The 102,728-nt window shown below is 39.1% G+C and overlaps 1 protein-coding gene across 4 annotated transcripts; it reads left to right on the top strand.

Moving 5' to 3' along the window:
- The first annotated feature begins 46,436 nt into the window (after positions 1-46,436).
- Positions 46,437-102,261, top strand: SACS (sacsin molecular chaperone). 4 transcript variants are annotated; one of them, XM_054272282.1, is made up of 11 exons: positions 46,437-46,639; positions 53,873-53,962; positions 62,224-62,764; positions 69,815-69,965; positions 72,643-72,730; positions 75,670-75,755; positions 78,058-78,169; positions 79,281-79,427; positions 80,704-82,186; positions 85,098-85,189; positions 89,116-102,261. In XM_054272282.1, exons 3-11 carry the CDS (start codon positions 62,742-62,744, stop codon positions 100,674-100,676), a joined length of 13,743 nt encoding a protein of 4,580 aa, XP_054128257.1. In that variant the 5' UTR covers positions 46,437-46,639; positions 53,873-53,962; positions 62,224-62,741; the 3' UTR covers positions 100,677-102,261. The 4 variants fall into 4 exon arrangements, with proteins under 4 accessions (XP_054128257.1, XP_054128258.1, XP_054128256.1 ...); XM_054272283.1 differs by having other exon boundaries at positions 53,873-53,993; XM_054272281.1 differs by lacking the exon at positions 53,873-53,962.
- Positions 102,262-102,728: the final 467 nt, after the last annotated feature.

The following is a 102,728-nucleotide window of genomic DNA, read 5'->3' as shown; positions in this document are numbered from 1 at the left end:
TGGTGCATTTTGCACGCTGGCATTGGATTTTTGCACTGGCAAAATCAAGCACAATAGAGCATGCTCTTAGTCCCTGGCTCACGTCCTCCCTGCTGCTTACTGTGTGGCCTTTTGCAAATCATTTTATTTAAGCCTGATTCATCCGTGGCTCATGATTCCTTTACGTAAATGAGCTGTGAAGCTGCCATAAGTAACTCACTGAAGTGTTTTTCAGTGTAAAGGCATTTTTTAGCTAGAGTAGATTTGAAGTGGTCACCACTGCGCTTCCGCAGAGGGAGGGGGAGGCTTGTGGGTCATGGCAGTGTATGGACAGACACTCTCTGTGCTGCTGCAGGTCACAGCTCTGAGGATTGCTGGAGGGTCCTGTGTAGCCCTGGCGAGCAGGGAAATCCTCAAGGCTGCTGTGGCTTTCTCCCTTGCAGTGCAGAGGAAAGGCAGAAGAAATGTACGACTGAATTTCATATTCAGTGATCTGAGGCTAAGTTAGCTTTTGGCACAGAGATTGAATCAGCCCTCTCACTTCAGCTGCTAATAAAACATACAAATATCAAGCAGGATGGATTTTAGGATAATCAGCCGTATTGAAGATGTCGCTGAAGCTCCCATCCACGCATACCCCATACTTTGGGCATACCACATGTGCGGATGAAAGTGATACGAGCCTGTCAGCTGGGAGACGCATGCAAATATCTGCACACCGAGTAACTGAGAATTCATTTATAAAAGGCAGAAGTAGAAGGAGGCAATATGCTGGTCCCGTTTGCCTCAAGCGTTAAAACAAAAGCAAACAATCAGCGGATAATGGCACGGCATAGCCGAGCGCGGGAGCGATGGAGGGTCCGGCGGGGATCCCTCGTTCCGCTGCCGTGGGTGGGCTGCAGCTCCTCCTTGTCCCGGCTCGTCCCCGCTCCCTGCCCTGCGCCGCTCGGGAATGATGCTCCCGCCGCACTCGCTGGGATAGGGAGCCTTCTGCTGGTGGTACGGCGCACTGTGCGCCGGCAAGGAGCGCTCTGCTCCTGGAGATGGCAAGAAATATTTCCAGAAATTCTCGAGAACCCTACAAAAGGTGGTGCAGAATGTAATTCTGTTGCTGGCTGGACGGAGTTTAATTATTGGTTTGTGTGACCTGTCCAGGCAGGCCTTTGATGTTCTGGTAACTGAGATGGAGAAGAACTGATGCATGTACAAAGAAGTATGGTGCAGGCAATGAAATGACTTTCAGGTATACACTGCTGGAAAAAAAACATGAAAAAACCGTATATTTCTCTCTTTCTCTAATTTCCACTTCCAACTATTATAAGTAAAAGAAAATTATCCAGGCTGCTTACTTCTCTTTCAACATTAATTTGCCTTCTTCTGACATACAACCCTCTATCACCAGAAAGTTTTTTTGATAAGACTCCATTTGTAGCTTTTGTGGTAAAACTGGAAATGCTTATATTGAAATAAAATGTATGGGTGGGCTGTGCTGAACTAAAATAACCCCTTCAATTTCAATGGTGCTTTAAGAACAAAGCTCTTCAGAGAAAGCTCCTCTTATTTCTCTGGATTTTAAGCAAAAGCAAGTCCTGATGGTTTATTAGAGGTCTTTGATCTTTCTTTCATACATATGAAAAAGAGAAGTAAGGTTAATTATTGCCAATCTAACCTTCTAAAGCTAAGGCATTGCATTTTGCATTTACGACACTACTTTTCACTGTGGAGTCTGTCAGCCTGAACTATCTGTTACTTCCTATTTTATGGCTCCTCAAAATTTGGCCAGATGTGTGTAATAATAATAACAGCTGTTGTTTCCATTGTTCAATATTTTTCCAAAAGCTGATAATGATTTTTACTCCTTACATAAAATGAGGATAATATTGTGATTTGTATAAAGCACAGAACAGACCAGAGTCAGAAACAGTACTTACCTAAGGTGACACTTCACTTTTACACTTTTTGATCATCAGCTCACTCTTTCTCTTATAGTCACTAACCTAGCAAGGCATTCAAGCACAAGTGGTCTGAAATCCATTAAGTTCCTCTCTAGAGGCTTTATTCTAATCACTGAAATTACTGAGGTAGGAACAGAAATTGCTGAAACTTGGGACCCAACTTTTATTCACTCTGTAGGTATCTAAAAAGCTTTTCTGGAAGAAGCACTTGTGATTTCTGTGAAAAACCAGAGAGGTGTCTCTGGAGAGGAAATCCAGCAGAGGGAGATGCTCTCTTCCCAATTAATTGCTTAAATTTTTCTAAATTTAGACAAAATCTTCCTTGAGAAACATTTAGTGAGTTTATTCTTCTCTTTTTACCACATGAGGATCTCAGGCTCTTGGATTCCTCTATAAGAATTTTTTGGGAAGCAGAACAAAGTCCGGGGCTGCTATTCATAGCCAGTGCTTAACTGGGTCAAAGCTATAAAAGATTGTCAGTTGATAGAAGTAATAAATTTCTGGAGATGTTTCTTAAATACAACAACATCTTGGGAAAAATTATTTGTGTAAGAAATAATCTAGCCAAATAAAGGGGTTTGTACCCCTACTCTATTCTTAATACATCTAATATTCATAATATTCAAGCTATGCCTTATATACTTGTATCATATACATCAAATGATTTACCATGTTGCTTTATACATAAGCTGTCTGCACCTCTTGCCTTTGCTTTCCCTCAGTGCACAGGAGCTCCAGCAGATGCTCAGAGAGGAGGTCAGGACCCATCACAGGACAAGCAGTGCCATGGTTACAGCCCACTCGCTGGCCATGCAGCCACTGCTTGTGCTGGCTGCAGCCTTTCTAAGGGTGGCAAAAATGCTGGGTATCCTATCATAAACACCACACAAGCAGCACTGGTGCTGTTACAAGTTTTCATCCTGCACAGCTACTGTGACTGCTATCTCCTGATGATAAGTGATGAGATAACAATTTACAGAGGTGGAAGACCATTTTCAGAACCTTTTATGGCAGATCAGCACTATCTCTGAAGCAATGCTTATCTTTCCTGGTCCCAGCTGATGTCAGAAGTGCTGATCATTGCTCTCCTAAAGCATTAGGGGGATATTGTTCCATGAGGCAAGGCAGCCCTGTGATGAGGAGAGATGCTTTGGAATACCCAAGTCCAAGCACCTGCATTATCTGCGTTGCAATCCCGACAGAAGCTGGCATCCTGTTCCTGCTGGATCACAGGGCTGTTGTTAGCCCAGGTGTTGCTGATACCTACTCCCACTTCCTGCTCCAGCACTTGCAAGCTCCTTGAGAGTCATAATGTGTAAGAACTTCAGATACAGCACCTTTAGGCAGAAAAATCAAGACCCTTTGGCATATCCTGAAAAACTTGCTCACTGTTATCACCTAGTGTGTCATCAGACTCACCCTGGTCTGCAACACTCCACACTGTCAGTTGCAGTGCAGCTTGCTCTAGTTAATAATAGCTTTGGATGTAGTTCCATTAAATTTTGATTTTTCAAGGAGAAAAATTCTGTCTGCCTTTAATGTGTTCTGCAATAGCAGGTCTCTGACCTCATGATTTGGGTGGAGAAAACAGCTTTTTTTGCCTGTCTTTGGTCTTGAATTTTTATTGCAGTTTGCCTGTGGGATTTTTTCCCCCATGGGTCTTCATAGGAGACAGCTTTGACTTGTTCCCTTATGAGTACCTTGAGATCTAAGCAAAATGGAGATTTTTAGTTCTTGGCACACCAGGTGGATCACTCTGAGGGAAGCCTCATGGGCATTGCCACATCTAGATAACACGGAGAGTTTTGAATTTGGCTTTGAGGTTGTCCTTAAGGATAATGTAGATGCATGCTGTAGGAAGTAATAGCTAATTTACCTGTGATTGGGAGTCAGAAATTGTGGTTTTATTCCTGATTCTATTACATGGCTATGACTGGAGGCAAGTTACTTTTTCTCACTGTGTTAGATCTTCAGTTGTGTAAGTTTCTGCTAAAATTAAATCAAAGGAATAGTGTTGGTTTATGCTATATGGCCATCCAGTTTGCCTCAGTTTCCCTCAGTATGTTTTCCTATCCTTTTAGAATAATGTAAAAATAGTTCTTTGTAATGCTATACCTGAAATAATGCAAAGCAATTCTGCATGAATTACAACCCAAAATAATCTGGTTCTGAAACTTCAAAAGTTTCTCTATTGAAAGTGTTCTTGAAGATTAATAAGAACAAGCATCCCTAGGGCAATAGTGTGCTTTTCACCTTACTGTGAAATGAAGTTTCACAGCCCTTACCTGTCCTCACACACATCCAAGAAGTGAAGAAAGAAGCTTCTGCCATGTCTTCATTCTTTATTGTTTCACTAAATGAAAACACAAAGTGTCTTCCCTCTTTTCACTTGTACTGAAATGGTCCACTGTGATTTTCTGCCTCTTAGGGTGGGTGAAGTTCTGCACCAGCCTGCAAACTTTAATAACCTAGGACTCTTTCCAGAGGTGCTGGTGGAGTTGTGTCAGTGAATTGACTTCCCTAAGGCTGCTGAAGCTTGATTAGAAGTATTGCTCATGTAGCTGCAATGAGAGATTCAATGATTTTGTAATTTGTATTTCAGAAGTCAGCAGAGATTTTTGAAGCACTGTATTCTCATCCTACTTTAGAGAAAAATTACATACCTTGTAGCACACCCTTTTCTTCAAAGCATTTAATTACCGAACCTTTACTCTTAAAACATTCTGAGGTTTCACCCATGAGATATTATGTTTTGCAGAAAACAATACAAATCCCCCAAAAATTCAAATCCAATTCTTACTTCTCTATAGAAGATGCAATGTGGAAAGAAAGAGAATGGAGAAACAAATCTGTTTTGTTTCTCCATGTGCAATTGTGCACATGGAGATGTGCAATTCAGTGATCCAGAGTAGAGATCCTAGTTGGCCACCTGCCTAGTTGTTATCAAAACACAGAGTTTCACAAGCATTCCCTTAAGGAAACTCCAGCAAAATTATTTCTAAAAGATCATGAAGTTAGTTGCAGCTAGAAAGAATATTCTTATTTTAGACAAGATGTTGTTTATAAATATTTATGTCTGATCATAGAGACACTGCAAACACATCAACATGCTTCTATCTTCAAGCATTTGTTCAGTTTTGCCCTTTATTCTCACTTCATACTTCAGAATTTTCCCCATTTAAATAAAACACTCACAGTCTACTTCACAGATCTCATACTACTTTTCCCTTCCTCTTCCCTTTTTTATGCCAATCTTAAGCATAATTGGCCTTCTGTCCCAGTCTTTATTTTCCCCACAAATACTCAAGAACAAATTAAGAACAAGTTTACTGACTTCTTTTTGGTCAGTGTTTTATTTGAAATTGTTTTTTGTGGGTGCTTTATTTGAAATTGTTTTCTAAAATGTTCTTTTATACCAGGGCTTTGATTCAGTACCCATTTAGTTGAAGCATGAACCTATAGGAATGCAGTAGTCAAGATGCTCAAATACTTATAGTTTCCTGTGAATTATATCAGTACAGACCTTAACAAGACAATTCTAGTTTCCCTTGTTTGTCAGTGCTCTGGCATCTGGGAGTTCACTTCAGTAGTTCAAATGAAAAATCCTGTACTGCCTAAATGTTATATTCCTAAGTACACATACTGCAAACAAAAATCCAAGTTTCTGTGCTGAGCAACTCAAGTTCCTTATGGAACGACTGCAAATTCTGGGCACTCACTCCCTCTGCAGTCAAGAGTCTAATCTTAGTCACTAAAAACTTATAATCATATTCAAAAGTCAAAAGGGGGAGAGACTTGAGATTTCTTTAATTCCATCTATATATCCATACAGCAAAGCACTTATATGTCCATATCTTTAAGAAGGAGGACAGTCAATAATACATAAATAAATGCATACTTCTGAACTGAGGCCTTGCCTGTGTGCTATTTTTGGATATTCAGACATAAAGAACCTGTCCTCAGATAATGATATATAGTAACTGACTCATAGAGCAACATTAGTGTAATTTTTGGCCCAGTTTCACCTCCCAGAGAAGAGTAGGTTTATTTGAAGAAATGAAAGACAAGAAGATATACAGATTGTCACCACTCTTAAATAGCCAGCTTTGATAAATAGCACTATCATTAAGAAGACATCTGAACAGAATCAATGTCTCAGAAGAAATAGTAACTTGATCTAATCCCTAAGCAATTGTCTGTAGTCCCAGTTGCAATACATCATTTGTTTCACATATTCTACTTTGAAGGAGTTGATAGATTTGCTAATTTTTTTTCCCCCTGTTTCCTGGTTATAGATGATAAACTATACTTTTCCTGTGTGAAGTATTCACAGCTTTATCCTACTGTCCTTAAGAAATCTTCCATATAAGCTACAGCCATAAAAATACCAAATGAATAAGGACAAATATAAACAAAAGAGCAGAGGTTATAAAAGACATCAGGCTCAGCTGATCTGCTGCCAACTTTTTTCAAAGCAGATGTTCTTCTTCTGACATTCATCTGTTTTCAGTCTGGAGTTCTGTATCTACTTTAACACATTTCCTAGCTCATGATTTGCAAAGTTTCAGTTTATTTTCCCTAGACATATTTTTACACTCTTCCTCACCTTAAATCTCTGTGTGCTCTTGTAAAAAACAATGAGTTATGAGAAGATAGTTGAAAATAATGGAAAAAACAAGAGACTATAAACTTGAAGTGAAGATGACTCAGGAAAAGTAATCATAAGTTCTAATAGTATCTTCAAAGTCATAGTATAAATGATGAGAGGGAAAGTTTTTAAAATTCCTTACTGAATTTTCACAGAAAAGTAACTTCTTAGAAGCCTGTTTATTCTGTGGACCATGCCCTTGCATGACAAAGTGTTTTATTTCTTGATTTATTTTTGAGTGATGTACTTGTTTGCTCTCAAAACATTAGAAACATGGATCCATTATTTATGTGATATATCCCAGCTTCTGACCTATTCTATGCACTTGTTTATTAAACATACATTTTCATCAAGGAATGAACTTAACTTCATAGCATAGCCAAAGCCATCAGTAAAATGAAAATACCTCCATTGTTCTGCAACTTCACATCATGCTGGATGAAGCAATTTCTTTGTTTGTTTATTCTGGACCTCGTGACTCATTTTATTTGATACCCAAAAATTCTCATACTGAAATAAACAGGGAAAATTTGTTCCATGCCAACACTTGGGATTTTGTTTTTAGTAGTTATAAATAGCAATTGAAGGGTGCCATGATCTATTGGATTCCTATATGTTCCACAAGATCAAAGCAAATGTCCAGACTAAGCCCTCTGTCTCATTGGATTCCTTTTGTAAGCAGGAACTGTGTGAAGATGCAGTCTACAAGAAGCTGCAGAATGGGAGTAGATCTACAGGGTAATTCTGGGGTATATACTCACCATCATCAGCAGCAAGTGTTTTCAGAAATTTTAGGTGCTGCAGCTATGTCAGTGTAACAGTTTACAGTGATTTTTTATTCTGTTCCTCCTGAACCTGCAGCGTCTGGCCCTACAATTCCCCTGCCTTTCTCCTGCAAGCCAGAACAGATGTTACTTGCAGAAGTTCCTTTTTTTTTTAGGAAAAGAAGAAGAGCCTTGAAACTCCCTGTGTTTTCACATCCTTTTGTCTGTCTTTTGAAACACCTGCCTCAGAGCAGACATATTCAGCAGAGAATCCTTATGGCCTCTGGCATATTCAGCAGAGAATCCTTATGTCCTAAAAGAGGAGGAGGATGACAAAGTGGGTCGTGTGAGACAGGAGAGGTGAACACGGAGGAGACCTCAGGACTCTGAGAACCAGTCTGCTTTGTGGCACCCACTGTCAGAAGTCATTCTCAATCATAGAGTCAATCATAAAATACCAGGTTAGAAGGGACCTGAAGGATTATCTGATCAAACCTTTCCTGGAAAAAACATGGTATAGAGAAGATGGCTCAGCACCTTGTTCAGCCAAATCATAAAATTGTCCAATATTGGGTAATCCACCATTTCCCTGAAGATATTCCAGGTATTCCAGTGATTAAGTTTTCTCATTGAGAAAAATGTTCCTCTTGTGTCCAACTGGAATCTCCCCAGGAGAAGCTTGTACCCATTACCTCCTATCTTTTCCATGTGACTCCTTGTAAAAGGACAGTCTCCATTTTCTTTGTAGCCACACTTTAAATACTGGAACATGACGATAATGTCTCCCCTAAGCCTTCTTTTCTCAAGGCTGAACAAGGCCTGTTCTCTCAGTCTTTCCTCAAATAGCAGGTTTCCTTCATCTGTGTGGCCTTTCTCCAACCTGTCTCCAACATCTTTTGTCATGTAGTGGGGATCAAAACTGAGAGCAGTATTTTAGATGAAGACATCCTGTATCCTCCATGGTACAAAAGTGAGTTCTGGAATGGCACCAACTGTTTCTGCAAAAGATTGTAGTAAGACTAAAACACTGATAATGTCATGATACTTATTGATACTTCATGATACTGGTCCTTATGTGAAAGGTTTACAAAGTATCACTCATCACTACTACAGAAAAATACATGTATGAAGGGATTTCTGAGAATGGTTTGCTCTTATTTCCTGAGCTTTGATGATCTTTGCTGTATTTGCTTAAAGTGAATAAAACTTGTTATTTCATCAGCTTCTGTATGTCTGTCCCCAGTATTTTATTCGTTCAGATAAGGAAAAATAAATAATTCAAAGCAGCTGTAAGTAGCTGTTCTGTACAGCTATGCTGTGGCCCCATTCTGGTAAATTGCAGCTGCACTGACTTCTCTAGCCTTGGTTAGGCACTGGGCTTCCTACAGAGATGTCTTTTGTGCCAAACAAAAGTGTGCCAGTATTCAAATTTCTTTACTGAGAGTCTAATGGAAGATCCTGTCTGGCCTTCCCTTTCACATGCTGAAAAGTGTTTGTAGCATGCCAACAACTTGAATTCAAAAAAACACAGAAGGCAATGCCCAGTCTTACTTCACTCTATGACCTGAGTTACAGCCACAGCCAAAGAGCAGTGCTTTGTTGCAGGATCTCCTTCTGTAGGTGGCAGAAAGGCCATCAATTTCAAGAGCTTTAGTAACTTTTAGTAACTAATTTCAAGAGCAGCAGTAACTTGTAAGAGCTTTGGCTTTCCCTCTGGAGGATTCAGTGAGGGGCTGGTGGGACAAAGTGCAGATTTGCCTATGAACTTGGCATTATATCGACACCAGGTGCTGATTTTAATTAGCAGTGTCATCTTCTGAGATAAACAGTGGTTGGCCGATACTACACGTCATCAGGCTACATGCAGGCTGCCATTGGTTCTGTCATGCTGAGCAGCAAGCACTTCTGTCAAGTGCTACCTGGAGATATTCTGGTTGGAGAAAAAAAAATTTTGTTGCTGGGCATTTGTGAGACAATTATTCCTGTGATTTATCCAACCTGAGTGAGCAGGGTTGATGAACAAGCACCTTACTGGGATAAGAGAACAGCTAGAACAATCCATTTTATATGCGTGCTCTTTAATTCACTTGGTATTCCACTGGGTAAATATACATAAATAATTAAAAAATAAAGAATAAGTATTATTTCATTTTGTACCTCTTCATCAGCCACAGAAAAAAGAATGAACAAACACTGATAATGAGGCAGTAATGGGACATCTGATATCTCTGAGACTCATATATCTAAGGGATGAGGGGGGATCTTACTACCTCCCAATAAATGTACAGGACAACTGTTCATTGTTCACTCAGAGAGCCCAACCTGTTTCCAGTGCCCTGCATCACAAAGCTGTACGTGTACCTGGTGGAAGATCTCATTACTCAAAGACTTGGTGGTGGTAGAATTCTGGCTGATTGAAAACAAGAGGCTTTTGTTCTGTAAACCTGTCTGAATAGTGACGTGCTCAGTACTGTTCATGCTATTTATGAATAGGAAAAAACTTCATCCAGCAGTGGGTTCAGGATACACTTGATGACAGGTGTGGCTTCAGGAACCCTCCAAACACCACTACTATCCGGATGTATCAAATACCAGCCATTTGAGGCATTGTGGTGTGATTTCAAATACACTTATTTCCCACACTCATTGTGCTGATAGGAGTGTGCAGGCACAGGCCAAATCCCATTACATAGAGAGTTTAACTTCATGAAAGCTGTCTTCTCCTGATGATGGCCCACACATCACTTAAGGAATGAAAGGCAGTGGAAGATGCTAAATCACTGGAAAACATCTCTAGCACAGAGTAAGTCAGTGGGCAGAGTGGCAGGTGAACACAGAGGAAGATGTGTTGAAATTTGCATTAAGACGATAATCTGCAATTAAGAGGTTTGCTGTGGTATTTATGAAAACACACAGAGATTTACAGATTAGTGCTACATTTTCAGGCAAGACTTAGGGCACAGCAACCTTGAAAGCATGGGACCTTGCATAATGTTACAGTAACTCAAAGACAGAATTACAAATTGCAAGTGCTATAGTAAAGACTCTAGCAGCATAAAATGAAAGGTTCTGATGTAAGAACCTTTCAGGATCCTCAGTGCTGTAAATATGTTTGTGTATGATATTGGCACTATGATGTTCTACAAATTTTCCTACTGTTAGAAGCTTATCTTTCAGCCAGCTATGGTAGAGAGACTGAATTGCCAGCAGTTTGGGGCAGTACCAACACCCTGCGAAGGTCAGCTCTGCACATCTGCTCTTCCTTCAGCCCTGCTGGTTCAGCCTGGCCAAAGCTCACTTGTTGTCACACAAAGGTTTTGTGGGGGTGTTGACTCCTTTGCTGAAAAGCAGCTTGCCTGCATATCCTGCTCAGCAAAAAGCCCTTCAACCTCCTGTCCCCAGCCACAACCTGTGCCGGCTCCCTGGGGCCCTGCCTGCAGGAACAGATGCTGCCCTGGGTGGATGGTCAGCGAGCATGGGCTGTCTGGTGGGGCAGGGATCCCCTCTGGGCCAGGGAGCAGATGCTGCCTGCCATCCTTTGGGAAAGGCAGTGTGCAGCACATCATGTGCTCCTTGATTCCTTCTGCCTGGCAGCATTTCACACCACTCTGAAATGGACAGAATCAGTATAAATAATTGTATTACTTACTGGATCTTTAATCCTTTGAAAATCATGTTAATATGTGTCTTGCCATTTTGATATCCACAGCGTTCATGTTCCTCTTCCTCAGCATACACACTTTGAAAAGAGACATGTGTGTTGGAAGGCTGTACAGAAGGAGGAGAGTATAAGCTTTACATTTTGGGAACTGGTAATCTCTCTGGTTTAAAAGGCTTTGATAGCTACCTTTTAATTAAGGATGTGCCAACAGTAATTTTCATCCCTATTTCACAAGAAACGTAGTTCTGTTCAAAGGTTTATTTTAGTGTCAAGGTATGGTTGCCCCAACTACTTTTTAGAGTTAGGCCCTTTCTCTTTGTGCTGAAAACATACAGAAACTAATGTTGAAATAGAAGGTACTGTGGATATGATTCAATTTGTCTGTCATTATGTCCATTTCACCTTCATCTTTTGTGAATAGTACTTTGTACTTCCAATAAGTGATTTAACTTAACCACTGCCTTCCACATAAGCTCACAGTTAAACTCTAAATGTTATTTACTTCCCTTTAATTATAAAAATACACCAGGTTGGTTTGTAATTAAAGATAATGATAATGTTGTTTGATACCTTGTGGGGAAAAGTTTAAATATTTCATGACCAAGGAGTTCTAGAAAGGAGGGCAGCAAAAATAGCCAAAGGTTCTTTTTTCCTCTCTTTCTCTTCTGGCACGGAGAACAAAGATAACAACCCCCAGGAAATTTGATATGTAAACAAAATGCAGCAAGATTGTAAAAGATGAAGACTCACTGGATGCAAGAGAAGAGAGGTAATACTGAAAACCACATAGATGAGCTCACACAGATCTTGAGACTCACCTCCAAGCGGTCACCACACCATTCCCAGCTGACTGCTTGTGCTCTCCCAGCAGAGACAGTAGGAACAGCCCATCAGGGGCTTCTGTCCAGACCTACCTCTTAGAAGCACAGAATCACAGAACTTCCTGGGTTGGACGGGACACACAGGGATCACTCAGTCCAACTCCTGGCCCTGCACAGGACAGCCCAAGAACTACACCATGTGCTTGAGCGCATTGTGCAAGCACTTCTTGAGCTCTGTCAGGCTGCTGCTGTGACCCCTTCCCTGGGGAGCCTGTGCCAGTGCCCAGCCACCCTCTGCGTGAAGAACCTTGTTTCAATATCCAGCCTAAATGTCTCTGTGAAAGACACAGTTCCTTTCACTTGATTTAAGCTGTGTGTAAAAAGAGGTTATCAAAATGCTAGACTTGTCACAAAAGTGGCAGAGACTTTTAGATCCCCCCTGAAGGAATCTTCTTCCAAAGAAGTAGAACAGACAGTTGGAGCCCCTAGTTTTGCTAAGCCACCACAACAATGTGCACTGGAAATGCTCTGTCAGCACTCTTGAGCAGAATGGAGCACTGGCCAATGACATCTTTGCATCCTCATAATTAGAAATATATCTACTATAGACAAACATGTATATGTGAAATTATTTTGTGCCTTGTCAAGTCTGAATAATTTTTGAAAATATTGTTTTATATCTGATATTCAGGCATAATGATATTTTCCTGCATCTGTGCTAATTGTGTCTTTTTAAAAGGGAAGAAATAGTGAGAGCCAATGCCACACTTTCACAGCTATCACTATTTGAAAATTCAATATATCTTCCTACCATATAAATGAAAAATTTGCCTTGGCCATTCCTATTGTTTCAAACTATGACTGCTCAGCAATATACTTATTTTATGTACCTCTGAAGGTTTTAAATTCCACCCCATAAAACAGTTTATGGGGGATGACTTTCCTTCCCTATCTAGTTAGAGGAGGATAAATCTGAACTGGTATTTAGTTTGCTGCTATTTCATCTCTTTCATATGAGTATATATTACTAATAATCTCATGTGGGAGTTAATCCATCTCAAAGGAGTTAATTTTACATGTGAAGTATGCTGATATATGTGGTAGACAACAGAAGAATGAAAGAAAAGAAGGTCCCTAACTCAGCTGTAAAGAATGGACCTAAATCAGTCTGTTCTGACTGGGTGGGTTAAATGTCACTTGCTGAACCTGTGGGACAGACTGAAGACTGGATAATTTTCACTGAGTTTGGAAGACTTGATCATTTATTTTGTAAAAAATTTGTAAAATATGCTTTGTGAGACATTGAGAATCTTTAAAAACTGTGTTACAGTAATGTTTTATCTACCGCTATTTTAGAAGGCAATAATGTTTACAGCTGAGACCACATTTAAACTAATATTTGTAATATTGTCTGGCTTGTTTTTTTAAGTACTTTTGACAGATGTGGCTGGTCCTTTGTGAATGCTCTCAGGCAGGGGAAGTGGGGCCGTTAGTCCCAATTCCCTACATTCTTAAGTTTTCTTGAATACAAAGAATGAGAAAAATACAGTTATATGCTGACTCTGGAGGGATTGGAGAGGACAAAGAAATCTAAATAACACTTTCTCTGAAAAGACCAGAGCCTCTCCCTTGATGTGGATTTGCCACAGCAGAATCAGCTAGAAAGGTTTTGGGTATTCCTGTGAGGCTACACCATTGCTCTGCCATCCTCAGTACAGGTAGACTACACCCTAAGTAGTAACAAGTTACTACTGTGAGCAGTAACAATCCCCTTTGGAAAAGTCCTTTTACAACATGAAATGGTCCTTGATAACATAACATGTAAGGTTATCCACACATTGCCATTGGCAGGTGTGGTAGCAGTGTGTGTGGGCATGGTGAGATGCTAACAGACTTCTTGGGGTCTGTGCTGGCCTTGGATGCTGCTGTTAGTCACTGCTACCTCACAGGGGTCTGAGGCAAAAGCCCATCTCTTCCCTTTCTGGCAGTTGCAAAGATCCTTTTGTGTATCCCAAAGAACTGCTGCAGTGGACAGAAGTGCCCTGAAACACCTGAGAATACAGCTCACAAGGGTTCCCCATGCCTGTCCAGCTGTGCGATCTCAGCCCACAGAGAGGAGACTGCTCTGAGCAGATGTGCTGAGGGTGGCACTGGCTGCAATTGTCACAATGTCTCCTGTGTAAAGGGCCAGCATTTCTATTTAATGCTTGTGGCATTTCCTCCAAATGATTACAAATATACTGGTAACTGGTGCTGGTAACTGCTACAAATGCTTGGCAATGGTTAATCACATTTAATGGTGTTGCTGCTACACTTCACATAACAGTGGCAGCTGTAGTATCTGTAATGGGTTAAATCCATTTGAAACCAGTAGTTGAACTTTTCATCTTGTTATGTTAACAGTTGAAACAGAATAATTTCCCCTGTGTATGCTGCTAGCATTACTACATACTTGGACTTAGATTATTTTGTTCTGTTGAAGTTTGCATTTAGAACAGGCATAAGCAGCTACCACAGCTTAGTTGAGACACAGCAACTTCTCTCCTTTCTCAGCTCCTAGTGCAATGGCATCCTTCTTTTAAGGTAAATAGAAGAGAAAAACAAACTTATTTGAGTTGGCTGTCTGAAAGAATCAGAAGCATCTTACAAATGTTTTTCAGCATGAAGAGCACTGGGGATGTACAGGAGGATGTATTTTCTGATGACCACTATAATAGAAATACTGAAGAAACTCTAAAATAACCAATAAAAGGCAGAACAGAATAAAGGCTACTGTGGTCCAGCACTGCAGAAAAAGATGTGGTGAAAAAGCTTTCAGGTAAAGGGCTAACTGGTGCAGAATTTCTGCTCTAGTTCCCATTGATTGAACTATGCTGTGCCAGGGTTCTGAGACCCTGCCCAATTTTTGTATCAAAGAAATTCTCAGTTCTACTTAATAAATTCTTTAGCCCCCCAAAAATGGACAGCTGTCAAAACTATCTAGTAGGAATGGAAATATGTAAGAATTTTATGTTGATACTAATATGAAGTATATTCCTTTTTTGATATCTGGAAATCATTCTCAGTACAGTAGGGAGAAAGAGAACAAAGGAGTCTCCTTGCATGATAATGATTTCGGTATTTTTACAACTAGCATAGAAAGTGGAGGCATAAAGGATAACTAATTTCAAAAAATAGTTCTTATATTTGCCGTACTATAATTTTTGACCTTTTTACTTGGGAAAAAATCTAATATTTGAAAACTCCATTGCTTGCAAAAATAAATACAAGTTTTGACAAATCTGTACTTATTTGGTTTTGCTGGAGGACTTATTTTTCTACATTTTCTATAAATCACACTGTGAAGTCTCCCACTGTCCTCACAGGGATATGACTGCTAAGTTTTCTTCAAAGAGGTTCTTTGACTTTTTACTACTCTGGGAGCGTAAATGTGTGATAACTAGAGCAAGCCCAAATTTTTAGTAATCTGACACTTCCTTTCTCATTGAATTGCTCTTCACATGCCCTGATGGTATACAAATCCTGTCAAGGTGGCACAGCCCAAAGCTTCAAAAGAAGCTTCAAAACACAAATTCCTGTAACAGATCATAGGGAAAAAATCCCAGCACATAAAATCCTCACAAATATTCCTGAAAGCCACATGCTGACTTGTGCTTGACATCCTAACAGTTTCATAGTCCTTAGATAAAGAAGTGGATTCTGTCTAAGGTAGAATCTCTACATATTTTTATTAAATGTAGGGATTATGTCTGGGGCTTCTTTTGTAGAAATGTGCTTGCTCAAACAAAAGATACAGTATGCTGTAAATTCTGAGTAAATTGTGATCTCTCAGTTTAATTTAGTCTTTCCTTTTTCTTTCTCCAGAAAACATATTAAAATTATTAAAAACGCCTTAAATTCTTATTTGGCTTATAAGCTTCTCTTTATGCATGAGGGACACAGACTGACAGTAAAACAAAATGAAGATTCTTATGTTTATGATGGGTGACAAAATGTTATCACTGAACAAACAACACAGATGCTGGAAAATAAAATACATAAGTGTTTTAAATTTAATTACTTAGGACATTTGAAAGTATTTAAGTTGCAAAAGGATAGCACAGGGAAATTTTTGTTTTATTTTTTTGCTTGCCCTATCTGCTGGTTGAACTAAATAGAACTATTCACTTTACTAGAAAGAAAGTTTTTATTTTTCTACTTTAAATTAAAGACTTCCTAATGTAAATTTTAACTTTAAAGTATCATGTGTACAGGGTGCTAAAGCACGTTTTCACATGTTTCCCAGTAAGTAGCTGCTCCTTTCAGTAGGAGGGCAAGATAGGAGATACCGTGAGCAGAATTAGAGGGCCCTTCAATTAGTATGAAAAATCAGCCCTGTTCCCATATTTTAAGTCTTGTACTTCCTGATGGATTTCAAACTCTTTTTCATTCTGCCCACCCATAGAGTAACTTGAGCTCTTACTAGTTAGAATTTCTGAATATTACAATTGGTTAGTGTGATTTATGTTCTCTAAGTGCTGCTGTCTTAGCTGTCATTTTTCTGGCAGGAATCTACAGCCACCTGCTATGGCATAAAAACAGCTTCCTACAGTTTTATGCTGTGCAGCCTTATCTAAACTGAAGATGTGTCATGGTTCTATGCTTTATCATTATATTTCAATTTAGTATTCCAAGTCTCGTGCCAAAGTAATTTCCTGAATCTTGTGTCTATCTTGATGCAGACAATTGTAATTCTCTCTTTTAAATGTAGCCTCCCTCTTTTGCATATGTAATTTTGTAGGAGGTGGAAGTGCGTATCATCTGATGTAGTTGTTCCATGCATACACCCACCTCTTAAGAATATTTTATATGCAGATGCCCTAAGCTCAGAAGTTTTAAACAGGTTTTTCTGGGTTATCAGAATTCCCCAGGTTTCTCCTTCCAATGGTAAAATTTATGTGATATCCTCTTGGTGAGGAAATGTGTGTGAAAATCTCCTGTAAAGGTCTGTTAAGGGAAATAATACTTTGCCATTCTGTAAGCCCAGAGACTCCCTCTCAAGCTGGGCAGATATCCCATATCCTCCCTGGTTCATTGGGAATTCTGTCAGTCCCTACCACTTCTGTTTATTCCAGGGTCCAGCCAAGTGCTCATCCTAAGGTAGCAGCAGAAATGTGTGACTAAGCCAAGGGTGAGAAGCAGTTTGCATGAACAGCATGGTGAAGAACAAATTATCCTGGACTAAGCACTGTGCTAAGTTGCTGTTGGGGGTCCAAAGAAGTTCTCTGTAAGCAGGAGAGGTTATCTCCTTTTAACATGTCAGTCTGCAGCCTGGTGGTGCGCTGCTCTCTGACGACATCCCAATGCTGGTCAAAGGAGAACAACCTGCATCTGTACCACTGCTTTTTTGGGGAATGCTTCATGGCCTGTGGAGGCAGCCCTGTGTGATTCTTAGTCCTGACTTTGCTGTGCAAGCCCTGCCTTCTGCCACCCGTCACAGGTTCTCTTGGGGTGCCCTGCGAGAAGGGTTAGTGGCAGACAAACCCTCAGATGTCTCTTTTTCCAGAGCAGGCAGATTTGGGGGTGGAGTGACAGGAGCTACGTGTGAGGAGCTCCCTGGAGGCACTGGGGTGGGCCAGCAGTTTAAGCATGGTGGAAGATCATATTCACTTAATGAGATCTTGGCTAGTTTGATATTCACAGTGGTTTCATTCCTCTTGCCCTTTCCCACCCTAGCAAGGAGTAGTGATTAAGAACTACTTTTTGGTTGATTGCTTTTTAATTCTACTGCTTCAAGTGGTAAAACTGGATAAGATAAACAAAATGCATTATGCTGCTTGTGCTTTATGACTACTCAGCTCTCTGGAGCTGCACTAAGGCCAAAAGGATCAGGACCAAAAATTACTCTGGCCTTTGAAATCAGCTTTGTTTAAACACTTCCAAACATCTCATAGCCTGGGGTGAGGAAGCTTGTAGCCTTTGAGCTGTGCCTTGCATGTGCTTCAGATGCAGTTCTCATGATAAGAGCTCAGCACAAGGCTGCCAGCAGTGCTGTGGCGTCTGGCTGCAGGAGGAGGAGAGCAAGCAGGAGGTGGGGGGACCCAGCATCAGCAGGAAATGTAGCACCAAGCTCTGTGTTCTGCACTTCCCCAAATTACTGCAGGATAGATGAATTCCCACTGCTGTAATACCACTCTCAGCCTCTGAAATATGCCTGGAGTTTCCTGTGTCCTTCACATCTCAGGGTATACAGTATGTGACATTTGGCCTTTGCTCCTGTGAAGATTCTGAGCGCTTGCAGGAGAACAATGGGCACCCTAATAGCAAGTCTCTAAAGCACTTTTAGGTAAAGAAATTAAAAGCTATCTCACCTTGTCTTTAAATGCACAACCAACACTTCTCACTTTTGATCATATTTTAATAACAACACCTTGCACTTTTTTCCACTGCTCTAAGTCATCCCTTGTGTAAATGATTTTCATTTGGTTCAATGGTTGACTGAAATATCAACTTTGATCAAAGGAAAATGTTCTTGGGACATTCTGTGTGCAATTGCCTTTAAACTAACATTTGGGATGATAAAATGTCATAATTACTTGTGTTTACATTGGCAAATACACGTGCACTTACAGATATGTGCATGCTTGTGGACAAATACCATGTGGCAAAATTTTGCTATCATTTATTTCACTGCATACTTGTCACATTTTTATGTTTAAATATGCTTATGAAAATTTCAGGAAGAAAAAAATGGTATATATTTTAATATTATTTATCTGCTAAAAAGCTTAGAAAACCATCAAAAAGGAGTCCAGAAATGAATGCTATGATAGGTGAGCATACTGGGCATGAAATGCAACCAGTTACACAAAAGACAGCTAAACCACTTCCAAAGTAATAGAAGCGTTGAAAAACAAAATAATTACTGTAGAACAAGGGCACACTATTGATGTAAAAATAGCAAAGAGAGCCAGCTTGTTCTTACTGTCATGAAAACAACAAATAAAGTTTCCAGTTAATACAAGAGTAACTATGATAGTAATGTCTTGAATTGGGGAATCCTTCAACGTGACGATTCTCAAATAGTTTTAAAAAGGAATAGGTCAGAATCATTACCAGAACAACAACAAAAGAGGAAAAAATCAGCTCATATCAAAAATATCCATTTCAAATCTTTTGGCAGATATTAAAAACAAGACCAGATGTGTAGATGTAGAGGAATTGTTATATCCTTGCTGAGGCAGTAATTTATGGAGAGGATTTGTTATGGAATTTGCCCCTTACTGCAGAACTGTTTTCTCCATTCCGAGGGTGTGCCCACACTTGTGAAGCTACTGGAATTTATTGAAGTAATTATTCCAGAATAAGTTGGTAAATTTCCAGAGAAACTCCCAGCCCTAGTTTTAAAATATTTCTGGCCCTGAAGTTTGAGAAACTATGTGAATTTGTTTGTATGGTTGTAAGGAAATAGAATTGCCTTTCTGAGGTCACAGAGGAAACCAGAAATAATACAGTAGAGAGATGGGATCTGCCTTGTACCAGGCTTGTTTAAACTTAAAAAGGCAAGTCCACAGCATAGTAAAGATGAAATGTAGACAGAAAGATCAAATAAAAACAACTTACCATCAGATAGCACAGAGGCAGGATTATAGAACGGATGCCTCATCATCAGACTAAAACTTCAAAATTCTTGAAAATTTAAGAAAATTGAAGGCTCCTTGAAGTCACGGATTTCCAGCAATTTTCCCTCATGTGCTGCAAAATTTGGGATTTTTCCTGAAAAAAGGAATAATACCCAACTTTCTGCAGAGCACACTAAGGCTCCAAAAGAAGCTGCACATCATGCTTGAGGCCTTGCTAGGAAGATTGTCCTACTGGGTAAAACTACACACCCTCTCAAACCCAAACTGCTGCAGCTCTGTATAAGAACCTTATGCCCTCCAAACACTGCCAGGTAAACATCTCTTGATAAAGGTGACTCAGTCCTACAGGGGCAACCAGAAAAACATTGTTCAATTTGAGTGCCTCAGGATGTAGAATTTATATTATATTGGCATCACTAAACTCCAGAGATATTATTAAATTCTCTTCCACCTCAGTGAAGTAAATAGTTTGATTTCAAACATGTGCACATATGGGAGAAGTTATATAAGAAAAGTTTGGTGTATTAATGTGGGCAGTAGAGGTTTACTGGTAGAGTCAATTCTGATCTGTGTGTTGGGGAGTCTGCGCTCTCTAAGAAAAGTATCCATAATCTTTATTTCCCAAGCTCAGCTGTTCTGTTTGGGTTTTGTTTTGGTTTACTTATTTATATTTTTAAACTAAATACTTTTGATCATCAGGAAAAGTAGCTGTTTTGTACAACAGTGAATTATTTTTTCAATATCTTTTTTTCAAAACCTGTGAGTGAAGCATTCCAATCCTAGTGTTAAGGAGCTGGCTCACAGACACTGAATTGGGGGGTAGTTCTATTGCTGATTTCAGCAGACTTTGAGGATCTGCAACTGGTTTGTCTTAACTTGTTCCTGTCTAAAATGTTTACAAGTCATGGAAGTAGCAGAAAGTTACTGCTTGGAATATTTATGTTCTTGTTTCTAAATTCAATTTTGCTTTGATGCACAGCTATGAAAGAATAAAGTTGAAAATATTCTACAGAGCACATTATGAGTGAGTGACATTTTTCAGTTCAGAAACCCATGATATACCGTTTAAAGACACTTTTGATATATTTCAAATGTCAAAGTTTCTAGAAGTTTCTAGGAGCTGTAGAAAAATGTGATTTATTTTCCACCCAGGATTATCATAGTAGATGAAGATATATGGTGATTAAATACCTGTAATGGACTCAGAATATGTAAGGCTCACTTGAAGTTCTTTTGGGGGGAGGGAGAACATTTAAAATAAAAAAATTCGCTTTAAATACTGACATGTATGTACATAATTTAATAAGCCTGTTGGGATGATCTGTGTGAAAGATAATGCAAAATGATTCTCACTGCTCCTATATGAAACTTTGTTCTGATATTGAGATGCTTGGGGAAGAAGTAAATTATGAAAAAGGCAGATTGTAAATGCAGGATCATCTGTGTCTCAGTACTTGAGTGTACCATTACCTGCCATTAGTAAGAACAGCTTGATGCTACCAGTAGTAACACTTCAATTCATAAATGGTGTCCTGATAGGTGTTGGCTGTGGTATTTCTCACCCTGTCTCAGTCTCCTGTGCAGGAAATTTTCAAGACGATTGTCATCAGAACATGGTGCTTTGTTGAAAATGAAACTTTCTATCCTTGGATGTGCAAGCAGTGGAGTATAGATGGAAAACTCAACCTGAAATATTGTTTGTGGCTTTAGATGGTCACAGAACTTAGAGAAAAAATACCTTACTTAGAGAAAAAGAGAGTCCCAGGGTCTCATGCCTACATGTCAAGAAGGTGAAGGGCTGTAGTAATGACCAGAGTCCTCAAAAACTTGCCTCGGGGTGAGACTCAATGAATGCTTAAGTACCTATATCAAAACCAGAAACTCACTATGAAAAGGCTTTTTGAACTCTAAAACGAACTAGGCTTTAATAGCCTCCAGTTGGTGCAAGATGAAGCAGATAAATGCAAACTGCAAATAAAGCACACATTTTTAATAGAGATGTTAATTAAACCCTGGAAGAGTTTATCATGGGTTGTGGTGGATTTACCGTCACTGGAACCATTTAAATCAAGTTCATATGTATTTCTAGAGGTCTCTTCCAGTTGAGAGGGAAGTTAATTCAAGGCAGTCCTGTGGCCAGTATTATTCAGAGACTTAGCTTAGATGATCCCAGTCATTACTGGCCTGGTTAAATATTAATCTATCAAACCCCACTTTGTCTACATAGAATGAGGAGAATTAGCTATAATCTGAAACAAATAGAGCATCACAAACTATTTCAGAAAAAAGGTAGCCTCAGAGATGGAGCACAAGCTGGGCAGGTGGATAGGGATCTTGAAGACAAACACCTAAAGATGTAAAAGGAAACAGGGTAGTAAAAAAAGCCAAATGAAAATGGAAAACAATAAAAAGCATTTATCTTCTGGAAAAAAGAAAACAACAACAACAAAACAAAAACAAACAAACAAACAAAACCAAAAACCCAACCGACCAACAAACAAAAAACCCCCAACACCCCCCCACCAAGCAAACAAAAAACCCAAGATCCCCCCTAACAGACAAACAATATCCCCCAAAACACCCAACATGTTTTCCCACATGTTTATATGAAATGAGTGGAAGGAAGAGGATAAGTAGAAGACACAGAAAGATAGCATGGTCAGAGATTGTTTAGGTTATGTGGCAATGGGGAAGAAATCAGCCTATTAATCTGAGTCACAGTTCCTGTCAGAATGAAGTGAAAATTAGTTGCACTGGTGTTGAAACACATAAAGTATTAAATGATTCATATTGGAGCAGCAGCAATCTTTTGGTTGGCACAAGTTGCTGATGTGTATAAAGTGTTGCAAATGTTGTTTACTGAGGACTAACAGATAACAGTAACATGCTTTAAAAAGCTGCTAAAATTTCCTGAACGTTTTCTTAGATGATCAGCAAATTGTTTTTGGTGGATATTTACTTGGCTAGATTGTAAGGTTATGCAATCCTTGAATTATCTTGTGTGCCATCTATTTAATGATGTGTTTTCCTGGGAATGTATTTTAATACATTTTCTTTTTTATTGGGTGTAAATTGCAATGACCTTATTCTAATTTGGCAGGTTGCTTCCCAGTGATTGCCATTAATGTAACATTTTTCAGCCAACAAGGATGTACAGTGCTAGCACAGCAATGAAATCAGGCAGCCTAACCAGTTTTTAGTGTCTTTAACCAAACAGACTGCCAAAACCAGCCAAAAAAAGTAGTACTACAAAGTAGTGAGAAGGATCAAATTTCTTATAAAACTGGCTAATTCCTTGTTCTATAAAAGAGCTGAGTAGGACCCTGGGCAATATTTGATGCTCATGGAAAAGTGAGATTAGTCCATCTCACTGGCATTAGGCTTGTGTGCTGGAACTCACGGATGCCATCCACATTTCCATCTGATCCCACTTCTTTTGAGGGGAGTGGATGCACTTGGGAAATAATTTTCAGCTTGTATCTTGGGACCTACCTGAGGTTCCCACGGTAAAATTTGGATTGGGGATGCTATATTTGGAAAGGATATCCTACTCCAACCCAAGCTTCTGTGGAAAAAGGTCACAGCAACACAGTGGTGGAGCTTGTAAGTGCTTTCTCTAAGATAATTGTTGGGTCTTGAAATTAATTTATAGGAAAGCTTTAAATGTAGCAGTACTTAGAAAACCTTCAAAGTTGAATTTTAATCCAGGCTGTGGATCAAAGGCACTTCTGCTTTGCAAAGAAGAGCAAATTATGTCTCACATGACAGGCAACCCTGCAGGTTGCACTGCACTGCAGCAGGAAGCATAGCCCCAGGAGATCACCAGGATTCCTCTTAACTAAGGGTGGGCAGCTTTCTTTTGTGCCATGAGAGTCCCATGCAGCAGCAGTGGCTGGAGCTCTGAGAGCAGCCTGTGGCTCCTGCAGCTGGGGCATCTCTGCAAGGAGGTGGCACCTGGGGAGGCCTGTGGCTGCTTGTCACTGCCACTTTCTTCTTGGTGCCCCAGCCCTGCTCTGCCTCAAGGCACCTGCAGTTTCCTTCTCCTAAAGAAGTCAAGTGGGAGCCTGAGTGATGTTCACCCAACTCAGGTCAATTCCTTTGGTCTTTACTTCAGCCTTTGTGTGCTAGCAGGCTGCATGTGGTACTCAAAAAAAGCCCCAAAACTATCTGGGGACCTCCATAGCACAAAGAAATGTGTGTCCATTGGGACAGGGATCCCAAGGACATGGCACAGCCTGAGTGGTACCTCCCATTGTGGTTTTTCTCTAATTCTGTAGAATTAGACTTACTCATATGTGGTACTGGGGATTAATTTGGCCATCAAGAGGCCTGGGACAAAGGAACTGGAAAAGTGGTGGATACTCATTTTCTATACCCGTATCTCCTCTCCACCAAATGTGATCATTGTACACACTTACAGATACACATCCTCTCAAGATTGGACTTAGGGAATGCTACAGACACAACCCACAAAACCTTGGGATTTTTTTAGTTTGTTTCTTTGTCATTTTTTCTTTATTTATTTCTCATAGTGCCCAGTTGTGCCCGCAGGTAGTATCTCGGCAATTTATTTTCTCACAAAGATTGCAGTTTTGGGCACAGCAGTGCCAGTGACCCAGTGGTATTAACTTCTCTCAGTTATTATTCTGGGACAGCAGTGTAACTAGTAGCAAAACACATGTAAAAGTGGAGCATGGAGCTCTCATTTTGGTGGTCAGCTGAGGAGAGGAGAATGCACTTATCTCAAAAGCTTAACTTGGGAGGTAAGTAGGACAAGCACACAAAACATGTTGACTCCTTTTAAAAATGTAGATCAAAGTTGGCATCCAATGAGTTAAATATCATACAGTTAACTAACTATTTCACTCTTGCAGCTGCTTCTGTTAAAGCATGTCAGAGAAAGAGAAAATATTCATTTAAAACCTGTTTTCTTAATTCTTTGTTCTTTTCCTAGTTTTCATGGCATAATGAAGATATAATTTAAAATCTGAGGTTTTAAAATTTGGTAATTTTTAAAATTGTAAACAAAAAAGTCAGATACTTTAAAAGATGTGAAAACAGATGGCATTTTTATTTGCATCTCACTTAGTTTGATGTTTTTCCTCAGATGGGGCTGGGAAAAATGCTTAAAGTACTTTTCTGTGTTCTGGCAACAAACAGGGAAAAAAGAGGCTGTGTGGTGGTGGGTGCAGGGGAAAGGAGGGCTGAAATAAACAAAGAAAACTGAACATTTGAAAGAAGGAAACCTCATTTCAATGTGAACTTTGATTCAGCAGCTGCTGGCACAGATGCAAAGTTTCTTCTAATTCAGGGCTTCAGGACTTAGTCTGTTACAGATGCATTGTTAAGCTCTTAAGAAGGAGGATTTTATTTTCATACCTGGAATGCAGAGATGAAGTTAACAGTCATTTTATTTTTCATTAAATCTTGTATTTTTCTCACTTTATTTCACAGGTTTTTATTAATTACACCTTTCTTAAGTTTCTACACATGGTGACAGGACTTAGATCTGCATTAATTCACCAAGACATACTAAATTTACCTTCTTCACTCATTCACATTATATATATCTAATAATTGAATACATAATTCGGGACAGTTGCCCAAAAGCATGATGAAAATATGTGAGTATTGTAAAAATCATAAATTGATTTCCCTTCAGAATTTAAGCAATGCCTGTTTCTCAGAGAAATCTACATCAAGGCCACAGTAGTTTATTCTTTCCCAGCCTGAGTTTTCTCTAGGTTTCACAGAGTTTTTCCTACAAATATTATTTCTTTTATATTAATAATAGCTACGAAATTATCAAGAAATCTGTGGCATGTGTTTTCTTCCTGTCAATGGTCAGACTAATTTTCATTAAAGTAATTTCTGTGTGAAATTCTAGCACCTTTTAGCAAATGATCTTGTTCCCTGTTGTCAAAGAAGGCTATTTTTCTGCACTATTTTATGTGGCCTTAAAATGATCAAGATATTTATCTTTATTAAAATGTATAAATACCATTCTGGGAAAATATTCAGCTGCCCTTCACCACCTTGTTAACAAGTTATAAATAGTTTTGAGTGATAGCAGAACATGACAGGTTGGAGAGTGTCACATAACATAGAGAAATATCCATGCGTCCAAGACAGAGATTAAGCTTACAGGAATTTTTTTTTCTGCAGTTTCTGTTCCAGTTCAAGACAGTGAAATAAGAGACTAAGGGCTAAAATTAGTCCTCACAGTGTTTGCACTTGGTCCTGTTTATTTTCTGTGTCCTAAACCCTGTGAGATGCTTTGTAATCAGAGTACAACATCTCATGTTGAAGTGGCACCTGGGTCCTCAAATGCACAAACTGCAGTTTTATTTTTGTACCCTTTCATTCCGCTCTTGACTGGCACCTGGTGGTGTAGCCATAAAGTGAGTAATTTAGGAAAAAAGAAAAGCACAGAGAAAACAAACAAATAAATGTTTTGGTGTGTTTTCTAGGTTTGGCTCCCATTGCTTTCTTACGAAGCATGCATCGCCCCCATTTTCAATCAGTATTAAGGCACAATTTTAAGGTCAGCAACATATAACTCATGCAAAAATCCCTGAACTAGCTGTTTGTAGATGTTACATTCCGTTTATAATTTATGATTTTCCTGCCCTAAAAGCAGGAGAGACATCCATTTACCACTTCACCTCTGCTGACCTGTGATACTGAAATTACAGCTACTGGTGCCAGCATTGGCCAAGTGAGCCCTGGGGGGATTCACCTGACTGCCCCAACTGCCTTCACAACTTCTGGATGAGTGGAGCAGCTGTATTTGGTGAAAGCTCCTTAATATTCCTTCATTGCATAAAGACTGATGAAAGGGCTATGCTTCTTGCTTTCCAGTTTTGCTTTCCAGCCACTCCACTTCTGCTCTTGTCATAGCCAGTCCTGATGTTGTAGAGGATCTCATGAGCAATGCTTGTTCTCTGGTGAGTCTAAGCAGGCTAAATTTAGGTAGGCCATCCAAAAGCTGCAAACACTTTCCCAAAGTGTTCTGCTCTGCTTCACTGATGGTACATGAAACAGTGAGTCTGGCTGAATACATCCAATCCACCTTTCAATCCATTTGCTTGAAAGATGGGATAATCTAATCCAAAATTCTTATGCAATTTGAACAATCATGTTTTAATCAAAAGGCGTCAATGGATGTTTTTGGTTGGAGTTGGCTGCAAGCAGATCTGGCAGCAGGGTGCTGACACTGGGACTTACCCTTCTCTCGCCATTTCATACTGATTCATGTATTTGGCTACAGAGTCAGCGTGCTCTCCTGTAAATATCCTATTTGTAGATGCTTCATACTCCAGCACGTACTGTGAACACTTCAATATCTAATATTGGTTATGAATTTGATTTTTACCCCATCACCTAGAGGTTCATGTGGCCTCACTCCACAGCAGTGCTCCAAGCATTTAACTCGTCTGTGCAGTTTGACATTGCTGGACATTGCAATGACATAGTCATGGCAGAAGTGCTAAAGATCCTAAATATTATCTTGTAAATTCTGTTTTAAACATTGCTGCACAGCTGAGTTAGTGTTTTTGACAATATGGTTCAGTGAAGTCAATTATTAATATTGGTTTGGGCAATACACTGGGCAAAAGTTCTCCCAACTGTGGGCTCCTTTTACATCAAGCACAGGGGATGTATGTTAATTACTGTATTAAAACAATAAACTGAGAAATCTAACACTGTCATTAGAGATAAAATTTTTGATTTTACATTTCATTTTTCACAGTAACTGTATCTACAAATTTTAAGGCCTGAGGGCTGAATCACAATATAAAGTATCTAGTTTCATGTATCAGATAAGTGCTTAGGAAATATTAAAATCAATTATGCTATTGTAAAGTTTTAAAGTTCAGAGGGATTGAGACCTGTAAAAAAATGTTCAGATATAATCTCAAGGCAAAGAATTAGGCACTTATGGCTTCATTTGAAAGTCTGCTCCGTAATCAAAAGCTATCTCATTCCATCAGTCTTAGCTTGGGACTCAGTACTGCAGTGTATTAATAGAGGATTTGATAAACCTCCTTTATGCTGAATTGCAGGAACCTCATAGCTGAACTGGCATTGCAGCAAAAAAACTTTTTACTTCCATTTAGTTAGCTTAATCCATGAAGAGATTGAAATATCAGACCATGAAAGATCTTGATAATTGGAGGGTTTTTTTGTTTGTTTGTTTTGTTTTGTGGGCTCACAGGCTCTTGTGAGTGCTGTTTCTGAAGTCTAAGGATCAATGTGCCAGCAGCAGATGGATCACAACATTCCTGCAGCAGTATTAGAGGTACAGCACAGAGAGTTTAGGAGAGAGCAGCCTGCAGTTTAGCATTTGCAGCCTTAGACCTTCATGTCCTGTTGCCAGGCACACTGCATGGCTGTGGGGATCCCTGACTTCACAGCAACACACTCCCAAAACTGGAGGCTGTAGCTACTGGAGGCTGTAGCACTATGCAGCAACCAAGCAGTGGAATGGAGAGTTTTCTCCTAAGAGTTTGAGCTACTTTGGATAATCCTGCAGTCCCTTTTTCTGCAATCTTTTCATCTAGGACAAGATGATATATACAGCCATCTGTGCCAGAGCTGAATTTCTCCTGCAAAGACTAGAAAAGGAAATAATGGTTTGCAGGTTTATATCCATATTCATCATGACAGAATTTGGTTTAATGAAAAAGAAAAAAGTGAAGGCTTTATCTTACAGCTAGTGATGTTAAATTAATTGGAAAAATAGTTCTGAGGGACTAGGAAGGAATGCATCTGCATATATATGTACATATGGAGAGCAGAAAAAAAATATGGAAAGCAGAAAAATACAGAGCTTTGTGCTGTGTCTGTATGGGCAGGCATGGCCACTCACATTTTGAACCGGCCAGACAAGGGCCAGCTGAGGACTGACATCTATGCAAACATGCTAGTGTAGCATGAGATACTTGATACTAAATTCTTCTCAGAAAAATTTTTTCCCTTAAACTCAGGACTCTGTTTATACAGATGCCTTGAAGGTCTGCCAGGCTTGGGAGACGGGTTTGGCAGATGTGCAACCACTGGTAGCAAAGCACAGAGATATGCCCGCAAGCCTCTGTGCAGCTGCAGAATGAGTGGCAAACTTGGCTTTCTTTTGATTTTTTACCTAGCTACTTTTATTTTAAATTTTATCCCACCCCTTTTATTATTGCAGCTGTATTCCTAGACCAGGATGCTCCCAGCCCTGTGGGAGGCAGAGAGTGCCTTCAGCTTCTCCACAGCTGGGCTGCCTGCATGGTTTGAGGGAGCTCAGAGAGGTGCCTTTGGCTGAGCAGAGCATGTGCAGCACGGCCCAGCACCCTTTTATCTTTCCTTCCCCAGAACCGGCTGGAGTGAAGTCATAGGAAAAGAGATTTTGCTGGGAATAAAGGCAAAACTTGTCAGGGCATACTCACACGTTGCTCATTTTATGTGAATACACTTTGCTTCTTCTGTGTTTGCAAAGTAGCACTTAAGAGAGTTTATAATTAATAACAGTAAATTATTCTACATTTTCTTATCAGATAATATGAGATGAAGTAGCTGTCAAGACATGTTGGGCAGACATATACAAAACTAATGATATCTAAAGATCCACAACAAAAAGGAAAAATTTGGAAGGTCTTCAGTCAGCACCTAACAGCTGCAAATTTTGCTTAGGATGAAATAATGAACCCATCTAAGGGTCTCTCTCTGAGAACAGTCTTGCTGAATTATTCTTGTCAGAAGCTGTACTTGGCTTCTCACCTTGACCTATTCCCAAAAAAGGAATTGGAACAAACACCTCAAAATGGGTATGTCCATGTAACATCAGGGTATAACGAATAAAGAAAGAAAGAAAAAACTTGCCTTATATGCAGCTGTTTTGCAAAACCAAGACAGTGCTGAAGTTGCTTTGGTATTGCTTATCTAAATGTCTACACTCATATTTATATTCAAATTTTAGACTAGATGATATGATGTGCAAGATAAAACTCCAATCTAAAATCAGCCAATGGCCTTAAGGCCATAATACAAATGCTTCTATTTGTATAGTATTTGATTAACTATTATATTGCACTTGTTTCACAGTTTAGATTTCTGTAATGAAAATGAGTTGCTGTACTGGCAACTAACAATGCAGGAGCTAGTGAGGAGAAAAAGGACTAGTTTAGGAGCAAACACAGTGAAACAGAGGCTGTCCTGATTTTGGCTGAGATAGAGTTAATTTCAGATTCAATCCTTTTTGTATATTTGAGGTTGTTCTGTCCACAAACAGAAGTAATGTCTTCTTCACAAGTGCAACTGTTTAAGGAAATACATATTTAATTGCATAAAGATGGATTTGCCTTAATTTTTTTTTGAGACAATTGTGTCATCTTTCACAACGACTTTTTACTTGAGAATTGTAACCCTTTGTTGAAAAAATCATTTGAGTGATGTAGAAAATGTGATATGTTATTTTTTCGCTGTATTACATAATAAATTACATAAGAATGTAATTTATTAACTTCTGGGCAAAATACTGATACTAATTTGGAACTATTTATATGTGTATTTACTTATTTTGCCAAACTTACTGGTTGAAGGCACATTAATCATACAGCCATCTGCATAATAGATGCATGCTAGCTGAAGGCAATAGCTATGGCTTGTTCATACAGAGAAGGATGAAAAATTGTCACACAGCTTTGTGTGTGACAGTTTTGAGTGTGTGATGCACAGGTGAGTGTGGCAGCCTAGCCCCTGCACTAGCATCTTGTTTTATATGTGTATCATTGATTCAGAGTAATAAAGGCCTTCTGAATGGGGAGCCAAAGGAGTTTGGTTCGAAAATTTGCTGGTCAAAAAGACTTTAGATAGTCACAGAGTTCTCCTGTTTACAGAACTAAAACTCAACATATTTTGTTCTTTCTCCTTCTGCCCTAGAAAGCGCTGATCTTTAAAAACAATATTCATATATTAACTGGGAGGTAATTACCTGTTCAAATGGTCAGGGTTCCTTTATTAAAATGTGTGCTGATATGTGTTGTATAAACATCAGTTATTATTGTGGAATGGGTGGCAGGCCAAGTTAATCAATAATTTAATTACCAGTGACCCATTTTGTTTACTTCTAGTTGAAAGGGAATTTCTGCATTCTTGCATAAGCTATCACTTATTCAGTTTTTCTCAGATGGATTCCAATGATGCTTTTCCTGCCTTCAGGATGAGAGGAACTTAATCCAATGTTATAAATGAAAAACAGGTGTCCAGACACACACTTTTCCTGACAGCTTGAATTGAATTTATTTACCTAGCATAATTCCTGACAAAATTTGATGCCAAAAGTTGAAGTTACATTCTCTTAAACAAAAGTTGAAGTTACCTTCACTTAATGTCACTTAAGTTACCTTCACTTATGGATGCAATATCCGCAATGACTGTCAGCAATGTTTTTTTAAAAGTTGCAAGCCCTTGTGAGAAGGCCAGTGTTCACATCTTGTAGTTATTATTATTACTCATTTTTATTGAGAAGGCAGCTGCTGGAGCTCCAGAAATAGAACAGTTTTAAAGTGAAGCAGAACTTTTCATTTGTCTGTAAAAATAGGTCATCTTCCAGAATGGAATTTGAAACTACCAGGTTTTGTCTTTTTGAATTCCCAGAGTTATTCCTGTTGGATTTCTCTTCATACAATTTTAATATGAACCCTTTGAAATTGGATGCTGGCTGAAGTGTTTCTTTGGCTTGAAAGTCTGCGCTTCACTCACAGTTGCTTTAGTTAAAAAAAGAAAAGCTGGATGAGAACAGGTGGTGTGACATACTTTTTTTTTTATAAGCATTCTGCATTTATGTGGTATGTGGCATCACCACAGTCATCACCATAGTCAGGTTGGAGCAGAGAAGCACACATTACATATTCCTGAGAGATCACACTTCAGTTTAATTGGCCCTTTTGGTTTCTCATAGTATGCAGTATGATATGCTCTTTATAGGCGCCCTAACACTCTGCAACAAATTATTGTGCATGCGGTAATTATAATACTGGCTAAAGATCTAGACAGAAATTAGGGTGTGCATGTCTCAACTCTCAACAAGAACTCAGGAGACCATTCTTATCCCCAACAGCAAGCAACATGGACAGCATCATTTTACCTCCACTATGGAGATGAGAAACCTATGTGCAGGAAAACGTAAATTATTGTCCCAGAAGCACTAAGCCTATGTCTAGACACCATAACCTGGGAAACATCTGAGTTTCTGACTCAGAATGTGCACAAAGGCCATGTCTGGATCACATTTTGGGGTGAACCCATGTGCATGCTAGTCACCTCGCCTCGGATACCTGGATTTCGTAGGAAGGACAACTGGGGATGTGAGCCAGGCTAAATCTACAGTGAACTCCAAGAGATGCCTGGCCTGGCCAGTCAGGGAGCTGGATGCAGATAATGAAGCACCCTGGCAATGAGTTGTGCTTCAGGCAGAGCCACAAAAAATAAAAATAAAACCCTCTAAACTTTACAAAGTAACTCTAGTGCTTGGGCATAAATTTGTCCTCTATGGGTCCAAACATTTAACAGGATTAAAATGTTTAAATGTTCCTCAGTGTGTGGATACAATTTTAAATAGTGTGATGGGGAAATGGTTGGAATATTTCCACTATTGTTGGGAACCGTTTGCTGGATTCTGGGAACAACACTTCTAGGCAGCACCACTTTTCAATAAGCAGAAGCATAGAGCAGATTGATTAGGCATTTCAAATGTGTGATGATTTTTTAAAAATGAAAATGTCTGCTATGTCACAGGTGGTTTACCGGTGAACTCCTAGATGTGTCAAAACTTCTTGAATGTATTAAAGGGAAAAACGAAGAGGCATTTCAAACTGAGACTCCTGCCTTTGGGCAGTGTCTAGTGCTACAGTAGCAGTCACCATTTAAGGACATATGCAAGATGAAGTATATGAATAGAGGTAATATGGTCTGTATTATCCAGATATGGTCTTTCTTACCTCTTCCTAAAAACACTGTCTTTATGTATTTCTTTCTGATCTACCCTACTCTCAGCACAATGGTCTGCAGGCTTTTCTGAAAGTTTTTATGATAGAATATTTTATGTAGAATATTTTATGAAAAACCTTGTAAGCATCTGAAGACAGAGCTTTACTGTTATTTGCACCTCAGACTTCAATATAGCAGTAGGATTTATTCCTGCTCAATGAATAAGATCTTCAGAGAGCACATTTGTTTAATTTAAAAATGCGCCTCAAAATGTGCAAATTCGCAGATGTTAATGATTACACACATGTTTTCCCTTACTGCTTCAAAGCCAGCAAAGGCCAAATTCAGCTGTAATTTGTACTGCAGTGATGGGATTCAAATTAATATCAATGACATGAAAAAAACATTCAGGGGCCTGGGGGTTTTTTGCAGATAACGCGGCATTTCTAGAAACGTCTCCTTTGGAGAAGTCTGTCCTACACTTCATAAAGCAGCAGGAGGGTCACTCCCTAATATGAAGTCAAAGTTGTGCAGAAGGTGAAGAGAAAAGACAGAAGGCACCTTCTGCACCCCATGGCAGCAACAGCATCTTGGAACCACTGTTTCCGTGTCATGGAAGAGAAGACAAGAAAAAAAGAGGAAAGGAAATGATGGGGGAAAAACATGACACCCAAGAGCAGCGCAGTGTAGCACACACTCTGCTACATGAGACTTTACTCATTCCCTCTATATCTATTTACATATTCCATGTGCTTCCATGCATAAATTTTTGCTGATATATACACTTTATATGATATATAGTAATTATGATGCCAACCATTGTAAAGTAAGACACTGCAATATGAAAAAAAAAAATTAAAAGCCCTTCTATACAAATATGTGGGATCATAAATAGTTTAATAACACACAGAAATGTGTGCCCTAAGAAGAAGCTTCTCATATGTTTTCTTTCTTCAAAGCTGATGCAACCATATGGGTTTATTCAAGTTATTTCTACACAACTGGTAAGACTTTTAGAAGACACCTGGCTTCAAAACTCCAATCTGTGTTTATAGGTTTGTATATAAGTTGATGCCTTGAGAAGGCAGACCTAGAACAGAGTCTATACAGATTTAAGGAATAAAGTAGGTATTTCTTAAAAGGCCTTAATAGATACACCTTGGGCAGTAAAAGAGTCTGGCCAGGGCTACACCAAGATGAACCCAAAATGGTCACAAAATGGATGACCAGTCAAAAGGCTTCACTTTTATAAGTTTTGGTCCATTTGCATATTGCAGTTAATTAATTGTCCAATTACAGATTTAGGTTATGAAGTTCCATCCTCTTTGTTTTTGTCTCTTCAATTCACCATTTGTACTTTTTTGGCCTGGAGCTTGTAATATTTGTCCTTGGTCTCAAGTTGGAAAAGCACTGTTTTGTCTACCTTCCCTGCGAAGAGAACTTGCTAACAATTAATATGAAGCTCAGAGTTACACACTGCAGCACAGAATCTGAAAAATACAAAAGTTAAACTTAAGGGATCATAAGCCCTCTCTTGCACTTTCCATTAATGTCAGGAATATCCACTAAACACAAATTTCAGAACTTCAAATTGCTTAAGTACAAAGCTGGCAGACTGAAGGCAACTGCATCTGAAACTTGTGCTCTAATCTCTGCAGCAGCTTCTTTTAAGGGTCAGATTCTATTTTCTCTGAATGGAGTATAATGCCTGTAGGAATACATGTGCACACAAACATTTTTCTTGTCTCTTTGATATATCCAAATAGAAAGCTGGTGCCGTGGCTGAAGGCACTACAGTAAGGCATCAACCTGGCACTTCGTAAAGCTTCTAACTCACTGCGTGACTGAGCTCCAACACAAGTTCATGCCACCAGTGTGCCAGTGCCTTTTGGGATGGACAGTCCTCACCCGCTCCTCCCTGGTGGCAATTCTGTGGTGAACTTGACTCCTGGCTCACCACAGGAGCTTTGCAGCAATGGCCACTGTCCAAATGCCTGATAAACTTAGCATCAGAAAGGAATTAAAATTCTTTCAGCTTGTGTCTTCAAACTGGAAATTTATTCCGCTCTTCAGTCACTCTTTAATGACAGGATAACATTTTCCCCTTCTAATCAGTCACTTACCAGGTTATTTCATTCCCCACTAGGTCATCCAGTGCTAAAGCTGAAGCGTTTATGACCAGTGCATGCAAACACACACCCTGTGCTTTGTGTGTTGCAGAGTCTCTCTGAGGTTTGTTCCTGAGGCACCTGAGGTGTTCTGTGCATTCCAGCACAGCCTCACTCCCCAGCTTCGCTTGCTAACAGTGCTGTGCACTTACTGAACATTTTTTGTCTGGGAGTTAAGCAAGAGTTTTAGGGAGCTTAGGTAAACAAACATTTAAGTCTACTGGACTGTATTCTTATAGTGTCCTAATCACAAGTCACAGAATTTTGAGGCTGTAAGTGAACAGGGCATTTTGTCAAGAGGCACTGCCTTATTTTTACACAATTTTAAAGCTGTTCTCCTGATGCAGAAATGATCTTGAATTACCTGAAGTTGTTTTGCCATATTTCCAAAGTCAGTTTGATGGGGAAAGAGTGCAACAGGCACACGGATTCATCACTGCAGTTAGTGCAAAAAGACTAAGATATTTGGGCTACAGAAACTCTTCATGTCTCTGACATCTGCCTAAGGGGAGCTCATGGCAGGACTGGGCCCAAAATGACCTGTTTCTCATATGAGGCTGTATCACTGCAGGCAAAGGAAGCTGAAGAACCAGATTTTCAGACACTACAAAGAGCATTATTGTGTGAACACTCTCAGGGTATTGAAGGGAGAGGTCCAATCCTGTATAGCATTTTTACAGGTGCATAGTTTCAAACATGAGAATAATCATACTGATGTCAATGAATTGCTTACAAACTTGAAATTAAATGCATGCTTTGTTGGATTAAGGCTAGGGCACAATCTCACCCAATTTAGCCTCTGGTTCTTTCTAGCTGTACAACTAGGCTAATCTGTCCCTCTCCCATTACCTTTTGCAATAGCAACTAATTTGCAACGAGTTGGTCTCTCACATTATTTTAAATTAATTTTTAAAAAATGAGTGACAATCATTGAGATGCAGCATTGACCAAACCTAACAAGATGGCTAATTTGCTGCTGCCTGCACCTGCCTTTCATGTTGATGAATATTGCAGATGTGTCACTTTCAGTACCACAGACCTTTATTCATACTCACAATTCAGCTGGACCACACCCCTGCCTGAAGTCAACTCAATGCCTACCAAAATGCAGCTCCAAGTATGATTCAGTGGCAGGTGCTGTGTGAAAAAGTTTAATACACATCATTTTGCCAGGGGCCCACACTTGGCAGCAAAGTTTTTGCGCACCCATTATAATTTTAAAAGTAGCTTTGGAGAGAAGAGACAATAACTGGGTTTATTTGAGGGCTTACCAGAGATAGAATATTTTTCTAAATTATTCTGAATATTTAGTCAATGTCTTTTTCCCCCTCCTAGTTCTAGTTTTATTATTTTGTTTTGTTCTTTTTTCCTAAATTACTCTTTTGAAATACCAACATATGTAACTCCAGTCTTTCAAACACAGGCACATATAAATGCAAAGATGAGACTATGAGGCAGGAATTTGTGAATACCATTATTTTAAACACCTTCTTAGGTAGAAGAACCATAAATCTACCATTACACACTTGGCTGGATAAGCTACGAGCAGACTCTGCTGGATCTTACTAGTCCTGTTCTTATTCCCAATACAGATACATCCATTGTGTGGGGAAAAAAAAAAAAAAATTTCGTGGCCAGTTGGTTCATTTTATGCGGGCAAGATGACGAAGTGGCTTTGTCAAAGCTGCTGTGAGTGATGTGCGCCCGGCTCCAGCGCAGCCCGGCCGGCATTCCCGGCTGGCGGGGCTGGGGAGACCTCTCGTGGTGCCAAAGGAGGGAGCAGCCCTCGGCTCCTGCGCTCCCGGACACCCGCAGCAAAGCTGCGCTCGCCAGGGAAGCCGACTGGAAGTGAATAGGGGAATGCAAGCGGAAATTAATGAGAAGAAATTAACGCTGTGATCGCAAGACGTCGAGATGCTGGAGCGTGTCCAAAGCAAAGCAGCAAAACTGGCGCAGTGTGTGGGACATAGTTCCCATGAGAAGCAGCTGAGGGAACTGGGTACCTTAGCCTGCAGAAAGGAAGGCTCGAGGAGGATCCTTGTCCCTCTCTACAGCTGCCTGAAAGGAGGTTCTAGCCAGGTGGGAGTTGATCTCCGAAGTAACAAGAGATAGGATGAGAGGAAATGGCCTCAAGTTGTATCAGGGAGGTTTAGTCTGGATATTAGGAAAAATTTCTTCACTGGAAGGGTGGTTGCGCATTGTAAGGGACTGGCCAGAGATGTGGTGAAATCACCTTCTCTAGAAGTATTCAAATTTGTGAATGTGGCACTTAGGCACACCTTGCTTTGGTGGACTTGGCAGTGCTTGGCCAGAGCTTGGATATGATGATCTTTTCCAATATAACAATTTCATGATTCGATGATTGTCATAGAACCATAGAATGGTTTGGGTTGGAAAGTACCTTAATGTTCATGTCATTCCAAATCCTCTGTCATGAGGAGAGACAAGCTGGTCAAAGCCTCATCCAACCTGGCCTTGAACATATCCAGGGATGGGCAACAGCTTCTCTGTGAAACCTGTTCCAGTGCCTCGCCAGTGGAAGAATTTCTCCCTAACTCTAATGTAGAACAACTCTGTTTCAGTTTAAAACCATTTGCTCTTGTTCTATCACTACACTCCTCGATAAACAGTCCCTCCCTGTCTTTCCTGTAGATTCCCTTTAGGTGCTTGAAGGTTGCTCCAAGGTCTACCCAGAAGGTTCTCTTCTCTAGAACAACCCCAGCTGTCTCTGCCTGTCTTCACAGGAGAGATGCTCCAGCCCTTTAATCATCTCCACGGCCCTCCTCTGGACTTGCTCCAACAGGTCCACATCCTTCTCATATTGGGAGCCACAGACCTGGACACAGCACCTGAAGTGGGATCTTATGAGAGAGGAGCAGAGGGGCAGAATAATCTGCCTTGAACTGCTGGCCACACTTCTTCTGTGCAGCCCAGGGAATGATTGGCTTTCTTTGACTATGAGTCTGTATCTATGATTCTATGACTATTACTCAATGCCAGTGCTGGTGCAAACATGAGCACCTGCCTACATTTTAAAAACATATAGCATGAAAGTTCATAGTTTTATAAATAGTGCCTATATTAATTGCGCAGATCTAATTTTCAGTCCTTTCAGTGACACACTGTCCCAACATGACAGTTTTATCATCCCAGTTTGAGGGACATGCTTTCATCCTTCCTCCAGCAGTAATGTTGCAAATTTTTATGCATTCCTGTAGCATTAGTTTTGTGGAATAAAAGAAATGCCAGTTTACACTTATATAATCCAATATTTCTTCTTTTTTTCATGCATTCTGGATTTTTTTCAATCAAAAATTCCTAAATTATAAGTTTGAATAAAATTGAAGATTCTAGTTTCATAAAAAATGATGAACAATGCATTTGGTCAGGGAATAAAACTCTTTAGCCGTGACACGAACTATGCATGAGATAAACTGAGAACAGAACCAGATACAAATGTAAACTTACATACTGCTCACCAGTGGGATTTTTATTACCTTCTGGAGTATCTAATGGAAATGCACCTACATGTTTTTCTTCAAGGCAGATAGCCCAGATTTCCATTTAAGCTTCTTAATGGAGTGATAAAGGGGCTCACATCAATAATTTTTTACCTATTTGCATACATGAAACTAAGAAAAAGGTGCAGTGTTTTGTTTATTTCTTTATTTGTTCACGATTTTTTTAACCATGAGGACACCTGGCTGTGTCCCTTCCTAACTCCTTGTGCGCCTTCAGCCTCCTTGATGGTGGCGTGGGATGAGGGGAAGAAAAGGCCTTGACCCTGTGCAAGCCCTGCTCAGCAGTAAGGAAAGCATCTCTGCGGTATCAACACTGTTTCCAGCACAAGTCCAAAACACAGCTCCTGCCAGCTACTGTGAAGAAAATTAACTCTATTCCAGCCCAAACCAGCACTCCATTTTAAACTTTTATTCTTTCAAAATATGGTTGCCGTTCCCATCTTCCTGTTCTTCTTTGCTGTGAAGAACCTGGCTCCCCCTCAGTGACCTCCCTGTTGGCACCAGGAGCTGATAGGTCTGCTCAAGCCGTCTTGGCTCAGGTGAGCAATCCCACTCCTCCAGCATTTCCTTATAGGGCCAGTGCTCCATCCCTCACCAAAGGGGTGCCTCTGCTGAACTTGATCCAGTTACAGTCAATACTTCTCCTGTATTCAGGGCCTGGCAGTAAGTGCAGAGTAGAGGGGAATAATCTCATCCTTTGGTCTCTGGCTCTGCCCCAGCAGAATATCTTTGGCCTTCTTTGGTGCCTTCAGGGCACTGATGGGTCATGCTCATCCTGCTTCTCCACTGGCTCCACTTCTCCACAGCTAGAGCTGCCACTAGCCAGGCAGGATCAGCCTGCAGAGGTGTCAGAGGCTCTTCCTTTCCAGGAGCAAGGCTTTGCATTTGCCTTTGAATTTCACAAGGCTGGACCATTCTTCTATCCTGTCTACATCCTTCTGAATGGCTTGAACTCAAGTGTATCCACCAATTTCCCCCCAAATTAGTGTCATCTGCAAAATTTGATTAGAAGGAGATGCATGCATGTAGGCAAATGATATGGCTACATGATTTTTTGTAGACCAGCATCTGCTCACTCCTTTCCTGCTCCAAGTGTTTATGTGGCATCCTGCCTAACCTAATATACATTGCCTCTCAGGAGAGTTTAATTGATTGGGATCAAGATTATTCTAATCACAGCTAAATAGTCAGTATTTGCTCTGTTTTAGTGTCCTGGATTCTCAGAAGCTATAACTCTACTGTGAAAGCTCTGAATTGATGGATGCAGTGATGTGGTTCATTTGCTATAATCTCCAGTTTTGCCCCCTAAGATTCTACACACCATTTAAAGTCTTGCTAGCCAGCTGATATTGCCAAACAATTCCCACAGAGTGCACAAAAAAGCAAACAAAATTTGTTTTGACAAAGGTACCAGGAAAAAATATGTGAACTCTTGTGTTACCACTGCAGGCAGGTTTCCTGAGTTCCCAGATTCAAGGTGGCTCAGAGAGGGGCCCCATTCCTCTTGCAGGTGACTAAAAGCCTTGTGAGTATCAGCACTGTTAAAGCAGTTCAGTTTCTCTTGCCAGCAGACATTTGGTGCTAATACCCCTGAATGGTGCAGAGGATCTATTTTCTCCAGGCTCATCACAGAGGTGCCAAGGTCTTCAGAAACTGCCCCTGAGAGAGCCAGGTGTGTAACCTGGAGCTCTGACCAAAAGTCCCTGCACTGACAGTGCTATCTTGCACCTCATGTGCTTGGCATGACTCACTGGGACAATTCTCACAGAATCACAGAATGGTTTGGGTTGGAAGGGACCTTAAAGATCATTTAGTTCTGACACCTATTGTGGGCAGGGACACCTTCCACTAGACCAGCTTGCTCACAAGCCCCTATCCAGTCTGGTCTTGAAGAGCACTTCTGAGCACAGGGCATCCACAACTTCTCTGGGCAGCCTGTCCCACTGTCTCACCACTGCCATGGCAGAGATTCTCCACAATATCTAACCTAAACCTGCCCTCTTTCAGTTTAAAGTCACTGGCCCTTGTTCTGTCACTACATGCCCTTGGAAGGTAAAAGGCAGAGCCAGTTATCAACAAGTTTGTGAAAACTGATTTAGGAAGGTTGTTTGGGAGAGAAATACTTCTTAACTTTGCACTCAAGGACAAGTTTTGTTTAAAATTTTGTGAAATGTGGAACAGAAACAAAAAAAAAGGAAAAAAAGTGCATGAAAAAATGAGAAGAGTGTTTGTGAATAAGAAATTAGTACTGTCCAGTAGGTTAAAAATACATTCTGCTTCCTGACTAGTCATATTTTTTTCACCCTCTTTTGATAAACAAATTAAGAAGGTTTAATCTCTTTAATCTCTTTAATCTCTTTCTTTTAGGGTGAATATTGTTTCTCTAACTGCATTGCTAGGGCTCCTCTGAATCTATTCTCCATGTCTTTTTAGCATCCTGCTTAACTGGGACTAAATCAGAATTGGACAGAATCTTGTAATTAGCTCTCACTCATTAGTAACTAACCATTTTCTGTCCCCTGTAGATCACACTTGCCTTCTTCACGGGTGCACTATGCCAGAAGATAATGGTCATGACAAGTTTGATAATAATTATTAAGATTATCAAATTGGTTTGTAGTTTTTGGAAAGAAACATATTTATAAATAATCACAAAAAAATACTTTGTATTTATTTACCTACTGAATAAACACATAAAATATAACATATCTGAATTTTGTATAGTATTTTTACTATTACTTACCACAATAATTAATAATATTTTCTCTGACTGTTCGATGGAGTCAGGGTGCAGTGTTGACATTGCAGTTTGACTCATGCTACCCCTCATTTCACACAGCCTGCTCTTCTGTCCTGTCATGATGTCCAGTGAGCAGTACAAGAGAGAAAGATGAGAGATCCCTAAAATGTTTTCCAAAAGCTTTACTGATACCCATTGGGGTCAGCAAATGATTATGTATGTGTCTTCATCTTTCCCTCCTGAGTAAATTTCTTTGGTATTTAAATTGTAGAAAATAATATGTTAAGCATGGCTGAACACAGTGGCTCATGCTAGCTCAGGCCTACCATACATTCCCTGTGATATCATGTTGAAGAAGGTATTAGCCACCAGTGCTTATGTGAAATATCTTCTCATTTAGGAGAGATGAATTAATAAATAAACAGAGACTGGAAGTGACACAGCTCTGAGCTGATTGCTGATGAACAACTTGCAAAAGTGCAAAACAAATTCTCCCTAGTTTTTCAAACTCTTCCATGGTAAACAAAACACATAAGCCCATCACAGGAAAAGCTGATTCAGTTATTTGTATCTTTGTTCACCACAATAAAAAATCTCCATGCTGGCATCCTTCCAGAAGGAAACTGCACAGAATTGCTGCCTTGGAGTGAAACATACATAGAACAGTAGAGAAAATGAAGAATAACAAATTGCCAGGGTCTAGACATTTTCAAAAATCAGTTAATTTAACAACTTGTAAAGGAAATACCTGAATAGCTGTCCATGCTTGCAACTTCTCCTTCAAAACCCCTTGCTTCTCAGAGTGCCAGAAAGCAGCTGATGGGACCATTTTTCAAAAAGGGTTCCAATAGGGATCTGAGGAACTACAGACTGGTATGTTCATTATCTCAGCAGGACACTTCCACAAGATTTATAATAAAGAATAAAATTAGAGAACACTTGAACAACTATGACACTATGAGAAAGCATGACTTTTGTGAGGGCAAATCACACCTCACATACCTACTTCAACTGAGAGGAGCAGCATAAAGGGATACAGGAAATCCTGTCTACCTAGAATTCCAAAGACATTTCAGTCCACTGCTGAAGGTTTTTTAGGAATTCAAAGTGGCCACAGAATAAGATTGCATGGCTATCTGGGGAGTTGATTAAATAATAGAAATTTCAGAGTTGCAGTAAATGGTCAATATGGATGTATGAGAGAGTACAGAGAGTGTTTATAAGATATACATCTATACAAATGCTGCACAGGTCCCAAGATGCAGCGTAGGTGCAATTCTGAGTTGAACTCTGATGGCCTGAGTGCTACAGCCCAACAATCTGCTGTGACATGGCTTCAGCCCTCTGTAGGTATCTGCTTCTACAAAGTGTTCTGCCGTGTTCTGCACCCCACCTTGGGATGCAGAGAAGGCTGCACTGCAGTGGTTAATGCATCCACTGCCCTGGGCAAATGGGGTCAGTCAGGCTGCACCTCTCTGGCTGCATGCCATGGACTGACTGAGTGAGCTGGCATTTAAGTTTTAGTCAGAGGGTGAAAAAATTTCATCATTGTTTTAATTTCCCTGCTTGGAATTCCTACTTGATAATCCAGTCTTTTCATGACTCCTTCTACACAGACAATATGTTAAATGTTCCATTATCACGGTGGTAGAAACAAACAAAAATAGTTTTTTCCTTATGATTACGTAAATATTTGAAATATGTATATGTATATTTCAATGAGGTAAAGTCAGGTAAAGAAAAAGCATCATGTCAAGCTAATATGAGCCTAAATTAATTCTCAAAGGACTATAAAATTCCTCACCATTGGTGGTGCTAACACTAATAGCTAGGACTGGAAACATACTAATCACTTTGGCTCTAGAAGACCAGGCTGGTATTTTAATCACACAAACGCTAATTGCCTGGTCTTGCTGGCATTAAAATTGTTATGGCACTAATAGCCTGGGCAAGATGGTATTTTAATCATCCTGGATCACAGCCTAGAAATGTTAATTTATAACATTTTTGTCTTTTTATCTAGGTTAACAAGAGGTCTACCGCAGATATGATCAGTTACAAAATGCAGAAATCACAATTTCAACCTCAAACAGAAGAAAATCAGGCGTCTCAGCTCTACAATACTGGAGAATTTTCAGTTAGATTATCTCTTCCTTGTATTTTGTCTTTTTTTAAAACTTTTTCCTTACAGCAGCTTTAAACCACATGTGAGTCAAAACAGCTGAAGCAGGTTGTGCTGAAGAGTTGCTGTTCCAAATATTGCAGTGATCTTACTACAAGATCCATCTAATGCAGTTCCATATATTTAACCTTAGATGATTAAAACCCTGTCACTATTGTTGACATTTAAAAAAATTATTTCAGATTGTCAACAATTCAGATTATCTTCAAATGTCACTGATTAGATATTTGTTATGCATTCACCAGCTTCAAAGACTCCACTTAATCTTTGCTGTTACATTGTGCAGGTCTCTTATACATGGACTTTGTAGGCAGGTTTTATGGCTAAATTTCCCTTTCATTCCCTTTAATTGGAGGCTGGCTATGCTGGGGGCTGGGGAGAAGAATTAAACAGAAAATTGCCAGTCCTTCTCCTACAGTTGAGGAGTATGATCTTGCAATGCCTGGGAAAATTTAATAAAATTGTGGAGGAAATAGAGCTCACTATAAAAATTAATCTTGGTTAAGATTTTTCATTTTGTTTTTTATTTCTCAGAGTGGTTGGGTCAGCTCTTATGAGATTTTCCACAGTTAAAGCAATCAGAGCACTCTTGTACCTTCTGAACTGGGTCTGTCACCTAGATGCCACTTGAGGAAGATTTCAGCTCCTCTCATTACAGGGGTGGCTGTGGGCTGCATCTGGGTGATGAAACCATTTGCTTGTACTGGAATGTGACAGTGGCCCTGTATGTGGCAGGGTGAGTGAGGTGGCCTTGGCTGCCTCCAGCCCAGTGCTGGCCAGCAGGAACCCAGCTCTCCCCATTCTGCCACTGCCACAGTGGAAGCCAAGAGGCATCAGGGGATGTGACTTTGTGCCTCTCCCTTCATGGACAACATAGAGAAGCTGCTGATGCTGAGGGTGCTGCATGAGAGGAGGTGTCCCATTTGAGGAGGAGGGAAGTGAAATTAAAGAGGAAGAGAAATAAGAAAAATGTTTCTGACTGAAAGAGGAGTGAACTTCACAAGGTATCAGCTTCGCAGGTCACCAATTTGAGTAGCTGGCTGGCTGCACTTCACCCATGTCAGCACCAATCAAAGTCATACCAAACTCAGCAGCAGCAGAAATGAACCTTCTAATTTTGCTTGATTTTCACAGCTGGGATGCTGAATGCATCAATCAAAAACTTATTTTTGCCTTTGTTTTAAATTGTCCCTGGAGGGAAAATTTGCCCTTCACCTGCTTCCCACGTGGGAAGCCCAGCTGCTTTTTCAGGCTCAGTTTTCAGACACAGGGCTGGCCTCAGCTGACATTCTTCTGTAAGAAGATTGCTAATAATGCTAGTAGTTCATAATCTATTTTCACTCTAGGAATGGAATTTCAAAGGAGTGCTCTTTATGCCTGCCGCTTAAAAAGGATTTGAGCACTTTGGGAGAGAATACTTTTAAAGCGTTTTTATTTCGATGTCTTCTCCCCCATTGCCTCCTATCCTTGCAATGCTTCCTGTGTCATCTGTGGCTTCATTCCCACCCCCCTATATGGATTTTTTCCTGCATTCAGAATGTGGTATTGATAATCAGGGCTGGTGCCTTGCTACTGGCCTCTGTGGCCAGCATGGCCATGGGCAGTTGCAGCTGACACGCGTGTCCTGCTCAGGAAGGTCGTTCTGAGTGCCACTGCTTTGGGGCCAGTCCTTCTGGCAGTGAAACTTAGGAGCAACACGACAGCTGTGTGAGATCATTGTGCTGCAGGAGCTTATCCAGTGTGGCAATGTTTTGGAGACTGGCACTACATGTTTTCCTGGCTAAACAGTCTGCTCTGCCTGGTTACAATGTCCTTTTGTTTACTTGAACTCAGGATTTCTTACTGTTTCTGTGGTTAAAGCTGAGATGTGATGACCAGAAAAATGTGTTTTCCTTGATCTCTATGCAACAAAAAGCAATATTGTAGGGACAGTGTTTTTGCTTACTCATGCTCAGTTCCTCTTGACCTTTCATGATCAGGATTCCAAATATAAAGATGTTGTCCTCTTCTGGTAAATTGCTTCTGAAAACACAACTTCACTTACTATCAGGTGTACTTTAATACGGAATAGACTTCTTTTCCTTGGAGGAGTAATATTTTCTTTTATACAACACAGCAGTAGCCTCTTAGTATTTGCACTGTTATTTTAACCTTCAACATGACAGAAGCCAGCCTCAGTTCCTTGGCAGGAAAACAGGCTTTTTCTAACCAAAAGCAGCAGAGGTGTAGTGAAGTCCAGGAGTTGTCTAAGAAAGAGTCCTCTGTCTGTACAAAGCTGAATTAGCACTTTGTGTTTGTTTTTTCTGCCTCTGATGACATTATCCTGTAGAGCAGCTATTTCTAGTCCATCACCTGTGCAGCTCAGGACTGCAGAGGGAAAAGAGAGCTCCAGACTCGGGGAAAATCCCTAATCTCATCCTTTCAGCCACTCCTGAAGCTCTTGTGAAGTGCTGTGTTAGTCCAGCATTTTAAAAGTAAGACTGACAGGTTGGAATGATGTGTTTCTGGCAGTAGGCTACTGGATCAAGAGGAGGGACAACATTCTACACTTGCATATGGAATTCAAAGAAATACAACTGGTGAGATTAGAAGGGCTCTAAAAGGGAAGGTTTCTTGGTTTTCCTGGAGGACAACCTGAAAAGTTAACACGAGTGACCAAGGGGAGAAAATGAAAAATCAAACGCTGACATCTGCTTAATGCAGTTGATCACATGAATAGAATTATGAATGTAAAATTAATAAGGAGATGAGTTTAAAAATGTGGACATGCTAACAGCTACCTGTGCCAGCTTAAAAAATGAAACCAAGCTTGGGATGCTACTGGTAGCCCACAGATTTCTGACTTTTGATGTAATCAGCATTGACAAAATTAATTTAAGGAAGTCCCAAAGAGTGTGAGCTTACCATGTTAGCAAAACAGAGGCAAAACAGAAAAGAGATTTGCTAAACTGCTATACATACAGAAGTTTTAACAGAGGACTTCTTCAAATTGTGAACATTTAAATGTAAACATTCTTTGACACAGAAGGAGAGTTAAGAAGGAAATAAATAAGCAGAAAACCTATTGTATAAGCTGAAAAAAATGGAAAAAGTGAAAAAATAAAGAACCAAAATGTCAAGAAAAATTTGAATTAAACAGAACCAATCACAAAATTTGAAATAGTTTAAATACATGTTACACCTTGAGTAACATCTCTTAAAATTGTACTATTTTGGCCTTCTGTCTTGGTATCCTTCCACATCTGTTTGACTGCCTAGTGCCTGGAGCTTGCATTGTGCTCCAGAAACCTGAGGTTATTCAGGACCATATCTCTTTAAAAAAAGCCCCACACAGACAAAGAAAGAAAAAACCCAGGCTGGGAAGGGGGAGCTAAAGCCTCTGCTGCATTGGGCTGTTTGGATACATCGGTTGCAGCAGCGGTCACGCATCCCTCCGCAGCCTGCTGAATTTGCAAAAGAGGGGGAAAGGATCATTTTGCAGCCCAGATGCTGCCAAACACAAGCAATCAATGGAAGGAAAGGCACGATGAGCAGACAAGCATGTGGAAGCGGCTTACGAAGAAATAGTTAAATGCCGAGCTTTGTCCCGGCTGATGCCGTGATGTAAGTACGAGCTCGACAGCAGATCCCTGGTCACTGCAGTTGTTTGCGGGAGATGTTTTATGGATATCCTGATGCTTTCAGCACTTACAGCTGGAGAAAGCATTAACTGTGACTCGGTTCATAGTGTATTTAAGCAAATAACTGCATTGTCTCTGTCTCTACAGGATTTTTGAGTGACTCACAGGCTGCAGAGTGTTGGTAGGGTGGGTGAAGAGCAGGACTGTGCACATGAGCTTATTCTCCTTTCCTGATGGCTTATCTGGGCTCTGCTCTATAGATGTGCTGGCAGATTGCTGCAGCACCACCCTCCTTGTGCAGAGGCCTCTTGCTGAATTTCAGCTCTGCCTTCAAGAACAGGGATGCACAATGCATTTTTTCACACTCCCTAGAATTATTTGCTATACAAACTTACTTCATGCCAAGTGCTTTATTTTAATTTTTTTCTCATATATGCAGTTGTTAGAAAGCTTATGAAATTTCAATGGCTCTGTGTGTTACTATCAGGAGACTAGTTCTTAACATAGCTCTCCCAAAGAGACTGCCAAGTATGATTTATTACTCAAAGGAATGTACACTTTCCTATCTTTGGACGGTTGCTGGCTGAAGTAGATGTGTATATTTTTAAATATAAGCCTTTTTCTTACAGAAATCCAATGTCTTTCTCTTTGCCAAATGATTTGCTGCTTTTTATTTTGCATATGCCCTAATGATCTAGTAATGATCCTGCTTTAAAAACAAGAGAAAAAGCAGAGCTAGAGTAAGTTTACAGTGCTGCATTTCTCAGCAATTTTTTTTGGTAATCAGACAAATTTTTTTATTGTAGCTAAACTACACATATCAGCAGAGTGAAAGAAATGCAAGTAGTGACTATTTCCTTGTTATTTAATGAGAATATTAATTTTGCTTTCATCCAAGTACTGCATCAAGCTGTGGTGATTTGCTCTAAGCCAGAGAATATCATCCATCTGTTTGATGTCCTCTGTGGCTGCACCTTGGTGCTTAATGCAGCTCCTGCAGGAACGCCGGGAGATCTCCCTCCGGTGTCGGGGAGGTGACAGCGGGGTGATGGTGATGAGCAGCCTGTGTGGGCTGCTAAGGAGGGTGGGCAGATGTTGCAAGGAGGAGCCTTCTTTTGTGCATCTCTTGTGGGCCCTGGCAGAGCTGCAGCTCCTGATGCTGAGGGCTGCAAGGTAATGCACTTCTGCCCCACCACACTGATCAGCTCAGTGGGGATGTAAGGCAGAGCTTCCCCCACACCAAGGAACCCACAGGGAAGTTTTGCCATCATTGCTTTGGAGGTTGCCCTCACCTTGTATTCCCAGAGGTATAAGAGCTCCATCAGCTGTCTATTTGCAAAACAACTTCTTATTGCTTGCTATCAGAAACTGAATTATAAGAAGCCAAATTCATCCCCTAATGAGCTTATAGCAAATTACTGTTACCTAGGGAGTGCTCTGGAAGTGATTGTGAATGCTGAGGCTTCGTATTGTCCGTGTTCATCCTTGTCCCTTCCTCCTCTGTGTCAGGATGGTCACCCTCTCAACACCAAGCAGAATTTCTGGTTGGAAACAGGATTTCCAAAGATTAAGAAAGTAATCAATTGCAGGAGTACAAAATTGCAGGAGTAATCAATTGCAGGAGTACAAAAATATTAAAAAAACCCCTCAGTCCTACATAGAAAAGTTCTGTTCACCTACTGAAAATGTGCAGGACTATTGGACAAAGTAGTTTTACAGGCTGCCTACTGTTATGTAAAGACAGTGGGAAAAATTCAGCTCCTGTGTACTTCCATTGTTTCCAGCAGAATTACACTGGGGTGAATTTGGTGTTTCTGGGGCCAGCTCAAAACCCTTTTGTTTCTCTGTCCTTCTTTCTTGCTTGTTTTCCTGTTTCAGATGTAATTTTTTATGACCTCCAAGGCAACAGGCACAGATTTATAAAGTGTAATACAGAGGACCTAGATGCTCAGGTTTGGACTGTATTTTCTTTCCATTAATCGAAGCAAAGAGCACTTCCAGAAAAAACTGATATATCACATATCTAAAACTAAGTCCATGGTCACTGACTTCAGATTTTGGGGGGCCCTTGGATCCTACTCTCAAAAGCGGAGTTTCTAAAATACCATATCATTTTTATGTTAAAATATACAAAAGTGTAGGCTTTGTAAGGCAAAAGAGCATTTTATTGAAGAGTTTAAACAGTGCATAATTGCTCAGTACATATCAACCCTTGGAATAACACACAGAATTGAAAACATGCATGTCAGATTTTTACATATTTAATCTTTTGGACAACTTAGTCTTTTTTGAAAAAAGTGTTAGTTCACTCAGCAATATTCTTTGTTATACACACAATTATTCAGCAATTATTTCTGCCTCAGATAAGAAATATAAGAACTCATACAATTATTTGGTACAGTAGGTTGGCATTTTTCTTCTAAATGTGTATTTAATGGATATATTTGCACTTAAGCAGTCTTGAGCTAAATCTTTAAATGGGATGATCTAGTTCATTAGCATTATTTTTCTTCTTTTTGATCAGCTTAGCAGAAGATGATCGTTGTTTGAAACTTTTAGCAAGTTGTTGGTTGACACGGAGGTGCACCAGAGCTGTGAGAAAGGAAGGTTTCACGTTGTCTGTGAAGACCTTCATGTGTTCATGTGCGAAAAAAAATGTGCAAAATAAAGTTCAGATTAGAAATAAATGAGGTTTAATTGTCTTCCATAAAGTCACCTGTAGAACCTTTCTCCACCGAGGTGAAACAAAATAAAGCATTGTTTCTGATGGGTGATGATAACGCTCATGAGAGGACGGAGCAGCTGTTTTGATCTCCTCTGGTGACCTCACAGGAGGGCATGAATGTGCCTCAGGCCCCTCTCAGTGGTGAGGTTTGGTTTCCCTTTTCTTACAGGAGAATGTTACAGCTGGCTGCATATACCAATCACCACCTATTTCAGATAGGACAGCTGGTGGAAAATAGCAAAGGTCAGAGCTTTAGCACTCTGGGGTCCCATGAGGAAGGAAACAACAATGTTAGTGTTTAAATTGCTGTTTTGTCTGGGATAGAGTTAATTTTCTTCCTGGTAGCTGGCACAGCGCTGTGTTTTGGATTTAGTATGAGAATGATGTTGATAACACACTGAAGCTGTTGTTGCTAAGTAGTGCCTGCTCTGAATCAAGGACATTTCAGTTTCCCTTGCTCTGCCAACAAGGAGGTGCACTGGAAGTTGGGGGGCAGCACAAAGCAAGGACAGCTGAGCCAAACTAGCCAAAAGGATATTCCATACCACAGAATGTCAGGTGCAGTATTTAGGCTGGTGGGAGGGGCTGGTTGCTGCTGCCCAGGGATGGGTTGGGCAATTGTCAGCAACTGTGTTGCGCATCACTTGTTTCACTTGGGTTTTGTTTCTGTCTCTCTTTTTTGTTGTATTCCTTTGCAAGAAAATTATTATTATTGTTATTGTTGTTTAATTATATTTTAAACCTATTTTCATCTCAACCAATGGGTTTCACCTTCTTTCTGATTCTCCTCCTCATTGCACTGGGGAAGATGGATGAGCAAAGCATTTGTGAGCTACTCATTTGCCAGCTGGGATTAAACCACCACACAATTTTAGTTAAAGCTTCAATGAAGTAAAAGGAACAGCCTGTACTTTTTCTCATTTTAGGAGAGGATAATTTACCTATCTCTTTGTTAGTCATATATGACACAATGTGGAGATCTGCAGAGGTAACGGGAAAATTATTGTCAGTTTTTAAATGATGTAAACTGAGATCCTGGGGAATGTGATAGCTGCTTCAGAGTGGTCTGATGCTCTTTACAAGAAAACACCAGCTGTTGCAAAATCCTGCCCCATAAAATTATTCACACTATGAAAGAAATTGTTAATGTCAGATGTCTGGAGACCTGCTGGGAGAGAAGGGGAATTTCAGGATTGTGCCCTCGATCCTTGTTTGTGCTACCTGCACTTTCCCCATGAAATGTTTCCTGTAAACCTTCCCCTTCCTTCTCAAATTTCTCCCTCCATATTATTGTTTGTCTTCATACCAGGACAATTCCTACACAAACCACCATTTCTGACCAACTCCCATGAGGTTTTTTGTAACAGCAGTGTCCCCAGCCTGCCCCAATCCTACAGCAGCACCTTGCATTTCTCCTACTCTCCAGGCCACAGATGTACTGCTAAATAAGAGGCAGGAAACTAAATACTGCTCAAGTCCTTAGCTCTCTGTGCTTAGAGGTGCAGCCAAGCTCCTGCCTGCATGTTCTGAGCCAGGCTCTCTGTCTGGTCTCTCTGTCTCTCCATGGGTAAGAGAGAGAGCAAGATGTACGCTGGAGGATGATTTTTGCACTATACAGTGATGTAGAGCCTCATTCCAGGTGCCAGCACTTTTCAGCTCACTACCTTCATGCTCATATTGGACTGGTGTTGGAAATGCTTCCCTGGATCTTGGCATTGGCTTGTGTTTCCCCACCCTGTGCCAGGATCTCAGCCTAATGCTGTTGACCCACCACAGTGAAGTAGATTTAAGAGCTGAAGAACTTAGACTGTTTAAATTGATTTCTGGTTTGTTTTGGTTACTCCTGTAAATGGTAAAAACATCTTTTTGACTCATGCTTGTTGTTTGATGTTTATGCAATGTAGGTATATGGACACAGAGACATCCCTCAAACAGCAGTAGTGTGTGGAAAGCTCATACCTTTGGGACATACACAATCATATACAATAATCTATTTAGTTGTGTGGGTTAGCAAGCCCTTCCCTACCACAGAAAAATGGATACGAGATTTTTTGTATCTTGTGTGAGAGATCCATAAAAATGGATTTATTGCAGTTTCTCATTAGCTGTGACAAGGATGATGTCAGATGAGTTGTGCATGCCCTGTTTTATAAATAATAAATTAGAAGGAACCTGTCTCCTCTTCAGCTAATGGATTAATGTTATAGCTGGATGGAAAAGCCACCAGCTTAATTTGTGGAACATAATGGAGCAACAAAATTGCTTAGACTCCTTTAAGTGTATTTATCCCAGGGCCTCCTGCTTGACCCTTTATCCTGATCTTTGGCATCTCTCTCATCATGTCGTAAAATGCAAGTAACAATGAAGTCTTACTGTTTTCTTAAAAAATGCCAAAAATAATAGAACAAATTGCACTGTTTTTTTGTCAACCTAAACTCTATAATATAAAAATCTTCCACATACCCTTTCAGCATGGCTTCATTTATTAATTCTTAGCATAGCAACTGCAATCTAAAGTGCGCTTCTCATTTCTTTCTTTTTATTGTAGTGCTTGCAGAGAGAGCTTTGTTGTTATAAGCTCATCATTAATCATAATTTTCACTAATAAGGTGCAGTTTAATCAAGTAGTTCAAAACACTCTGCATACACTCATGAATGCAGCTTTATTTATTTATGCAGCACCTGATGCTTAATATAGCTCTCTACGAATAATGTTATGGCTGTTTGATGTGTTGAAAAGTCTATGTTCAGACCCTCAGTCATTTTCTTTCAGTATTAGGCCACCTTTTAAACATTTTTGATTGTGGGGGGGAAGAAAAAAGGGCATTAAAATGTCCCTCTATAAAGTTCTATGTAGAATTGGGTATGTTGTGAAGCAATGGGACAGAAGGATGTGGTGTCAAATCATGGGCACAACAAATCTTGGCAGAGTTTTAAAGATGTTTTTCAACAACAGTTGCTGTCATGAGTGGCACCTGCTACATAAACAGGTGACATTTCAGTGCTTTCCACACTTGGTAGCATCTGTAAATGATTTGGGTAGCCTTAGCTTTTAAAATATTTCCTCTGCGCTGTCTTGGTATGCTGTATCAGCCCAGATCTGTGTTCATCTCCTTGCTTCTGCAACATTTGGCATTCCTAGCTGAAAGCTTTCAACATAATGTGTCCAGTTTAGAGACAAGCTGCCCCCACTTATCAAGTAAAAATTAATACAGATGGATTCACTGCTTAAAAGCATACTAGTCATAGACAGAAAATGCCATGCCATTTGTCATCAATTGTGGCTTACAAGTGACATAAAGAAAAAAACACTCCTGGTCATGTCTGTCAAACTCTGTCCATACTTGTACAAGTAGATAGTGATGATAAAAATATCTTCCTGATTTTTTTATTAAGAAATTGGAGGAAATGAAGAGAAAAAGTTTTTTTTTTTTTTTTAAATTAACATCAGTAACTAAAAAAAAAATTAAAAAAAAATATTAGCCATGCAACAAACGCCTCAGAAGCATTTCTGTTGGTCTGAATATCCTTTGCCAGGTATATGAACAGAACTCATCAGAGCTGATCTCATTCTTGTGTCTGTTTCTGACACAGCTCCCTGTCCTTTGCAGGGAAGTTTGGCTGGTTACCATGTGGAAGTATTTTGGAGAAAGACTATAGCCTGCAAAATATTCCTCACTTCTTATTCATGGACCTGGCTCTCTCCTTAACACCAGTCACGGAGACATGCAGGGTTAAGTCTGCTCTAGGAGCTTTGTGCTAAAGTAGTACCATTTTTACACAATGTAACCATAATTATTTCAGGTCTTTTGACCTAAAACAAACCCTGTTTCTTTAAAGTTCCTGCAAATCTCTCAAGATTGCTGGTATGTCATAGGGGCACAGAGACCAGGAGCAGGGCTACCCCCTGGATGCATGACCCAGATCTAGCCTGGTTATCACCTTGGGCATGGTGAGTATCTGATATGCCAGTGTCTGCACCCAGGACCAGGTGATGACAGGCACACGTACAAACCACAAGAGATGCACATGTACAAACCTGGGCTGGAGAGCAGCCCAGCAGAGAGCAATCTGGGGTTTGTGGCGGGCAGCAGCTCAGTGGGGTCAGCAGTGAGCCCTGGCAGCCAGGAGGGCAAACCCCCTCCCAGGGTGCATCAGACGGCATCACCAGCCAGGCAAAAAAGGGAGTATTGATACACTTTTTCTATAGGTCTGGATCAGGCTGATGCAAAGCAATGTCTTGTTTTCCCTCCTTTCTGCATAGGTCTGGTCTATTTGTTCAGGTGGCTGTGATGTATCTGTAGGTTCTGAATTATGTGATTCCTTCTAATAGTTGCAGATTTGGGGCCTTTATTCTAGATTTGATGCTACAGTGCTACTGTATCAAAGAAACAGTTGTTACAAAATATTTTGCTCCCTGGCCTAAGTCAGAGTCCTGTGGTAAGTCTGGGTGCAAGGCAAAACTGATGTGATTTGCTCTTCTACTTTTAGCTGAACAGTCTTGTGGTATGCTCAGGTGCAAGCAAACAGAACAAAACCACCAACATCAACACTGAAATTCTCTGCTAGCTGACTGAGCAAGTGAGTTTCTGTTTCAGGAGAGCACACTAAGGTGTTTTGTCCTTAATGTATCTATTAATTTTTGGTTTATAGCCTATATTTAGCAGATCTGGGATGCATGAGTGCACTACTCACAATGCACAGAGGATCTGTAATTGCCCAGAACTCTTTTTCCCAGTATAAAGTTCTAATCTCTGATTCATTAAAAATATTTCCTACAAAAATGGCAATTTCAGAAATGATCTAATTACTTCCAATTAGAGTAAATTAACTTTAATTCCTACCTGTTAGGGAATTTCAGTTTCTGCACTTTTTTTTCCTACTAGCCATATCATCTTGGTTGCCATGTTGAATGCCAAAAATACCAGGGTATGCTACTTGCCTTTGCTACCTTGCTCTATATTAGTTTGTGAATGAGGCTTTCTAAGTAAAAAGGCCATATCTCAAATTGTGCCCAGAAACCATATGGAAGCTATTGCAGGGTAGGAGATGCATCGTTCAGTGAACAAGTGCACTGCACAGTCCAAAACTGCAGTCCTGATAAGATGAATCAGAGCTCAGTTTTGTCAGAGGTATTTCTGTCAGCAATACACATTTGTCTCACCTGGAGATCCCTCAAACTGGGGCTGTCTGCATATCTCATCCCTCCCAAAGGACAGACTGATTTGGCAGGCTCATGATGTCATCAAGATTACCTCACCACAAGCTTTCCAGTAACCCAATGTGAAGAAAGGTTCTTCACAAGAATAATTGAGGCCAGGAGAAGTATTAGGAGGTTTGCCTTCATAAATACTCCCTTGAGAATTGTTAATATTTTCCCCTCCGTGAAAGTATTGGGAATATACTGTAACTGTAGACTCGAAATTCTCTCGTCAGGCTTTTGTCAGTCAAATGCAGATTTCTGAGTTGTAGTCTAAGAATTCCCATCTAACTCAAACTTTTACTAATGAGATACTGCAAAACACATTCATACAATCAATCAATCAATCAATCAATCACATTTATGTATATCTGATACAGGTTAGTGCTTTGTGGCTATCAATCTTTCCTGAATTCAAATAACTGTAAACAAAAGGAGGAACTTCCATATAATAATAGATGCTCATTTGGTGAAAGCAAAACAAACAAACAAACAAAAAACCCAAACCCCAAAATATTGGACACTGAACTGTTCTTAGAAGACAGACTGTCCAACTAAAACCACAACTACTCTCATCATCAGGCATATTTACTTCCTGGCCATCTGTGCTGTATAGTGACCAAAGGGGAAGATGCTAGGCCAGAGAAAGCAGTGAGGCCACCTATCATATTGATAGCATTCAGGGAACAGTATGCCTAAGTCAAACTTCAATTCATTTTCTTCATTGAAGATAATTTTTTTCAAGATCTGAACCCATCTACCTTTCATTGAAATGTTGAAGTTAGATCAGTAACAATGTTTGGACATAGCCAAACCCTTCACTTAAGGGTAAAAACAAAAATAATTTTAGACACAATGTGTGAAAGGATAACTTTCCTTATATGTGGACTACGTGTTATAATTACTTGGAGTTTGATTTATTTAGTAAGTAATAACATTTCCCAAGTGTATTGTTTTCTGCTTTAAACACTTGAATGTAAACAAAGAGTTATTTGTGTACATCCAAACCAAGTAAATCAAGTATTCTTATCTGGTATAGTTCAGTACACCCAAGACTGAACTGCCTGTTAGCTTACAGTGCAGGAGGCAATGCACAAGGAATTTGGATACCAAGATTAGGTACTCAGCATTTAGGGCATAACTGACCTTATAGTATATAATTATTCTAAGTTCATCCTTGGGATAAGTTCAGTTATTGTTTCAATTTAAGTGCTTATCTGCAAAGTGTACTTCAGATGATGCACTCTGAGACTTCATGTATCTGTTATAATGGTTTTCTGTGTACAGCACAGTGCCCTTAAGCAACCAAGAAGGGTGTTTGGTTTTCCTGATATTTCAGACACTAGTAATGTTGCAAAATAATAATTAAGGTGCGAATTTTCCAGGTTACTCTTGAAGATAGGTGCTTGAAGGAGATTTATTTTAGCTAAAGCCAACCAAAATCTAAATTAAAGAAAAAAAAGAGAGAGAGAAGGAAATCTGCAAAAGTACTCAGTTCTCTTTCTTCCTGTGGAATTATATCTTCAGAGCGCTTGACCAACTACGTACTTCCAGCTCTGTATCACTTACAAAGGCTGAGTTCAACAAAAACGATGTAATTATTCTGAAATTTTAGTATTTTCTGCATAAGGGCTCAGTTCTTATCTTGTCCTTCATCTGGTTTCTCATCAGGGATTTGTGAGACTGACACCCTGCTGTTGGAAAATTCATAAACTCTTGCACTGGCCAATCTGGAGAGAACAGTGTGTTGCTATGGTGGTTGGTTCAGACACTAGAAATTAGTGTTCAGCTCAGACTTAGTGTCTTTAGAGCAAGAAAAGCTTATCTATTAAGCTGTGTATCTCTAAAGGGATCATATTCTGCAGTCAAGTCATAATTCATATGCTATTTTTTCCTCAGCTTAATAGCCCGTTGTTTATATCTTTGTGACTGCAGTGCTCTTTAGGCTTCTGTATTATGGTTCATGGGCAGTGTCAGTTTCCCATTTCATTGGAAAGCCCATTAAAAGATTCAGAACCAAAATAAGCAGAAATAGTTCTCCTTCTGCTTGTCCTTTTTTATGGCAATCATTTCAGAGAAAAGGTCTTAAAATCCCCACATTCCTGGAGAACAGCAGTGAGGTCTTAACCACGTGGCTCTTTCTCCTAGTTTTGTGGTTTTTTAAAAAACTTTTCCTTCAGCTGCTATGCATTATTGAGAAATCACTTTGAGATATTGTCATTTGGTATCTGAGTTTACTTCATCAGGATTTGATGAAAGCATTCTTTATGCATAATTCAACCACATAGTCCCAGATGGTTACTGTGAGGTCATTTGATACCATAGAATCAAACTTATTCATACTTTTCCAAGTAATTTTTAGAATTTTTCTGATGCTGCATGTAATCATACTTCTTGAGTCACCTTTTCCATAGGTGAAGTATTGCAGGTCTTGTGTTAAGCACATTTACGTTTTAAGAATGGTGTTGTTTTTGTTCCTCTAAGAAAGAAACAGATAAAGTTGGTATGAGACCCATTTTTTGTTTCAGTTAATTTGTTCTTTTATGTCTGAGACAAATTTCCCCAAATCCATGGCTTAAGATAATGGTCAGCTGATGTATTCATGCAGCATTGAGCTGTGAAGAGATACTGGATTAATCTTGAGAACAACAGGGCTGTCAGCTCTGCTTGCTGCAGTGCTGGATTGCTAGCACCAGGCTGCTTCTGGTTTTGGAGCTAGAGGCTGCTCTGTTTGCTCAGGCAACTCTGAAATCTTTTCCAGTATGTGCTACAAATGTATCCACACCAGAATTACTACTTTCCTTTGTGCTTTCATTGATTGCTGTTGGAGGCTGTCTTCTTTCCTTGAATAGTAAAGAAGTTTTCACAAAGAATACATTTCAGTGATGGTCAGATGACTGCCATGCTGGCAAAGAGCAGGACAGGACCTTCACTCATCTTGAGGGAACTACAAAACCTTGCTGTAGGTCATAGAAACACAGAATATTCTGGGTTGGAAGAGACCTTTAAGATCATCCAGTTCCAACCTCTGGCCACGGTCAGGGACACCTTCCACTAGACTAGGTTGCTCAGAACCCCATCCAATTTTGCCTTGAAGGCATCCAGAGATGGAGCATCCACAGTTTCTGTGCCTCACCACCCTCACAGTAAAGAAATATCTTCAGAACTTCTTATCTAAAGCTACTCTTCAGTTTGAATCTATTCCCTCTTGTCCTGACTCTACAGGCTCTTATAAAAACCCCTCTCCACCTTGCTTGTAGGCTTCCTTCAGGCCATGATTAGGACACCATGAAGTCTTCCCTCTTCCAGGCTGAACAATCCTAATTCTCTCAGCCTTTCCTTGTAGGGAGGTGCACCGTCCCTCTAATTACCTTGATGGTCTCCTCTGTACCAACTCCAGCAGGTCCCTGTCCTCCCTGTGCTGGTGCCCCAGAGCTGATGCAGCCCTGCAGGTGGCTCTGAGCAGAGCAGAGGGACAGAATCCCCTCCCTGGCCCTGCTGCCCACACTGGATGCAGCCCAGGACACGTTTGGCTCTCTGGGCTGTGGGAGCACACTGACAGCTCATGGCCATCCTAAGAGGAATAACTGGTGCTGGTCCTAAGAGGAATAACTGCTTCCTCTTCCTGGCCTTGGAAAGGGTAGATGCAAGTAATATACTGCTTCAAAAACTGACTGCAGCATCTGTCCTGATTTTCATCTGTTAAATATTTTTATCCTTCTATGTATGTTTGTGGTACCTCATCAAAAAGCAACAATGCGCACTGTGCAAACACATCGAATTCATCACACTCTAGAAAAAGAATCACTGTTACAGCTGCAAGCACTCTCCTCTCTATATAAAAATCAACAAGGGCATAGTATTTTTATCGATTTTAATATGAATAGCATTAATGATATAGAATTTGTAGGATTAATATTATCAACTCTATAATTATTATTAAAGTATTGGCATTTTGGAACGCTTTCAGTATATTTTTAATCTTAAAATTCTGTGTGATAAAGCATGAAAACTCCTGTAATTCAAAACAATATAAATGCAGAGCCATATATTTTGCTGATGGCATTGATTCCTATCTGCTGATGGTGTGGACTACTCATTACAGTAGAAGTTGCTACACCAAAATGTCAGGACAATTAACATATTAAGGGCGTATCTACTTTATTTCCAGCTTTTATAGCTTGCTGTCACATTATTGTTTTTCACTGTATCAGGTCTGTCTCAAATTTCTGCTGAACAGTATCTCTGAGAAGCAAGTCTTTACATTTGTGTGATACCTGCAGCTGTGTGATGGTCCTGAATTTAATTTGATAGAAATTCATTTTGAACTCAGCTAGTAAAAGTTGTGTGCTGACAGGAACAATTTGTGCTTTTAGACTGTCTAAAACATAAATTAAGCATTAGCTGCTGCAGTACTTTGTCCACAAATTTCCTACTCAAAACTTTGGATGTTGTTCAGTAGTTCTGATGGTTCTGTATTTTTTCCTATGCTGTTGGATGGACTTAACAATTTTGATTTAGGCATTATCAATGTGGAAAGAAACTCAGTGTATTTCATTTAGACTGACCCTAATATTAATTAGGATGGAGGAGGAGTGAATAAAAAGATAATCACACAACCATGAATGTTTTTTAAAACAAAAATTTCTGTAGCAGTATATATATATATATATATATATACACACACACACATATCCACCTGCCTGGTTTGGAGGCAAAATTAGGTATTTGTGTAGCTATACCTGTGCTTCCCACCTACAACTAATCACAGCCATCCACAAAGTTGAGATTGTTTTTACACTTTGACTGCTAAACCTCCTCCCCCAAAATTCAATTAAAGAAAAGTATAAAATCCTCCAGCAAGGGTGTTTTATCCTAAAAGGTAATAAATTTCACAGCAGAAAATTGGCATAGGCATTGATTGTAACTGGCTTTTTTCTCCTCCAGGAGAGATTTATGGTTGGCTATAGCAATAAATTCAATCAGAGAATGTTCTCAGATGCTGAAGCTCAGCATCATATAAAAGTATAAGGTAACCGGTATGACCAGCTCAGGCAGTGGGGAAGTGTAAGGTCAGTAAGTTAAGTGTGCCAGGATAAATCTGTATCTGGATCTGGCGGCCAAGTTGGCTCTCTTTCTTTCCATGGGAGACAACATAGACATGACTGTGTTGAAATCTTTCTAGGATTGTAACGTGATCTGGTACCAAACTTTTGGTCACATCTATGCTGGCAAGACCAAGCACCTTCGAGGACTATTGGAATTATTTGCTGGTGTACAGATGTCAGTTCACACTGTGCTAGAACGTGCTTTTCTGCTAAGTATTTATTGTATCAATAATTTTAGGCTGTTTTTAGGTAATTTGGACCTCTCCATTTTCTGAACAAGTTGTCATTGTCAAAAATCCTAGAAGATATTTTTGTTTTCCTAGCATGTGTCAGTGCCAAGAAAAGTAACATATCAAGGGGGCGACATAATAAAGGACAATCTTTGAGAGACCAAGTCTAGAAATAGAATGGAGTCTGAGAAAGTGTGTCACTCACTAATTATGGAGAGGCTGTCTCCTAAAGGCATAATTAGCTTTCTATTACTTTCTATTATAATGTATTTTTCCTTTATCATTCCTCAAGGCAATTGAAGCTGCTCAAATAACTTGAAATACTTTTCATGTTTGATTTTTTTCTAATGACATTTTTGAGGAACTGGTATAAGCTACCCTTATCTTCCAGCCATGGGTGCACACACAGTGCTTGGGTCTCTTGAGCATGGCTTTCCATTGCAGCCAAAAACCTTCCCATAGTGCTCCCCTCCAACTGCAACCCAATATGCAGCTGGGCTGCAATGATTTTGCTCTCTTTGAAATCATTCACATCTGGGAAAATGGGGCTGGATTTGCAAGGCTCTTGCTTCTGTCTTTATTATTTGCGTATAACTTAAGGGTGGATTTTTCTTTCATTTATAAGGTGGATATACATCTCAGCATCGACAGAAAGAAAAATTTATATTGAGGCCACTTAAAAACATCATGTTAACTTAAATTCTTCATAATGCTTATCACAGTAAATATGCATTCAGGAGTCATACTTTCCAACATTTTTTTTACTGAGTAGGTAAAATCCTTGAGTATTTAAAAAACCCCAGTATTTAAGCCACAGATTCTACTTCCATTTCTTTCACACCATTTCTATTTCAGTATCATGCTTACATCTAATTAATATTTTGCAATTTAGCCACAGTTGTTTTTCTTTCTGGGTCAGGAAGGAATGTCTGTGCTTTGCTGTTTGAAGGGGGACATAGGCAACTGCACATGATGAAAAGAACTTGCCAACACTGTCAGAGGCTCAGAGAAGGATTTACATTTGCACAGATGCAGAACAATAATTGAACACCATTTTCAGGACTCCCAGCTCTCTAAAACTCATCTTCCTTGGGTAATAACTTAATAGTGAAGTATGTTGTTTTCTACAGCTTGACAGCACACACCTTGCCTCACTTGTACACTGTTCTGGTGATACAGAAATTCAGTAGAAATAGTTCCCAAAGGTAGCATAGGGTAGCTGTTGACCTATATAGATTGAAACTGGGGATTAACTGGGAAGAGTTTGAATCCTCCCAGTGGAAAGTCAGTGCAAGCTAGTTAACCTCTTCCCCTAGCTGCAAGCCATTTGAATAGAAGGGCAAAATCTTTCTCCATGGAAGCTCTGCCCAGCCTGTTACTTTCCTTGATGGCATAGTTTTACATCCAGACTGTATTATCTAGCGTAGAGGAATATATATGTTAGAACAGTTGCCAGTTGTACTGGTTTTGGCTGGGATAGAGTTAATTTTCTTCCTAGTAGCTGGTACAGCATTGTGGTTTTGAATTTAGTATAAGAATAATGTTGATAACTTGCTGATGTTGCTCGTTGCTGCTTACTCTAAATCAAGGTTTTTCAGTTTTCTGTGCTTTGGCAGCAAGGAGCTGCGCAAGATACTGGGAGGGAACAGAGCTGGGACAGCTAAGCCCAAAGGGGCTGAAGGGATGTTCCAGACCTTAGAATGTCAGGCTGACTATATAAACTGGGATGTACTGGCCATGAGGGATGGATGTCTGCTCAGGGATGGGCTGGGCATTGATCAGTGGGCACTAAGCAATTGTTTTGTGCATCACTTTTCTTTCTTGGATATTATTTCTGGCTCTCTTTTTGTTTTATTTCTTTGCATTGCATTACTTCACTCTTATTAATATTAATGATAGTATTTTCAATTATTAAGCTGTTAACCCACAGATTTTACCTTTTTCCCTGGTTCTGCTCCCCATCCCTCTGGGGAGAGAGTGAGCAGCTGCTAGGTGCTTAGTTGCCAGCTGGCATTAAGCCATGACACCCATTCAGTCAGTATGCTTGCAGCTCTGTGTGTTTGTCACCGAGCTGACTGTATGGTATTAAACTGGAGGAGAAGCAGGAAACCTCACTGCTCTGTGTCAGCTCTCCCTCCATGTGCCTACAAGCAATGCACAAGGCAGTTTATAATTAGCATCATGACTCACTCCATACTGGTAACTGCAACTATGCCCTCAAAGGAAATTGCTTTTTCATACCCTTCAGCTCAACTCTTTCTGCATGAATGACCCTCCCCTTTTCCCTTGTGCTCCTTCTTCCAGAACTCCTGAGCTGATGTTAAGAAGTATCTTCTAGCAGGTGTCATGAAGAAGACATGTCAGACTTTGGGCTTCACTAATACCCTTCCAACTGTGCCTGCTTCCAGAAAAAAAAAAGAAGACAGCATAAACATCAGCTTCCAGAATTCCATGCCTTTTCTAGAAGATAAATAGAAATCAATTGCACAAGAATACAGCCTGAATTCAGGCTATATTAAAGAAACTGAACAAGACCTCCTTGCTTTCTGGGATCTGTTCTTGATTATAAGAGAACCAATTTCTGTGAACAAATAAGCAAGTGGCTTTAAAAGAAAACTGGAGAAGTAGCAAATGGTGATGCACAGAGACATCTTGGGCAGAAAAGGGATGGAGTGAATACTGAATTGACTTTCATATGCTTGGGCTTTCTGGTGTCCACTGAAGAGATGATAAGCAAAAAGGATTAAAAAATAACTTTCTAATTTATAAATCCAATATCTGCTTCATGTTCCTATCAAGAAGATATCAAAGAAAAAGAGACAATGGAGATCAAGGATAAGAACAGGTAAAAAAACACCAACCAAGCAAAAAAAATCTTGTGAATAAATGTACTGTTAGGCTGGCATGTTCTTGCTCAAACATCCATGGTTAGTAATTTAGAGAAGTCTGAAACTTGGCTAGTGCTTGTATAAAATTGCTATTTTTAAAGGTGAAATTGTTTTCTTAAATGACAAAATATTCTATAGGTGCTAGGTTCTGCTGCATTTACTTATGAATTGTCTCCATGAAATTAATGAGACCTGCTTGAAAAAACTCCTGTGTTTAAATGGTTCATAGTCTAACTTTAAATTTACAGTCTCCATTCACTATAGCACTTTTTGTAAACAAGTGAAAGTTTCCTTCTTGTGCTTGCCTAACTCAGAATTCAACAGATTGTTTCACTGGGAGGAATGTATATTCTTGCCAACAGCTAAAATGCAAAGCAAGTTCTTGGTGTCAACAGTGTCTAAACAAAGTTAATGAGATAAGTGTTTACTTGCTGTAAGTTACAAAACATAAAGTTGTAATTAGAAATGTTCTTATTTGCTGTCAGTGGGCCTGCAGGAAGAAGACAGCTTCCACCCTCAGCCTTGCAATCTGCAGAATCCCCCTTGATTGCAGTTCTTTAATGTACAGCTGTTGGATTTCTCGGCTGTTTAGATGGTCTGGGGAAAAGCCCAAAGATGGCCTTGGGCCCCCGGGTTCGAAAGGACGAGAGGAAGCTTCAGATTTGTTCTTGGTCTTGGTGTTTATTAATTGCTTATCTAAAAGATTTTCTCTCGGCCTGACAGAGTTCTGCTCAGCAGTCAGCCATGGGCACACACTAAAAGCCCCTGGGGCGGTCACCTATCTTTATACCCGGAGTTACGTATACAATATTTATCATTTTTCTCCAATACCCTCTACCCTTATTAACCAGTGTTCCCCTAGTAAGGTCCAATCCCGGAGTGCCAACTCCACCACAGAAGATGGAGGCCTAGAGGAAGAAGAAGAAGGAGAAGGGCACGCCCCAGTACCTCCATCTTGCCTCTCTAGACCCCCCTGTACAGGGATCTTAAACCCTGTATCTCACACTCCAATTAACTTGTCCCTTCACCATTCACCCCAGTGAAATCCTCCCGTCCTCATACTGATGTCATCTCCCATGTGGGATCAAAGTCCAGCCACCAGACATTTCTGGCAGCATTCCAGGACTCCCGAGCCCCCCAGTTCTGAGAGACTGAGATCCCACATACAGCCTCTGCTTTTTCCTGTGTGTTAAGAAGGTGGGCTTTGCATTGTGTTAGACAGGTTGTTAGCAACAGCTGACTACTCTTTCAGGGTCTGTTCCACTGGCTCCCTGGGTAATTCTGTGAAAACTCATGGAAGTTATATATTTCCATTGCCAGGTGACTGTGGGATAGAAAATCTGGGGCTTTGAATCTCTCTTTTTTTGTAGGTTAGTTAACTGGACCCTTCTAATGCAAATATTCAACATCTGGGCATCTCTGAGGATTTTTTCACTTCTCTGTGTTTACCCAGAAGACGATGACCTGTGTGCTTTCTTCCCCTTTTCCTCCCTTCCTCTTACTAGCCTTATATGACTCATGTTTCTTCTTCTGTGCCACCTGTCCTTCTGTTTTCTGAAGCATAAATTGTAGCTTGTATTTCTCTATGGAATTGTGTTATGAGGACAGAACTGATACAGAGGTGGAAAAGAGCTAGGATTATTTGGAAGGATATTGCTGGATATCATCCACTATCTGATGAAGAGACATTTGCAGAAGTGCTCAAAGCTGTGGTTTTTCACAATTATTAAAACTACTTGTCTTGTATTTCCTTCTATTTTGTATTCTAGTTTTCTCTAAATACAAAGGACTCTGTTCACTGATGCCTAGAAAATGTTATGAAACTTTGAAGCAATGTAATATTCAGCAAAAACAGGGATCAGTAAATACTACTTAAAATGTTTAATGCATGTGTAATCTAGACCATTTTAGTTAATGAGTTGATTTTCCTTAGTGGAAAGATAGTAGCTTCATTAACTCTGAAATTAAAATAGGAAAAATGTTTTAAGGTAGTATGGAAAAACCCCAGCTTTCATAACCTGATGAATCTGTGTCCTAAATGGAGGAAAAAACCCTAGGCCTGCATTAATGAAGGTGTTTAGGAGCCTACAGCAGGTCCTGAAATCAATTTGCAAATTTAGGCTCTGCTCTTTTGATGTTTCAAGGTTAAAGTGGATTTTCTAAATCTGGCCCTTTTATTGGCACCAAAGGCCAAAAGAAAATACCACCAGTAATTTAACATATTGCTTATTAAAAATTGTATGCCAACAGCAGCTCTTGCAATACTGTACTCCCTCCTCTTGCAATCCCTGAAGAGTAATTGAGGAGTCTATTTTTATAATTTGGTATATTCTTTTGCGTAATTTGAAATGTCAAACATTTTGTACTGGTATTTTGTTATTTGTACCATCTGGAATTGAAAACTCTGCGATTCTCAGCAATTCAAATTTGTGGAGTAATGGTTACTGCTCTATAGTTGAGTTGTCTCCTCAAGGACTTAGCTTAAAGTAGTATTTTCTGAAAGGTGGATGAAAGAAGAAATTTTACTTCAGCATTTGAGATTTTGAAATCTTGTAATTTATTTTTGCCTTCTTGCTTTGCTCCTTGTTTGCAAAGAAAAAATCTGAAGCAACTTTTATAAGTTTTTAAGCTATTTTCCATTAGAATTTGCTTAGTGCCATCAAGGAACTCACTTGTACATTAAAGCAAATCCCAGAAAGATCAAAATCATTAGATGAAAATAAATATCTGTTCCTGGTCTCTGTGCCCTTAAAGGTTTTGCTCATTTCTAGTACTATTCAAAAGTATCCTGTTCTGTTGATATTTGACTTTTATAAACATGTCAGCTTGAAGAAGGAATAATACTTCAGTTCTTCAATGTTTGACTAAGCTATGATCATGTAGGTATTTTGATTAGAAACTACTAATAATGGTTTCACATGAGGGATGCAAAGTAGGAGTATTTCTGTAAACTCATGGCACCAATCTAAAATAAATAATTTCATCAAAATATCCAATTTGTGTAACAGATCTGAGGAAAAACGAGACATTTGTTTGAATCAAACACTTCATATGCCATAGGTTGGGGGTTTTTTGGCCATTTGTACCAGATAGAACTCTAGCTAGAGAAAGATCAGATGTTTTCTGTGAGCGGAGCTATTCAAATGAAACAGAAACTGTACAGTAAGGGGTGGCTTGCCAATGACTAGCACATGTGTCATCAACAAATGGTAGGCTTATTTTCAAACTTCTTGAAAAGGCATTAGTAAAGCAAGGGCATAGCAAGCTCCTGGCAGTGACTATGGACCAATGCAATCTGTAATCTCTGAGTGCTGGGAAATACATACAGTGCAATGCTTAAAACATCTGTTGGTAACACTTAAAGCATTGATTTAAGAATCAAGGTCAGTGCTTGCTGTGTCACAGAAAGCTTTGCTGTAAGTTTGGTGTGCACTGTCTCAAACCCAGATGAAGTTGTTGAGTCACTGCTCCTTGCCTGCCAGCACTGCAGAATGGTACTTGCTCTGCTGGAAGCTGCCGTGCTGCAGTGGTTTTCCTCTGGCAGTAGTGACCTAGTCATGTCTGTTTCTTACCACATCATACATCCCTTTGTAGACTCCATTCCATCTTTCTAATCACACTGACAGGATGGAAGGGACTTGGCATCCATCTTTTTTCTGCTGCTGCAGTCTTATTTTAAATAATTGGAAATATAAGGTGGTTCTGCGATGCAGAATTTCCTATCTTCAAGGAAATGTTACTGTGAAAATAGCTTTCATGTTATAAAAATAATTTGGTGTTGCAGAGACTGTTAAATTTTTTTTAAATTATTTTTTATTGCATGTCCCTTCTTGTATGGCTTATGACTTCACTCTGAACCAAATAGAATTTATTTATAGCCACAGAAGACTTTTCCATAGGCATTTATAAATCTAGTGCTGTTCTGCTTGGAAAAGTGGTTATAAAATTGTTAGCATAGGAAATTCTCTGTATAATATTTTAAAACTCTCAAATCAGACCAAAGCCTTTTATATATATATATATATATATATGGGGTTTTTTTTAATTACCATGGGTAGTCAAAAAATTCCTTGCTGTTAGTCATATGTTTTTTTTAAACATTGTCATGTAAAATAATTTTTAATAGTTCTGCATAACAAATTTGTACATGATACCTTGAAATTTTCTAGGATTACCCAGCTTCCAAGTTCTCTTTTCAAATGGATGAGATTTTAAAATTTAGTTTTGTTGTTGTTGCAAAAATCTGCAAGTAGGAACATGTACTTTTTTTTTTTTTTTTTAGTCAGTCACTGTGATTTCTGTCTCATCATTTTCTAGGATATTTTTATTTAGACATGAAGTAAAAGTAAGGGGATCAAATTTTTGAGAACAGGCATGGCTAAATTCCAGTAGCTCATGAGACCAACTCCTTTGTCCAGAACCTTGAAAGGTTCCATTTCTGTATTACCAATTCTTCCCTTCTACTAAGGGGTTACATAGAGTTACTAAGAGTCTGTGGTATTTAAAGCGTTTTTCCTCTAATATTAAAGTTAAATCATCACAGGACCTAATTTGTGATTATTGTCATGTGATGTGGCATAGGTTGGGGAACTTCAGCCTGGCACTGATAGCAGGATGGTCCATGGTCCTGCCTGTGTCCCACCACTTGAGATATTTCACAAGGAGACATGGCTGTTACTTGAGATAGCTTTGTTCCTCTCCAAGGTCCCATTCAAACACTTGTGCATGCTTCATAAGATGCTAAATCACTCCTGTGATCCCTAGAAAAGAAGAATTAGATTTTGCCAATGTAGCTTGGTGGTTCACCAAGGTCTGGAGGGTATTTTAGTAGCTAATATGGATGGAACTGCTTTGGGTTTCAACTCCTTCCATTTTCCCCAGTCACCCTCATTTGTGTCCCTTCTGGAGGTATTAAGACATAACAAGATAAACATTAAGAGATTAGAAAGCAGCCTTCTCATTCTTTTGGACATAGTAGGAAAAATTCTGTTATGAAGAACTCTGAAGGGGATTTAACAAAATGGGAAGTTAAAAGGACAAAATGATAGAAAATGATAGAAAATGATAGAAAATGAACAAAGCCCTAAAGTAAAGCCAACAGAGACATCTTGTTTACGTTAAAATAGTTTTTGTATTATTTCTGGTGAAAGCACTATCAGACCCACATTATTTCCAACAGTTTCTTATAATCTTGTAGAATTCAATATACAAATATTGCTGATGAATAAAATCAGTTGTTGCAGCACTGGTAATCTGGTTGTAGCACTGGTAATCTGGTACCTACCTACTTAGATACCAGGTTGGATCCTGATCCACCTGATTTTTATGGCTTATTTAGCATTCTATCAATTTTAGTGGGCTTATTTTTTTTTCTTCTTGATACACTTTCTGCGAAAGTTCATTGTGTCTTTTTCCCCTTCCACAGAAACTCTGTTGCCTTTGTCTGTCAAGGATCAGTTTTAGCTCCCTGTCACTGAGTAAGGTCTTAAATGTTTTTAGTTTAGTTATAAATTGTAATTGAGGACCTGTTGGAATGAAGTGGAACTGTTGACTGGAAGTCTGTGGTCCATATTTTTGCTCAAAGTAGGAGGATCAGTATCGGTACAGGTCAGTCATGTACCTTTAGACAGCTCCTTTCCTAGTGACAAGATTTTTCCTGCTCTTTCATGTGAACCTCCCAAGCTAGTTTGTTGCCATTGTCCCTTGTTAGTCTTGCACTACTAAGAAGAGCTCAGCTCCATGGGCTTTGAAATTGCCCTTCAGGTCTATGTAAGATGTTACCACACCGCACCCTACAGTCTCCTCATCCTCAGACTAAGCAGCCCGACTCCCCTCATATACTCCTTGTAGGTCTTGTGCTTTGGGCCCCTGACCATGTCAGTAATCCTCTACTGAGAACAAAGCAAGCCCAAAACACCACTATGTTCTGGTCACAGTACCTTCATCGGCACTGAGTAGACTTTCCTTGATCTGGAAAGCCTGGTATCCCTGGTATCCCCCAGCTGCTTTGGAGCAGGGCTGCTGTCCAGCCCCTCACTGATGCACAGCCCATGGTCCCAGGTGCAGAACTTTGTACACGATGAACAGTGGTCTTTCTGCAGGCCCCCTCCTTAAGGTTCTCCATGTGCCCCCTCAATTCATCGGGATCACAGGCAGGCTAAGGCTCAACCTTTCAGGAGTGAGAGCACTTTCCTTAAGTCTTGAACGGTATGAGGACTTAGCATACACCCTTTTGAGATAGGGCAGGATGTCTGATCTTTGGCAGGCTCTCCGACAGAGAGCAGAAAAGGTATGTTTCCTTCTGTGTTTTGCATCTTTGAGAAAGAATGAAGTTTACCAGCAGTAACTATGTGTGCTCCATACGGTGGTGCCTGAATGCTGTGAATAACGTGAAACACCAGCGTGCCTCCCTGCCGAGGGAGGGCTGCGCCTGCGGTACCATCTCTAGATCTCACCCTCAGGCACGGCTCATGCTGCACATGCGAAGCTGCAGCCTCTGCCTCGCCCCGGGCGACCGGGCTCTCCCTCCCGAGGGCCCTGGGGACAGCGGGACGCGGGGAGCGGGGAAACGCCTCCGTGCGCCGAGGCTGAGGCGCCGCCCGGGCCCCGCCGCACCTCCGCAGCCTCGGCCGGCGCTCTGAGGGCGGCACTTGCCCCGCTCCCGCCTCCGCCTCCGCCTCCGCCTCCTCCGCGGCGCGGGCCTCCGGGCGGCGCGGCCCCACCCCTTCCCCGTGCCGGGAGCGCCGCCGGCGGGGCGAATAGCGGTCCTTTGTGTGCGCCGGCACCGGCACTGGCGGGATGTGAGTGCGGGCCGGGCCGGGCGGGGAGGCTGCGGGATCGGCTGCGCCGCTTTCCCTCGGAGAGCGGGACAAACGCCCGCCCGCCCGCCCATCGCTGCTCCCTGCGGGCTCCGGCGCCCGTCTCGGGCCTCCGCGGTGCCCCAGGGGGAAGCGGGCGGCGGCGGCGCGGCGAGCCTTTTCTCATCTGCTGTCTGTGTGTCGCCGCAGGCTGGCCCGGGTGACCGTCCTCCATGACTGCCTGGGCTGCAGGACCTTCGAGCTGCCGCCGTCCGCGGCCGTGCGGGACGTGAAGAGGCGGATCGAGGCGGAGGCCGGGCTGCCCCTCGCCGAGCAGCGCCTGTGGCACCGCGGCAGAGAGGTGAGGGCCGGGCGGGGCCGCGGAACCTCCGCGGGGGCGAGGGAAGTGCGCACCCGGATGCTCCTGTGCCGTGCGTGGGCAGCGCGGTGTGTGCCTGTCCTTAGGGGTCCTCCTGTGGGAAGCACGGAGGTCGTTTGGACGACCCTCATACCGCTCTTGATGGTGCAAGCTTTTACCATCCGAGTTTTTGTGTATTTTTTTCTTTTTTTCTCTGAAGTTCTCCGTGTGTTCTACCCTAATTTCTTTGCGGAGTTGTGGGGGAGAGCAGAAATTCACCGGAGAGTGCTGATCTGTTTGTTCTGCCCTCCTGCCTTTCTGGTCAGTTTCAAGAGCAGAGTTGACATCACCGTGAGATGAAAGTGACAAGCTGAAAACTGAGGTCTGGGCACAGGAGAGAGTCGAATGAATGAATGAATGACCTTGTTCTGTTGCAGGCATCAGCCTGGTGTCAGTCTTTCAGTACTGCTTCCTGTGCTTCTAGCTGTGCTCTTGGGAACTGGGAACCTGGAGACCTGGTGGGATGGGATGAGTAGATGCAAGAGGGGGAGAGAGAGGAGGTTGGAAATTGGTGTTAAATAGGGCAAGGGGATTTGCAAAGGGGTAGAGAAGTGAGGGCTCTAGGGAGACCTTATTGTGGCCTTTCTAAATATAATGGGGGCTTATAAGAAAGATGGAAGGTTACTTTCTGCCAAGACCTGAAGTGATAGGACAAGGGACAATGGCTTTAAAACAAAAAAGGCAAGTTTAGATTTGGGACAAGGAAGAAATTTTTTAGGATGAGGATGATAAAATACCGAAACAAGTTGCTGAGAGAAGTTGTAGATTCCCCATGACTGGAAATGTTGATAATCAGATGGAGCTTTGAGAGACCTGATCTAGTTCCTGTTCATGGCAATGGTAGGAGGGGAAGTTGAACTACATGGTCTTCAAATGTCCCATTCCAACGCAAACCATTCTGTGAGACAAGGAAAGATACACATGTTGGTTGTGTTGCTTAGGAAGCTTTTAAGAACCTGGGCAGCACAAGTTGGTTTTGAGGGCTCAGGTTTGAAGCAAACTGCCTGTGTAGTTTATCTTTTTTTGTGTGTCCTTGATTTTGTTCTCACCAGGCCTTCCCTTTTTAGAGGACAAACTCTGTATCACTTTCTAAAATTTGCCTGGAAGCAAAGATCTGACTGCCACAGAAAACTTATCTTTTGCAGGGAACAGTCAGTAAGCAGACTGTAATTGCTGTTCTGTTTGTTTGGTTTTTTTTAATATAATACACTAGAATATATATGAGAATATTTATTCTGTACTGTAGCAAATTTGAAAATCCTTTATAAAATTTTGAACTCCTGTTTATTGGGATCAAATGATTTTAAATTTTTTTGAATAGTAGAATATTAGTCTGTGAATAATTTTTTCCATTAGAACTGTTATGTGCAATTGATAGATGTTAAGCAAACTCCAGTATCTTTTTCTCTTATAGTTCCTTACTGTATTAAACTATTCATTTGGATCTATTCAATGTGCAAGTTTCTAGTGGTGTCTTGATACAAAAATCCTACCTTAGAATATTTGGTTACTCTATCCCTTTAATGCTTGCTGATGGCTTTCAGCACTCTGTGGATTGCTTTATATTTTAGTGGTTTTAGAATACTTGTAACCCAATTTTACGTCTTGAGAAAGTTCAACTCAAGTACAATATTTTTGCAGTTTTACGATAAACCTGCAGTTGTTTTAATCACTATTTAAAACCGATAAAAGTAAAAAAGAACGTAAGTTTTTTTTCTTACTAGTGATGTTAAATAATGATTATGTACTCTGGACTAGGGCTGTCTTTTATTAAGTGTAGTTAGATTGTAAGCATCTATGTCTGTGTAAACACCAACTGCTTTCTAGTGATTTGTTTTTACCCATCAAAGTGAGGAAGTAGTCCCAAAATCTACTACAAACTGAGACTAATATAAAATTATAATTTCACATAATATTATTTTAATCTAGTTTCTAATTAGTACAATGGCCTTCTAAATCTGCATGCGTTGTTGTGTGCAGGATAACATGGTCATATATGAATCCTCTGGCAGCACTTGGTATATGAATGAGACATACATCACATGAAACTAGAATTGCAACAAAATCTTTATGTGCTATGAATTCATAATAGTTTTCCCAATGGCTGCTGAGGAATGTGTTGCTTAGTTTGCCTCAGTTTCTCTATGATGTTCCTGGTGAGGCACTGGAGGCAGGATTAGGTGACTTTCAGTGGTCCTTTCAACCTTGATCATGCTGTGATGGGTTTGCATTTAGAAGTAATGGGGGTTGTCAAATTCTTCAAGGGTGTTTCTCTGACAGACTTTTGTCTCTACACAGTGTCCTGCCAGCTGCATTGAGCTGCTGTTACTTAGTTTAAGCCCCCTAGGAAATTGCATACCCAGATGTATTTGTGGAGTATACAGCCTATGTACTTCCTGTATATGTTAATTTTTTTTGTGGGCATGCACCTTAAAACAATAACTGTTTTAGTTTTATGCTTCCAGAACTTCCCTGAATACAAAACTTTTTCAATTATAGAAACAAGAGGCCATGGCTTGCTCTTAGTATGCTTCTGTAGGCATTTTTCCACCTGATTTGTTTTGTCCAGTTATTATCAAACTGAAACTTCTGACCAAGATCTGTCTTATTTTTCCTTCAGTTGTCTGATGGTATCAAGATTGTTGATCTTCAGAAGTCTCAAAATCAAGTTTTTCTGGAGCTTCAGTCAAAAGGGTTGAAAGGAGGAGGTATGGAAAGTATTTGTCTCTGTTTATAAACTGGAAATTCAAAGCATTTTCTGATGCAATATGGAGTTGAAATTTTTATCTTCCTTAAATGGGAAGCAATTATTTTTCATGTAAGGCCTAGGTTTGTCACTTGTTCTTTTCATTCTGCTCTAGAAAAATTAAGCTTCTCTTTTTAAGTGCCTTTGTCTTTAATTTTTTTCCTGTGATACAATGTGTAGAATTTAGGTTGTTGCTATCCTTTGGAATCAATAAGACTTGCCTTTCAGTAGTGTTGTAGCTGCCTTGTCTCATATAAAATAAGCTGGATACTTGAAAACAATTCTGATACTGAAAGGATATCTTTTCAGTAACCACCATGTAAAAAATTATAACACTGGTAAACATTTCTGGATTTCTTCTTTTGTTTTTAGAGTTTTTTCTTTGATAACTTGGTTTTCTTTTGATTCTGTTATTTACATTTTTATTAAAAAAATGGAAGGTCTGTCTTTTCATATAGTGTCTTGATAACTGAATATCTTCAGAAATGCTCTTAAAATCTGTCATAATTATTTTATTTGGCTGCTAGCATTAATATTCTTCTCACAATAACTTTCCTGTAAGGCAATGAAATATATGCTAATCAGATGGCATGATGAAGAAGAAAACCCTTATTTTCATGCAGATATTTTATTTGGTCTCATAAAATATTGTATTTCTTAGCCTGTTCAAGGCATGTATGTACTGGATTATGGATTTTTAGTGACAGAGGGAAGTTTGTATATTAGCCAGAAGTTCATGTTCACATTCTCTGGAACCTGAGGTGATTAGAAAACACCTCATTTCTATGACCTCATGGTTCTGATATCAAACATTTTTCTTTCTGTCATTCTTGATTGTTTGCTCTAATATTTTGCTGTGTTTAGGCTGTGGTAGATTAAATAAAAAGAGTCTTATTTTCCACCATGCAACTATATAGAGACTAAAGTGTAGTGGCCCTAAGAAATTTTCCATGGGAAAGAGAAACTGTTGCTGTATTTTTGTGCCCAGGATTGGAGATTTTCTTAGAGATGTCACTGTAAGTAATCTATGTCTAGATAAAGTGCTTATCTTTTCCTGGCCCACAGTTCTGAGGTAAGTAAACTTAAAACATCTGAAGTCTTCAGTATTTGCCTTCTGTGTTCATTCTGGAGTCTTCCAGTTCACAGATTTTTCCTTACAGCAGGTGAATCAAAAAATGCCCTGAATTTCTAACTTGGAAGTGCATGGTCAATAGGACCAAGCACATGGATTGCTGAAGTACTCTGAGGATTATCCATGTCCCCTTTGCGTTCATTCATTGCTGCTATCAAATAATGCATGATCTTTTCATATGATCGCAAAATAATTCATGTTGGAAGGGACATGAGGATGTTTTTACTCCAGCCTGCTGCTCAGAGTGTGGGCAGCTCTGAGGTCAGTCTGGGTCGCTTGAGGGTTGATCTGATTGAGCTTGGAAAGAGGAGGGAGACTGCACAGATTTCTGGGCTCCTAAGTGCTTGACTGCTCTTATAGTAGAATGAGTTTCTCCTTTAAATTTGTGGTACCAGTTTTGTGTTAAATATGACCAACTCTTAATACTGAAGAAAAATCAGTTTAGCCTTTAATAGGATGCAGTAAATAATAACCTGTAGCCAGAGTAATTGTTGTGACATACACAGAGCTCTACTCTTAAAGAGAACAAAGTCTATCTTCATTCCTATCACTTAAATGTTATTTGTCTGTTTTTGTGGTGGTTCCCATGGTGAATGAAATGTGTCTTTAAACACTTCCACCTGCCTGTCCAACTTATCTAAGATCAGTTTCTTCATTTTAGGTAATGTCGGTTGATCAGTTTGCCTTATTTTGGAGGTATGCATATGGCATACTGACTTTCATGTACTTCTCTATACTGCAAATATAACAGAATTATGAAATACTTCACATATTCAGCTGTCAGTTACAATGTCTTGTTTATTTTTTCATTGATGCTATTAAGTTACCTTAAATAAAGTAACCTAAGAAAATTTTAAAGACAAAATACTTGATTTTTTACTTGATGCTTTCTCAGCAAATAAAACTCTTATTTGTCCCCTTTTTTCTACTTTGCTTTTTTATCCTAGTGTTTTATTCTAGAGTACACATAATATGTGGGTTTGAATCTGTGTGCTTCATAAACATGTATATGCAGAAGAGAGGGGGAGAATAATTACTTCTTAACAATTAAAAAAAAAAAGGTTTAAATGGGGCATCATTAGGGTCTGTGTATGTTTTAGAGGTTTGGTTTAGGGAGCTGCCCTTTAGTCTCAGACTGGAGTTTGAAATGAAGAGTATTGAAACTTTCATTTTGTGATAGACTTTTTCTCTTGGAGCAGATGTTCATGATGCTGGGACTCTTTTCCCTCCAGCACTAGGCCCTGGCAGCACCAAGGCTGGCACCAGGTCCATGGCCAGAATATGTCAGAACAGGAAGTGTACACTGGAGCCAAAAACTTCTGTGCCTGTGTGTGTAGCTGTCAGTAGGGATCATGACTGGCTGTCAAAGAGTTACAGCCACTGCTGCCCTGGAATACTGTCCTGCTACTTAAAAAGCGCTAGTCCTTGAGAAATTGCTACTTTTGAGCATCAAGTAATTGGACTTGTGGCATAACTGTAGCAAATACTTAGCCCCCAAGTTTTTTTCATCTAGATATGAAACAGCTCATTGACGTCAACATCAAAACTGCTATTTCACCTTTTTCAATTTAAAGATTTGTAATGTAGGATTTTCACAGATGATTCTGGAAATACAAGATTTTACAATAATAGGCCTTGAGTTAATTTTAAGAAATTATTGTTTCCAGTAATTGTTTAGTATTTTTTTTTAATCTGAAATTAAGTGCACAGCAGCATAATACACAGCATAATTATAATAATAATCTTTTTATTTACTTGTTTGCTTTTAGGTCGTTTTGGACAAACAACTCCACCACTTGTTGATTTTCTAAAGGATATATTGAGAAGATATCCAGAGGGAGGACAGATTCTTAAGGTAGACAATAAATAGTATTTTTAACAGTTATTTAATGTGCATGACATAATGCTGAAGTTTAACACTTCCCAGCAAATCTTGTGGTTGTTTTATCTTAGATTCACTGTACTACATAAGATGTAAGTGTCCATTTCTTTGGACAAGGCAAAACAAGTTGTGTGCTTTGTGTGGTTTTCAGTCTTTTTTTTTTTTTCTTTGAAGATGGTAGTTTGTTGGTTTTTTTAAGAGCATCTGGAGTGATTAGTTGGATGTTAAACTTCTAATACAGCATAGTTCATCACATGGGTGGTAGTAACCTAATTTTATTTGTGCATGGGAATACTAGGTTCTAACTAATGGGATTTGATACAGATACATCTTACCTATCTATACATGCCTACATCCAAAACACCCAAATACAAATGTTGACAGATGATGACAGTTCCTTATGTCTGTTGTCTTGTTTGCAACCATAGAACTAGAAGCTGATTATGCTTAGTGGGAAGGCCCAAGATAAGCATATCTTCAACTGTTTTGGCAAATTGCCTCCTGGGTATGTTCTCAGCAGTGTCTGTATGTAGGAGGAGTGCTTACATTTTTATTATTTCTCAGTACTAGTTGCATCTGTAAAATGCATTTGAATTAAGAAGGGTTCAAATTTCCTCAATATTTTAAACCCAAACTTTTATTCCAACATGAAGAAATAAGGAAATGTCCTTAGAAATCAGATAGGTAAATCTAAAAGTAGAAATGATGCTGTTTTTGTAGTTTACAATTTAGGGTTAACAGATTGTTAGAGAGAGATTACTACCAGGACTTTTGCTGGTACCTTAAAATTTATTTCAGTGTTTTGAATCTTCAGATACAATGGTGTTACTGCTGAATGTAGTAGTTACCTTCTTGTGCCACAGCATGAATGCAAGTCTGACTTCATGGTGATTGACCTACTTAGTATTTAATATTTCTGGAAACTTTGGGCTATCTTACTATGTCTTCATGAAAGACTGTCATGATTTTTCTTTTAGAAGAAGAACTGCATATAAATATCTTGTAAAGATTCTTTAAACATCTGTTATTTATGCTTAACTGTAGGTGTATTTCTTGCTATCTCATAATACTTCAAAACTAAGCAGAAGTGACAATATAATATGCATTGTAGACTGAACATATTGTCAAAAACTGCAAAATAAAAGGGTTATAATTTTGGAACCAGATATTAGGTAACAGTGAGCTTATTTTAGTCTCAACAGTATACTTCAATGCAACCTAATCTGAAATACTGATTGCTAGTTGATGCATTTTTTAAGTAGAAATTCATCTTGCTATGAAGTCTTTTATGTATAACTGAATGAAATTAAAGTATGTGAATACATTGCATGTGATGTATCTACGTTGCTTTTCAATTCAGCTGAAATACTTGCTTATGCCAAGCTTGCACACACCCACCTAAGCATACACACGTGTTTATGTGTCTGGAGCCCTGATACACTGTGATGATTCAGTGTAAATAGACCATTGTGTGAGGCTGTAATCCTCTAGGTATTTATAATCACGCTTACGTGTCTGCTGTTGATGAAAACAGGACTGGATAGGCATATTTTATTAATGGTCATGTTTACAGAACTGCTTTACTGACATTTGAGTTTTCTGTAGCTCTCACCACTGATACTTCTATTTAGCAAATACTCAGTCTTAATATAAGCCTCTTTCCAGTCTGTGGGTTTCATTCAACAGGGCTGCTGCTCTGTTGGTTCATGACTTAGGGAGCCACTGGTCAGAACTGTTTTGCAACCCTTTGCTGCAGGGATGTTAGAAGCATGAGCACCACGGCCCAGGAATGGTTGGTTCATACTGTGAAATGTAAACTTCAGCCTAATTCAGTTGATGTAAAGAAGAGTGCTGTGCATTACCTGTTTGTGCCTCACTGTTGTTGGACACCTGTTTGAAAGGACTTACCTAACACACTTTGATAAATACAAAATTCTTTTTTCTTCTTCTCACATTTGCCTTGTTTTGAGACTTTTACAGCTCTGATTCTTAGGATAACATAGTAGTAATAGTTTGGTAGCTTATTTCTCAACTTTGTATGACTGCTGTCTTATGATATTTGAGCTCCATATTCAAATCATTTTTATATTGAATATTTGTTTATAAGAAAACCTATTCTCAGGTGTAAACTGGATAAAACCATTTTGGTTGAACCATACGAAAACGAGAACTTGAGAAATTTGCTTGTTATTTTCTACTGTATGAGTTCAAAAGCCATTGCTAGAATATGTATTACTGCATTATACTTTGTTTTGTTTTATTTTTTCTGCCTCAGGAGCTGATACAGAATGCAGAAGATGCTGGTGCCACGGAGGTTAGGTTTCTATATGATGAAACTCAGTATGGAACAGAAACGTTATGGTCAAAGGACATGGCACAATATCAGGGTAAGTAAGTCTTATTAAATTTGGCCATTATTTTTCAGTATGCATGTTGTTTGGGGTTAGCTGTCCTGGCTATACCCCCTCTGAGATCCTTAGCAGCCCCAGCCCACTCACTGTTTGGGCCCCATGAGAAGCAGAAAAGGCCTTGGCTCTGCATAAGCCCTGCTCAGTGACAACTAAAACAGCCCTGTGTTATTGTCACTGTCTCCAGCACAAATCCAAAACATAGCCCCCAGCTACCATGAAGCCCAAGCCAGCACACCAGTTTTTAAAGTAAAAATTACCTGTGCCCTTTACATTTCAGCATTCTCCAGGCAGTTCAGTTTTCTTCCCCATCCCATTTTTCCCTTGACTGTACACCCAGCTTTGCTCCATGTTGTCTGTATATTGCAAATCCAGCTTCTTGAAACTTTAGTTTTTTACATCATTTAGTATGGCTTTGTGAGATAAAGGACAATTATGTATTAATTAATTATTATTAATATTCCATTTAAAATTAGTTTGCATAGTCATCCCGAAAGGCATTCAGTTGTGATTTGAAGTTTCACTGATGGATGATCCACTACTTCTTTCTTCCGTTTTTTTTTCAGTTGTTAATCAGCGTTATTATGTCTTCTAATATGAATTTGTCTTACTTTCTAGACACAGGTTATTGTTTTATCTTGCCTTATATTCCCTTCCAGTAGAGGTATCTTCAGACTGTGACTAGTACATTTTTTAAACATCTTTTTGATAGTCTGAACAGATTGAATTTAAGCCTTGTGCCACACGACACTTCTTTCAGAAGTTTTGTTGTTTTCTGCTCTTTGTCCAGTTTTTCAGAATCATTCTTTTAAAATGAGGATGTAAGAATTAAATAACACATCAGAATATAAATCTAAGTACCATTTACAGAGGTAAATTAATCTCATTGCTTATGCATTTTGCGGGTTTTTTTTCATTACTGGGCATAATTTGATGTCAGCTTAGAGTCATAGCTTCCCCATTAAATTTGCACATGCATATACTTCAAAGAAATGCTTTCTCAGGTCTGTGAGTTCCTTTCCTAGAAATTTTAAACATTAAATAGTTTTCTTCTTCTGTCATCTTTTTAACTCTTGCCTGTTTATTATAGGGCCAGCATTTTATGCATATAATGATGCAATTTTCACCCCTGAGGACTGGCATGGTATACAGGAAATAGCAAGAAGCAGGAAGAAGGATGATCCTCTGAAAGTTGGAAGATTTGGAATTGGCTTTAATTCAGTTTATCATATAACAGGTAATTTTAGTAGTTATTTTAAAAAGAAAATGTTGAAGTTTTAAATAGTTAAATTACTTTAGATATTCATAAACATTTAATATTTTCTCTATAATGTGTTTTAAAATTACTTCATGGCTAGATTTTCTTATGAAGCATTCCTGTTTTTCTCTAATCCTATAAGGTATCTGTTTGATTTTGAAGGTTTTTGAAGACATTTCTATTAACCTAATCATGTACTTAGTCCTTCACATTGAAATGAACATTTCTTTACATTGGTGTTTCAATTATACACTGCTGTTCATTTTATAGAGGCTCATAATACAGGATAGGTATCCAAGTAGAAGTGTGAAAGTTCTACTCACTAGACCAAAAGAATTCTGCAAGTTCTTTGGATAGTAGTGATTTTTATTTATTGCTAGAAAAGATATGTAATAGAGGTGTATGCACATTTACACTTGAAAGAGATAGTACATACTGTTTTGCAAACTCTTAATATTCAGTCTTGAAATCTGTTATTCTCCCAGAATGTTTTATTGTTGTACAGAGAAGCATAAATAATGCTTACAGTCTCCACAGTAATAACAATGCAGGGAAAAAAAAAGGTAAAAATTTTTACCTTGTGAAGTGAATTTGTAAGACACATGATATTTTCCAAAAATATTTTACCTAGCGGAGCGTGAATAAAATTAATACATTCTGTTGTTTGATAATTCTGCGAATTTCTGCTTTTAAACATATAGAATTACTGTGTGCCAGCCTTCAAGATCTGCAAAGTATGAATCTAGTAGAACGTACATGTAGTAAATTAATTAGTTGGGTTTTTTTCTTGAAAATAGTGGAAACATAAAAGTATGTAGTTGAAGGAAGTTGAAAGCAACTTCCTGTTGTTCACTGTCGGGTAGAATTCAAATGGTTGAATGAGTATTTATATATTCAGCTGCAGAATAGGTGTATGCTTGTTTCTTCCCTGTTAGTAAGCACTGAATTATGTTATCAGAATCACAGAATCATGTAGGTTGTAAAAGACCTTTAAGAACATTGAATCCAACCATAAGCCTAATGGCACCAAGTCCACTAAGCCACGTCCCCTAAGGGTCACATCTTCGTGTCTTGTCAATACCTCCAGGGATGGTGACTTAGCCATTTCCCTGGGGATTGTACTCAATTCATCACAGTTTTAGAAGATTTTATTCTTACCTTTTATAAATTTGTTCCTCAAACAAATTTATAACACTGTATTATTAAAGTATGTTGTTTTAGGTTTATTAGTAATTGTTGGTTTTTATGGATACAGATGTCCCTAGCATCTTCAGTGGTGACCAGATTGGAATGCTTGATCCCCATCAAACCCTCTTTGGACCTCATGAGTCAGGCCAGTGTTGGAATCTGAAAGAAGATAGCAAGGAAATAAATGAACTTACGGACCAGTTTGCACCTTTCATTGGTGTATTTGGCAGCACTAAGGAAACCTTTAAGAATGGAAACTTTCCTGGTACATTTTTTCGTTTCCCACTTCGTCTGCAACCTTCCCAACTGAGCAGCAATGTTTACGACAAACAGAAGGTCTTGGAGCTGTTTGAATCCTTCAGAGCAGATGCAGACACAGTATTGCTTTTCCTGAAGAGTGTTCAGGATGTTTCATTGCACGTGCGGGAAGCTGATGGAACAGAGAGGCTGGTTTTTAGAGTAACTGCCAGTGAGAACAAGGCCTTGAAACATGAAAGACCCAACTCTATCAAAATCCTGGGAACTGCAATAAATCAGTATTGTAAGGGAGTTCCAAGCAATAGCATAACATGTGTGACATACCATGTAAATATAGTTGTAGAAGATGAGAGTGTTAAGGACGCACAGAAAACATCTTGGTTAGTGTGTAATTGTGTGGGTGGTCGAGGAATGTGCACAGAACTGGATTCTTTAGCTGATGACTTGAAATTTGTTCCTACTATTGGAATAGCCATGTCTTTAGCAACTAACGAGGAGGAAAATGGAGCTGTAGCAGACTTTTCAGGAAGAGCATTTTGTTTTCTGCCTTTGCCTCCCGGTGAAGAAAGCAAAACTGGACTTCCAGTTCATGTTAGTGGTTTCTTTGGTCTCACAGACAACAGGAGGAGTATCAAATGGCGAGAGTTGGATCAGTGGAGAGATCCAGCAGCTTTGTGGAATGACCTTCTTGTGGTAAATATAGTGCCTAAGGCATATACCACCCTTATTTTGGAAGCTATCAAACGAATGGAGACTGAGAAGAATTCAGATTTTCCATTGTCACCTGAAAGAATTTATAGGTTATGGCCCGATGAGAATAAAATCAGGGTACCCTGGAAACCAATAGTAGTACCTCTCTTTAAAGACCTGCTCCAGCATACAGTTATTTACTCAGTGAGTAATCAGTGGATAAAGGTGGAACAGGTGCACTTTTCTGAAATGGATGAGAGTTTGGAGTACACGCAGTCTGTTCTCAACTACCTCCAGAATTCAGGGAAGCAGATTGCTAAGGTACCAGCAAATATTGCTAGTGCAGTGCATCTTACTCTTTCTGCTGCTAAAGCTGTGAAAAAAGTGACTCCTGCTGTAGTGCGGCAAGTGCTAAGGAAATCTGGGCACAGTGGACCTGCTGAAGAAAAGCTTCATCTTTTAGAATTTGTGCTTTCTGACGGAGTCTACAGTGAACTGATTGGATTGGAGCTTTTGCCTTTACAGAATGGGAATTTTATTCCCTTTTCCTCATCCGTGTCAGAACAGGATATAGTTTACATAACCTCAGAAGAATATCCCAGGTATACTTAATGTTTGTAATACTGTGGGGAGGACTTTTGCCAGGTTTTTTCTTTTCTTAAAATTTTTATGTTAAAACAGAGCTTCAGACTCCTTTGCTTACAAACAAGGTATGCAGCAGTCTGTATTGTGATGAAATAAGGCAGAGATAGAACTCAATTTTCTGTATATATGTATATATCTATGTGCATATCCCTAATTTGAAAAGTTTGACACCCATTTGCCATTAACCCTTTATAAAAGAATTGTGTGATCTGCGCTTTAAGAGAATACCTCAGGGTACAATTCCAGTTCATTTTCTTTTTAGAATTACAAATATGAGGAGATTAGCAACATGCATACCAGGAAGTTCATTAAATTAGATAATGCTAAGGGCTTTTATTAAACTTAAGCCTTGAGATTATATCTGGCTTTTATTTTTTATCACAACACTTCATTTCAGTGAGGAAGTTCTAAAAACTGGTTTCAGGAAATAAGCAGATACTATGATGAGCTGTGTTTTGCATCTGCTCTCCCTTTGCTCTCTCCAGTTCCTCTCCAATTAGTTTTTTTTCCTTGCTTATTTCCCAGCTGCATTCCAGTTTGTTTCTCATTTCATCAGCCAACAGAGCTTGCACTGACACTGGGGAGGGGATAGCAAAGGGCAGGCTAGCTGGAATGAACGAGCTTGGGGTCACTGGGGAGAAAGCATGACTACTGCTTTTTATGTCTGTACTGGATTATGCATGTATTAAATACTTGTTAAATCTGGACCATTCTGCACACAATGTCTAAAGACATAAGCCTTGAAGTCACTCAGACACACCAGATGTTTCCTCTTACAAAGTGCTACCCCTATGCATGATAACAATGAGCCCTCCTTCTCTTTTGCCTCAGAATTCCATTTATGTCCAGACCCTCAACTTGAGAGAATGTGACACTTGGCATATGTTTTGTTGCTTTTACTGCTCTATGGACTGTTTAAAAGGGAAGAGGAGGTGGGTTGGAGTGTGCCTATATAGGTATTATTAAGGTAAAAAGTGCTTCAAGTGAAGTCCTTATGTAAATTGTGTTTTGACTATACATATAGACAGCCAATCTTAAAGAAAAGTAGTTGGATACAAGTAACTTTTCTTCTCATCTTTCTTGAAAACAATTTGCATATCTTCAAGCCTACTGTTGTTCTATTTTTGCTATATTCTAAACAGAATCACAGAATGGGTCAGGTTGGAAGGTACCTCAGGGGGTCTGGTCCAACCTCCCATCTCAAGCAGGGCCATCCCAGAGCACATGGCACAGGGTTATGTCCAGATGGTTCTTGAGTATCTCCAGTGAGGAAGGCTCCACAGCCTCTCTGGGCAATCAGTACTCATTCCAGTACTAGGTCATTGCACAGTGCAAAGTTCTTCCTCATACTCAGCTGGAACTTCCCGTGCATCGGTTTCTGCTCATTGCCTCTTTTCCTATTGCCTGAATCCTTGCACCACAAAAAAGAGCCTGGCTCCACCCTCATGACACTCTCCCTTCAGATACATACAGACATGGATGAGGTCCTCTCTCAGCTGTCTCCTCTTGAGGCTCATGAGGCCCAGCTGCCTCAGCCTTTCCTCATAAGAGAGAGACTCCAATGCCTTGATCATCTTTGTAGCCCTATGCTGGACCCACTCCAGGAGCTCCATAAATTTAAACCCATATACAAAGACCCATAATCTTTTCTTGTTCTAAATGATTCAGGTTATTTATCAAGGGATTAAAGCTACTTGGGGCCTTTGATTCTACTGTCTTTTTCTAAAAAAAAGTTTTTTAGCATCTACTGTGAGATTATTTATCTTTTGTTGTTCTTTCATTTTGTTAATCCTTCCAGAAGCTCAGCCAGTATATTAATACAGAAAACATTCCCATGATGAGAATAACAAATTAGAGCCCTGCTTCAGGCTAGTCATAAGATACTTTGTTTGAAACTTAAGGATACCACTATTTCTTATTCTGTTCATGCTCCATTGGTAATGGACCTGTTTGATTAACCTTGTGAAACTGATACAAAAGCATATTATAACAGGCCTAAAGCTCCTTGCTAGTGGTGATGAAACAGGAATTTCAAATAGTAATGCTTTCTTTGCCTCTATTCTTGCCTACATCAAGTATCTTTAATTCTAATGTTTAAAGTAGGATAAATTATGTATGTTAGATGTTTCAAAACCCTTTCAGTTCAGGAGATTGGTTCTTACTCAAATATGGAGCCTGCTAAGAAGGTAAAATGAGCTCTAAGAAATTTTCTTTCTACTAACTGTGGAAGAACAAGATTCTGTGTTGGTTTATGTCTAATGAACACACCTGCACTCTGAATTAAACTGGATATTTATTTTTGATTTCACAAAGACCAAAGCCCTGAAAGCTGATTTAGTTTTAAGTGCCAAAGTAAGAGATGGGGAGGATGAGACTGACTCTTGGCACAATAATGTTAAGTATTGACTGCAGATCTTCTGAAATCTGCAGATCTTTTCAAATCCACAGGTCTGTGTGACATTCTAGAATTATGTGTTGTAGTTTATGTAAACTTTTCAAGCAGAATTCTAAGAGACATAGAATGGTCGGTGCTATTTTGTTTTTTGTTAGAGTACAAATAGGTGAAAGTAGTTTTTTAGTCCTAGTTTTTCTATCAAAGAAAACTTCCTTAGACTTGCTTTGAAAAGTAGTTGGAAAAAGTACTTTCTTATTAGTCTCTGCATCTAAATGTATAAATTTTTTATTTGTCAGAAAATACCCATTGAAAGCCCTAGTCTGCATATGCACGATTGCTTTGCATGCTACTCTGTTCTACCATGATGGTTACCAAGATGATGATGTCTATACAGTAACACAAATAAATGAGGCTTTGCTTAAGGGTGGGGGGCCTTTTTTTTATTATTTTTCTCTTTTTTCATGGTGTGCTAGATCACTCTTTCCTGGCCTGGAGGGAAGGTTACTCTCTGATGACCTGAAGCCTGAGGTCCTTGCTGCTTTGAAAGAGGCCGCCAAAAGCCGAGGTAATGTGTCTAATGTATTTTCTTACAGAACTTTTAATGGCTCAAACAGACTAGCTCTAACCCCAAGTTTAAAGTAATGTCTCTGGAAGTTGAGTTCCCATAAACAAGACAGTAATCTAAAAAAAAACCCATTAAGATGGGGTAGACTTCTTGGAATTGAAATGACACAAATGAAAATTATAAATGAAGAAAAAGGCAAAGGAAGAAAATTTGTGATAAAATTTAGTAAAATATATTCAAGGATTAAGATTTTTATTCAAATAGTATTCTTCCACCTAAGACAGTCTTAATTCTGTTTTATATTTATAGTATTTGCATATGCAATAGCTGTGTCATGGTTATAGTACTGTGGATCATCTTTTAACTCACAATTGCAGGTGATCACTTCAGTACATTTGTTTTTAGCCAGGTTAAATCAGTTTAAGCATCTAGCCTCATGCATGCTGTAGATCAAATAATTTCATCGTGTGTTCCCTGATTCTTAATTCATGGTTTATGGTTATGTCAGTGTGGACCTACTGAAATACTCTCAGTCATGATCAAAAGACATGGTGAAGGAGTTGGTTTTATCTATGGATAAGATATGTCTATGTTTAACTGTCTTCACAATTAATTTTTTTTCTGGTATCTATTCTTCTCAAAGTTTATCTGCACTTACCTTTCCATCCTTGTGTTTACCATTTGATTGATAAATTTGAAGCCTAAATCTCAGAAATATTTTCATGTAAACAGAATTCACAAATCAAGCCGCTTGTTAGTTCACCATATGTTAATACTATTTAAAAGTAAGCGGTTCTTCAATGTCTAGAAAATGTACTTTTCAGGAAAAGATTCTTGTATCTTTTTTTTAATTACTTGATTCATCAGAATTCTTTCTTAGTCTGAAGATGTTAGAACTAGATGTACAATATTGTTATTCACAGTCTTGATTTGTTTTTCTTTATATCCTTTATTATGATCTTTAGTCATTTAGTTCCTGTTTCTTCTATGTTTTGACCTTTTTTCCTCTTCAATCCTTTAAATCTTTCCTCTTTATTATTCTTTTGTTGAGTTCTAAAGCTCCTCCTTTCTCCATGTTTTGATCATTCCTTCATTATCAAACACAAAAGAAAAATAAGGTAATCCTGAGGCAAGATGATAATTTCTTAAACATAGCAAAGCACCTATGGAAAAAATAAAATAATCTAGTAACTTTTTGCATAGAGTAAAACATGTAAATATTTAATATAAAATGTATTGAATATATTAAATCCATGACTTTAATTGAATATGAAGGACATCAAGTTTGAAATTATTACAAAGCAGAATTTTTACAAAGCAGAATTTTCCAATTCCTATCAGCATATTACGTGATGGATGCTGTGTCTGTTAATGCACTAGAATATGCTTAATTTTTTTTTCTCTACTGTTAATTTCCCTTTGTGCTATTTTTAAACAGGATGTAAAGTACAGGGAATGTTTGTGATCTAGTATAGAACCAAAAGGAGCTACTGTTTATAGTACCTTTTAAGGAATGGATATATATATAGGTATCCCGACAACCACAGTGAGTTAAATGGATGAAGGTTTCATGTAAGACAGCAATGTTAGTATTGAAAAATACCTGTTCTGTGTGATGAAACCGTGAGCTGATTTTTGAAATGTACTTTCCTAGACAATTTCCTCTGAGTGAATGTCTCAAAGGAGTCTAAAAGCAGGCTTAAATTAAAAAAACGGAGCAAAACAACCAAAACAAAATACAGTGTGTGCTTGAATACATCTTAAACAGAAAACACAGAGGTGACAGAAACAGAAAAAACCCTGTATGTTATTAAACTAGTCCCTTGCTGAGTTCTAGGACATTCCTTCCCTTGCAGCCTTGGTCTCAGAACTGCAATGAAGTATTTCTACTCCTTTTAGTTACTGGGGAAATTCTGGGTCACATTTAAGTCTTGCTTTTTATTGAATTTAAGTCTCTCTTTTATTGTGGCAATTTGGATGATATTTTTCTGGGGACTTGTAGTATGCTTTCCATTCATTAGAAGAACATATTTTTGTAAATAAATATGGCAAATATTCTTCTAAATGTTCTCAGAATTAGTAAATACTATTAGATAATCCTTTACAAGATTCAGGTGTCCTACTTTTCATTCTCCCTCCTCCTAAATTATTCTTCACTCAATGATTCTGCATAATTGTACAACTGCACTACCATAAAATTTGTATATGACTATAAATAATAAGTATTAGAGGGTGTTTTGACAGGTTTAGAAATCTTAATCTGTCAAAAATTTTATTTATATAGCTGTAGGAATTACATCAGAGAGATTTCTGCTACAATTGTAGAAATAGAAACTTTTTATAATATTTCTTTGAGATGGGATGCAATTGTTTTTATTGTGTTGTTCAAAGGCAAACAGATCTGACTTTTACTCTCCTAAAATGTGAACTGTATTTGTCTAGTTAGTAACTGTTTCTATACTTAGTGTCTTAATATGTAGTTCACAGGATGTTTTCTAAAAATGGATTTGATTATATTCTAGCCCAACAGCTTCTCTGGGGATTTTCAGGTATGGTTATTAATTGAAGATGTACTGGTTTGGACTGAAGCTTGATATTTGTGTGAATTTGGTGATTAGCTTTTCTCATTGCCCCAGCTTTCTTGTAAAAAAACTTGCCGAATAGTGCTGCCAAGACGTAACAACCTAACATAATTAGAAAAATATTTCTAAATACAGTTGAGGGGAAAATGCATATTGATGAAGAAAACCTTGTGATTATGTTACATGAAAATTATCAATACCTTTGTTTGTTTGTTTATATATATTTCATAATTTTACATGCAGGAAGATTTCTAGTCTTCCTAGAAAGAGGAGGATTACCTGTATAGTTTTAAAACCCGTATTTTTAACTTCTCAAATTAAAACAATGGGGTTTGAGTTGAGCTTTTAAGTAGATTCTTATCTTCCATGGGCCCTTTCTGCAAGTTTTCCTCACTTTTACAGGGCTGATGTGTTTACCAATTTTTGTGTTCAATAGAGCTATCATTCTGTAGCTCTGTAGGCATTAAGCGAAAGAAAAAAGATTTTTTTCTGAAGGATGTCTATAACTGCTCTCAATCTTTATTTGGACTGTTGCCTTCAAGAAGATAGTAATGTTAACTAGATGTGTGATGAAAGATCTGAAATTCAGATAGATGTCTTGCTTTCACTTCTGTCATTATTTCACTTCTGTCATCATTTCACTTCTGTCATCATTTCTGATGTGTTGGGAGGTAGTGATATTTTTTTATTCTGTGCTGTTTTACTCCCAGAAGTTCTGTAGTTTTTAAGTATAAACTTTCCTAATGATAATTAAGACATGAGTGTAAAGACATATTTCTTTTAGTGAGAACATCAGTAATAAGAATAAAAACATAGACTAAGTTTCAGCACTTCCTACCTGAGTCTAATTTATTGTCAGTTTTAGTTGTAAGAGCAGCTGCACCTGAACCACCTTGCTATATCTAATAAATAATCTTTCAAATCTATTTAACATTTCCAGTTATAGACAAATAAAGGATTAGCTTTTGATTTACCACTAGGCAAATAAGTTGGATAAAGAATTAACTAAAAAAAAGTTTGTAGTTCAATTCTAAATCTCTAGTTGCTACATATGCCTGAGAACGTTTGTGTTAAACTAACAAATATGATAACATACTGATAATTTTCAAATTGTTTATATTTTCATACTAATATGGAATGTATTTTCTTTTCATTAACTCCTGAAAGTAAAGGAAGCTGGTATCTGCAGTCCTGGTTAACAAACCTTTTTTTTTTCCTACAAAATACAGGGTACAGATTAGACTTTTTTTTCCTTGTTTTCTTTTTTCTTTGTCCCCTGAAGCCATTTGCGAAGTAACTCTGCTCTGTGATTTTCACAGCTTTTCCCTTTTGCTGTAATTTCAGGGAGGCCATGCACTCAGCTGCAGCTCCTGAACCCAGAAAGGTTTGCCCGGCTCATTAAAGAAATTATGAACAGCGTGTGGCCTGGGAGAGATGTGGTTGTACAGTGGTATCCAGGCTTGGAAGAAAAAAAGCACCCATCAATTTCCTGGCTGAAGATGGTCTGGAAGAATCTATACATACATTTTTCTGATGACTTGAGTGTGTTTGATGAAATGCCACTTATCCCCAAGACACTGCTGGAGGAAAATCAAACATCAGTGGAACTGGTTAGACTTAGGAATCCATCACCCATCATTCTGGAAGACGAATCTGACACTCAGCTCCCAGAGTATTTAGCTGATATTATTCAGAAAATTGGTGGAGTTGTACTTAAGAAACTGGATATTTCTATCCAACATCCACTTATAAAGAAGTATGTGCATCCACCATTGCCAAGTGCTGTTTTACAAATAATGGAAAAAATTTCCTTACAGAAACTATGCAATCAGGTTGCGTCATTCCCACCGACACATAAAGATGCTCTTAGGGCATTCTTAGCTAGTTTAACAGATGCAAATGAAAAAGAGAAGAGAATTATTCAGGAATTGCTAATATTTAAAAAAATTGAAAAATCGTCTGATGAAAATGTCCCTGTTTTTACTGGGCTAAAAGGTAGTAAGGTTTTACACCACACTGCCAAAATTCCTCCTGGTCTAAGGTTTTCTGTTCCAATAATTGACAGCAGTGATGAAGCAACTATTCGCTTAGCTAATTTGCTGAAAACAGAGCAGCTGAAGAGCACAGACTGCTTGAAGTTTGTTATAGAAGACATAAGGAGTGATTTTTATTCATATGATGAAACAGCACAGATCATGCAATGGGTTCTTGAAAATTTGACTTTTCTGAAAAATGAGAATACAGATGTGATAGATTGGCTGACACCACTAAAGTTTATTCAGATCTCACCGGAAAAGATGATGTCAGCAAACGAACTCTTTGATCCTGAGGTAGAACTTCTGCAACATTTGTTTTATGCTGAGGAGGAAAGTTGCTTCCCCCCTGTTATTTTTACATCCTCAGATATTCTTCATTCACTGAGACAAATAGGCTTAAAAAATGAAGGCAGTCTTGATGAAAATGATATCTTGAGAGTGGCAAAAAAAATTGAAAGTTTGCATGCTGACCCTAACACCAACCATGATTTGCTGTTAAGAAAAGCTAGAACTCTCTTAACAATTTTGAACAAAAACCATATGCTGCTTCAATCATCTGAAACAAAGGCTGCAATGAAAAAGATAAAATGGATTCCTGCAAGTAAGGAAAGGCCTCCAAATTATCCAGGGTCCTTGGTTTGGAAAGGAGATCACTGTAATCTGTGTTCACCACCAGAAATGTGTGATATATCACATGCAATTTTAGTTGGTTCCTCAGTTCCTCTTGTGGAAAATGTACTGTTGGATATAGAGAAAGCACTTGGCATCCCCACCAAGCCCAGCATAAAAGCAGTCTTGAAACATTTCAAGGTGGTAGTTGATTGGCATAGTTCTAAAACCTTCAGTGATGAGGACTACTATCAATTTCAGCATATCTTGCTTGAGATTTATGGATTTATGCATGATCATCTAGAAGAAGGGAAAGAAGCTTTTAAAGCCCTGAAATTTCCCTGGGTTTGGACAGGTAAAACATTTTGTTCCCTCACACAAGCAGTTATAAAATCAGTTCCTGATCTTGATCTCCAGCCTTATCTACATTATGTTCCAAAAACTATGGCGAAGTTTCACCAGTTGTTTAAATGTTGTGGTTCAATTGAGGAGTTAACGCCAGACCATGTTTCTATGGTCATTCAGAAAATATATCTGAAGAGTGAGCAGTCTCTCTCGGAACAAGAGAGTAAGCAAAGCCTTCACATTATGTTGAGCATCATAAGATGGCTGTACAGCAATCAGATCCCCGCGAGTCTGCATACGCCCATGCCCCTGTACAGTGGCAAACTTCCTTACAAACTTGCAATGAAGCCAATTCATGAGTGCTGTTACTGTGACATCAAAGTTGATGACTTAAACGATCTGCTTGAGGATTCTGTTGAACCCATAATTTTGGTGCACGAAGACATACCAATGAAAACCGCTGAGTGGTTAAATGTCCCATGCCTTAGCACAAGACTGATTAATCCAGAAAATATGGGGTTTGAACAATCTGGGCAAAGAGAGCCTCTGACTGTGAGAATTAAAAACATATTGGAAGAATACCCTTCCATTTCAGATATCTTTAAGGAGCTTCTTCAAAATGCTGATGATGCTAATGCAACAGAATGTAATTTCCTGATTGACATGAGAAGAAATATGGATATAAGAGAGAACCTTTTGGATCCAGGAATGGCAGCATGTCATGGTCCAGCTTTGTGGTCATTTAATAACTCTGAGTTTTCTGACTCTGATTTCCTAAATATAACTCGATTAGGAGAGTCTCTAAAAAGGAGTGAAGTTGACAAAGTAGGAAAATTTGGACTGGGATTCAATTCTGTTTATCATATCACTGATGTTCCTATTATTTTGAGCCGGGAATTCATGATTATGTTTGATCCAAATGTCAACCACATAAGTAAGCATATCAGAGATAAATCTAACCCTGGCATCAAAATCAACTGGAGTAAGCAACAGAAGAGACTGCGAAAATTTCCAAATCAATTTAAGCCATTTATAGGAGTTTTTGGTTGCCAGCTACCACTGACAGTAGAATCTCCCTATAGCTACAAAGGAACACTTTTCAGGCTGTCCTTTAGGACTCAACAGGAAGCTAAAGTGAGTGAAGTCAGCAGTGCATCCTACAATACAGCAGACATTTACTCTCTTGTGGATGAATTTAGCGTTTGCGGTCACAGACTGATAATATTTGCTCAGAGTGTAAATTCAATGGTTTTGAAATACTTGAAAATTGAAGCAGATGATCCCGGCGTGGCACAAGATGTTGTTACTATCAGAAAAAATCTGTGTGCTTCCAAAGCCTTGAGTGCACCAAATGTAAGTGTTTTAAAGGAAGCAGCTAAACTCATGAAGGTGTGCAGCAGCAGTACTAAAAAGCTTCCCACTGAAACACCAAAGTCATCATGTATCCTTCAGATAGTGGTAGAGGAATTTCACCATGTGTTCAGGCGGATTGCTGATTTACAGTCTCCACTTTTCAGAGGTACTGAAGAAGATCCAGCTACTTTCTTTGAAATGGCTAAATCAGGACAGACAAAAAGATCAGGTGATGAATTGCCACAGAAAACAGTAGATTCAACAACATGGCTTATATGTTCTTGCATGGATGTTGGAGATGCTTTGAAATTTTCTTTGCATGAAAGTGGAAGAAGACTAGGCTTAGTTCCCTGTGGTGGTGTAGGAGTGTTGCTGTCTGAAACCAAGGATCAAAAATGGATTGTGAAACCTAATTGCAACAACATAGGCGAAGTATTCTGCTATTTACCTCTGCGAATAAAAACAGGCTTACCTCTCCACATAAATGGCTGCTTTGCAGTTACTTCAAATCGGAAAGAGATCTGGAAAACAGACACAAAAGGAAGATGGAATACAGTATTCATGAGGCATGTTATTGTAAAAGCCTACATAGAAGCTCTTTGTGTTTTACGTGACATGGCAATCAATGGTGAGCTAGTTGACTACAGTTACTGTGCAGTGTGGCCAGATCCTGATTCAGTTCACGATGATTTTTCTGTTATTTGTCAAGGGTTTTATGAGGACATAGCTCATATGAAAAGCAAAGAAGGGATCAAAGTGTTTTCTGATGGTTCGTCTTGGGTTTCCATGAAGAATGTAAGGTTTTTAGATGACTCCATACTGAAACGGCCAGACGTTGGGCCGTCAGCCTTCAAGATCTTTCTGAAGTACCTTAAAAAAACTGGCTCCAAAAATCTGTGTGCTGTAGATCTTCCATCCTGGGTAAAGACAGGATTTGAAGAAGCAGGATGCAAATACATATTATTGGAGAACACTTTCTCTGAGAAACAGTTCTTTTCTGAGGTATTTTTCCCTAACATTCAGGAGATTGACCCAGAGCTACGTGATCCTCTGATGCGTTATGTTCTCAATGAAAAACTTGAGGAGTTCTCAGGAATTCTTCGTGCTACTCCATGTATTCCCTGCTCATTGGAGGGACATTCATTAGTTACACCATCAAGACTGATTCATCCTGAAGGAAGAGTTGCAAAGTTGTATGATGCTGAGGATGGAAGATTTCCTTATGGTACCACTCAGGATTATCTTAACCCTGTTATTTTGGTTAAACTTGTGCAGTTGGGAATGGCTAAAGATGATATCTTATGGGAAGATCTGATAGAACGTGCAGAGTCAGTAGCTGAAATTAACAAGACTGATCATGCTTCAGCATGTCTCAGGAGCAGCATTATATTGAGTCTTATTGATGAAAAATTAAAATCTAGAGATCCTAGAGCTAAAGAATTTGCTGCAAAATGTCAAAACATTCCTTTCCTTCCTTTCCTTAGCAAACCAGCAGGCTTCTCACTGCACTGGAAAGGCAGTGATTTTCAGCCTGAAGAGATGTTTTCAGCAAATGATCTTTTCACTGCTGATCATCAAGATATAGTTTGCCTCATACAACCAATTCTTAATGAAAATTCTCACTCTTTTAAAGGTTGTGGTACTTTGTCATTAGCTGTCAAAGAATTTTTGGGTTTACTTAAGAAACCAGCTGTTAATTTAGTCATAAATCAGTTAGAAGAAGTTGCAAAGTCGTTTGATGGAATCACATTGTATCAAGAAAACATCACTAATGCTTGTTACAAATACCTGCATGAAGCGATGTTAGAGAGTGAATCAACAAAAGCCATGATAATTGAACAGCTAACAAACTGTAGTTTTATTTTGGTTGAGAATGTGTATGCTGATCCATCAAAAGTATCTTTTCATTTGAATTTTGAGGCAGCACCCTATCTCTATCAATTGCCTAACAAATACAAAAATAGTTTCCGTGAGCTGTTTGAAAGTGTGGGTGTAAGACAGGCTTTCACAGTCGAAGACTTTGCTGCAGTTCTGGAATCAATAAATCAGGAGAGAGGGACCAAACAACTAACAGAAGACAGCTTTCAGCTCTGCAGGAGAATAATTAGTGAAGGAATATGGGGCCTCATTAGGGAGAAGAAGCAGGAATTTTGTGAGAAAAAGTATGGTGAGATATTGTTGCCAGATACTCGTCTTGCACTTCTGCCTGCAAAATCTTTGTGTTACAATGACTGTCCATGGATAAAAGTTAAAGACACAACTGTTAAATATTGTCATGGAGATATTCCAAGAGAAGTTGCAGTGAAGCTTGGAGCAATACCAAAACGCCATAAAGCTTTAGAAAGATATGCATCAAATATCTGTTTTACTACCCTTGGAACAGAATTTGGCCAAAAAGAAAAATTGACTAGTAGAATTAAAAGCATTCTGAATGCTTACCCTTCAGAAAAAGAAATGCTGAAAGAGCTTCTTCAGAATGCAGATGATGCAAAAGCTACAGAGATCTGTTTTGTGTTTGATCCTAGACAGCATCCAGCCGATAGAATATTTGATGAGAAATGGGCACCACTTCAAGGACCAGCACTGTGTGTTTACAACAATCAGCCTTTTACAGAAGATGATATTCGGGGAATCCAGAACCTTGGAAAAGGTACAAAAGTAGGGAATCCCTGTAAAACTGGACAATATGGTATAGGTTTCAATTCTGTTTATCACATTACGGATTGCCCTTCTTTCCTGTCTGGCAACGATATACTTTGCATCTTTGACCCTCACGCGAGATATGCACCAGGTTCAACATCAACAAGTCCTGGCCGCATGTTTAGAGATCTAGATGCAGATTTCAGAACACAGTTCTCAGATGTACTGGATCTCTACTTAGGAAATCACTTTAAACTGGACAATTGTACGATGTTTAGGTTTCCTCTTCGAAATGGAGAAATGGCGAAAGTATCAGAAATTTCGTCGGTTCCATGCTCAGATAGAATGGTCCAAAATCTTTTGGATAAGCTGCGTACAGATGGAGCAGAACTCCTAATGTTTTTGAACCATATGGAAAAAATTTCTATTTGTGAGATAGAAAAAACAACAGGAGCACTGAATGTCCTGTATTCTGTACAAGGCAAAATCACTGATGGAGACAGACTGAAACGAAAGCAATTCCATGCATCTGTGATTGACAGTGTAACTAAAAAGAAGCAGCTAAGTGAAATACCTGTACAGCAGATTACTTACACAATGGATACTGAAGACTCTGAAGGAAATCTCACCACTTGGTTAATTTGTAACAGGTCAGGCTTTTCTGCCATGGAAAAGGTATCCAAAAGTGTGGTCTCAGCCCACAAGAATGAGGACATTACTCTTTTCCCTCGTGGTGGAGTAGCAGCTTGCATTACTCACAATTACAAAAAACCCCACAGAGCATTCTGTTTCTTACCCTTGTCATTAGAAACTGGATTACCTTTCCATGTGAATGGACACTTTGCTCTGGACTCTGCAAGAAGAAATCTGTGGCGTGATGATAACGGTGTTGGAGTAAGAAGTGACTGGAATAGTAGTCTAATGACAGCGCTGATAGCACCAGCCTATGTTGAACTGCTGATTCAGCTGAAGAAGAGATATTTTCCAGGCACTGACCCTGCAGTATCTGTGCTGCAAAACACACCTATTCATGCTGTGAAAGACACTTTAAAAAAGTTTTTATCCTTCTTTCCAGTTAATAGACTTGATATTCAGCCAGACTGGTATTGCTTAGTGAAAGCAGTTTACAGTTGCATTTATGAAGATTTGAAGCGTCTTTTACCTGTTATGAGAGCTCCAAATGTCGATGGTTCTGATTTGCATTCTGCTGTTATCATCACATGGGTTAACATGTCTACTGTGAACAAAGGCAGACCATTCTTTGACAATTTGCTACAAGATGAATTGCAGCACCTCAAAAACACAGAATACAACATCACAACACGGAAGACAGTGGCTGAAAATGTTTACAGACTAAAGCATTTACTCTTAGAAATTGGCTTTAATTTGGTGTACAACTGTGATGAGACTGCAAATCTCTACCACTGTTTGGTAGATGCAGATATTCCTGTCACCTATGTGACACCTGCTGATGTCCGATTGTTTTTGATGACATTTTCTTTTCCGGACTCTAACTGCCACATTGGAAAGTTACCCTGTCGTCTTCAGCAGACAAATCTGAAGCTGTTCCATAGCCTCAAACTCCTGGTTGACTACTGTTTCAAAGATGCAGAAGAAAATGAAATCCAAATTGAGGGTTTGCCACTCCTCATTACTCTTGACAATGTTTTGCAAGTTTTTGATTCAAAGCGACCAAAGTTCTTGACAACATACCATGAATTGATTCCATCACGGAAGGATCTCTTTATGAACACATTGTATTTGAGATACAACAATATTCTGCTCAGCAGTGAAGTAGCAAAAGTCTTTGATATCAAAAGTTTTGCTGAATTGTTATCATCTGTGCTGCCTAGAGAGTATAAAACTAAAAATTGTATGAAATGGAAGGAAAACTTTGCAAGTGAATCTTGGCTTAAAAGTGCTTGGCATTTTATCAGTGAATCTCTAAATATTAAGGAAGAGCAAGAAGATACACAAGCAAAATTTGATGGTGTTATTGAAACTTTGAAGGACTGGACGTTGCTCCCAGGTGTAAAGTTTACTGTCTCAGCCAATCATCTGGTTGTGCCAGAGTGTGATGTCTTGCTGCCACTCAGCATCATGCACATAGCTGTCTTTCCAAATGCTCAGAGTGATAAAGTCTTCCATGCTTTAATGAAAACGGGCTGCATTCAGCTGGCATTGAACAAAATCTGCTCCAAAGACAGTGCTTTAGTGCCTTTGTTGTCGGGACGTACAGCAAACATAGATAATCCCTCCAGCATTCTGAAAGCCATACAATATATGGTACAAACATCAACATTTAAGACTGAAAAGTTAGCAGAAAGTGACTTTGAGGCTCTCCTAATGTACTTCAATTGCAACCTATGTCATTTGACATCTCAGGATGACATTAAAATTTTAAAGTCTCTTCCATGTTACAAATCAATCAGTGGCCGATACATCAGCATTGCAAAATATGGCACTTGCTATGTCCTCACAAAAAACATCCCATCAGTAGAAGTAGACAGATGGACACAGTCAACTTCATCGGCTTTTCTTGAGGAGAAGGTTCATTTGAAAGATTTGTATACTATGCTTGGCTGTGTCTCTGTGGATGATCTTGAAGTGTACTTGAAACATCTTTTGCCAAAAATTGAAAGTCTGTCTTACGATGCAAAATTAGAACATTTGATCTACTTAAAGAATAGGCTAACTAGCATTGAAGAAACTTCAGAAATGAAAGAACAGCTGTTTGAAAAGCTTGAAAGCATTTTGATCATTCATGATGCAAGCAATAGGTTAAAACCTGCAAAGTTCTTTTATGACAGGACTGTAAAAGTCTTTGAAGTTATGCTGCCTGAAAAATTCTTTATACCTCAAGATTTTTTTAAGAAGCTAGAGCAACTTACAAAACCAAAAAATCAAGCGGCGTTCCTTCCATCATGGGTAACTTTTCTGCGACATATCGGATTGAAATTCATCATTTCACAGCAGCAGTTACTGCAGTTTGCTAAGGAAATCAGCATGCGAGCAAATACAGAAAACTGGTCTAAAGAAACACTACAGAATACTGTCGACGTTCTCCTCCATCATATATTTCAAGAAAGAGCTGACCTTTTTTCAGGAAATTTTCTTAAAGAATTGTCTTTAATTCCTTTTCTGTGCCCTGAGCGAGCTCCAGCAGAATTTGTGAGATTTCATCCTCAGTATCAAGAAGTTAATGGAACTCTTCCTCTTATACGATTCAATGGGGCACAGGTGAACCCTAAATTCAAGCAGACCGATGTGTTGCAGTTGCTGTGGACATCATGTCCCATTCTTCCTGAGAAAGCAACACCTTTAAGCATCAAAGAGCAAGAGGGGAGTAGTCTTGGTGCGCAAGAACAGCTTGAGCAAGTTTTAGCCATGCTGAATGTTAATTTGGACCCCCCTCTGGACAAAGTTATCAATAACTGCAGGAACATATGCAATATAACAACTTTGGATGAGGACATGGTGAAAACTAGGGCCAAGGTCCTAAGAAGCATTTATGAGTTTCTCAGCACAGAGAAGAGGGAATTCCGCTTTCAGCTTCGAGGAGTTTCTTTTGTAATGGTGGAAGAAGGTTGGAAGCTCCTTAAGCCTGAGGAGGTGGTAATAAACCTTGAGTATGAATCTGATTTTAAACCTTATCTTTACAAACTTCCTTTAGAACTTGGTACTTTCCATCAGTTATTTAAACATTTGGGCACTGAAGACATTATTTCAACAAAGCAGTATGTTGAAGTTCTAGGTCGCATATATAAGAGCTCGGAAGGAAAGCAATTGGATCCCAATGAAATGCGCACAGTTAAAAGAGTAGTTTCAGGCCTGTTCAAAAGTCTTCAGAATGATTCTGTAAAGGTGAGGAATGACCTTGAGAATATGAGAGATTTTGCCCTTTACCTTCCCAGTCAAGATGGTAGGTTGGTAAAGTCTAGTATCTTAGTTTTTGATGATGCACCCCACTACAAAAGTAGAATCCAAGGTAACATTGGTGTGCAGATGCTTGTTGATCTCAGCCAGTGTTACTTAGGCAAAGACCATGGCTTTCACACTAAATTGATAATGTTATTCCCTCAGAAGCTGAGGCCTCGCTTACTTAGCAGTATACTTGAAGAACAGTTAGATGAGGAGTCTCCCAAAATTTGTCAGTTTGGAGCGTTATGTTCTTTGCAGGGAAGGTTACAGTTACTGTTGTCTTCAGAGCAGTTCATCACAGGACTCATTAGGATTATGAAGCATGAAAATGACAATGCTTTCCTGGCTAATGAAGAAAAAGCAATAAGACTTTGCAAAGCTTTGCGAGAAGGTTTGAAAGTTTCCTGTTTCGAGAAGTTGCAAACAACATTAAGAGTTAAAGGGTTTGCTCCTATTCCTCACAGCAAAAGTGAAACATTTGCTTTCTTGAAGAGATATGGAAATGCAGTAATACTGCTTTACATACAGCATTCTGACAGCAAGGACATAAATTTCCTCTTAGCATTAGCCATGACCTTAAAATCTGCAACTGACAACCTGATTTCTGATACCTCATATTTAATTGCCATGCTGGGTTGTAACGATATTTATCGGATCAGTGAGAAGCTTGACAGCTTAGGAGTGAAGTATGACTCTTCTGAGCCATCAAAACTTGAACTACCAACACCTGGCACTCCTATACCAGCTGAAATTCACTATACACTTCTAATGGATCCAATGAATGTATTTTATCCTGGTGAATATGTTGGTTACCTTGTTGATTCTGAAGGTGGTGATATATATGGATCATATCAGCCTACTTACACCTATGCAATCATCGTGCAAGAAGTAGAAAGAGAAGATGATGAAAGCCCCAATTTTCTAGGGAAGATTTACCAGATTGATATTGGATATAGTGAATATAAAATAGTGAGCTCTCTTGACTTGTACAAATTTTCCAGACCAGAGGAAAGCTCTCAAGGCAGGGATAGCACACCTTCTACCCCAACCAGTCCTACAGAATTTCCAGCACATGGACCGAGGGCAATTCCACCTATCTTCACTGGTAGAGAGGGCCACAAAACAATGTCCTCAAAACACCACTCTCCAAAAAAGATAAAGTCAAATTCGTTGCCAGAAATATTAAGAGAAGTGACATCTGTGATTGAACAGGCTTGGAAGCTTCCAGAATCGGAAAGAAAAAAGATTATTAGGAGGCTGTATCTTAAATGGCACCCTGATAAAAATGCAGAGAATCTTGATATAGCTAATGAGGTTTTCAAACATTTGCAGAATGAGATTAACAGGATGGAAAAACAGGCCTTTATGGATCAAAATATGGACAGAGCCTCAAGGAGACCATTTTCATCTTCTGCTTCTCGATTTCAGTCAGATAAATTTTCATTTCAGAGATTTTACACTTCCTGGAATCAGGAAGCAACAAGCCACAAATCTGAAAGGCAGCAGTATAAAGAAAAGTGTCCCTCCTCCACAGGACCCTCCTACTCCCAGCGCTTTTTCGTCCCCCCTACGTTCAGGTCCGTTGGCAATCCTGTGGAGGCGCGTCGATGGCTTAGGCAGGCCCGAGCCAACTTCTCAGCCGCACGAAACGACCTTCATAAAAATGCCAATGAATGGGTGTGCTTTAAGTGCTACCTTTCTACTAAACTGGCCTTGATTGCAGCTGACTATGCTGTGAAGGGCAAGTCAGACAAAGACATAAAACCAGCAGCCCTTGCACAAAAAATAGAGGAGTACAGTCAGCAACTTGAAGGACTTTCAAATGACGTTCAGACATTGGAGGCTTATGGAGTAGATAGCTTAAAAACGAGGTATCCTGACTTACTTCCTTTTCCACAGATTCCCAATGATAGATTTACTTCAGAAGTTGCTATGAGAGTGATGGAATGTACTGCTTGCATCATAATAAAACTTGAAAACTTCATACAACAAAAAATATAAATTATTTGAAGAGGTTAGGGAACTGTTTTATCAAGAATTAGGTGTTTCAAGTGGTGGCGTACAAATGCAATTGTGCAGATTATGGAACATCCAAGAGGTTGCATGGTGCCAAGCAGTTTAGAAGTGTCATGCACAAAGGTGGATTGTACCGAGGTACCTAGAACTGAAATTTACTTCAATGGGATTTTTTTTTCCTAACTGAGCCTGCTGTTAAGCAAACTGTAAAACCTGAATATTTTTTAGAATTTGCAAGGAAATTGAGCTGCAAAAATTAGATGTATGCGAAACATTGTGATTAATTGGCATATTATTGAACTGCACTTTATATAACCAAAGCTTAGCTTTCTGTTAGATAAAGCCTGTAATTATAACTCCTTATTCGATTTATTTCATTTAATGTAATGTTTCTGAAAGGATAATGTCAGTTTTCAATGTACTAATCCTAAGACTGGACATACAATGAAATGGGAAAGGGGGTGGAAGTTAAAATAACTTTGGAGATATTACTCCAAAGCATATCTGTATTCTTTTGCATTCTATGGACATTCATGTCACTCGTAGTAATACTCTTATCAGCTGGATCTGATTATAAATTTGCTGCAGCATCACACTGTAAACATTTAAAGGATAGTTTAGTACATGTAAATTGGTACAGTTATTTTAATGCTGAATAATGATACTTGATTTAACATGCCACATCATGTCATGCATTGATTGCATTTACTTTATTATAAAATAATTAAATATTTAATTTACTTTTTTTAGAGCCTGTCATATTTTGTTTAATGAAAAAGCATGTGGATGATATAAAATCTGTGAACATTATTATATGGTGTTTTATGGGTTTTTTTTGGAACACCAAAACTCAGTTTTCAGATGCCTAAATGCTTGAGTTTCTTTTTTTTCCCCCCCTCTGTGTGTGCCTTTGTGTGTGTACATATATATATATATATATTTTTCCACAAACATTGGTAATAGTACAATTCAGAAACTCATTTTTGGTGTACACAGAGCACTGTTTTTTGTTACATGTTTAAAGGTGCTGCAATGTAATGCTGGTTTTATTTTGTTATTCACTACAGCCCTTGAGAAATCTGATTATTAGTTCACACTCTTTCTGTTATAGTTTGTAATACTTTTGGTAATGTCATGCAGTATGTTCAACATTAGCTTTTTGTAAAAAAATTTTTAAAAATAAAAAATGGAAGGATAATGCTAAATGAAAGGATTTTTTTTTTGCTGGATCAGCCACATTAAACATAAATGTCAAACATTTTCCAGTGGCATGCTGTTACACTTGTCTACTTGACAGCACAGTGAAACTGCAATTTAACCTGCAGAATACAAAGGAAAATAAACAAAAGTAAGCTTGCTGATGCAGCTGATATAGCTGTGATAGTGTTGTAATACAAAAACAAAAAATCACAATAAGGTCTGCCTCAGTTTTGAGTAAATTATAAAGGCATTGTTCTCGAAGAAATGTGACAGTTGGAAAACAATACTGCTTCTGATTGTGGAGCCCTATTATTATTATTTCTGCTATTAAATTAAGTGCCATAAATTTAATAAAGAAAAATGCAAACATGTATTTCAGTCCGATGTGTTTTGATTTTATAATGTAAGCTAACTTTACCTATTATTTGAAGCTTTTATATAGGTAAATACACAATCTTTTTTGGATTAATTCTAAATAATTGTACAAATATTGAAATACTATTGAAAAGGAAACTTGCCTTTTTTTTTCCAATGACAAATGTTTGCAGTTTTCTCAAGCAAATTGTACATTTGCTGGGGGTTTTTTTTGCAATAAATAGTATGTGAGTAAAACACAAATCCTGGTGTGCCATGAAATAAATCAGTTTAGTTAATTCCCTGTGTTTTTTAAATAGATTCCTTTGTGGTTCTTGCTTTGTGCATTAAGTCAGATGAATAGTCTTCAGGGTAAGACTGAAGACTAAAATACTTGAAAAGGAAACAGTTCTCATGCTTTTCATTTTAAATGGAGCTAAAGCATAAGGTCTCATGGAAGCATGCAAAAGAGTGACAGGAGCA

Source organism: Melozone crissalis, unplaced genomic scaffold (genome assembly GCF_028551555.1).
Source record: "Melozone crissalis strain CALT ecotype California unplaced genomic scaffold, PUWL_Pcris_2 ptg000013l_1, whole genome shotgun sequence".
In the NCBI taxonomy this organism is placed as follows: Eukaryota; Metazoa; Chordata; class Aves; order Passeriformes; family Passerellidae; genus Melozone; species Melozone crissalis.
The sequence above is the reverse complement of the archived record's forward strand: the minus strand, read 5'-3'. Positions and strand labels throughout refer to the sequence as shown.

What these genes read in the sequence shown, in the direction of transcription:
- SACS (XM_054272281.1), top strand. Translation starts at nt 62,742, where the DNA reads ATGGAGATCAAGGATAAGAACAG. An exon ending in TGTGGCACCGCGGCAGAGAG is followed by an intron (nt 69,966 to 72,642) that starts GTGAGGGCCGGG and finishes TTTTTCCTTCAG; the next exon opens with TTGTCTGATGGTATCAAGAT. An exon ending in GGACATGGCACAATATCAGG is followed by an intron (nt 78,170 to 79,280) that starts GTAAGTAAGTCT and finishes TGTTTATTATAG; the next exon opens with GGCCAGCATTTTATGCATAT.